The sequence below is a fragment of the Lygodium microphyllum genome, chromosome 9, assembly GCF_053477565.2.
Source record: "Lygodium microphyllum isolate KBCC chromosome 9, Lygodium_microphyllum_v1.1.10, whole genome shotgun sequence".
Lineage (NCBI taxonomy): Eukaryota > Viridiplantae > Streptophyta > Polypodiopsida > Schizaeales > Lygodiaceae > Lygodium > Lygodium microphyllum.
In genome coordinates, this window is record NC_141143.1 from 152608615 (window position 1) to 152744654 (window position 136040).

At 40.6% G+C, this 136040-nt stretch overlaps 1 protein-coding gene across 2 annotated transcripts; it reads right to left on the reverse strand.

Moving 5' to 3' along the window:
• Positions 1-58120: 58120 nt before the first annotated feature.
• On the reverse strand, positions 58121-100104 carry LOC148031727 (Metal-dependent protein hydrolase). 2 transcript variants are annotated; one of them, XM_087685320.1, is made up of 8 exons: positions 99631-100104; positions 99169-99315; positions 67782-67880; positions 60755-60943; positions 60523-60642; positions 60234-60305; positions 58946-58970; positions 58524-58639 (listed from the first exon to the last, which is right to left on the reverse strand). In XM_087685320.1, the coding sequence occupies exons 1-7, from the start codon at positions 99925-99927 to the stop codon at positions 58950-58952; spliced, it is 945 nt and encodes a 314-aa protein (XP_087541446.1). In that variant the 5' UTR covers positions 99928-100104; the 3' UTR covers positions 58524-58639; positions 58946-58949. The 2 variants fall into 2 exon arrangements, with proteins under 2 accessions (XP_087541445.1, XP_087541446.1); XM_087685319.1 differs by lacking the exon at positions 58946-58970 and having other exon boundaries at positions 58121-58639; positions 99631-100101.
• Positions 100105-136040: the final 35936 nt, after the last annotated feature.

Genomic DNA, 136040 nt, shown 5'->3' on the forward strand with positions numbered 1-136040 from the left:
CAATTGTTTTAGAAGCTACAACTCACTTCGACGACAATCTCTCACCTTGTCTCTCAATACTCCACTCTAACTAATCAAGCATCCTCCTCTCCAACCTAGGAAAGCAAGAACACAAGACTAGCTCACCTTGTAGTGAACTCACTTAACTTACCTTCTTGTGTTTGGTGACTCGAAGGCTTGAAGATGGTTCCACAACCACAATCAACATGATCCAATGCCGTCACTCCTTCACATCCACTACCAAGCAACCAAGAAGTCGAAGAGCTAGTAGAGAAGACGAGAAAATCAAGACGATGGCGAAGAGCTTTACCTTTCCTCTTAGTCCCTCTCTCAACACACTTCTCACTCTCTCCCTCTCAATCACTCTTAACACAATGGAAGCCAGATGATAGAATGGAAAGATAAATAGAAATCTTGAGTAGTCACACTGATAGAGCTTCCGTAACATGGATGTGCCAAAAGGGTGAATACAACTGAGACCTCCCACCCTTATATAGACCAAGAATTAGGGTTAGGCTTAGGGTCTCGTTAGGGTTTACGCCCCTTTTACATTTTTTGTTTAGGGTTTGTGCCCCTTTCGCATTTAGGGTTTGCACCCCTTTTGTGTTTTGGGTTTAGGATTTCCATAACTGTGAATTAGGGTTTGCACCCTCTCTTGGGCATCCTACCCACTTAATGGGTTCTAGGCCGGTCAATCCTTGAAGCGTGCTTCAATCTTAGCCTAAATAGACAAAGCCTATGCTAATCTAATCACAAATCCATGTGCACAACCCACACAACACTTGCAAGTGCGACAAATACAACTATGGGAGATAAATACAATATGCACCTGGCTTTCACAACTTAATACATCCATGAGATAATATGATGATGTCCATGAGTACAAAATAATACGCAAGTGCCCAAAATAATACACTGAAGCTCCACAAAATTTTAATCCACCAAAAAATAGTGATTGACACTTACACTTTTGTTGCCATCTCAAAATATCGTTAACATTATTTCCCCCCTACGCAAGTGCCAGTTCCATGGCACTCACATCGGAGGTAGATTGCTGTAGCTTGCACTGAGGAAGACGCAGAATGCTAGGAACAATCAATGAAGGAGTAGTGGTCATGACAGTCGAGAAATGAATGTTGCCGATGAAGATAAATTATTTCTATTGCGATTGATACTAATGATATTTCTGGTACTGGGGGTTAGATGGTGACTGATGTTGTTATGGTGACAAATCCTATAGAAATTGATTGTGCTAAAGATACACTTGACTAATGTAATGGAGACAACTAGAATGGCCCTTCAAGTTGAATGGGAGATTGCAGAAGATGGGAGATTCAATAGTGATGTAGAAGTGATGCCTAATAATTCTCCATGAACTATTGTACTTGCAAAGTAAATCTCACGTATAATCACTTCCTAGGGGAAAGTGCTAGCCTTTTATTCATTCACATGACATATGATGTTCTTGGTTTGGGAGATGGGTCAAACTCCAAGCATACATAGTCTAATACATAGTTAGAAGACTGCTTCATGGATTCTTTGAGTGATGACTAGTGCTTGATGAAGCAAGGGATCTTGATCTAATGAAGATGGGAAGAATTGTGGGTGTTGAGGGAAAATGTAGTTATTGATGAAGATGCTAGGGAGACACGAATGTGGGATGGACAGGAGTAGGTGTTCCATCCAATAAGCTCTTGAGAACATGGGTCTTAGTAGGATCAACCACACATGGTAGCTGATGCAGTTGTTGGTTTTCTGTCAAAAAACCTTTTCCACCTTTCTGATAAGTAAGGATTGATGAAATTGGGTGAAACAAATGAAGGGATGAAATGTGCAAGTGACTCAGGGAGACATGTCAACCAAGGCGAGCCGAGACTCCCTAGGTATGTCTTGAAATTGATGTGCCCTAAGTAAGGGTGTGGGCAAATGGGAAAAGGGCTAGGCGGTTAGAGACGGAGCTTGCTGACTAGGGTCACTGGACACATCCAACTTGAGGATCCCTAGGTACGGTGCAATGCATGTGCATGCATATTTCTTTTTTTCTCTCTTTTTTTCTTTTGGAAAGTCAAGTAACAACAATGATATACAATAAAGCATGTTACCTTACAAGGAGAAATGGAAGTATGATATTAGAAGGCTAATTGCAAATAATAAAACTTGGTGCACAAGATGATTAGTGCACTGAGGTGCGTACAATGAAGATTTGAACATTGAGCATGGATAATGAAGCACATTGCTGTACAATTGCTCCTAAGGAAGTAGATGACCATTAGATGTTGTTGAAGAAAGTGGAACCTCATTGTTGATGGTTCTTTAAGTTCTGTGTTTCTTTAGTGAGGCTCTAAGATAAACTTGTTGTCTTGATTGGCATTTGATGTCTTGATGTGATGCCTCTTGAGCTTGAGATCTTCAAGAAGGTTATGATGCTAGTGTCAGCTTCAAGTCTTTAATGTTGCAACAACTTAGAATATTCATGGAAAGCTTCTATTATTGATGATATTATCTTCAAGCCTTGAGGTTCATTGCATTGCTTTTTCACCCATTGTTTTCTTGTATTCACTTGGTGAAACTTTGAGAGTACCATGCAGTGGATTCAAGGGAAAAAGATAGAAAGATTTATGAACAAATTTCTTCTTCCTTGAATTTCACCATCCCACGAGAAGTGAAAGGGTTTGAGCTTGTACCTCTCTCTTTTTTTTTTGCTCTTGTATAAGATGTAGCGTTGTTTCTAAAGTCGGAGGGACTTTTTCTCTTATCAATGCAACAAATTGTGCTAAATAAAAACATGTACAAAGAAACTAAGACTAAAAGGAAAAAGAGTTAGTATTCTACAGTTTTTGGGATCCACCAGTCATAGAAATTTGGGATGTACTTCAATTCAGCAAAAGCATCCAAGTCAAGTGGTTTGGTATCTACTCCGCAAATGTAAGTAATCATATCACCAAGCAAAGAGGGCCTTGCAAAGCGACTAGCAATGTGTACTTCCTCTTCTATCATAATTTTGTCAAGCAATGGGTGATATATCAACTTTTGTGGTAAGGTGAGATTCCAAGCTAGGATGATAGAGCAAAGTGAAGTGGTATCACAGTAAGTTGGTTTAGCTTGAAGTGTATTGAATATACGACAGTGCTCAACTATGGTCATAAGATGACTTCCATCGCAAGGAATCTCAAGTCAATGAGAAAACCACTTCTGTGAGTACAGTCTTGAGGAATAACAATTCTGCTCAAGCTCATCAAGTATTGATTGGTCTTGGATTTTGATCATAGAAGAATAAGAAGGAACAAATCGGCATGGCATCAAGTGCTTCTAAGAGGGAGAGTCCTAACATATTCCTTCTCAATCAAGAGGCTTTTGTCGAAAAGACGTTCATTGTCCTCCCAAGGGGAATGCCATTTAGAAGCAACTTGAATTGCCTCATCATCATTCAGCAAGGCCTAGATCAATCATTGCAAACAATTTGGCATAAGTAGTATAGATGGCCTCAAATTGGAGAAGGCATTTTGTTTCAAAGGAATTAAATTTCTTTGCCAAATGAGCAACCATGGTACTCACTGGTTGACATACTAGCAAAGGCTTGATGCCAAAAGGAGGGTCAGGTTTATTAGGGTTGATTTGGAGATGTGTCTCAGCAACCTCCTCTGGAGCATCCCGGGGTTCAACTGGCTCAATTGGGACTAACTGGTGGGGTGAGTTAGTAGGGACATCAATGGTGTTGGGCCTAGGATTTGGAGTTGCAAGCATACCTCTTCCAGTCAACACTGTGTCTAGGTTAGTAGAAGGTCTACATGCATCACTCTACAACACATCATTTGATGAAGATTCAATCACTGTAGTACTGGAAGCAAAGGTAAGATTTGGTGTTGTGTCATGTAGCATTGGAATAAACCATTCATATAAATTAGGATCATACTCTAATGAAACATGGTCATCAAGAAGTTGTGGGTCATGGGTGAGACAAAAGATATATCTAGTGACAACAATCGTCATGTCTTGTTGTCCTAATCGACTTGCAATGTGTAGCTCTTCCTTTGAAAGAAGTTTGTCGCACAAGGGATCAAGTTTAGCCAATATAGAAATGTTGACACCATGGACAAGTGTAAGCAATTGGAGAGATGTAGGAGCAACATATGTAGGATCATGCATTGAAGTCCAAAGTACCTTTCTTTGCTTAGCAGTAGTCATTAGGTGATTATCATATCGTGCAGCTAACCCTCGACTAGAATACCATTTCCATTCAAACTCACTTTTTCCTTCTACTTTCTTGGCCAATGCTATAACATTTTCCCAACTTCGTGTGTGCTTCCCAATGTAGAACACATGAATTACATGATGTTTCTCCTACTCTACCTTGGTCATTTTCTTTATAAATTCTCCCACGATTGCTAGGTAAATCCAACAAATTTGTGATTGTTCTAACCATGTCAAAGGATTTTCTAAGAGTTTGTGATGCTCAATAGTCTGAATTCCTAGGTTAGCATGAACATAAGCACGAGCAAGTGAAGTCAAAGAGTGTTTCATCTAGTTCTTGACAACTTGTAGCTTCTAATTGATCTCTGTGTTGCCCCCTCTTTTCTAAAATCTCCATGATCGATCATTTAGTTGGTTTCAAGTGTATTGGAGCTTTTGGTTGAGAAGAACATGACTTGTGAATCAACGGGTTCACTATGCTCTCTACACTAGATTCTATATCCTTGTGTGAGATTGAAGTATTAGAGGCTTGTTCTTTAGCTAAAGTGATAGTCTTGGTCACAGCCAAGGCCTATGATTGTATGGGTTCCATCTCAGAATTGGAAGTAGTAACTTCCGATTCAGTTGAGTGGTCAATCGTTACTGTCAAAGATGATTGTGCACTTGGATCCTCAGACTTACTGGAAGTATTCATGGTCTTAGTAGTTCCAAATTTGCTTGTTACAACACTCGTAGAGGGAGGTCGTCACTCTTTTGATGTTCTCTTAGTAGTTGTCCTTTGTGGATCCTTTTCCTTAGATTGAGTAGCTACACTAGGCTGCAACTACTAGATTTTCAATTTTGGTTTGCATGAAAAAGGTTTTTGGTTTCGAGGAGACTTTGATTGTTTTGAAGGACCAACAACAACTTGGGGTTGTTGCTTATCAACACTTGAGGGGTTTATCTCATCTATCCTTGGACTTTCTGTTTCAGCTTGAGTAGCCTCACATGGAAGTGGCTGCTTTGGCTCTAGCTTTTCCTCCTTACTCAATGACTTTTTAGACACTACTAGTTACTCATGTGGATTAGCAGTAACTTCAAGTGGTTGCTCTTTTGGAATTGTGGGCTCAAGTTTCACAATAACTAGCTCATCAATCTCTAACTTATCCGGTGTTGTCTCCTCAAGTATCTTGTTCCATGACCTAAATCTGTGTGTGGGTCTCTTTTTCTTTCTCTTGGATTTGGATGGAACTTGGTCTATGGTCATTGGAGGTGGCTTTGTTGTGGGTGGTCTTGTAACCAAATCCAACAATTTCTTGCATAAAACTCGTAAGCACGAAGCAACAGTTTGGGCTCCTATCGCAGCCTTGTGCTAGCTCTCCATCCATGCTTCTGATTACTTGCCTAAATCTCTTCCCCCTTCTAGATGCAGTTCTATGCCCAACAACTTGAGAAGCTGTGGTAGTGTTTTTAGTAGCTATGGTCTTTTCTTTGGTTCTAGGAGGGTTCCTACTAGGTGGTTCTTTCTTGTTCTTGTGGGCCTTGAGTAGTTCATTAAGAACTCTCTGGTTGTCCTCTCTAGGCATTTGATCTGACTCTGAGACAAGCTTCTTGCCCTTCTCTAGAGAAGAGACAAGGTTGTCTGATCTCAGTCCATACCTCATAGGTCAAGATGTTGTCATCTGAACCTTCAACTATGAGAGCATCAATGACGAACTCTCGCTTGGTAGTTAGTTTGACCCTAAGATATGCAAGAGGGATTAGCTTTCCATCTTCTAGGTCAATGTTTGTGGCTTGGACCTTTCGTATATTAGGCTTGGTAGACCTAGTTAGGGTACTACATGAAACCTTGCATGTTGAAGAGTCATGATACATGTGAGTGATGCTGCACTCAATGCATCTAAGGTCAGTCCTTGGAAATTTATCTCACTATCCAGTCTACTAGCTATGGCATAGGCTCTTGTGTTGCTAGCTCTGGCAACATGTGAATGGATAGATGGATGGGAATGTTCACTCATTTGTGTTGACTCATCAGGTTTTAGGACTTAAAGACCTAAGGTCTTCCACTATGAGGAATGTCAATAGAGTGTAAGGCTCTTAATAGCCAGATGACAAACTCTTCTTGCAATCGTCTTGTGTGGTTCTTGGTGTGGGTATTCTCATTCAACTCTCTCGGCTTGTCAGTTCTTCTTGGATTTCACAACTTCGTTTCTTGGAGTTCCTATCCTTCAAATTTGTCTCTCATTGGTCAATTGGTATTGTGATCTTGCACTAAGTGCAAGTGGTGAAATTATGGGCTTTGTGGCTAGCTTCTCCTCTCAATTGTTGCCGTCTTGGTACTTTCTTTGAACGGGGTTCAAAATGATTCAAAGGATGCTTAGGACTTGTGGCAACTTGGTTGACAATATCTTACTCATTGGGCCCTTGCAATGATTGAAATGGAGAACATGATGATGGCGGCTTGATTGGACGATTTCCCCCCTAATGACTTGCAGTGTGTCTTATATGTAGATGTGAAAGTAATTGTTGTGGTTGTGCACTATTATCCTAAATGACCTAAGGTGATGTTAGCCGAGTGTGTGTTGTCAAGGTTGCCTAGGTGCTATGTGCAATGTGTGCTAGGTCCTTGGTGAGTGATGGGTCAAATATTTTAGAATTTCCTTGTTTGTTGTTTTTTTTAGTTGTTGAGTGGGATTGTGAAGTACCTTAAGGTTTCTCTCAATGTTAGTCAAATACAACACATTCTCTTCATCAATTCCATTTTCAAAGTTAAAAGAAACACAAAGTGTGAAAGCAAGCTTTCTTCTTTTCAAATGCAATGTGCATAACGCAAGCAATTCCTCAAAGTATCACAACCATGTCATGCTGACAATATGGCAAGTAAGGACAACACTTTGATGCAAATACGTAAAGTAAGAGGTTCAAATTTAGAATGTGAGTAAGACAAGTATGAGTGAGCCTTGAGGCGTAATGTGTGTGTAAGTGGGAGTGTGAGTGAGCGTGTGAGTGATTGGTTAGTGTGAGTGAGTGATTATGAGTGAGGGATAAGTGAGGTGTGAGTGTGAGTGAAGGATAAGTGAGATGTGAGTGGTAGTGAAGGATAAGTGAGATATGTATGTTATGGGTATGAGTGATTGTAGATATGAGTGAGTGAGTGTAGGTATGAGTGTGAGTGAGGATGAGTGAGTGGACATGAGTGAGGGATAAGTGAGGTGTGAGTGTGACTGAAGGATAAGTGAGATGTGAGTATTAGTGAAGGATAATTGAGATGTGAGTGTTACGGGTATGAGTGAATGTGGATATGAGTGAGTGAGTGTGAGTGAGGATGAGTGAGTGGGTATGAGTGAGTGACGGTGGTGGTGGAATGCACAAGAATGACCTCATGGGAATGAGCCAACGAGGGTGAACTTGCACGAGAGTGAACTCGTACGAGAGTGAACTCATGAGAGTGAACTCCACAAGAGTGAACTCACAAGCGAGAATGTACTTGCGAGAGTGAACTGACGGAGTAAACTTGTGAGAGTGAATTCTAGTCAGGACGAACTCTAGTGTCAGCGTAAGTGTACCCTAGTGCCACTAGTACAACAATGAATCCTAATGCCTAATGCAAGAGTGAACCTCTACTTAACTTAGTGCAATGCAACCTGCTAAGTGCCTACCTATAAGAATGTGTGTGAATGGTGTGAGTGCTATACTATAAAAAGTGTGCACAAGTGCTAACTAGGGAGTCTGTAAGAGTGAGTGGAAATTAGGGTTTTATGTGTGGGACGTGTATGGAAGTTAGCGTTTTAGGGAGGATTTGACATGTGGGAGAGGCCCTATTGTTAACGTGAATGTATGTGTGTGTATGGGTGTATTAATAGGCAAGGTGTACAATGAAGTGTATGTAAAGGTTTCTATGTGTTGAATTGTGTGCGTGTACGTGTTGTGTATGTGTTGATGTGGGGTGAAGATGTGTGAATGGATGTAACTGCAAAGTGTGTGTATTTGTGTGTGTGTGCGGACTATGTGTGTGTGTATGTGTTAGTGTTATGTGTATGTATGGATGTTAATGTGTGAATTTGTGTGTGTGTGTGTGTAGATAGGAAGAGCATATTTTTTTTAATTTTAAAAAATAAAAACAAAAAATTGAAAAAAAAAGAAAACTTACATGACGTGATCCTCCCCAGTGATCATGGTCGCCACATCGCACCGCCACTAACATCTACCACCGTAGCGTGCCATTGCCACCCGATTGTGTCATGCTACCACCAGTCTACGATGTCACACCACCACCAGCCTATGCCACACCGCCACCGTCAATTTGTCGGACCACCGCCATGGGCCTATGACCAACACACAAATAGATAAAGAAAGAAACATGTGCGTGCGTGCGTGCGTGCGTGTGTGTGCGTGCGCATGCACGCACTCTTTTTCTCCTTCTCGTCCTCTTCCTCTCTACCTTTTCTTATATCTCATCTTCTTCCCAATCATCTTCTATCTACTTCTTCTTGAACTTCTTTGCTTTCTCCTTCCTCTATATCATAGGCCAAGAACTTCAGAAGATGAGTACAAGGGCAAGCAATATATTTGGTTAGATTTCAACCATAAACATGTATGTAACCAATGATAAAAGCAAGAAAGATGAACCCTCATCTCCCAATGTTGCCAAACAAGATGTCCAACAACAAGAAGAGCGCCTTGAGTTTTGAGTTTTGAGTTTGTGTTTTGTGTTTGAGATTTGAGTTTTGAATTTTTTGTGTGTTTCTTTTTTAAAGTTTGTGTCTTTTGTTTTTTCCTACCCTAACAATGCCTATCTTCACAATCTCAATCCAATGAACCAGTTCCTTTCAATTCGGCCTTCCTAACCTAGTCGCATGGGTTTCAAAATGCACAAATTCGGACGATCAACACCCATCGATCCCATCCACACCCATGCACAAGCCTCTTATTCTGCCACACGGTAGGAGTGTAAGAACCTCAATCGTTGCACCGTCCTAGATCTTGGCAATGGAACCAAAATGTTGATCCAAACACACTAATAATCGGGAATTTGGACGGACTTCTATTGTTTCACAAGCTACAACTCACTTTGGCGGGCAGTACCAATCTCTCACCTTGTCTCTCAACACTCCACTCTAACTAACCAAACATCCTCCTCTCCAACCCAAGAAAGCAAGAACACAAGACTAGCTCGAGCTATAATGAACTCACCTAACTTACCTTCTTGTATTTGATGACTTGAAGGCTCGAAGATGGTTCCATGACCACGATCAACACAATCCAATCCCGTCACTTATTCGCATCTACTACCAAGCACACAAATGAGTTGAAGGCCTAGTAGAGAAGACGAGAAAATCAAGACGATGGCGAAGAGCTTCACCTTCCCTCTCACTCCCTCGCTCAATACACCTCTCAGTCTCTCCCTTTCAGTCACTCTCAACACAATGGAAGCAAGATGATAGAGTGGAAAGATAGAATAGAAAGCTCGAGTAGTCACACTGATAGAGCTTCCGCAGCATGGATGTGCCAAAAGGGTGAATACAATCAAGACCTCCCACCCTTATATAGACCAAGAATTAGGGTTAGGGTTAGGGTTTGTGCCCTTTTTGCATTTTGCATTTAGGGTTTCCACAACTGTGAATTAGTATTTACACCCTCTCCTGGGCATCCTACCCACTTAGTGGACTCTAGACCGCCACTCAATCCTTGAAGCATGCTTCAACCTTAGCCTAAATAGACCAATCCTATGCTAATCTAATCACAAATCCATGTGTGCAATCCATGCAAAACTTGCAGATGTAACAAATATAACTACAATAGATAAATACAACGTGCACAAGAGTGGGCCTAGCTCTCACAAATTAATACATCCATGATAATATGATGATATCCATGAGTACAAAATAATACACAAGTACCCAAAATAATACATTGAAGCTCCGTAAAATAATAATCCATTAAAAAATAGTATCATAACACTTGTGCTTTTGCTGCCATCTCAAAATATCATTAACAGAAAGCACAACCACACCCTTAAAAAATCACAAATAAAAAAGAAAAAAAAGCATAAACACACTTAAAAGTAAAAATATGCTACAAAAATGAAAAAACCCACAACTAACAAACAAAACTAGACACTCTTATTGTTTTTTTGTATAATGGGTATCATCCATCATTTTTAATTTTATTATTGTCCAAGAGATCGACTCTCTATTGTTGTAATTGTTTTAAAAAAAACTCCCCATCATACACATGCATGCGCTTTTGCGCCAAAAATCATCTAATTTGTAACAAGTGTATTTGTAGAGACCATTGTCCAATCGAGTCCAATCTCTACATGAGTTTTGGGTTGCAAACTATGACTCATTGTGCATTAAGGGCGTAATCAATGAATTATTGCTAATATCATCTGTTAAAAGGAATTCGTATAGTTCTCACCCACTTACATCAATCACTATGCCTTAGGATGACGATATGGGGTTGGGGTTTATTCGTGAAATGGTAGTCTTGTCAAGTCCTCTCTATAGTAATAATGGTTTTGTCATAAGTCTATTATGGTTTCTTTGCTTAAGTCGGAGTTAGGGATAGAGTGTGACTTGATTATATTTTATTTGGAGTTCTTGATTACGAGGGATCAAGGTGTCTACTTGTCTGCATATCATAAAGCTATCGATCGCATGTATGCATAGGTCATGTCAAAAATTTTCCATAGGCTATGATTTGCTTGGGGTTGTTTGGTTTAGTCTTATCAATCTTGTTCTTCTCCTTAATTTTTTCTATCTTAGTTGTGGTTATTGGTGTTTTACAAGAATTCCCTACTTTGTTTTCCTAGTTTTGTGTATTTTTGCTTGAATAGTCTGAATGTCACCTTCTAAACCTCCTATGCTTGTGATTCAATATATTTCCCTTTTGGTCCATGATTATTCTCTTCTACTAGATATTGATTGCATTCGTAAGGCTACTCTTCATCTTTTTGTGGCCATGAAGTTCCCTCCAGTGGTGGATACGAAGCTTTGTTACTATTTTCTAAAAACTTACAAGAAGCTTTCAGGCTTAGTTAATGACCATCGTTTCTATTTATCCTCTGCCACTATCAATGAGGCCATGTTTCTACCCTTTGTATTTTCCCTTATGCCTAGTGGTAATCATTTATTATCCATTGCAAAGATCCTTGCCCTGTTGCAGAAAAAGACCTCTACTCATTTGGTAGTAAATAAGGTTACCACTAGTTCAGGAGTATCAATGCACATATTTTCTCTCCCTTATGGAAGTACTTATGCCAATTTCTCTAGGACCGATTTATGTTGGGCAAGCCTGCATCCAAGTGCTTGTTTAGGGAATTATTCACCACGTCTGCTACTATCAGAATCCTTGAGGGGGTTAAGTTTAACTAGACAGCCTTTATGTTGGCTAAAATGGATCAACATTTTCAACGTGTAAAGAAGGGTCAACTTAGTATTGTTTCCTATGGGATTTTTCTATGGAGAATAATTAAATTGGCACCTCCCCCAAGTGGCATTCATGTGTGTGATCCTATTCCACTTCCACAACGGTCTCCTCTTGTTCCTCCTCCTCCTCATATGCAACCCAACTCAAATTCAGTAGATGTGCCCCTTGTCAGGTTCATTTATAAGAGGTGTTGCATACAAGGTCCTCCTGGTCCTACCCCTATCCCGTCACCTATGGTACAGACTCTGATATGTGAGGTGTCTTTGGTAGCTCCCTTCCTCTATTCCTTGCATGTCCTAATTTGTTTACAATACAACAGAAATGTACACTAGATTCACAATTCCTTCAACCCTCTAGACATTGATTATTGGCACCCTATTTTTCCAACTCATGTCAAATGTCCAAACTGCAATGGGAATAGCTTTGGCTTCATGTCTCCAATTTGTCTACATATGTATTTCTACCTCCTTGCAAGACAAGGTGGATTCCTTGACCTATCAATTGAGCAAGGCACTAGAAGATTTGGCTTCAAAAATTTCTACCCTTAGTGATATAAATAAGCACAAGTAAGGAGCTATTTTTTTAATGGATTCTCAGAAAGCTCCTATTAGAGAGTTGGAAGTTAAAGTTGCAAGGTTAGAGGCAGATAAGGTGCCCCTTACTAAAGAGAAAGATGATACTTTGGTAGAGATGCTTACTTTAGCCACAAAGCTTAGTGTTTGTGAGGATGAATTAAAACATGCCCAAGTGACAATGGAATCTCAACAGAAGCATATTGATGAGTTGCAGTCTAAAATAGTTACCCTCTTTGTTCCTTCTCTTGCTCTTGTTATTCCTTCTATTATGCCTTCTAAGAAAAAGCTGGAGAATTTATAGGAACTAGCTAGGTTGTGTGATGTCTTTACTACCAAGGTGGAAAGGTCACAACATCGTATGGATTGTATGTAGGAAGTTTTTAGTCGTTATAGTGAACTTATCTCCCCTCTACCCTCTTTTTGGCTTAAATATCATTAGCAAAGGTTGGCCTTATATATCTTTTTGAACAATGTGGATTTACAACCTCCAGAGGAGGGTGGTTGGCAAGATATTTGGTCGAGTGATTTACTTAAATTAGTGTTTGATAGAGTCTTGGATGTCATGCTTGATCCTCAAGTTAGATTGCTTTCTTTCCTCTATATTAAAGGGGATTTGCAAATTCTAGATGGGGAGGATTTGAATATTTATGTGGGGAATGTGGTTTTGCAAGCTATCATTCTGTGGAGTTTGATCTTGTGGATGGTCTACAAAATTTTCATCAGTGCACATCATGGTGTAGGGGAGTTGATTGGCATCCTCCTTGGATAATGCTGTCATGGGTCCATGCCATCGACAAAGTAATTTTTATAAATCAGATATCCAACAATTGCATACTAAAGTGTTACAACACATGACTGATAATCCCTTGTTCACTATGGAGTTATTCCAAAATTTCAAATTCCATTGTTCTATTTATTCTCATGATCCTCATGATCTTATTTCATATTCCCTCATTGCTCCTCACCTTCCTTCTTATATTCATCTTCTTACTACTAATCCTGGTTCCATTCCTATTTTATCTTTTACCTTTGCTTTATTCCCTCATATTCCTATTTTTACTTCATGCCCTTTTATTATTGATCCTACTACTTCTTCTCCTCCTATATATCCTTCTCTTGTTGTTTCTCCTATTTCTTCCACCTTTTGTTCAAAATCACTTCAAGCCTTTTTAGTATTTCCTCCATTTCCAACATCATTATCCTTACACTTTCCATCTTTCTATGATCTGTCATATCCACCTCTTCAATGTTCTATCTCATTTCTATTCCACCTCCTACGGAATATATCAATCTTCCACCTCAGTATTAATTGGATACTCTTGGATTGATAATGACATCCTCCATCACGTCGACGACATTGGACTTTACATGATTCTATGATGACAAGACCTATATTTAACTACCCTCTCATTCTTGGGTCTTGGGAGACTTCTTCGACATGTTTGAACTCCTATCTTCAATTTGCTCGTGTGCATGCTCAGTTTGAGGATATTGATGTACATATTGCTACACATTTCTATTGGTATCTTACCTTCATGTAGCAATAGTTCAATCTGAACACTCCGAAGACAATTCCAAATCTGACAACCAAATCTGACAATAAATTCTAATGAGGATGTGACTATTTCTCAAATGGATGTGATGTATTACTTTGCACAGGTGTTTTCTACTAGATTCATTACCTTGTTGGAAAGGATGTATTGTTTGCAATTCCTTCAGAATGTACCTCTCCATTTTGTGGATGAAAGCAAAACCCTAGAATGTCTCAAGCTTAGAATGAAGTTTAAGATAAACATCTTCATTCTACATAGCAATGATGTAGTCTTTGGATGTATCATCTTTTTAATGAAAATTATCCTTACCTTTAGCTCTCAATTTTTGGGGATTGGTGCCATTCAAACTACATTTTGTTGTGTATTTATGGGTGTTATTTTCTATGTTCTATGTTTGTGGTATGTATATTATCCTTGTCACAAGGAGATGATGAAGTTGTTGTTGAAGAAGATTGAAGTTGAACCTTGTCAAAGCTCGTTGGAGGTTGAAGTTAAAGATTGTCTAGATGATTCTGTGCTGCAATGCTTCTCACTCTTATATCCTTTACTAATTTGTTTGATTCTAGTTTGGCATACTAAGGATTGATCTCTACTTTAAGGTGTTTTCCTTTTGCCAATCTATTTGCTAGATCCAAGTTCTTTTGAAGCTTGCTAGGATCGAGGTTGATTCATGAATGTTGATTGATTGCTAATGAAGATGAAGTGATGAGCTAGTATTTTGAGCTTTATTCTCCCTTTTTAAGGCCGCAAGGACGTTTTGTGATTAAGTGTGGGGATATGTTAAGTGCTGAAATAACTATATTTTTATATGTTTTTATTTTTATTTTTGGATGGTTTTTGGTTAATATGAGGGTGTGTTGATTGAATTTTGATGAATTTGAAAGTGTTTCGGGATAGTTTATGTTTGGGAGAGCCATGCTGGTTTTTGGTTGAGATATGATGTTTTGATAGGTTCTATGATGAGTTTGTTTGATTTTGATAAGGTATGTTTTGATATGTTTTCTTTATATTTATGAGGCTAAGATTGTGAATAAGTCTTTTGATGAATGATTGAGAGTGTGTTGAATGGTTTTGGATGGTTTGAAATGGTTTTGGTTGAAGTTGTATTGTTTTTATGCTTTCTGTTGACCCTTTGTTGAGCTTTTGTAGAGCCTCTATTTCTGTTCTGTTTTGTTCTATTTACCTCTATAAATGTTTTAATGGATGGATGTTTAGCTTGGAAATGTTTTTAATCTTGAAATAGAAAGAATACAAGCTCAAAATAGCTTGAAGAAGTAGAAAAAGTAGCTAAAGAAGAGTTGAAGTGAAGACTGTAGTGACATTGATAGTAGTGAGATCTAAAGGGGCATTGTAGTGGCTCTGGTGACTTTTCATCTCGGACATACCTCTTGGGAAGGGTATCCACGACCAAGAGAGGGTTATTGAGGATTATTGATTGTTATGCTTGGTGTTCTTTTTCTTGTTGTGGTTACATAAAGAATGAAAACAAGCTTATTATTGAAGACAAAATAGATTTTATTGCACTAAGATCCATGTTTCCTTGGTTGTCTCTTGAGAGCTCCATGTTTTTCCAAAATGAAAGCAACCCTCCCACAAAAATAAATGAACACAAAACCAAGGTAGAAGTATGCAAAATCTATGCACATGGTTGAGCCATTAATCTCAAAAACAAGAAAGAATCACAAATCTTGCTCTTAATAATGAACAAAATCTTCATCTTCATCTTTGTTCTCCATAACTTCAATTGTACAAGAGAAAAGAGGAAATGAAAAAGAGAAAGAGATAAGAACTTTTGCACATAGGAGAGAGGAGAGAGAAAGATTGACACCATAAAGGGAGAATGTGAGAATATTGGAAGAAAGGAGAGAAAGAGGCGCATAATCAGCCATGCACTCCACCCCACCTTTTTTTCAAAAGACACACAACTCTTCATATTTTTAATCTTTTCTTTAATTTATACTTTTGTATTTATAAGGCTTTAGCCTTTACATTTCACTTCTTTCTAGCTTCTTACAAATGCATGCACGTACACTCTTGTGTATACTATTTATTTATGTTGAATGTGGATGTGACCCCCTCATGTGTAAGGGTGTATTTTAGTGTTTTTGCAACAATATGAATATTATTCCCTTTACAAAAGATAAAAATATGGTGTATGTATGGACATTTTTATGCCTTGTTATTGTGCTTGTTTAAGTGTCATCATTTCCTCGCACACTGAAAGGTGAAGCGTCCTCACGAACCTTGTCGAAGAAGAACCATTATCTAACACAAAAAACACATAAAAATTTTAGCAAAACGACATCAATGATAAGGACAATGCCTAGCCATGGTAGGATATACGGACTCCAAATCCATGACTACTAGAGTAAGGAAACCCGTGCCTCAGTTACTCCCACAGTGAAAAATGTGCATACTTGTTGAAGGATAAGGTTCAATCTTCCACATGGAATCACAAGAACAACTTTTCCATTCAATAGGGGAAGAAAGAAGACTCCACCTCTTAGCTCAAAAACACTTAAGGGAATGGGATTTGTTGTTGTATCTTAGCCTTTGCAAAAGTACTTCATTTGAAATGGCTCTCTCTTATGGGCTTGCGTGTGAGGGGAGAGAAACAAAATAGGGGTTGCCACCTTGGGAAGGACAAAAGTAAGGAATATAAAATTAACAAGGATGGGGATAGAAGGGCAGATGGTGGTAATGATAGAGGTGTTTGCTATTTTGAGGTGGAGTAATAATTCCCTTGCTTGTCATAATGTAGCAAAGGTTTTTCAAATTGCAAAGAGGGAAAAAGTAGGTGGCATTTTTTTGGGGAAAAAGTGTGAGAGGGGAAATAGGCTGCTTGAGTAGGACTTGAGTTTATCTCAATGTGAGGTTGTGTTTCTCATAAAGGTTAAAGGTACTCATTATTTTCTGTCACTTACCTTAGGAAGGAATAAGCATATTAAAGTTTTTTTAAAACATTATTATTTGATTAATCAAATATATAATAAACCCTATCTCCTATCGTTTGTGGCTCTTAGAGATCTGAGTAGTGGCCACCATGGATGAGATGGAAAGGTTGTGAAAAGCATGCCACAGTGTGGCCAATATTGATATAGAGGAGGAGGACATTGTGCAATAGCAGTAATTCGATCCTGGGCTCTTTGATTTAACCATCTTCTGTATCTCTTCCTTCTTCGTACAGCTATGCCTTATAGATGCCATGGCAAATGGCTCCTTTTTTCCCTAAATCTCTTAGGTCTTCTTTTGAGCCTCAGAGGAGTACTTAGAATGCTGGAAAGCCATGGCAACTACTTGCTTGGGTAAGAAATGGAAATGAGAAACACCTCTTTCTCTTCCTCTCTCCTTTTTATTTCTTCTTTCCATTTCCCAAGATGGATCTAGTCTATGCTCTGCTAATAAAGGTACCATACACTTTGAATCGGCATAGCACACTAATCTGATCTTCACGTCTTCTTAGAGATCTAGGCAATGTGTAGATGGAGTATGATTGACATCATTCAAAGGAGACACACCAAACAGAGCAAGAAGGAGAAGCTTCTCCTTTCCTCACTTGGAGACACGGAGATCTTGTGCTGCTATTTTATGATGCATCTTCTTTATTTCTTCACAACCATCATCTTCTTCATTGGTTCTCAATATTTGCTTCCTATTCAACTCCTGGCATCTGAGGGGGGTAGTACCTTGGCCATGGCCTATGTTCATCCTTTTGCGTATACGGATTGGTCACAAAGAATTGGACTTATTCTTGGCACAACCGTGCACAAGGATGGGTAGTGCTGGCATATTGGCAACAATAGAGAGGCCGTGATGGAGAGGATAATAATGATTCTCTCTCTCTCTCTCAATTTCACATTGTCTCTCTATATTTTTAGGTTCTCTCTTTTCCTCTCTCTAGATTTTTTCCCCTCTTAATTCTCTCTAAATTTTTCACACTCTCTCTCTAGATCTTTCCCCCCTCTCTCTCTCTCTCACATACGTCCCCCTCTCTCTCTCCCCACATTGTCGCTTGTCCACCACCATTGACGTCTCGGATTTCGCTGTCGCTTTGTTGTCTGTTGCACCACCGCCACTTGCCAATCTACTGCACAGCCAATGCTCATCGGTCTACTACATTGACTCCACCCACGTCTATCACCCCCCGTCCTGAGAGAGACAGAGAGAGGCGTGCTGCCCTCTCCTTCATGTGCTGCCCTCCGCCCCTCTACCCTCTACTCGTTGCCAGTTACTAGCTTGCTCCTCCGCCTTGCTCGATCTCTGTCCATCACTGCTCCTTGCTAGTGTATACACTCAACTGGCCGTATAGAGAGAGAGAGAGTGTGTGTGTGTGTGTGCGCGCGCGCGCGCGAGCGAGCTGATAGCACTCGACACTCCATCTTCTGGCCATCGCATATCTATATATATAGTTCAATAGCAATCTCACTTTCCTCATTGGCTATCATGCACTCGCGCGCGCACGCTCATAGAGGATCGCCTCACCTAGCCACTGGCGCTTCCACACAAAGGGCAAGCTTTACTCCGAGAGAGAGAGAGAGAGAGAGAGAGAGAGAGAGAGAGTGTGTGTGTGTGTGTGTGTGTGTGGATGCGTTTTATGGTAAAGAAATTTTAATGATGAAGATAAAGGGGTAATGCATAGATGATGAAGAAGTTTGTGTACATGACAAATGTGACATTAATGAGAAAGTTATGATCTTGTGAGAGGATGTAATGATTATATGTGAGTGGAGTTTGAGGCTTTATGTGTTTAAGGGAGGGTTAAGACCCATGGATGAAGAGTTTTGTATATAAATTGGTGAGATTGAGGGAATAAAGATTTTTGGTTTGGTTATGCATATGAGATTGGTGTGAGGGCATCAAAGAAGATTTTACAATGTATCAAAAGGTTACTAACGCAATTGGAGGATTTACATAATAATGTGCTAGGCAACTCCCTTGGAGACTTTTATATCAATAACAAGCTTTAAAAGAGGACCTATCTTCCACCCAATAAGCATAATTTAGGAGCCACTACTTTAAGATTTCAAGATGAGGTGAGCTCTAGAGCAAAAAAGTGTAATTTAGGCTTGTTGACTCGGAACGAACCTTTAGTTGGTCATACTCATCTTTGCACCAATGTTGTAGAAGAATATTGTGGAAAAACAAGAGGGATTGGCTAAGAAAATCACACTGACTCTAATACAATCTATGCTAACATGGAGGAAAAACAAGAGGGATCAATTGAGAAAATCACACATGTAAAATGTTGACATGGTTTGTTTCAATATGTATGCTATCCTTCTAATTTTTCAAGGAATTTTCCAAAATCAATAGACAAAACTACATGGTTCGATGCAACTCTCAGTGGAAATGGATCAATGGACCAAATATGTTGTGGCGGTTGAGGATTTCTCAAAGTTGTGTTTAATTCTCTTAACGTAGCAAAGAAGGTACTTTTTGGGAAGGTTAAAAAATTAGAGAGAGTAGAGAGAGACAGAGATGGGGAAAATATCTTTTGTGTGTGTGTGTGTGTGTGTGACGAGAGGGAGAGATTGATTTAAAGAGAAAAAATAAAATTGAGAAAGCAAAGAAAAGTATTTTTAAAGAGAAGGAAAAAGTGGAGAGAGAGAATGGAGAGAGAAAAAATCTAGAGAGAGAGAACATACAAACTTAAAGAGAGAACGTGAAATTTAGAGAGAGAGAGAGAGAGAGAGAGAGAGTTGAAAGAGAGGAAAAATCTACAGAGAGATAGAGAGATAACAAAACATTTAGATGGAGAGAGAGAGGGGCGGGGAGGGGAGATTGATTTAGATAGAATAAAAAATTTAGAGAGAGAGAGAGAGAGAGAGAGAGAGAGAGAGAGACAAAATCTAACTTGTAGCAAAGAAGTGAGGAAGTGGGCCCCCCTCACAAAGTTGCTTTGCAGGAGCTTCATGTGATAGCCGCGAAGTCACCTAGTGTCCCTTGTATATGAAGAGTGTAACATTAAAGGGACTCACACGATGAAAAATCATTGGGGTTTGATCGGATCACAATTGACTTTATACTCCATATCTCATTGCAAATCAACACCACTCTCACCAATTTAGTTAATAAATTTTGAAAGAAGGAAGAGATTCCAATCTTGTGGAGTAGAAGCATTGTATCCCTAATATCCATGCAACAACAATGTAGCAAACTCCAACACTGGGGGTCAATATCCCTACTTGGAGGGACCAACAAAATTTAAACCTAAGCATTAGCAATCAAGAAGTCTTTGATTCTTAAGAGATGTGTCAACCCCCATTTAGTATGGGTTTATCAAAGGGCATTAAATAATGGATAATGTACTTAATGTCATGATAGCAATAGAATGGGCAACCATCATAGGACAAAAAATAGTGTTGATGCAAGTTGATATAGAAAAAGGCCTTCAATAAAGTGAACTGGAAGTTCACAATAGAGACCTTGATCAAACTTGGTTTTCATGAGAAGATTTCAAATCTCCCCATGTTTTTAGCAAAATATTCACAAACATTTATGTCAACTAATGGAGTATTGTTGGATCTTATCTCCATATGAAGAGGGGTGAGCCAAGGGTGTCCAATTAGTTTGCACTTGTTTGCAATACTAATGCATCCACTATTTTGTCTTTTAGATCAATTGGATATGGAAGGTTGATTAGAGGGCATTAGGTACATAAGGAAGCAACTCATCGACCAAGGATTCCTTGATGACCTTATGATGGCATTAAAAGCCAACAAAGACAATTTTCAGGAGGCACTGCGAGTACTAGATGTCTGTGAGAAAGTAGCATAGCTGAAAATTAATTTGACTAAATCCAAGCTAATTTGTGATATCGAAGAGAACTTATACAATTTGGACTGGGACTAGACTAGACTGGACTGGACAAGTAGTAAGGAGGGGGAACCTAATGAGATATCTAAGATACCTGATCGTAAGAGACATTAGTGAGCAAGTCATGGTCCATTGGTACTAAACAAGCTTAAGGACAAAATCAATAGTTGGAGAACAACAACTTGGCCCATGCATGTAAAAGTACAAATTTTGAATGTGTTCATCTATTCGGCTCTTACATTTTACGTACCACTTATATGCTAAAGTAAAGGATGCATCAAATTATTGGACTCTTTGTAGGATGATTCCTATGGGACAAATAGGGAAGATCCAAGTACTTCAATCCAATTAGTCCCAAATAACTCAAAAAGGACAATAAGCTCTTGAAGAATATGAAGCAGTCTAACTCCATAATGCTAGAAAGCTCTTGAAAAGAAGCACAGATGAATTTCAGATCCATGAAAGTTGGGAGGTGGAGATCTTTGATGCAAAGCTTGAAGAAATATACAAAGGAATTTTGCCAATTTAAATTCTATTGAGAGTTAGATTCTTTGCCTAGAGAATAGCAATCGATGGCATCTTCTTGTCAGGAAAGAAGCTAAGTAAGAGAGGTTTCACAAATGGTAGGTGCAGATGTGGTGAGGATGAATCAGTGAAGCATTTACTTTGAAATGGGTTTCTAGAATCATATATTTGGAGGGAGATTATTCCAAAATTGAGAGTGAATGTAAGGGGAGTAATTGCATGAAACTTTGTATTTGTGGAACTACTTGAAGTAGCATGCAATCACTAGCAATCGATGTAATTAGGTTAATAACATTGCATGAGATCTGGCAAGCCAGGATCGAATATGTGTTCAACAAGGAGAATCTCCAAGTCACCTCGGCTAGGATTCAACCTAAGGTCTCGTGATATGTTACTATGGTATGTCATGCTAGCAAGCTTAGTTAACATGGGCTAAGCAAGTTAGGTACATGGCTTAACTACTAGCCTCCTTTTGTATCAAATGTCACTTACTACTATTAATATTAATATATCAATTTGAGTCCAAAAGAGGACTTATCTTTCCTTCCATGTAGGGTCACCCACTTTACTCCCTTATCCCTTACTGCACAATGGCCGTTCTCTCCCTTGTGTGGTTATAGGGGCCATGTAGCCATGTGGTGATAAACCCAACATTGATTTTTGGAGAGAGAGAGAGTGAGAGAGAGAGAGATGGATGGAGGGATCACTTGGCATAACACATTCAATACTCTTTAACCTACCAACATGGGTGTGGGGATGCAACTTAGAGTGCCTTAATATGTGTGTGTGTGTGTTGTTTGGGTGGGGGGGATTGATATAAAAGGAACGTTTTTTTTTTGCAAATTGTGAGTTGGTGAGGTAGGTAGCTTTTTTTATCATCCGGTCACCAAACTCCCAAGTCCTAAATGTTGGACAACCATCAACAATAAAGGGGATCATTACCTTCATCATTATCAACAAACAAGGATGTTCGCCAAATTGACGGGATAGTTAGCAAACACACAATATGTACTCGTATAGTGAGGCCTAGGGATCTCCCACTAAGGAGGGGAATCTTTCGAGTTTGAAATTGGCCCGTGTGAAGACCCTCTTATAAGGAAAGAATAGATTGTAAACAATTTGCACAGTTTGTCATTATAGCTAGGCGCACGAGCTCCTTGCATTCCCGGCAGGAAAGCTTGGAATTGGAAGTTGGATTTATCCATTTTACTGTAGACCGACAACCGAGCGTCCGAGCCAATGGGGCCGTCACACATGGCGACTTCGCTGGGAGATGGCGCGCTAAGAGAGGGCCACGTGGGAGAAGGTGGGATGGCAGCGCAGCGGTGGCGTGCAGATGAGGCCCGAGGGCAAAAGGGCCGAGTGAACTCTATATAACACAAGGCGAGCAGACATCTCGGAGTGCAGATTTCACTACGCTACGTTTTCCTAGGTCACTGAGCTTTCTAGCAGAGAAGACTTAGAAGAGGAGAGAGAGCGCGCGTTTGCGTTTCGAAGTTTTAACCCGCGACAGCCGCTCCTCTGGTTCTGGAATTCTGTCCTCAATAATTTAATTTAGGAGAAGAAGATGCATCAACCGCACGATCACCCCCCTCCTCCTACCCCTCACCCTCATCAGCCCCCCGCTCCTCATCACCCTCATCATCCTGCTCCTCCTCCTCCTGCCGCTGGCGCCGGAGGCGGCCCTTATCCTCAGCCTCCCCATGCCTTTCCCCCAGCTCCCCCTGGCGGCCCTCCCCACCATCCACACCCCCGCCCTTGAAAGCAGATCAGTAGTTGAATGAATTCCGTTTGACGTGTCGTCCCTTTGACCTAATTATAGCAGCTGCCTCCCTCCCTAACTGTCTTAAAAGCTCCGTAGGCTCATCTTCCTTCACGACCGCCGTGGCAACATGCATCGTCTCGCGTCTATCGTCGCTGGTCCTCTGTAGTCCTATCTCTGCACCATATGTGTAAATAATAAAAGCAATTTTCCAACTTTCCGTTACGTCGCCCGGCCCCCAGGTTCTCTCTCTCTCTCTCGCGCGCGCGAGTTAAGATCTCTCTGTAAACCCTAATTAAGGTACATCTAATTATCTATGGTTACGCAGCACGCATGATTTCGTCTCTTCCAAGGAAGATGAATGACCAAATTAGTTACTACAAAGTCATTGTGACTTACGTGGTGATCGTATAGGTAGTTAGCTCGATCTGTCAATTAGAATAACTTCTATGGTGGTGACCGTACACGATGTCTTTTGGTCTTTGGTTGGGAATCAACAATGCATCCCGTGATGTCTTTTGGTGTTCTGGTGTCAATCAACAACGCATGCTGCGACCACCAAGTTCGACTCAATCAATCATGCAAACATTCTCTGCCGTGCTACACCAATATGGAGTTTGGCCAAAGACGAGGGCAACTCGAAGCAACTGCATTCATAAGACATAAAGGACAGTTTGTTTCAAAGAACCTAGGGTAAAGGGGCCAATAAAGTAGCGGCCTCCCAAAGGAAAACACACACCCCAATTGAGTGGCAATTTGACAAGAAAGATGTAGTTTTTTTAATCACTTAACAATATAACATGAATTTTTTAAAATTACAAATGAGTTTAACTTAAGTTAAATAATTGAGCCATGTGAATTTTTTATATTTAAAATTTTAAAAAACCTTAAAGCAATGCATCTTCAAGTGTCACTCTATTGGCCCCTCACTGTTTCTTTTTTGTGAACTTTTTATTTGTAACTATTACTTGATAAAAATATCAAAATATTTTAATTTTTTTTAAGTTCTATATAATATAAATAATTTGACCATTGAAAAATATTTATGCAACTCACTTGGGAAAAAAAATCATAATGGAGAATTGGGAAAAAAAATCATAATGGAGGATTGTTAGATGACGATCTATTGGCCCCTTTATCCTAACTTTAAAGCGCTAAAAATGAATGGGAGGGTAGCACGAGCCAAAGAGCCATAGTGTTAAGGACTATGCTCATATTTTCATGGACATGGACACTCGGACTAAATCGTCAAGAGCTAGGTGGACATCCATGACTGGTCACATAAACTAGGTAGACATCCCTAACTAATCACATCAACTGCTATGGATCTAGGTAGGCATTTGTAACTAACCACATCAACTACTTCGAGATCTTATGAGGGCTAATCTCGATTAGATCTTAGGAGGGGCATTCGAGGGAATCTTAGATCGTATGAGGACTAATCTTGATTACCTTAAGGGATCTCAATCACTCCTTTATCAACTACCTTAGATCTCAATTACTCCTCTATTAACCAGAAGTTACGAGGGGTTTTTCGTTGCTACTATAGTCCATTCCCATCAAATGGGAAAACAAATTATTCAATTAACATCCAAAAAAGTAATTCTGAGTTCCTTTGTTGGCCCATGGGCAAATATAAGCTATCTACTAGCAGGCATGCATGTATTGCAATTTGAAATTTGAAGTCGAAACTTTATATATCTATTCTTAGAAAGTAATAGTTGCAAGAGGGTAGCAAGCAATGTAGGAGTTAAGAAAGTGGAGTGTATCCTTTCTAGAAGCGCGAGTAGCAAAGGGAGATTCTCATTCTTTAGACTAAGACTAACCATCTTTTGACATGAGTTCATAGCCTCCAAAAGGAGGGGGGGGGGGGATTAGGGCTTAAGTCATCACATGAGAAAGCTATTAGGTTATATTCAATTTATAAGGTTGAAACAATGTCCTAAACATTTTTTTAATACATGTTGCAATATGGCATGTTTGTTGCTTTGCTTGGTTTTGCACGTCATTGGCTTTAGTTGCCTTCTATTTAGAATATTTTAGTGCAATTTCATACTCTTATTTATTTTATTTTTCTTCACACGCTGGACCATGTTAGAAGTGTGATGACATGCCTTACTGATCTCATTAATGAACTTATGTGTGATCAATGCACTTATGTGTGTATGAGTCTTAGCTAACCATTATACTTATTGATTGGGTTGACGCACTAATATATATATATATATGTACATTAAGTAAAATCTTTATATATAGCTATATATATGCCTAGAGCATCCTATTTTGATTGATGAACTTATGTGTGATCAATGCACTTATGTGTGTATGAGTCTTAGCTAACCATTATACTTATTGATTGGGTTGATGCACTAATATGTGTGTGTGTGTGTGTGTGTGTGTGTGTGTGTGTGTGTGTGTGTGTGCATTAAGTAAAACTATTTTTTTGCTCAATTTTTTCTACAAACAATATAAGATTAATTGCACAATATCACTTTTTATAGCATGTTAGTAATGCATGAAGAGGTTCTACTTATTATCAATCATTAATGTTTGTACTTTGATTTTAGTAATGCTAGCAAGTTGCTTATAGGCTACATGTAGGCAAAGGATCCTTGGTGATTTGTGACACGTTGAAGTCAAGTGCTAAATGCTAAAGTCCTCCAACTAGGGCTATTAAAATTTTAAAACAATCTTCTAAAGATTCATTTCATGGCATGCATACCCAATGCAACATGCTTGTACGGTGCAATACTCTTTGGTTATATAATTAGGAGCTCAAGACTCAAAACTCATTCGTCCGAAAGCAACAATGATTCATCCATATCTTTAATCTCTTTATTAGTAGCATAGCGCGCTTTCTAAAATGCTACAACTTAGGATACACTACAAGGAAACCCAAACATATTGATAATTGAACTTGATGCTTTTTATAGTATCACTATTTGTGTCACTTAATGCATCACTATATGAGTGATGCTATAAGGATGCTTTTGCAACATTAATAGCGATGCAAAAATACATTGCTAATATATCGATAACTTTTGTGAAGCTATACTGAGATTATAAAACGAAAAATTGCCATGCGGCTTTTCCTCTGGCCAATTTCCACACACACACACACACACATAGGGAGGGAGGCAAGGCAATGAAGTGAGCACAAAAGCAAAGGAACACTGATGAGCATGAAGGAAGCAAGAGCAACATAGAGCCTTGAGATGAGTTCTATCTTCCTTCTCCCCTTCTAGGTTTGGGTGTTTTGTATATACATGGAGGGGATATAGCAATATATATATAATGTTTTTTTTTTTTTTGGAGAGAGAGAGAGAGAGAGAGAGATGGACACCTATGAGCTGATGCGCCCAAGGTGAGCATGACACCCCATTTGTAGGAACTTGTCATGATAAGGCATTTTATCGAGTTAGGGTTAGGGTTATTCTCAAGTCCAAGACTACATAAGTCCCTCAATGGAGTGCTTGGTGCCTATCCACTAGGGCAATGTTAATCCTAGAAAGAGACAAAGAGTAAGAGGGAGCAAGAGAGGTTTAGAAAGAGAGAGAGAGAGAGAGAGGGAGAAGCTCTCTCTCTCCTAGTCACCCTCTCTTCCTCCCCCCCTCTCTCTCTCTACACCTTAGATAAAAGATCATAAGGATGATAAACTAGCTCATAGCTACATCGAAGTTGAGATTCGTGGTGATGAGTAGTCACAAGAATCTAATGACGTATTTGAAGTTGAAATTCATGGTGAGTGGCCACAAGGATCTAATGACATATTTGGACCTTATTTGTATAGTAGAAAAAAATGAATAGTGATGAGGACCAACATGTTGGATATCAAAAGGCATATCTCAATCAGGGTGTCCTATGTCATGCACTCAATGTAAGTGGCTGATTTTCTAAAAGCATTATATATCCATAGAGCATGTGTGATGTATAATGAGTTCCAACCAAAAAGCATCACTCCAGCAATTGTAGAGTTCAAGTTAGCCGTGAGTAAAGTACATATGTTTTGTATGGACTTTTAGTGAAGACAACTTTGCTCTCAATGTGCATAATAATTTTGGTATGTCAATGTAGTGTGTGTCTTTATAAATTTATGCAAAGTCATGGCAGTACATTGCAACCAAAAGATCTACATCTAATAAGAAGAGTTTATATGCGTACCATGTTAGGAGCACCTAAGCAATACGTCGAAGACCTCATGGGAGGCACTTCCTCTAGTAGAGTGCCTTCCATAAGAGATGAAATTGGGCACCAATCATACCATTCTAACATATGGGACCCCAAGATGGAGATAATGATTGAGACATCACTACCAATATGATTCCTCTTCGAGCCCATTCAAGAAGGATGCCTCCACACCACTACATGACAGGTGTCAAGTGTCCCATTTAAAGACACTTCTTGCACTCTTGAGTTTATTGGAAAAGTATAGATGGAGTGATGCAAGTGTGACAAAGTTATTCAAGTATTCAATACATTTGCCTTGCTATTCAAGTATACAACACATTTGCTATTCTTAAAAAAATTTGGGTCATGTGAAATTATAAGCTTTTCTAATGTTTTTAGAATTTTCAAAACATTGAGATATCACATATTTATTGGTGGAAACACGATGCTTGAGTCTCATGATGCAAGGCAAGTGTCATGCAAACTAGGAATGGACTACAATAGCATACATGCATGTCCCAATGATTTTGTGCTCTTTTGGGGTGAGCATGAGTCCATGGCCACATGCCCAAATAATGATTCTAAGAGACAATAATACGATCTACAAGCTCACACAGTCCCCTAGAATGTTTTAATAGATACTTTCCACTCACATTGCATGCATCAGTCATATGTTTCAAACATGGTAAACTTGACAACATGGCATCCACAAAATAGATCCATGGATGGTGTCTAGCATATAGTAGTAGAGTCATAAGCGAGGCATCACATCAACTCAACATTTCTAGAGTTTGCAAAAGAGGCAACGAATGTGTGTTTTGGTCTTGCCATGAATGACATGAATCCATTAGGATTTAACTTAATCTCTTGCAATGTATAGAGAGCAGTCGTTGTTAGCTACAATATTCCATTATGACTTTCTATAGAGAAAAGACACCTAATCCTCAACTAGGCTTGTCCTTGGATGCTATAAGGCCAAGAATATGGATGTCTATCCTTCTCCATTGATTAATAAGCTTAAAGATTTGTGGGAGAGAAATTATAGTGGATAGCCATTATCAAGTGGACCATGCATGATATTCTGGGGTACAAAGAGTGCTCAAGTAAATGTGTCTCCATTGTATATGCTTTCACCAATATAGAGTTTCATAATGAAGCTACTTACACACAATGGTTGTTGCAAGGTATATTGACTTTAGGTTACAATGCATGTTTTGCATATCGAAAAAGATTGGATTTCCGAGAGTCAAGCATGATGAAGGTAGTTTATCAACAACATGCATTCTTGCCAAAGGGCCATGAGATGAGAGAAGGATTTATTAGGCAACCACATGTGAGGATGGTTCATGGAGAGTTGCTCCTAAGTGGAATTTGATGGTTCTTTATATTTTATAAGTTACCATATGGGACTCAACTACTAATAAATCATATTTTGAATCCCATACCCATATTCAAAAATGTTAGAAGCTTGTTGTGGGACCATGTCACAGGAAATAGAGATATTGTGTAGGGGCAAGGATGGATTTGAAAGTGATAGGTGCCATAGATACACATCCCTGATGGTCATGTACAACTACCTCATTCCTTAGGTTTTATCCACCCAATGAGGAGTATAAGGTGAAGTAGATCATCATGTCCATCTGCACAACACAAATGTGGTGTAGTCTCTCTATTGGGGATAAAGCCACCTATACCTAACCACTCATATATTCATTACATTGATAATACCTGCATACATGTACACTACAGGTGGTAGGCACCCATCACTATCACTTCATTCTTTATTCTTTTAGTGACACTTGAATAAGGAAATGGCAATCACACATTGTGACTATTGGAGTTCCCACATACAGTGCCGCTCTTTCTCGCTCTCTTGCTTCATCTACCATAGCTCTTGCTCTGCTCTTGCTTCTGCTTGTGTGCCTCCACTCAAGCTTTACCTTTCTCGCTCTCTTTCTCGCTCTCTTGCTTCATCTACCATAGCTCTTGCTCTTCTCTTGCTTCTGCTTGTGTGCCTCCACTCAAGCTTTACCTTTCAAGTGGTATCAAGGCCAACCATTGGAGAACCTTCTTTATCCTTTGCTTTAGCCCAAATCCAAAGCTTCAACTCAAGGTTTCATGGCTGCCATTGTTTCTTTTCTTAAGGTATGCATTGATTCTTTCCTTCTTCCGGCTCGTTCCAACCTTCTTCATGCTTGTTGAGGAGCTTTCCAAAGATTTTCCGAGCCTTGTTGAGTGCTCATTGAGCTAAGGAACAACCATTTTATCTATTTTGAGTGGATATAGAGTATGCTGTAGAAGTCATGGACATCTATGATAGCTTAATAGCACTATCATATTCTGGCCATAACTTTTGCATATGGTATCAAATTTAGGCATTCTATAGCTAGAAACAAAGAATGTGGTGAGAGAGACAAATTTGGGCACTCATAGAGTTGATTTTATATAGTTTTATATTTTTTATTTCACATAAAATAGGATAATTCTAGTTTGGATAGCAAAGAGTAAACTCCATAATGCATGTTTGATGGTTCAAATATGCTATTTCGGTGCATGGGTGTTATAACTATGCTTTTGGAAGTGATTTGAGCTTGAAATAGCTCAAATTTCACTGTCATTTCAATGTTGTAATAACAGTGCAACAAGCATTTATCAATGAAAAGCTTATGGCTATTGCTCATTGATGCTTTATGCGATACTCAGTGGATGTACCACTACTTCTATTGTTATGTATACTTTCCAATATGCTATGGCGTGCTTTTGAGCGGAGATTTGGGCTCCATTACATTGATCTTAGTCATGGTTACATGTCTTCATTACTTCAATGGCTTATGCAATTACATGCTTGAAGAATCTATTGGATTTTATGCTCTTGACTTATGCTTCATGTATATTGATACCTTGATGTCATGTACTTGAAGTTTTGAGCTAGCATTGTTCATTTGGTATTTGATTTTGTTCCAGTGGAAGTTACCTGTACTACATTGGATGTTCCATAAAGCTTTGAATTTATTGGTTAGTTACTAACACACTGTAATTGTGGCAGCTTTCAATGCTAGTTGTTCTTGGTCTTTCTTTCTTGGTTGCTCGTAGTTGGTAGTTAGCATACTCCTACAATTTATTATAGTAGCCTATCATTTTATTTTTATGCATTCTATATGAGGCCTGTCACTTGGATTTGACAGTTACTTGATTACAATTTGTAGATAGCTCACTGTTTTGATAGTTTCTCTTGCTTAGCCCTTGATTTGGTTGTGATTTTGGGGCTGTTTTGCTATGATTTATAGCAGTCTATTTGTCATGGATTGTGCTTTCATTTATTGCATTATGGATGATGGATCGAATGAATGTGCTATCTTTAATATTGAGAAATTGGATGGCACAAATTACAACTATTGGAAGGCACAAATCTGGTGGGTTCTAGTACAAAAAATTGTAGATTAAGCCATTCAAACATGAGGATGTAAAGCATAAATGCTTTGATTCAAAGGATTTGGATGAACTGGATTAGTTATATAAATCTACAATCACTTCGTCACTCTTTAAGCAAGTCTACTATAATGTTCTCTCTCTGACGGATAGACTACCTAGCAATTATGGGATAAGATTCATAATGTCTATGATAAGCAAAGCCCTACCTCTCATATGTATTGGCTAAAGTAACTTGTGGACCTTTGTATAAAGGAGGGGACATCCATAATTGCCCAATTAAATAAGTTTCATTCTATTTTTAGCCATGTGTCTTTATAGGGGGTTGAATTTAAGGACAATCTTCTTCCCTTGTTCTTACTAGTTATATTAGCTAAGTCATGGGACATATTGCATACTACTATGTGAGCAAATATGCTTGTTGATGGACTGAAATTGCACGGTGTGGAGGGTACAGTCTTGAATAAAGAGGTTAATAGAAAGAATTTAGAAGCTTCCTACACCTCTTATACTTTGATAGTTAGAGGTAATTATGGTAGGAGTGGTCATGATCGCCATGGGAGAGACTCTTAGAAGTCTCATTCCTAGTCACGTGGATAGTCACATAGTAAGTCATGTAGCCGTAAGTTCGCATTGACTTAACACTATTGTGGAAAGCAAGGTCATATTCAACCATGATGCCATAAAATGCATGATGACAAGCATAAAGAAAAGGGAAAGGAGAAAGTACACAAAAAGAATGATGATCACAACATTGTCCCTTGCAAGTCTAGTGTCAAGATCGAAGATGTCGTGCACACTGATTCTGATCATCACTACATACTTGCAACTTCTTCTCTTGATGTTTTGCAGTTGACTAATGCCTCGCCTATCTACGCTCAATATTGGATGCTTGATTCAAGGGCTTCATTTCATATCACCCCTCGTTGAGAGTGGTTCCACTCCTATCATAACATAACAAGATCTGTTAGATTGGATAATGACCTAGCATTGAATATTGTTGGTATTGAAGATGTCTAGTTGCAGTTTCCTTCAAGGTAAACATGCATAACATAGACCATTTTGGCTTTGACTAAAAGCCTATTTTTAGCTGGATAGTTGGATGATGCAGGTTATACAATCTCTTTTGGTGATTTCTCATGGAAGCTTATATATGGGAATCTTGTCTTAGCACGAGGTGACAAGTCTAGCACTCTTTACCCTTACTTGTATCTAGGTCTATCAACCATATTTTAGGAGTGGCTATAGTGCCACATATATCGTTATGGCATTGTCACCTTAGACACATGTCATTAAAGAGAATGAAAATGCTTACATGTTTGTAGTATCTTTCACTCATTGAATATAAGTGTTTTGATTCTTATGATCATTGTCTTTATGGCAAGTAGACATGTACTTCACATAAGAAGTTTGCCATTCCATGCATGGGTGAGTCTCTCACTCTTGTTCATTATGATGTTTGTCAACCTATGTCTTGCAAGTCTTTAGGTGGCGCTACGTATTTTGTTACTTTCATTCATGATCACTCGCATAAAGTTTGGGCATATCCCATAAAGTGAAAATCGAAAGTCTTGGCTACATCTGAGTGTTGGCTTGCTTTTGTTGAGAATTAGTCTAGGTATAGACTAAAATGCCTACATTCTGACAATGGGAGAAAGTATGTCTCTAAAGCCTTTGAGAAATTTTGTGATGAGAGGGATATTAAGCATTAGTTGACCACCCCGTACAGTCCATGCTTGAATGTTATGGTTGAGCATATTTATAGGATAACTTAAGAGCAAGTTCATAGTATGCTTAGCCAGGCAAGCCTAGCACAACACTTTTAAACTACGGTAGTTACTTGTAGTGGGAGCTCATGATCAACCGCCAAGACCCACAGACCGCTTATTGTTTCAAGCGTTTTAAGCGAGCTCTCATGGCTATCTCTCACCTAGCCAACATGTCGTCAATCCTGTCGGGGTGTAGTGAGCTTACCTTGATGCCGAAATGAGTTGCCTCCTCTCTCGCACACGCTGGTAGCTCCACGATCCTAGATGCTAGCTCAAGCATCCTCAAGCCTCCTCCATCCACCATAGCCGCACGCGTGAGAAAAGAGAAGAGAAGAAAAGAGAGAAGAAGAGAGAAGAGGAGATGGTGAAGAGTTTCACCCTCTTGATCCCTCACTCCCACACACTCACTCACTCCCTCACACTCTCACACTCCCTCTCTCAAGAGCACACACACAAGCAAGGTGAAAGAGAAGAAGAGAGGACTCTTGTTAGCCATACACCAAAGAATGAGCTTCCATTTACTTTTTTAACTTTATATACAAGCCCTAAAATCCCATGGACACCCATCCCTTTTTACATGACCGGCCATTGTGGCAGGGTCCCTTTTTCTAAATCCCTCTTCTTGCTTCATGCCCTAAGCCTATACCCATCTATTCTTTTACAAATGGCACAGGAGGGAGCTTGGCGCTCTTTTACAAGAGTGTTTAGAGTTTTTTGAGGCGTCTTTCATTTAAAATTGTGCTTTTTGCCTCGGCTTAGCTTTAGGCGCCACCTCTACGCTTTTGCTCTTTTTCCATCCTTTTTTCGATAATTCCTTTATTTTTTTGCCATCTCGAATTGAGATTAACATTACCCCCCTTCGAGATGGGTGCTAGTCCCATGGCACTTCTAGCTGTTTGTTGGAAAAGGGTAGACGATTAGCAAGTTGTTGGTCAAGTGATGGTAGGGCCACATGTGGACTCAGATGCTTTGGAAGCTTTAGCAATGATGGTTGATAGAGAAGCCATGAGATGTCAAGTGGATGATGGCACCTCCGAAGTTGGTGGTTTGCCGCATTTTGTAGTACCTGAAAGGAGAATGTGTGGTACTCTACCTGAGGGGAGTGTCTACCTTACTGTGTGGTGCATTGTACTCGTGATGGTGGAACGGGGAGCTGGGTCTAACCACAGGCATCCCTGGGTGATGTCCCACACTTGAGGACCCCGTGTGTGCGATAGGGAGCTGCGGTGCGTGTACCGTAGGGTGACATGCCTAACCATAGGCGAGTGTTACCTCCCTAGGTATGTCCTGCCCTTGATGTGCCCTAACCATGAAGTGGGGGGTCAAAAAGGGGCTAGGGGGTTAGGAGTGGAGCCGGCATAAACATGACCTGGAACACTAAGAATCTATTCCATGCTTCATGACTCTGCAAGACAGCATCGATAAGTAAAGAAATATTCTTTACAGTAACATTTGCTTTACTTCACCTTATTAAGTTTTCTTATAAAGACAGATCCTTCGTTGGTTCGCTCTGATAGCAACTGTAACGTGTCCACCTGTTCGCTCATAGGACACGTCCTAGTAGCCCATCGGGAAGAGAGTCCAGAAAGTGCCGCCCCGCACTCCCACGGAATGTCAGAGGTTGTGTCTTCATGTATGTCTTTCTTTCCATGTCTTTTTCTTTTTGTGATGTGTTTTCTTGCCTTCCTTTCTTTTCTTTTCTTTTTTCTTTTTTCTTTTTTTTTTTAAAATTATTAAGCCAAGATGACAACCAATTCCTAACTTTCATCTTCGAAGTGAGATGGAGAAGGAGGCCGGATAGATTGGCTCAAAAACTGCCAGCTTTGCATGTATCCCTTGAGATTCATACAAACATGGAGTGAAGTGGTGGAGAGGAAGTGGGGGTTACATCGGGAGAATTGGCTATTGTTCATTTCAAGAAGAGCTAGGCAAAAAGAAGGTAGAAGGCTAGCTCTCATCATCAAGCGCGTCATAGCGCAGCTATCGATGGCGTTAGGATCAAAAAAGAGGGGTGGGAGGCCATGTTCTTGTCAAGTAGGCTCCTACTTAAGTAAGAGTTTAAGAAGCCTAAGGTAGTTACATGTGTTATGAAGGCTGGATCAGGGCAAGAGAAAAAGTTGGCGAGGAAGGGGGTCATCGAAACGTCTAGGCTTTTTAAAGGTGAAGGTGAGAGCTTATTCAAAAGCGGCTCAGTTAGGATTATAGATAATGGAGAAGTCATAGCGTCCATAGAGAGTAGCGTCAAAATCCACTCCTACCCTACGAGGGTACACCATAAATTTACGGTTGTTCCTCTCGTAGGGTAAGGTATTGCAAAAGGCCATCCAGGCGAGCATGCTAATGTCGCACACCCGTCTCCTCCACATGGGCTGGCAGGTATAGCCTTGTACAGAATGTGGCACTTCAAAGACCTTATTCGGCCAAAAGTCTACCTCTTCAGTCCCCCAGAGAGTGGGATTCTTTTCTCTCTCTTCTAGCCATTTCTGGCCTAGTCGTCTTCCAATCACAATCACTTCCTTCACTACTTTAAGTGGCATGACTCTCCTCAGACTGTTGGACAAAAGGAAGCTAAAGGAGAAGGGTTTTTTGTCCCTTTCCTATCGCTCCCAAACTATTAATTCAGCGTGGAAACCTGCTGGGAGGTCATATGGGCATGGTGGTAGGGGTGTGGATGGTTGCACGACCGGCTTGACTCTCATTTGTTTCCTGGTTTCTTCCACCAGTTTCTTTCTCCTTTCCTTGAGGGCGGTTTGTCTTTCTGCAAATGTGTCAATTGATGGGGCTACTCTTGGGAATGTGGTGAGGGGGGTTGTGGGATCACCTCTTTTTTAAATCTGCCCATATCAAATTGAAATTCAACTTGATCCCTATGTCGGCTTGCTCTGTTTCCTCTTTAAAGCCTAGTGCATCGACCTCCTGGGGGGTTAGGCCAGCCATCAATAGGTACTTCCGTTGATCATCAAGGCTCAGCCCCATGACATCAGGTTGGGGTGGCATGTGCAGTCCTCCTTGCAGGTCCTTACGGGCTATGCTTAGTTTCTTCTTTGCCACCTCGAGGGACTCCCCTTCCTTTGAGTGGGTGGTATCCATTAGTGTATTCAAGAGGCTTTATGTTGAGTGTTGAAGGCTACTTTGACAGCCTCTGCTCTACTCTTTATGAGGATTTTCTCTTTTTCCACAAGAGCCAGGAGACGCGCCAAGGTCTTCATCCTCTGTTCATTCTATCCCGCCCATTCTTCAGCTCTCTTCTTCATTTCCTCCATGCCTTCCCCCTGCCTTTGCACTAGAGCTATGAGTCTTTGCTCCTGGTCTTTCAATTCTTTGCTCATTCTCTCCTACTCTTTTCTTTCTAAGTTCAGCTTCTCAATCATGGTCTTCATCTCCTTGTGATGTTGTTCTTCCTCTTACTTCCTTTCCTCTTCTTTGGTGGCAAACTCCTCCATGCCTCATTCGATTTGATCATTCTTTGCGTTTAGCTCTTCATGTTGCATGATCAAGATTTTATACTCCCTCTGCATTTTTACCAACTCCTGATTCTCATCTTCTAGCCACTGCCTCTAGCTTTCCTCCCTGTCGTCCTTAGCCTTCAGCTCCTATTTGAGATCAAAGATCTCCTTTTGTTACATGGCTATCTGTCGAGTCTTTTCAAGCTAAAAAGCAACTATTGACTCTTTTTCCGCAACTAACTTGGCCACAGCTGTCTTCCACTCCTCTTTAGCTTTCTCTAGTTGACAGAGCAATTCAGCAACATATTCATCATAGTTAGCTGGTGGCATCATCATCGTGTGGATCAGAGTGGTTGAGGCCCCTACTTTCTAGTGTTTTGGATCTTATCTATATTCGGCGTTTGTGGCCGGCCTCTTCTGCCCATGGCCATGGTTTCCATGCTCTTCCCTTGGGCTAATTCTTTATTGATGAAATATTGCATCCAGGCCACAAAGTTTGAGATGTCGGCACTAGGTGGCATGCTTGGGGTGAGGGTGGCTGCTTCGATGGTAGGCACCAGGAGGATCGAGATAGGATGGATGGGGTTTTACCCTTGCCTTCAGTGAGACGGCTAGCGATATGATCTCTAGCACACCTGAGTGCTTGAGCTTGGCCCCTCCTCCCTGGGCGGGCTCAAAGCTCCTAGGTCATCTGCTCTACTTTGTTGCTCTATAGACTGACGTGTGGCTTCAGCCATGTCTTCCTCCTCCTTCCTTCTTAGCTCCTCCTCTTCCTCACCAGCTCTTCTCTCCCTCTCTTCTTCTACTTTCCTAGATTCTTCCTCCAATTTATCTACTTCTCCTTTTTCTTTCTTCTTCCTCTCTTCGGCCTTCTGTTTTGATACCTTCTTGGCTTTCTTGGCTTCTTCCTTCGACTTTTCTGCTTCCTATTTCTTCTTCTTCTCCCTCTCTTTCACCTCTTTGAGGGATTCCCTTTTTTCTCTCTCTAAGTCCTCCTTCTCCTTTTTGCTGCCTTCGTCCTGCTTCTTCTTTTGTGTCGTCCTCTTCTTAGGTTTCTTTGCTTTCTTTTTACTTGATTGTTTCTTCTGTTCTCCCCCTTCTTCATCACTTTCGGTCATGTCGCAAGATAACTCTTGGTCCTAGTGAGGGGGCGATCTGTCGGGTGTTTCTCCTTTTCCTTCTTCTACATCCTGTGCCTCTTTTACTACCTCCTAGATGAGGGCAATCAAAACACTTCCATAGCCAATGAAAGAGGCTTTAGATGATGCTTTCTTCCTCTCAGTGCTTTTGGAGGCTGGGGACTCCTTGCCTGCTGACTTGCTCCACAAGGCTAGTGCTTTTGCTGCCTGGTCTATAGTCTTGCGCACATAGCCATTCCAGTCAACCTCATCTAGGGTGTGAGCTACTACGTTTTCCAGCATAGACACGTTGATCCGGTGCATGAGGGAATTGTAACACTGGCTGGAGAATGGTGAGTGCACCATTTTTGCTTGCATGCGGGGTTCAGCATTAGGGATATCTTGGATGTTGATGTCGTCGTTGTTCAGTACCTCTTCCCTCTTCATCTTAAGCATGGCATAGACGTCTCTTTTCTGCTTCTTCTCCACCTTAGGCTCTAACCCCAGTGCCTTCTCCACCAAGGCTAGGCTCAAGGGTACCTGTACTTCTTTGGCCTTCTCCCCCCTTCCCACTGTTACAGTTCCACATTCTTGATCTGGGTTGTAAGTTCTGAGAAATTCCACATACTTCGTGTGGTCAAGCTCTTGTGTGAACTTCTCGAGGTACTTAGCGAGGTTGCACTGCTCTACGACCCTCTTGGCTACTACTTCCTTGATGTTATGGATGGTTCAAAATTTTAGTTGGTTGTAGGCATGGCTTGCCAAGGAGATGCCATACTGGGTCCTCTCCTCTTCCGTGAAGGGGAGTCGGTGGACATGGTCTTGTTGCGACATCTTTTGTTCCTGTCATGAACCATAATTCCCATTAGTACTTTTAAAAATAATAATTTTCTGAAAAGAAAGACTTTATGTTTATTGAATGAAAGCATTAAGATCCAACATAGATTCTTCCCTTCAAACTTTTTTCCTTTTATTTCAAAGCTTTTGTGACATTCCTCCTACATCACCTGTTTCTTATGTGTTTATGCATTTGTTCGGAGTCTGTCTAAGTGTTCTCTCACGGTCGAGTGAACACACAAGTCATCCAGGAACACTTTCAATTCCTTGCAAAGCATGTCTTTAAGTATGGTGCACATGAGGCGTTGAAAGGCAGCTGGGGCATTAGTCAACCTGAAGGGCATGACTATGTAAGCAAAGACTCCCCACTCAGTGGCGAAGGCAGTCTTATGCATGTCGACAGGATGCACTTACACATGATTGTATCCAGAGAAGCAGTCCAGAAGGCTATAGGCATCTTTGCCCACCACTCTTTTGAGCATGTCCTCGGTGTACTGCAATGGGTAGTTGTCTCTCTTGGTGGCAGCGTTCACCTTCTTGTAATTGACGCACACTCTAATCTTTTCATTTTTCTTCATCACTATAACTATGGCCCACACCCTGTCTGTGTGCTCAAATTTGTAAATGAATCCTACTCTCATCAGCTTGTCAATCTCCTCTTTGACTGCATGAGCATGTTTTGGATTCATCAGGTACGGCCGTTGCTTGACCGGCATTGCATCTGGCGTCATGGGTATGTTATGAGTCACTACACTCGGATCTACCCCCTTAAGCTCTTCTGAGGATCAAGCAAACACGTCTATATACTCTCACAAGAGAGCAACAAGACTTGTCTCCTCTTCCTCAGTGAAGTCATCAGCAATAAAGACCGGTCGAGGTGTCTCCCCTTCCTATGCTAGGTTCACCCCCTTGACCTTGGCTGGTCCCTCGATGGGTTCACTTGTTTGCCCTTGGCATTTGGCACCCAACAAGATTACTACCCTCTCACCCTTCTTGAATTTTGTAAATCTCTTCGAGAGATCCTGCGGCTTTCTTTGCTCTTTCGTTTGCGTGTCCCTAGGTTGTTTTGTCCTTTCTTCCTTCAACTGTCTACGCCTTAGGTGGACGGGTAGGTCCCCCTTGGTGCCTTTGGTCTTCGATGGTCTAGGTATTTCTGAGTCGCTATCTGAGCTTACTTTCGACTCAGAATCAAACTCACCATTTTCGCTAGAAGAGGTGGTTTCTCTTGGCGATTGCAGCTCAGAGGGTGACTCTGTTCTAAGCAATGGTGTCGTATCTGGTTGGGTTTGGCTTGCTTGTTCGAAATCTATGGCTCCTATGTGTTCCAACCAAGCGCGATCACAATCCATGCGCATGACCCCTCGCTCTATCTTAAAGACACTCTTTTTCTGTGGCTTGGACTCCACTCATATCTGTTCTATTTCTTGTCCCTCAGTGTTGTATTCCATCGTGTCTATCTCACCCTCACTTTTGTCACTGAAAGAACGACAATCTTTGTACTCGTCATTGGAGTCATCTTCGTCCGCCTGCTCATAGTCTCCTAGGTTTTGGTATATCTCTTGTCTTTGATCGAGGACTAGGGCCCAATTGTACACGAGGTTTAAGTCATGCACCCTGGTCCATTGCCACCTTGGTTCGTCTAACAGATCTTGGAGTGGCTTGAAGTTTGATGTTGGATTGCTAGCTAGCTTGCCAACCAAATACTCCAGAATCTCTTAGAGTTCCCTTTTGTTATTTGGCACTTGGAATGTGACAAGTTTACGTCGCCCACGAAGGGTTCCTACCATCATGCAGATTGGTACGGAGAGTGTCTTTTGACTTGCCAACTGTCTTCATGGCTTGGTTGTATGCCTCATGATTCGAGAATGGCAATTCGATCATAGCAAGGACATGCATCCAGTCTCGCTCATCCTCCGGGCATGGGATATACTTGGTCAAGGGCCCATAGGACTTCTTGACTTGAGTGTTACCTTTAAGCATCACGAAGATGGCATCCAAGTCGACTGGTGAGGTCTTCCAAGTGTCCATCTCTACCCTCACAGCTTCCGTTCTATTGCCAAGAAAGATTAAGTCATTACCCCAATCTTTGATGACTCTGGCATTTCGCATCCAGGGTCAGCATAATAGGATATCATAGTTCACTCCCTTCATGACTATAAAGTCAACCGAGAACTGGACACCTACGATTTTCATCGGCCAGTTTTTAAGTACCCCGAATGGTTTCACTCTCATACCGTTTGCTAGTGTGACATTGAGCCTGGCGTTCTTGACAGGCAAGTTTCCCCAAGTCTGAAGCACTACATGGCTCAATACACTAAACCCCGCTCTTGTTTTTACAATCCCCTTTCTCGTTGTGTCACCTAGGGCTAAGACAGGTAAGATCACATGCATCTCGGTGCCTTCCTAGAAAGCATTAACGTGCAAGGACTTAGGCACAGAGTGCAGTGCCAGACTCGATATTTGTGTCTCTGCATCATGGTCGTGCAGGTCTGCACCAGCTTGCTCTCATGATCCTTCAACCCACTGCTTTAGGCCTTGCCATCGGGTGGAATGTTGCCTAAGCAGGTCTCCCAGGCTCAACGTCACAGAGATGGTCACTAGCATGGTAAGGAGGTCATTGGCCGCTTGTCTTTCTCCTATTTTTGATTGTTCTAGTGAATGGCCGTGATTAATTTGTTGGCGTGTAGCGTCAAGGCCTTGCCTAAGCGGTACCACTTGCGGTGCAGTCGCATCTCTCGATTTTGGTTGAGGGGGTGAGACTGGCATGCTTATGCTAGAGAGATCTTTGATCTCGTCCTCTAGGATGGGCTCAGCATCTTTTAGGTGCTCTTGGGCCTCTTTTACCCATTCCTTCACTTTCTGGATAGCCTCTAGTTGGCGCTTCAGATGGGGGTATTCCCCTACCTTATCACTTCCCTTTTTGGCCATCTTAGGAGCTGAGGTTTCTACCTCTCCATCAGTGACCTTCTTTCCAGCAAGCAGAGTCATGCGACTCTCAGTTTTCAGCGTGATCTTATCTTCGGGTTTCTTCTTTCTCCGTCTACGGCTCTTCTTCCCGATCGAGGTTGCTAGGACCTGGCAACAATATGCCGGTCTGCTTCGTCTATGCTCGGGTCATGACACGCAATGGGATAGGTGTGGCCTTCCCATCAAGGTTCTCAACACCGAAGAGCCCCAATGGGAGACAGATGGCACATTGGCTAAACTTGAGGATGGTTTTTGCTTGGGACAGTCAATGAAGAGATGAGTGATTCCACACTCAGGGCACCTTAAGTCTGCCTTGTCTCTATTTGGTTGCTTCCTTTCAGGACAACGTGATGAGATGTGCCCTAGATGACCACAAGTCCAACATATGATTGGATCCTCCATCTACCCCTAGGCCTCTACCTTGGCCTCTTCCTAACGCCATCACCGGTATTGGTCAATAGTCCATAAGGACTGTGTTGCCCTCGTCTTCATGCGAGATATATGGGTATACGTAAGTCTCTTCCTCATTTGGCTCCTCCACGTAATGGACTGGAGTGTCACTCGGTGGATGGGTCAGGTAGGGACTAGGCGGTCTAGGTATGCCCATAGGGTTTATGTCCATTCTAGGAACAGCTTGTTTAACGCCGTTAGGCACAAGAAGGGCCAATGGGGGCTCCACTTCCGTGGAATCTACTGACTAGATATGGCTGGTCATATGGTTATGAGTACGGAAGTCTTCCCGATAATCTGCAATGCGTGACTTTGTCACCGAATCTACCGCAATTAGTGCAAGGTTGTGACCTAGGGTCTTGACACTCAACCGACAATTGGTTTCTGCCATAGTACATGCATTGGATGTGTGGGTGCGTTGGTCATCTCAACATATCCTGCAGTTTGGCTATCTCCATTTTTACCTCAGCCAAGTCTTGGTTTGTCTCAATGGCTTTCCCTTTGTCTTAGACCGTTGGACCTGATCGTTCACTAGGAGCTTACATTCTCTCTGAACTCCACGAGTTGGTCTCTTCTGAATCTGCTCTTTCAGCTGATCGTCTACTCGAATGGCCTCTTCAAACACCCTAGCTAGCGAGTCTCGCTGCAAGCTCGAGTTGCCTACCAAGGCCTTATACAGCTCGTCCTCTTTCTCTTTCTACTTGACATTCATCAGTCATACTAGCAAATTGTGAGAGTATCCGGGCTCGAAGAATCTCTTGAAGAAGAGGTTTTTGAGGCCGTTAAAGTCCGCTCATTCTTCGGCATCTATACTCGTGTACCAAGTCCTACCCTTGTCGCCTAAGCAAACCCCAAATACTTGAGAGTGTTGAGTCAAGTCGTTAGGCTGTTGGCCTCACAAACTTGCTCGAATTTCTCTATAAGGCTGTATGGATCGTTGTGGGGTTGGTACTTGTCGAGTTGCTTTGCAACAATTGGGATTTTAGACTGGCCCTTAGAGCCTTGGTTTGCTCCTAATCCTGCCAATAATGATGTCGCTAGTGATGCAGCACTCTGCTCCGCTACTGTGTTGTCGAGCAGTCGCTTCATGAGAATCTCTCTCAATGTCAAGTCTCCTTCCAGGGCTCTCTCATGATCGATCCGATTCCCACTTGCTAGGTTCAGCACCCGCTGTACCTCGCACAATTCTGTGTTTTGCCTTAAGATCCTAGCACACTGAACTTGGTTATATTTCACTATGCCTTGCAGCACCTTGTGGGCTAGCTTTCGTTCCTCTTCCAAGTCTGTTATGATGGCCTCTCTCGTTTTGCCACGATGCTGATATCGAGCTTGCGGACCATAGCTGCTCACTAGTTGCTGAATTTCCCCTGGAAAAACTCCTAAGTCGTGTTCCTCGTTCGGCCTACGGTTTGAGCTTTCCTCTGTCATGATCACATTCTCATGCTCCACCAAGCTATCGATCAAGTTGAGCAAGTTGGTCAGATCCACTTCTCTAGCAGTGCTTGCTCGGTCCTACTCTATGCTTTAGTCGTCTGTCTATGCCTTGAATTCTTCTCCTATTGGTGGGTTCCTTGAGGTGTTTATCTGAGTGAGTTCATTGACTTATTGCATCCAAACCTCAATTTATCTCTACTCAGTGTGTGTGTGTGTTCTTTCCCGTGTCCTTGTGCTCAACCAGGCCTTTAGCTTTCCTTAAGTATACTTCAAGTGCGGAAATTCAGGGTGAGTGTGGAAAACAAGTATCTAAGCGGCTTACGCACTCTCGCTTCGTTTTAGGCCTGATAGGCTTGTTGACCCACTTCTGGCTGTCTTGTCAGTTTTTAGGGTTTCTCGTTGTGTTGTCTTACTCGTTTTAGGTTTATTCAGGGTCTTTGGCTCAGTTGGCTGTCGCTAGGACTCTGAGTCTCGCAATAGCCTACTCAAGCTGCGTGGCTGCATCCTACAAATTTACCTATTCCCTGTGCCATAATTGAGTTTTGTGCATCGAGAGGACTCACGAAGGTTTACACATGGCCACGGGTCTGGTCTAATTTCTTGAAAATTTTGAAAAATCTTGACTCGGCCCAACTCATCCGAATTGCAGGGGCCAAGTGATGGATTCAAATGGGCTGAGGGCTAAACGAAAATTGTGGGCCGAGTGTGTCGCTCGAACGGGCCGAGTTGTCATGGCTGAGGGCCGAATGGGAAGCTCAGACAAGGTGACTCCGACAGGGTGATTCGGACAGGCCGAGGAGATTCACTCGGACGGGCCGAGGGGGTCCATTCAGACGGGCCAAGGCATGTGGACCGAGGGCCGAGTTTCAATATGGCCGAGTGAACTTTTGGCCAAGTTGGTTCATTCGAACAAACCGAGGGCCGAATGGTGTAGATTGGCCGAGGGCCGAGTGATATGCTCAGACGGGCCGAACTGACTAGTGGGTCGAGTCGACCGAGAGTAAGTGGATCGAGGGCCAATTTTGGGACTCGGCCCAAGAACTGGCCACTCAAACGTGCCGAATAGCGTGCAACGATGGCAGCGAAGAAACTAATTTGCTCAAATCTTGCGACACGTGCAATCATATCATACAAGAGCTTCCATATCAATACCAAGGCATAAGGAAAAGGGCTTGATATACCTAAAATGCGCGGAAGACTCCCTAGTGGCAAGATCAAATCGAATCTCCAGGAGCTCTCTCTCTCTCTCTCTCTCTCTCTCTCTCTCTCTCTCTCTCTCTCTCTCTCTCTCTCTCTCTCTCTCTCTCTCTCTCTCTCTCTCTCTCTCAATGTCAGGGTATAAAATGAACTCTTCCTTGATCTCTTGGCTCTTAAGCCCCTTCTCGGATAAGGTTTTGATGTCCCCAATCACTCACTTGCCAGCATTAAACATCCCAAGCACTCTTTTTTCCCATTTTTGCATGATTTGTGCCATGTTTTACAGCAGCAAACCCTATGCTTTTTCAATCTGATTTCCTAATCCTAACCTACACTATATGCAACAAAGATCAAAGGCAAAAAACTAAAATGATTTCTCCATCTTTTCCAATTATCAAACCAACAAAATAACCCAAAATACTCATTTGTTTTGAAGATCAAAAAAACCCAAATTTCCTATCTATCTCAAGCTCCGTTTCGGGGATGAATCCCTTACTTCGATGCTCGATATGAGGTGCGCAAGTGCTCAAGCTTGAATCTGTTGATCCCCACAATGGAATTAAAATGTAGTGGGAGCTCACACTCAACCGCCAAGACCCACGGACCACTTATTGTTTCAAGCCTTTCAAGTGAGCTCTCATGGCTAACTCTCACCTAGCCGATGCACCATCGATCCTCTCGAGATGTAGTGAGCTTACCTTGATGCCGAAATGAGTTGCCTCCTCTCTTGCACACGCCAGTAGCTCCACGATCCTAGATATTAGCTCAAGCCTCCTCCATCTCCAAGCTCCATCCACCATAGCCGCGCGCACGAGAAAAGAGAAGAGAATAGAAGAGAAGAGAGAAGAAGAGAGAAGGGGAGATGGTGAAGATATTTACCCTCTTGATCCCTCACTCCCACACACTCACTCACTCCATCACACTCTCACACTTCCTCTCTCAAGAGCACACACACAAGCAAGGTGAAGAGAAGAAGAGAGGACTCTTGTTAGCCACACACCAAAGAATGAGCTTCCATTTACTTTTTTAACTTTATATACAAGTCCTAAAATCCCATGGGCACCCATCCCTTTTTACATGACTGGCCATTGTGGCAAGGCCCCTTTTTCTAATTCCCTCTTCTTGCTCCATGCCCTAAGCCTATACCTGTCTATTCTTTTACAAATAGCACAGGATGGAGCCTGGCACTCTTTTACAAGAGTGTTTAGAGTTTTTTGAGGCGCCTTTCATTTAAAATTGTACTTTTTGCCTCAGCTTAGATTTAGGGGCTGCCTCTATGCCTTGCTCTTTTTCCATTCTTTTTTCACTTTTTCCTTCATTTTTTCACCATCTTGAATTGAGGTTAACATTACTACTATCGAACATTTGATTAATCGATCCCCATACACTACTCTTGATTATTAGATTACAGAGGAGGTATGGTTTAGCAAACCTCCATCATATGCTCATTCGTGTGTCTTTGGCTGTGAGGCTTTCTGCCATGTTCCCAAGGACAAGCGCAATAAGATGGATCCTAAGTTCGTGAGATGCATTTTTCTTGGTTATGGGAATGCAGTTGAGATGGGTTATCACCTCTTCAATCCATAGTCTCGGAAGGTCATCCATAGCCATGATTTTGTTTTCCATGAGAAGAGAATGTATAATAAACTTGAGCATGTCATTGAGGTGCACAATGTGATATTTTAAGAGGAGACTGTTGTTAATATAAAGCCAACTAGATAGCCTACAACAGTTGATGTTGGCCGAGGACCATGATGTTAGATAGGAGATAGAAGCCCCACATTCTATTTTACAATGATCTATTAGAGATAGACATCAGCCTGATTAGTTTGTACCCTCCATAGATTATGTTATGGTGACAAATGTTGGCGAGTCTCTTACTTATGATCAGCCCATTCACAGAAGTGATAGTCGCTCTTGGGAGAGAGCCATGCAATCAGAGTATGTCTCACTGCTAAAAAAGCATACGTGGGATTTGGTTCATTTTCCTAATAATGTAAATGTGATTTGCTATGCAAGTAGGTGTACAAGTTGAAGAGTACCCCTGGATGCCCCAAGCCAGTCTATAAGGCCAGATTGGTTGCTAAGGGTTTAAAGTAGGAGCACGGTGTTGACTTTAATAAAGTCTTCTCTCTCATCATCAAGATGACTACCCTATGCTTAGTTTTGGCTTTGGTTACATAGCTTGATCTAGACCTCTATTAGATGGATATCAAGACAGCTTTCTTACTTGGAGACTTGCATGAGGAGATTTATATGCAATAGCCTAAGGTCTTTGAGGGAAAATGTAGGAAACACCTAGTGTACAAGTTAAGAAAGAGATGTTATGGCCTTAAGTAGGCACCTAGGGAAGGGTATCACAAGTTTGATATTTTCATGCATTCCCAAGGATATACCCATAGTGATATGGATCCGTGTTTATATAGAAAAAGGCTTGTGATGGTAGCCTTATGTTTAGTACTCTATGTTGAGCTTTGAAAAAGGCTAGGAGTGCTCGTGATGAACTAGATACCTTGAAAAATAAGCTCAAGATGAGCTTTGAAATGAAGGACATAGGACAAGCCTCACATATTCTTAGGATGCATATTATACACAATCGCTCTAAGAGTCTCCTTTACTTGTCACAAAAGGAGTACATCCAAAAGGTCCTTGAGCAGTTTCATATGCAAGATGTTAAGCCTATTGGATGTCCTTTACCTTTTCATGTGAAGGTTAGTCAAGTCAATTATTCCATAGTCTAATAAGCAAAAGGCCTAGATGGCTATGATCCCTTATGCATCCATAGTGGGGAGTTTGATATATACCATGATATCCACTCGTCCAAACATAGCATTTGCAATAGGAGTTGTGACATGCTATATGGCTACACCTGGCAAGCGACATTGGGATGCCGTAAAGGGTATCATGAGGTACCTTGAAGGGCACTGCAAATATATGCATATGTTATGGTGGCCAAGATACAGGAGCCATAGGATACACTAACTCTAATTATACAAGACATGCATATAGTAGGAAGTCCGCCTCTAGCTATGTCTTCAACTTTGCTAGAGGTGTTGTTTCTTGGATGTGTAGAAATGCACATCCCTATTTACTACAAAGGCAAAGTATGTTGCAAATACTAAGGCTCGCAAGGAGGCTCTCTGGTTTAGGCAATCTAGTCCCAAACCTTGGCATTACTGATATGATCCCTATATTGCATTCTAATCCTATGACTGTCATTCAATTGGCCAAGAATCCGATCATTGAGATGTACTTTTACTTCATCAGGGAGGTGGTGGAGGACAAGTTTGTTGAGATTTTTGTTAAGATGTTGACGAGAATTCTGCAAATTTTCTCAACACTATAAGTCTCTCAACGGAACATTTTGCCTTCCTTAGGAAGATGATGGGCATAAGATGAGATTACATCTATTTCTCATCGTGTTGTATTTTATGTACATTTTTACTTTGTCACTTTTTTCTTATTCTCTCCTTACTAGGGGCACATTCACCTTTAAGTGGGAGGTTGTTGGGGAAAAGGCACCTATGTTGCCTAGCTACCCATGTATTCATTACACTAACAATTCCCACACACATGTACACTACAGGAGGTGGGTGCCCATTATTGTTACTTCATTCTTTATTCTTTCAATGATATTTGAATAAGGGAGGGTCGGTCACACATTATGACTATTAGAGTTCCCACATATGATGTCTCTCTCTCTTGCTCTCTTACTCCATCTACCATAGTTCTTGCTTTTCTCTTGCTTCCACTTGTGTGCTTTCAGTCAGGCTCTACCTTTCACTCTCAAGATCACATTTACCAAGGATGACCAACTAAAGGGACATATCCCATGGTTGGTATGAGACATGTTGGAGATGCCAAGATAGGCATTGCTTGATTAAGTGCTTCTTGGATTTTCTACTTTGCATTTATATCTTGTAGACAGCATGTTTGATTTATAACACTTCATATTACATAGCACAATCATGGGTTCTCTCACTCGTTTATTTACAAGGGGGGTAGTGGAGATGCTTTATATTTTTTAGAAGCATTTACCCATGAGGATACTCATGATACAAACCCACCTTCTAGTGCAAGTTGTGGATGAGGTGGAGGTTGCAAGACTATTTCATAGCCAATGGATGTTTTTTGTGGAGCAGTTCATGAAGATCCCAAAGGAATTTGTGTGACAACAAGCTCATACTAAGGGCAGCATGGCTAAAGGCTAGCTAATATCACAAGCCCTTGTGCACATTTCTAAGTGGCTCCTAGTGATGGACACAAACAACATATTACTACAGTGTCTCAAAGAAGATGATCAACTAGGTGGGGACATGATAATTGGAAATGGGATAGAGAAAAGGATGGATGGAAGCATGGAACAAAAGGTAAATAATTTCTACATATTGCACCATGCATCCATGGAGAAGTGGCTTACTAGGTCCGAGATTGCTAGAATTGAATGAGAAGTGGTAAGATCAAAGTTATAGTATTGTACATCTCAATGATCTTTTTTTTGCCTTGAAGGCCTAGGAAATCACATGATTCATGCCTCTAAGGTGGTCATATGAAGCATTGAAAAAAACACAACATGAAGGTGAGATAGTCACTGAAGAGGAGCAGGAGTTCTCAAAAGGATATAGCCCAACAGTAAGTGTGCTCTTTCACCCTTTTCCAATGGGTGATAATTAAGTTTGTCTTGAATCCATAGTACAAGTCTCTCAATGAGATGTGGGCACATTTTAAGGCAAAGTGCCTCGACAAACTACACTTAGCCACAAATTATGGTGTCATAGCAAAGTTTGGGCAAGAAAGTCCATGGCAAACCACGAACACTGTAGTTACAAAGATGAAATACTTTGGGATGATCATATTTGATAGAGTGGCTCAAAGTTTTTCTACAAGGAGCAAGGGCCATTTTTTAGTGAGGGCTATCTAGATTTTTGGAGAGAGATCCAAAGGAGAAGTGGAATAATGTCCAAAGACACATTTATCATACCAAAAATATTTCAAACAAGTGAGAGTCTCGAGTGTCTTGGAGTTTTACCCCCCTTTTCTAGCCAATGGAACCATTAAATTTGTGTTTTGAGCATCAAATTTCATCTTAGAAGTTTCAGATCACTGATTTTGCCAAGATCCCCTCCACAAAGAGCTCTTCTTCTCAGCCACCCACAAGCCCTCTTCTCTAATTCAGCTATAAATATGAGGCATGGGGAGCAGTTTAGAGAAGCACAAGGAGATCCTAAGAGGTTGTGAGAGAGAGGTAGAGAGAGGGAGGTAGAAGGATACTTCTCCAAGAGGCTGCGAGAAGGAGCTTGAGAGAGAGAGAGAGAGAGGGGTTACCCTGAGAGGCTATGAGGGAGAGAGTTAGCTCAATCCCCCTAGTCTCGGTCTTCAACTAGGGCATCTTCTCTTATGCTCCCCCATCTCAAATTTATTCCACCTAGTAGAGAAAAAAAAGGGCTTGCAATAAGTGGAGGACAAGGAGGGCTTGCGACAAGCAGAGAAGATAAGCTTGGAAAATTTGATGCAAGAAGTGGAGGAGAAAGTCTTGCAATAATTTTTAGATAATGAAGTGGTCTCCTCTTTTTGTGGAGACCTCTACATAGATCTTTTAGTGTATAGTGATGAGTGTGCTTGCACATGAGAGTTTTCCATTACAATTGCTTTTTATCACTCACATTGGTACTTTATTACATGTTTTTATCTTTTGCATAAGTCCATATGCATGCTCTTTATTGTACATCTCTTTTCCCCACACATTGGACTAATGGACGTTTTGCTTTATCTATAAAATTCATCACACTTGGATTACGTGGGTGTCATGAGCCTATAGTAAATCTTCACAGAAAGAGTGGATTCCTCTTTGTCATGTTTGCATCAATAATTTTGGATTAGATTGTCCACTTCACAAAAAGAGTGGATTCCTCTTTGTCATGTTTACATCATTAGGTTTTGCCTCAATACATTGAAACACTTTAGTCTCCAACAAGAATAGCTAATACTCTAGGCTAGCCACATAAGGTGCCTCAAGCACTCCTAGCACTACTTGGGGGGGTGGCTCTCCTACACCTTGCTTGGGTGGTGGGCCTGGTAGCTCTAGCAAGTGTTGTTATAGAAATGTAGATGATATGAGCCCTGTCACCCAAAATGGCTAGGCCCATAGAGACTACCTCCCCTAGGATTCCTAGATATGTTTAGTCATTTACATGTGGAACTCGTAAGGGTACGCTTCTTTCTACAAAGACTACCCTTGTAGATACTTCACTCTATACTCCTAGATTCAGTTAGCCAATGCCTGAGTCATTCCACTAGGCTACTCATAATAATGGTTGGATGAGGATACTAGTGCTATTCTCATGATGGATGACAAAAAGACGGTCATATCACGTATGCATGACTTGTGTAAGAAGGAGCTTCGACACATTGTCTTGACATTGGGAGAACTTGCCACAAACTTCCAAGTAGTACGTGATAGACTCCCTACATTATGAGTTTCTCGTACTATCTTCTTCCTATCAATTCTCCACTAGGTGCATGACCAAGTAGATTCATGGATATATGTCCCCTAGGAGGTCCAAAGTATGCAGGGAACTAAAACAGGATGGGAGGAGCCCAAATGGTCGGATTAAAAGGATTGGATGAGGATCATGAAGGAGGCCACTTCCTCTTCATAGAGATGGTGAGTAGAGAGAGATGGTGAGGGTGTGAGTAGAGACTAGAGCTCAGCATCACCTCGATAGTAGTGGCATAATTGGTCTACCTATTTGGAGGATTTTGTAAGTTCTCTTATTTAATTATTAAAGGTTTACTCTTTTCCATGTTGCTTATATTATTAAAGATTGACTCCTTTTGTATTGCTTACAATTTAATCATTAAATGTTTGCTCTTTTCCATGTTTCTTATAATATTAACGTGGTTCTAACAATGTTGTTTATATTCTTGGTATAGTATTCTCTTGTAGGTTTTGGGCTAGAAAGAATACATGGAGAAAAGTATGGCTTGATTTCCCTCAGTGAGAAACTCTATGTGTTAGTGGACTAGTATGGCATGACTCTCTTAATAGTCTAGCAAATTTATAGTTTTCATTACATTGCATCTAACTTTGGATTAATGATTGGATGCATTGCAAAACTTGTTTGAGAAGCCATTGCATAGTGATGAGCTGTTAAATGCAAACAAGCTATAGCAAATCATGGAGTCCCTTGCTAGTTTTTTTTTTCAAGTAAGACTACATAGTGTATCCCCTTCTTTTTTTCCTTGTGCTCTGTTGTCTCCCTCCCCCATGTATAGCATTTGTCTTTGATTCTTTGTGGACCATCATCACTTACAATGGCAATGGTGTTTATTATTTTATATTAAGTAGCATTTATAACTTTCAACCTTATGTTCATGATTTTTACTGTACATATATTTTTAGTCACATTTATATTGTATATAACTTATCATTGTTCTATCCATAATTCTCTGCATCATTGTTGCACATGTATTTTTTGCTATTGATAGTACATATGTACACCTATTTTATCAACATGTCTGGTATTTGCTTTTGTTCAAGTGTTTACAACATGTGAAATATTGTAGTCTCTAAAGATTTAATAATCACGATACTTAAGTGTGATAATGGCAAGGTTTGGTTACCAACCCAATGTGGTTTTGTAGCCCTGTCACAAATCTCTTTTTTCCCCAAAAACTCTCACGACTAGGGTCGATGTTTTTTCTCCAGTTGTATGACTATTAGGCCCAATATTAGCATCCCTAATACTTTTACTATTAGCATCGCTATTAAGATGGCATTAGTATCACTATGCTAGAGATAGTTTTATGCTGATGCTAATAGCCTAATAGGGGTGTCTATATCAATTCTAGTACCAACACTAATAGCGATAATTTTATATGGATGCTAGTAATGACAATGGAGGCATTTTTTTTTTCCTGGCCAATTGCATCACTCCACTAGTTGTTATACCTCTATTATAGTGGCCTCTTTTGAAACATGTAAGTTAATAGTAATATTCTATTTTATGCATCTTTTGATAGCATGATTGCACCCTACACCAATATGCGAAAAATAATTGAAATAAATTTATTAAATTTTAGTAATGGATTTAAAATTCAATACAAAAATAAGAATTTATGTAGCACTCTGGTGTGACATGCTTGTATCTTGCACCAACTTTGCTAAAGATTAGAAAAAAAAAATAAACGTTAGAATGTAATAACACCTTGGTGCAACATGCATGTATCTTGCAACAATTTTCTTAGGATAAGAACAATATTAAATAGAAAAAAGTGGTAGCACCTTTTATAGCATGCTTGCATCTTTGCACCAACATGCTTAGGCTAGAACTATCCTAGGACTTAGCAACCTAGATGCTATTGTAATTGTGTGCGTGTGTGTGTGTGTGTGTGCGTGTGTGCGTGTGTGCGTGTGCGTGTGCGTGTGCATGTGCGTGTGCGTGTGCGTGTGCGTGTGCGTGTGCGTGTGCGCTACATATTTGCACAAGCAAAGAAACTATGAGCTTTGAGATTAAATATTTTGAAGCAATACCAAATCTTCCACATGTATGATTCTCCTTGGGTGATGTGGTATTAGGGATGATTCAGGTAGTAAATGTATCACAAAGGATTTATTGAGGAGGATTACATCTAAAAGTACTACTATCACCAAGATTTAGTGGCCTAGTAGAGGTGTAATCTACCTAAGAGAGCCTTCAAATAAACTTTCACCATCATCCAAGCATCGTGCACTATTTAGGTCTCAATATGCATCTATGCAAATGATATACAATACTCATAGTTTATGTTTGGAAAGGCTCTTATCTCTAACATTGGATAAATAATTCCAAATTCAAAGACATAATCACATGTTGTGCCTCCTAAATGCTTCCTCGGATTTCCTCAAGATGAGGATTGGTTTCAAGGTGTTCAAGTGGAAACTATGTCCGTAGTATGTGGTTTTGTGTCAACTAACCATACTAGACTTCCTATAGAAGGAAAAAACATCATCATAATGATTTTACACTAAGAACATCATGTTTCAAATTTTCCAAAACATCAAGGAGAGTGTTTGTTGGATTCATCAAGAAGAACATTACATTGAATTTCAACACAAGGTTATGTATCATTGTGAGAATGAGGAAAGAAAGTGGAAGAATTACAGCTACTAAATATTGAGAAGGATGAAGAATGTGAGAGAGAATACAAGAACTCAAATGATGAATGAAAGAGTAATGCAATCCACAACATAATAGAAGCTATGTATCATATAAACCACCCAAGTAAATGGCATGTGTGTTGACTAGCAGTATCTGCAGACTCCCTCTCTATTATGTGGATGTGATTTAATGCAACAAGAATGGAGGAGTGGAGTATACATATGCCCTAGGGCGAGATCCAAGACAAATGAGCTAGCCCTAAATGGGTTGTTCAAATGTCAATAAAGACACCCAATACAAAGGCTAATAGAGAGCTTAAAGTCCATGAGATGCATACCATTAACACCCTCTACTAGATCATGGGTGGTCAGCACAATGATGGGGAAAAATAAGCCCCTACAAACCACCACCATGTCCTATACCAGAAGAACAACTTGTGCCACCATAGTACATGTAACAATGGCAAGTGATGCTTGAAGAAGACAGTGAAAGTACTCAAATGCACAATCAATAATACTCTAAGGCTCTATGGTTGGGCTGCAACTCCCAGTCCAAAAGGCATATCAAGAAGAAGCACCAATTTGATGTCGATTATACTCAAACATTAATCATAGAAAGTGGAGATAACTAAATATCTACATTTGTCACTAATACCCTCCAAAAGCACATCATGGTCATGGATACCCTACCTTGAGTCAAAGTGCCAAAATGTCCCCCCATGTTGGGAATAGATTAGGAGAAAAACATTGCCACCATCCAAACCTCCATTCATGGACCCAAAAGTCAAACCCACTTTGATTTTTGAATCACCAAACTATGTTGATACATGTAGAAATATTCCCTCAAAATCAAGTGCCATCATATGAATGTATACTAGGCATCAACATGTTTCACTATTGCCCTCTCACAATCATCCCTCTTTGTCTCAAGGATACATGAGGATTGCCATTCCACTACTATAGGACAAGGATATCCTCACTCCATGCCAAGCCATACACCATAGGAGAATAGGTGTCCTAAAAAAGGAGATCAAGGAATGCTAGAACGCTCATAGGCACACCTGTGAAACACTTGTCCCAACCCAATCATGCCCTAGGAGAAGATGACTTCCCTTCCTAATACAAAAACATCATCCAAGTTAGTCTGAGGGGTCAAGAGTTGATGGATTAGCAATCTATACAATATCCAAACAGATCCCACTAAGACTCAAAGAACACAATGACTCTCTTTTTGTTGGTCATCATTGTAGATAGGGCACCAAGTTCACCATAGAAGAAACATGGCAATGTCTCATCTGGATAGCATAGAGATGGTGCTAGTATATCCCATAGAAAGTGGCCACCAAGAGAACTCAATAAAGCATATGAAACCACTAGTCTTCGAAGATGACTCAACAGGCACCAGATGTACAAAGTAAATTTGCAAAGCACAAAAAACGATCAAGGTAGTAGGTGAAGAATCTAGACCAAATCAAAGGCCAAGCATCCCCCAAGCTTGGAAAGAAAACCTTTGAGGTCAAGATTAGGCCATGATGAAGAGATCTCATTAGATACAGAAGTTATAAAAAAGATGTGTGATATCAAAAATGATGATGGAGAATAGAGGGAGTAAGAGATACTTGATGCACTTGTGGTAAAATAATCAAGAGTTTCAGACTTCACAGTGTATCCATACACACAAGTAGTAGAAAAACATAGAGAGAGGAACAAAAGTGAAACTGGGCATTGTGAGGTGTCACAACCAACATAGTTGACCCTCTCTATAGTTGAAAATGCAAAACAAAAAAAGTAAAATGCAAAGGTGTGCATGCAATAAAATAAGAACAAAACACAAAGTTTGGAGTAGATAACCAAAAAATGCAAGATCCAGCAAAGGTGCAACGGCATGGCGACAAGTATAGTAGCCTAAACAAAGGAGTTCCAACCTTCAACAATAGTGGCACCACTAAAAATATAGGGATAGGCTTTGTTTTAGCACAAAAACATTATGTATGTAGGAAGAAGGATGTCATCCTAACATATGTAGCAAGAAGGATGTTGTCCAATATAGAAATGGGTTGCCAAAAGTCAATGAAGGGCTAAAGACAAAAAATGTAAGTTGCACAAAGATCTAGCAATGAAAACGCAAAGTTAAGTAGTTCAAACCAATAACAAAATAGGTTGCATGCATAGAAATAGGTCTTTAGTTTGTATCATGTCTAGCATTAGCAAAATGCCACAATTTGAGTCTTGAAATAGTGAATAGCCATAGTACAAAGCACCAAAACTAGCAACATTGGTCAATCTGATACCATATGAGAATGAGCGATGGAAGTGAAAGAATCCCAATTGCAACATTGAGAAGAATGAACAATGAAAGAGAGAACACAAGAACTCAAATAATGAACAAATGGGCAATGGAATCTATAACACTTCGTGATACAAGAGATGTACCACATCAACCACATAAGTGAATGGTACATGTGGTAACCAACAATACCTCCAAACTCCCTCTCTCTAAGAGAATGGGATCCTACATGCCAAGAATTCAAGATACGAGTATATATAGTCATTGGATGAGACACAAGACAAATCAGGTAACCCTAAATGGGTTTCCCTATTGCTATAAATGTGCCCAATACAAAGCCTAATAAGAGCTTAACATGCATGAAATATAAACAACTAAATATCATTGCACAATCTATGCAAGTATGTGACCTCAATGTGCTTCTTGACCAATCTCCCCACTCCAATTTTTATAGAGTAACTAGAAAGAATACATAGCCTTGCCATGAGTAGTGACAAGCATCAAATACATCCAAGCATTGATAGATAGACCAAATATCAAAATACGTTGAAATGTTTTAGCTTCATGACTGTAGTGGCCTACGATCGAACAACTATATTACTATATATTTATTAATACAAATGGTAAGTGCTTGGCTAATCCATTTATGTTCGCTTATTATTAGCAAATTTTATATATTTGATGTCTAATCTTAAGTTATTGTGGTTATTTTGATATGAAATTCAATGTCCTATGTTTTTTAATTAACCCATTTAGTTATTTAAATCAAGATTTGAATTCAAGTTGAATTTTTTCATGGTCATAAACTAAAGTTACATTGATATCAATAAGCTATTCTAAACAAAACATATTGTGATTTGTCAAAATGATGGCTAACCTTGCAAATTAGCATATCAACCTAGTGAAGTCAACTTTCTCCATTGGGTCATGCTGGACCATTTGATCATGTTGCCACCCTTGATGATAGCTTGTGAAGGAATTTGTCACCATGCTCTCTAAAGGAGGTCAAAGAGTTATGTCCAAAGAGATTTATGAGACAACATTTACTTCAGAGGTCAGAGATTTGCAAGGATACAAGTCCTTCAAATCTATATACTTTCAACATGTTGTCAAGCCATGCCAAATCATAACCGCAACTACTTACAAATATGGCTCAACAAGTTTCTATATACATGGCATTCTTAAGACAAATTAAATTCAATACAGAAACCTTTCAATGCAAGTAGTGGCTTAAGGAGGGAAAATGTGAGAATCAATGTGTGAAGGGAAAATCAAGAAACACGTGTGCACTTTGCTAATCTCCATGACAAATGAATAAAACTATGCTTTCCAAAATGAGATGGAATTGCTCAAAGAACTTGGCAAAGATCTTACGCTTTTAATGAAAGAGACAAGGCACAACAAGCCATTCCTCAATTGCTAAAAGAGCTCAAGGTTATAAATGAAAAAAGAAGAAAAAAGAATAAGGAGTGAAAATCAATAAAAGTGTACCTTAGCGAGCATAGGTGAAGACTTCCTTTTGGAGACTACTAATAACAAGGCTAGACCCTCCAATACCAATGAATCAAGCCTCATTGGTATCAAACCTTTTTGGCAACAAAACCAATATGTTATCATTATGTGTAGAAAAATAGTATATGGATCGCATCACAATATATTGTTTTCACATTTTGTTTATGTGTTGAATAAGTGTATGATTTGAATATGTTGTACAGCATGAGTAAATAGCTCAACTATGTACTTTGCATATCATATTTAACATTACAATATGGTATTTCTAATTCAAAATACATTGTTTTGAATACATTTGAGATCATGATATTTAACATTATAATATGGTATTTCTAATTCAAAAAGAATTGTTTTGAATACATTTGAGATCATGAATTGATTGTTCAATTGTGTACTTTGTGCGATGAAATTTAATATCATCATTTAAACTAGCTCAGTGCCTTTACTATGTAAACGAGACAATACCTCAATCACTATGAACGAAATAAAGTTGAAGCATGTAAATGAAGTTTTCTCCCTTGATAAATCATGCACATCTATTTGAAGAATAAATTCATGAATTAAAGGTGATAAAGTCTATTTCATCTTAAACAGATCTATTTGAAGAATAAATTATCAAAACAAATCTATTAAAATGTATCTAAGTCTCCTTTTCACCTTAAGTTAAATATTATTTATAATGAAATTATTCATGCTTAACTTATTTATTATTTATGATCAAAAGTATTTGTGCTTATTATCTTTCTAATTATACAAATGTGTGATTGTAGCTGAGAGACCCCTTAACTAGATATCATTAAGCTACACACTGATTAGCTTAAACATTTATTACATTATAACATTATTTTGATATTTTTAACATTTTATATTTGCAACCCCTCAACTCAAAGACCAATATGCATGCCATGCCACTCTATGACCAGGACTTTATAGTTGAATCTTCTTACATACCAAAGGAAAAAAAAATTAGTACAAAATATTCATTTCTTGAAACAATTATTCTATATGAAATTTTTATTTTTGCTAATTATGTGTCCAATCCAATACAATAATTCATATACTTGATGATGTGTCACTGTGTTATACTATGATGGTCTCATATTTTCTATATTATTTGAATCTCATTTTATGTATTATGCAGCATAGGACATTGTGTTATGTGTCATCACGTTAATATGGCAACGTTATTGTAGGATGCTATGTTTTAAGCTTAAAAAGCTTATACTTCCAAAGTTCCAAATTCAATTCCTTAGATGTGATTATTTGTTGTGTTATTTATTTAATGTATGGTATTGGTAGCCAACTCAAGTCGCTAATATGTGGCTTGTAAACCAACCCAAAAATCCCTCAAAGGTGTAATCTTGCAAGAATAGCATCTTTTTGTATGTTTAAAATTTGAGGATATTGTAAAATTGAGAGTTTGAGCTTTAACAATTAAGTAAGGAAAATTTCACCTTCAAGTAAGGGGATAAGATTTGATCACAATTAATAAAATGCTAAGAACGAATGGAAAAAGGCCCCCAAGAAAAAAGCCATTGAACATTGACACCGACAATTATGTGAAGTCAATAAGCATTTTCTTGCATTCATGTCATGAATACGCAGTCTATGTAGATCTAGTATCTTGAGAGTTGATCGTTCCAAAAGTAATATTTGGTAAGGTTCAGGCCGTCCATTCACATGGTACAGCTGATAAGATGCGTGTATAGCGCCTCCTGAACAAACATGTTAGTGGTACGATATTTGAGAGTTCTTCGGATTTCAAAGGGAAAAATGCGGCACCTCCATGCACGTTTCAAACGTTTTTTGAAACGAAGGAAAGGACTACTAGTCAAGAACAAGCCCCTTTCTGGCCATCGCCAGTGCACCATCAAATGTTTTGTTTCCTCCAATAAACCCAGACATGTGTACAAAAACACAACCATCAATCCCACTCTTTTTCGACAATTCCTCATCTCGCAGGCCTCTCCATGGAGTTGGAAGTGGTCTTCTGCTTTCAAATCTTCCTGGCCCAATAGCTACAGCTTGCACGCGCCACTGCTTGCTCCGATCGTCCTGCACCATTTGTGCGATCACTACTGTAAGAAGCTGAAGTGAAAATCTAGAGCTTGTACACATACCAAACTCACAACTGCTATATTTCCTAATTTTAAAATGGACTAGCAAGCAAACATCCAAAAGGATAGGAAACTAAAGCAGAGGCATAAAGAAGAACAAGAAACCTTTAGAACCAACAAAATTATGTTAAATATTTACACCCTTTTTATATTTAACTAATATGATCGTCAAATTAATGGGTCTTACAGTTTATACTCCCATGATGCATTCAATTCAGTGAAGCTGAACACAGACTGGACATACCGCATTATAGTTCCAAATTTGCAGGCTGGTGCACAGTACAGCAGTAGCTTGCTGTTACCAGATGGCCCAGATATGACCACAGAAGACACTTCGTTTTAAAAAGTTGGCTACTTTTGAATGATATTAAGACTGGTCTACAAAACATTAACATAGCAGCAAAGGAAACACTTTCATACACAAACTGCTAGTGAAGAAAACCAGGAAAACTAAAGGCCTGTAGATAATTCAGCACTACTATGGCATTCAGACCACAGCTTTAAGAAGGTGCCAATGGGGTTGAGATGCAAGCTTTTCCAATTTACGCAAGTTGTCCCTTTCACAAAATATATTTCCCCAGCTGTCAATTTAAGTTCTCTAAGAAGGCCAATTTTCGCTTTTCTGAGGTATAAAATATCAATCTTGACTGCTATGCATGTCCTTTGGCAGAGCCTACCTCCAATGAAAAAATAATATTGAATTCAGGTAAACCTCTTAAACGGAGGGGTTCATTTAGTTTTTTAACTGTGCAGACACTTCATTGGAGCGATTGCATGATTATCAATCAAATCTACCAGAATTACCTCAACCTACTGACATCCAGATCTGGTGAGATCAGAAAGAATTGCCCAAGCTGAAACGTATGTTAAAAACAATACTCAATCGAGCTTATAAATCTGTACTCTCAATTCCCATTTTAAAAGACATCCACAAATAAGATGCTTTCCCAAAAGATTAAGGCATAATAAAATAAGGTGGTACATTCTAAGAAAGGCACGGTCTGGCTTGTAGATATTGAGCTTACTACTTGAAACGCATTCACAGTTTCAGCAGTGTCAACACAGATCCAGCACGATTACCACTCAATCTACCAGAATTAACCATTAATTAACACAACCTACTAACATTCAGATCTGGTAAGATCAGACAGAAATGCCTAAAACTGAAACAGACATTAAGATCCATGCACAATCAAGCTTATAAATCTCTACTCTCAATTCCCATTTTAGGAGACATCCACAACTAAAAGGCATACTAAAATAAGAAGGTAGATTTTAAGAAAGATATGGTCTGGCTTGTAGATATTGAGCTTACTACATTAAATGCATCCACAGTTTCAGCAGTGTCAACACACATCCACAACTGAAAGGGACTTGCATACATCAGGTACAGACAAGGTCGTGCTGTACAAAAGATTTGCCTCAGCCAGTTCAAAACACAGCTCAACCATACCCTTATTAATGCAATCAGTTGCTCTATATTTCAGGCAAGTCTACCAAAACAAAAACTGTTAGTCTGTGTGTAAACCTACCTGATACAGAACATACTTGATGCCTGGATTAACTTTTAACTCTTCTTCCAGTTCAAATAGATGTAGTTTCCACTGTAAAAAACACCAAATCAAACATCAAAACTTGGAAAGCATTGTGGCCTCAAAGATCATTGGACACGTGCAAAAAAAGTCTCTTTCTGCAGCTTCCAAAATGAAGGCTTCAGCTAACATCTGGAGGAAGTAGTAACAACTTCCATTCAGGAACTTAAATTCCAACCGGAAGAATAGCATAGCAACTAGACCACCTTCACTGCAAGATGGGTCTTACCGGACAAAACTGTTTTAAGACCATGACCTCCCCACTGCTATCAACATTGAACCTCGAGAGCAAGCAATCCGATACCACAATTCTTGCTGGTAACCATGACTTTGCTTGATATCTAAGCGCCTGCAAAGGACACTCAATCCATAATTTGATGAAAAAGGATAATGGCAAAGAGCTTTGAATACAGATGAGTTTTCAACAACTTCCCAGTTACGCAGGTATGAAAGATGCTGACCTCCAAAAATTCCATGCCCGCAAGCTCCATAGCACGATCAAAAGCAGCATTCTCTTTCTCAACTGACTGCTCCTCTATCCAGTCAGGATTTAATTTGCCAACCCGAGCTGACAAATTGGTGTTGTCAACATATTTAGGGGGATCAGGAACATCATACTGATTGATGCCATTGTCAATTGCATCTATTGCCTATTTAAATCAAACAATGAAATATCAGGCACGATCTCTTTCTTGACGCAGGTAATTAAACCACATATTGATGAAGGGACTTCAAAAGACAGCTTGAACGCTGATCAGATGTTGAAAAGTGTATACAGTACACATTCCTATGATCTTGGACCAATGTTTTAACAGACACCGCCAAGCTGCATGCATATACTCTTAGTTCTACTCAAAAAACACATGGCAAAACCTGATAACGTTCAGAGATGTTGAAAGACCTAAATTAAGTTAAGTACTGTGCTAGTATCAACTTTTTACCATTTGACTCATATACAATTATTTAAATAACAATGAACATATACAATGTATTATGTTGAAAGTATTCTTTTCATGCAAGGGCTTCGGAGACGAGCACTAGAGGTGTGTTAAAAATGAATTGGCAAGAACCACTGTTGTAGCACAGGCACATATTGACACGCAGATATGAGATGGTCGGCCTAATGATCAGGCCGCAAGGCATGCTGGGCAGGCAAGTCTGATGAGTGGGAAGTAGAGCAATTGACAATTTTACTTTGGCTTTCAGTCAGCAGCTCGTGATAATCAGCTGACTGGTTGGTTGGCTGCTAGCCAGCTTTGCAGTCAGGAAGCCAACTGTCCTAATTCTCTGACCTTGGGTGGTGATTGCCTTCAAATTCTCTTTCGAAGGGGGGAAACACACAATGGCCAGAGAATTTCAGTTCCCCATTTGTGATCTTTCTCTGATTCCAAAATTTCCATCTAGCCAACCTATATTCCTCTGACTGTAGCCTCTTGTATCTTTCCTCCTTGCTTACATGAATCTGTTGAACCCAACACCCAAGATCCTATGGTGGCCTTCTCCACTCACATGATGACAGAAAGTTGGGGTTGACATCTTGCATCATTTCAGAAGCAATGTAGCCTTACCAGATTCAGTGGCATGCTGCAGTTATACATCTCTCAGCTTATTATTATTCTCCTTGTTTGTGAACATCCATGATGATCCACATGGACACTATGTAACCTTTTCACATTGCCTAGGTCATTGCGACCTTTTGTAGATGTTAACAAACCATTTCTTTCTTTTTGTGCACCAGCACAAGGTGGTTTGTATTCACTTGTTTGACCACTGGCTATTGCTGTGTGGTGTGAGGGATCAAGGAGGTGTTAAATAAACAACTTATGGCCATGTGTCATCAAGCTAAGGGTAGCCAACTGTTCTTTTCCAATCACTACATCCATATGTATATACATGGGAATAGTATGAGAGAAACGTCGCTTGGAGTTTGCGTTAGAAGAGGAATACAAACAAACAATAGTGCCAACTCACACACTACATGCTCCCTCCATTCACACCAAGAATATCTAAGTATATGAATGTGGCCAAACACCCTCCTTTGACACACCAAATGGTGAGACAACCTACAAGAAGTACGTCAAACAAAACTTGAAAGAAGCTGCCCATGACCTAAGAAAACGACCACTTCCAATACCCTCGACTAATGACTTGCGCGTGAGGTGCAGGTTAGTTATTTCACATGGTGGGACCTAGGACCCCAAGGTATCAATAATGCCAAAGGCAAAGTCGTAACAAGTTATGTTGGACAGGTATTAGGTGGTACCTAGTGTCACAATTTGGCCTAGACCATTTAATTAGCCCTAAGTGTCAATGGTGACACTTTGGCATTAATTAATTAATTAATATCATTTCTAGGCTAATCGGTGCTTAGGATCACTTGTGTGATAAATTGGCCTAGCCAACTTAATTCTTGACTAGCCAAATTATTTTTCTGAGCCATAAAATATTATTAAATTAATTTTCAAAATTAATATTCTGAAAAATAATTTAATAAACCTGAAAATTGTTTTGGAATGTTGCCACTTGACCAAACTTTCCCGTGCCAATGAAAAAAACGTTTTGGGAGGCTGAGAGAGGGTCATTACAACCTCGTGCAAGCTGAGAGAGAGAGAGAGAGAGGGGAGGCTTTTACGAAAAAAAAAAAGAGAGAGAGGAGGCTTTTACGAAAAAAAAAAGAGAGAGAGAGGAGGCTGCCATTGCTCTTGCAAGAGTTGACAGGCCATTTCCAGCCAATAGGAGACCCTCCACAAGCCGGTGGCATGCCCAAAAGAGACTACATTAGTAGATGACAACTGTTTGAGGGCTCTTTCAGCCAAACATCATATTCAGTGTGTTCCACCAATGGAGACAGCTTTCATGGATGTCAAGAAAAGGCAGCAATTGATTTCTTTCATTTTCTTGCTTTATCTCTCCCCTCAACATTTTCTCTTATCCTGGAACCTATTCTTATCCTTCCTCAGCAATTTCCCAAAAAATCGGCTATTGGAGGTGAAGAGTTTGATGAATCTTTGTTGTAAACCCTAATTTACAACAAAACGTAGGGTTTGACAACCACCTCAATAAGCGTGCTCAAAAATTGAAGGCCTAAAGACTTAAATTCCAATCACTGAAATAGGGGCAATCCTAAGAGATTCAAGTGGCCATTCAACCAACAGACATTTGGGGTTAAATTTGTCAACCAAAGAGCAAAATTGAAGGCCAAATTCCAATCCCCAAGTAAACCAAGGGGCAAATTGGTTTAAAGGCTTGCTAGTCATTTATGATAGCAAGAGACACTTGGAAAGTGGAGGAGATGAAAGAATCTCAATGCATTCCATCCATTTGCAATAAAAGATAAAGAAATACCCCAAGGGGTGCTGCTATTGGACTACTTATTCCAAGAGAATTTGAACCACTATATCTAGGGTGATGGATTTTTCAAGTCAATGATGCCTTGGACTCTTCCTCTTACAACTGCACCTACCACCAACATAGTGAGCAACTCCTAATATCTTGAGGGAGGCACCTTAGGCATACATAGTAGCACATCCTTACGAACATTTTCAAAGTTGTAGCTACATCTGACACTTCAAAGCGCACTCTAGATCAACCTATGGTTCCACCACACAGACTCACCTTAGACAAATCTAGAGAGAGAGAGAGAGAGAGAGAGAGAGTGTGTGTGTGTGTATATGTGTATGTGTATGTGTGTGTGTGCGCGCGCGCGCGTGCGCGCCACACATGGCCACCAATCTACATCCCTACTTGATAGACCACTAAAGAATACTCACGATACTCTCACACCATCAAGCAACCATACCTCAACACTTTAGCTTATCCATGTTGGATAGACCCATGAGAGATATTATGTGACAATATTCATCCTTTGTTTTTCCCCCAACAACATGTCATATTAGTCCTACAATGTATCACATCCCTAGTTCTTTGGTCCTTCCAATTACTTGTTTTTGGCTAAATATTTTGTAAACATCCCATACAACATCATATGCTTGCAATAGTTAAGTCTGCAAAAATAGAAGGAACAATTACTTGAAGCTGAATATGATAATTATTTAAAAAATTACAACCATGGATGCATAAAAGAATGGAAATAGATTGAGGGTTGAAGATGGACAAACCCCCCTAGGGAATGTATTTATGCTCAACCCAAGGTCCCTTAGGGATGAGCTCAGTTACAATAAACTTGAGACTCGAGAGTGAGGAGAAGTATTTCTCACTCTCACAAGATCATGCAAAGGATGGTTGTACACAAGCATCCATGCATCATATGCATATACTTACTATGCAATACACCTTGTAATAAGGAAAATTTACAAGCCAACACATGAAGATGGATGTCCAAAGCAATTGACCCATCATGGGATTTAAATAGCAGACCTTCTAAACAGCCAGTAATCTGACTCCTTTTCGGTGCCTCTTAGTTTTCCATATGAATTCCATGGATATCAACATGAAGGAATCAATTTCAGATTTAGACCACATCAAATCGGTAAGAAGAATTGAATATAAACCATAACAATGGATTGTACTATTCACTTTAAGATAATGGCTTTTTTGTCCACTCCTTGTACAAATGCACTCAAAAATTAGATTCTAATGGTAGAGGGTCGGATTCTAGGGTGTTCTCAAGGCTTTTGACATGTCAATTTGCAAATGCATTTATTGCTTCCTAGAAAGAAATTATTTCTCACATTAAATGGACTAATAGATTTTATGCAACAGGAAATTCCTTTCATCAAGAGAACCTGCATTAGAGTAAAGCATTTAGCTGTCCGTGGTCTTGTTGAACCATAACAAGCTTACTTCTTGGCTAGGGAAGGATTATCCAAAGTAGCAGATGTATTCACACATGATGGAAATCTTATGTCTTTTCCTCAAGCTGTGTGAGTAAATGTTATGCCTTTTCCTCAAGCTCAGTACATGAGTTGAATGTTGAAAATAGGCTTGGAGATTAGAGCATTCCATACAATGGTGAAGATATCATATTCATAAAATTTAAATAAATGCTAAGCAAATGCTTTTACTGTTACATCCTCGACCCTGTGTTTTTTAGCATGCAGATGCACTTTTGCATCATACAGAATTTTTGTTGTAATGGCCTCTCCACTTCTCAAAAAGATGGCATAGCAAATTACCTCTTAAAGAGCACCTTTTTCTCTTGGAGATATATATGATTGTAGCTGTTGATTCAAGCTCGTTGCTTGTAGCTTGTAAGATTGCTCTCAATACCTCATAAATGTGTAGCAGCCCAAGAGTCCTCTCTACATAGTTTTTGGACTTGTCATCATTCTCAAGACCTTATTCAATGAATATCTGATTTTTTCATGCTTGGCTTCCAACATTCAAGATTTGGCCAAAAAATTTTGCTTTTGATGTGTTTCCATCCAAATTGAAGCCCCATGCCACCTATTTTCGCTTTTGGCCATTATGAATTATTTGGAAACTCCACTATTTGGTGACATTCAAACATGTTATTATGGATGGCTAGCCTTATGAAGATTTGTGTACCAATCTCTCTCTAATAGAATAGCCACTGAAGGATTGGATCATTCTGGGTTAGATCTTTTTATGCATGCTTTTGATACTTGTTAGCTGCACTATTGAGTAGTGCTCAACCCTTTGTATATTGAACCTTGACATGTAAAAGTATGTCAGTTCTTACCCCCCAACTGAAAAAAAAGTGTGTGCGAGAGAGTGGGAGTGCTGTAGGGATTGCAAGTGACTAACTAATACAATGCTAAGACACCCCACTGCACCTCAGAAAAGATCCCCAACTCCTGTAGCATCTACATGAGCATCGCTGGTGGCATTGTATCAAAAGCTTTGTGAAAGTCCCCAAATCAACAATAGATCCATCTCCCTTGTGCTCTACCCTCCTCAATGATTGATTGAATAGTGAGGACATGGTCAAGTGTGGAATACCCTCTCTTGAACCTTACATGTCCACATGCCCCATTTTGGTACATCTCTACCCATTTGCTCAACTCATGCTCTAGTACGGATCCATAAAACTTGGCTACCACATGGCCAACCATGATGGCTCTATAGTTAGTGGGAACCATAGGATCTCCAACGTTCAAGATTGGTAATATAGTATTAGCTAGCCAACTAGCAAGGAAGCCTTCACAAAGGGCACTATTGAATACGTGGGCTAGAAGTGGACAACACATATCTAGCATATTAGAGGTGCTCTGCTACCAATCCATCATGGTCTTATGCTTAACCATTTTGGAGTTTGTTGATAGCATTTGAACCGTAGCTATGATAAAGAAGGTGGAGGAGATGGGTATGCTCTCTAGCGGTCAAGGGAGAGGACGCTGTCCAGGCACCTAGCAGGGTGAGGTCTACAAGCTTTGGGCTCTTGAAATTCCTTCCATGCCACCTTGTAGTCTTGCCCCAAGAATGGCTAATAAAGCTCATGCTCTATAAATTTGCCAAGTATGTCTTCTTCCTTTGCACTAGGCCACGAAAGCTCGCGCATGTCTAGCAATGTGTACATTTCCCCCGTGCCTCCCCCTACTAGAGGCGAGCACACATTTCTCAGCATTCCTCATCGTACCGGCTATATTGTGGGTCATTCTTGCTTGGAGGGGTGAGAAAAGGTGGAGTGAGGTGGGGCATTAAGGAAAATACATGGTGGCCAAGGTATGGACTGTGGAAGCAAGCTGTGTCATGAACTTCCCAAGGATATGTATGGATCCACGCCCTACAAGACCCAATACAAGTGGTCTGAGTAGGCACTTGCTGTCTCTCTGCTAAAATGAGACATGGGAATCGCTGAGAACATCTCCATGGTGGTCCGTGGGTCATATCAGCAAGTGATGTTGAAATGGAGGTAGGCGTGATCTGCAGCTATTGCAATGGGACATGGGGAGATGGTAAAAGACTCTATATCTATGATGAGAGGTAAGGATCCTCTTGTAGAGGGGCCTCCTCTAGGCGCATGCTTATGTGGAAAGCATGTGAAAGCATCCAATCCTAGCCATTTAGCCAGGCCATTATGATAGTCCATGTGCACCTCCTAGAGCCAAGAGATGGTTTGCATAGTTTATGCACTCTACGGTGTCCTATGATGCCCTATTGAGCCCCATCTCCTCTAATGCTAGCTTTCTATAAGATCCTCGCTCACAGAGAGAGAGAGAGATGCAAGCAGATGATGAACAGATCTAGAACGTACATTACAAATCCATGACAAACGCTATTGATGAAGTCTACTGAGAATCAAAAGCTAGCCTCTATATATTTGTGTGTACGTGTGTGCACATACACATGTATATTTTTGTTTTCTTGATCTTTCTTACCATGGTACTTATGATTTCTTGGCCCTTGATCAGGCCATGCAAAAGAACGTCATTTCCTTGGATTTTAAGACATCTCAAACATTACCATAAGAGGATACAAATAATGAGCAAGTAAACATGCAATGCCTTGAATGGCAGGCAGTTCCAAGCCAAACAACTAGCAACAGCAGAAACCAATAGTAAATACCTCAACAAAGCTCTTGTACAAAGCCAAGTAGACACAATCCACGTCTGGATGGCTGGCATCCATATTCAACTCCTTTGCAATAATCTCCGGACCATAGTACTGCAATCCCAACACAAAATTAGGTTGTATCCTGTTGAAATATAACCTACTATTAAAAAGCACACAAAAGTCTTCACTGTTCTGTTTGCAGATTGTGTGCTACATCAATTGACAGAAAATAACTGAGACACTGTATTAAACAAATTCTTGAGCCAATGTGAGATATGTACAATTTTGCCCAAGAAAAGGAACCAAATCTAGGTGGAAAGGTACATGGTGTTTAGTTACATGTTTGGTACATTAGGTATGCAGCACTGAACCGTATGTGTTTTAAGCTACATTAAATTCATAACATACATGATACTAACTTAATTTATACAATATTTCCAGTACAAGCAACATAAGCTTGAATAATGCTACATTATATGATCCTTAATGCCATAACGAAATCGACTCTTAAAAACATATGTCGAACACTGTAACATTGAACTCTAGAGCAGCTGAAAATGCAAAAATATTAGTATGACATAAACTCGCATGGACCCTCACCTATGTCTCACAAGCCTCAACCACAAGTGACAAAACAAAAAGTACATTAATGAACAACTAAAGTCTAGCATGTCTGAACAGAATGTCAAAGAGACTCAAGACTCAAATGTTTAGAGCTAAGTGCTCCATGTATTCCTTCCTCAATCTCATCAGATGATGATCATGATGTATCAGATCAAGAGAGCATGCCTCCAACCACTAAGATATTGCCCTCATCATCAGGTGAAGGAAGCATACAGTCACTTAGATCTACAGTTACTGATGCAAGTACCATACACATCCACGTGAGAATAGATTCTGTACATAAGTACAGATTCCACCTTGACCAAAATAGCAATCAATTTCTGATTTTCATTTCAGCTCAGTTGAATCACCACAATGTTTTCGATGAACCAAAGTAGTTTTCTGGTTTCTGCAAAAACTACTAAATTCGGAAAAGTTGTCTGCAAAAACAAGCCTTTATTCGTCCCTATCTCACTCCCGTTTCCCAATACCAAGCTGACCGAATATTCCACTTGTTCATTAGTCCCAACCCACACCCACAGAAATGGTGTTATTAGATTTAGTAATGCCAATGACTTAGCAGATCTAGCATAGACGTGAGATGATGAAACTATTTTTGGCTACTCAATACATCACACAATCCTTGGCCTTTATCTCCAAGATTCGCCCATTACACCTTGGATTGTGGGAATGTGATTGCACACTAGTGCCAAGGACAGTTTAAATCTTGGGACTTCCGACTGGATAGGTACAAGTAGTACACAGCAGTTTCTTCTCAGTCAGTTTAGAATTTTCAGCGCCAGTACACCAGTCTAGATAGATGGTCCGCCAACTCGAGGTACATAATTCTTGGTAAGAGTATGCCATGTGAGATAATGAATAGTCAGCCCTATTAATAGATAGCCCACATCTGGCCCAAAAAGGAGAGATTGAAGTAGTGAGAGAGAGCTGTAAGGATACACTAGGGTTTGCAGAGACAACAGTGTATGAAAATGACTAACTAATGAACTTAGACCAAAATGCAAATCAAGAAGCAGGAGAATGAATGAAGAATGCTGAGACAACTCAATGAACAAACCAAGTATGCAAGGCATGGTAGAACGGATTCCTAAGGATCAAATGGCTGTCCAACAAACATTCTCTATCATGGGAGTGGGCTAAAGGATGAAGCGCAATGTACTCCAACAGATCCTAGAGTGCAGCAAACCACCAATGTTTGATGCCAAATGATATAGGATCATGCAAAGCCAAGAAACGCAATTCCAAAGGCCCAGAAGACAGCTCTAGGCTGTGATGGTTGTCAATGGAGAGTGGGCTAAAACCAAATCATGGCTTGCAGGAGACTGAGCAGCAGCACTAGCTGAAAAGACAGCTAAGAAAGATGGTGGTAACATAGAAGATGAACCAATGCAACAGGGTGCCAATACCTGAATCCAAACAAAGTAGTGGAGAGGGCAAAGCAGATTCACTAGTTTATGGTTTGTTTCTTTAATCATGAGCATCTCGTTTCACTTTCTGAAACCGCTCATTATATAGGCTTCTAGTCAATGTGACTGTTTGAGTGTAAAAGACTTAGTCATCTAAGCTTTCCTGTTGATTTGATCGCCCAACTAAACTTTTAATTGCTCTTAGACATCTCGTCAATGACAACCCAAGTAAAATTATAGAGCGTTTTGGCCATTTACCACCCTTAAATAGAAAGATGAATATTTAATCATATTTTGAAAAACTCAAATAATACAAATCGCGTTTCAAAGTACATGAGCATCAAATTAATATGAATTGCTAAGCCAATATGTCTTGGTAGCAATTGGTGTACAAAAGATTAGTTACATAAAGCCATTTATTTTTCGTAATTTTGGGTTAATTGCTTTTTGGGGCTATTTTAAGGAGATTGAATTAGGTAATAATGTATCATAAAAACCCCAATATTAGTGGTTCAATACCCTCTCGCATGCCCAAAAAAGAATTACACCCGAGATGGGGTGTAAGTCATGCCTCCACCCTCTTGTCATAGCTGAAAGGTCCCACCCCAAAGCAACCAAGGCATTCATCAATGGGTGCATGCCAACCGCCCAAGAACCAAGACTACAAAGATAATAGATATCTTCTTCCTAAGAGCCCTATTTGAAGGGTCTCACATTTTCCGTTTTCTCGTTCATTTTTTCATGGTTTTTAATGATACTAATAGGGAAAATAAAATGTTCTCCATAATCAAAATCTATGCAGGGCAAGGAAAGGCAAGCGTGACAAGGTAAAGACAAGGAAATAGCTAGCATAAACTCTTCCAAAGTAGATTGTCTTAAAGTAAGATGTTGTGCATATGGTGGATGCAACTAGCCTTCCTTCTCCAATAGGGTGGTAATTTCCTAATCAAGTACGTAATTATAGTAATCAATAAATAAACATAAACTGAAATTGCACAATTTACCTTAAAACTCTTGGACAATTAGATACCTTGTTGGCCCTAAAACTAACACTCCTTTTGGTATTTCTCTAACTTTATTGACTTATAGATTGGGCACAAGCTAAGATTCCACAATCTTCTTGGCCGATCAAAAAGCCCTTCTTGTTCCAACAATTAGCAAACAAATCAAGCAATTTGCCCCTTCATTTTTACCCAAGACTTGCTCTAATTGGACCCCAACTAGCCAAATGCTGCCCCAAATTTAGAATGAATGGGTTGGTATCTGAGTTCCCCAATAATTCTACAAATTTCAAGTGTTGATTTCATTGTACGATACCTTTTACTAATGGCATCGGTCCTGAGGTGACTCCTAAACCCTAATTTCTACAAAATTTTAGAGTTTACATCAAAATTTCCTCTCCTCTCAACCAGATCTAGTTGAGATCTACTCCAAATGGCAAAGATAAGCTAAAATCTCTTGAGAATTGACTAAAGAGGTGAGAGAATGCCAAAGAGAGAAAATTCATAGATTTCTCGTAGAGAAAACCTCCAACGCGCCTATTGCCTATTTTAAGCAGCAAGAAATGCACTTGCTTCCAACTTAGGAGCATCAGAATGCTCTCGCCAACCAACTGATGATGTCGCTAGCCCCTAATGGGCCTTCTCCTGCTATGACATGCCTGCTGATGGCTCCAAATGGCTATCACCTATTTTGATCTGCTATTTTTTGCTCAAAAAATGGACCAATAGCCTTCTCTATCTCCTCCAACTAAAGAAACTCATTTGAATAGCTGAGACCAAGTCCTAAAAACGTTTTCTCAAATTGGATAGGTATTTTTGCCAAGTGGAAACCTTGTAAACCCAATTTTCAGCATTATCCTACCATTAGATTAATTTCACAATTAAATAATTTGAAAAATGAATTCCAACCCTTTTGACCTTGCCCAAAATTAAATGCATCCATCCATAATTAAAATAAGCTGGGCCATTTGCAACCTAGAGTGGTTTCCAACTTCTATTGACCCTTAGATTGGCATTAATTAATGCTAGTCTCTAGTATCACCACTGACACTTATTAGCCAAACAACTATCCTAAGGTCAAAACTAACACCAACTAACCACTAAAGTCTAGCTAGCATGACTTATCACAACTTTTGCCTTTAATACCCATTGCATCCTCAAGGTCATTGGCCTGTTAACATAAAATAACTACCACGTGCATATATGTCCTAAACAATCTTGCACATTTGATTAGCAACTTAATCAAATATTACCAACAAGATTAAAGCATCTCAATTTTTTACATCCCCATGACAAACCTCCCCCTTAAAATCCCTGCAATCATCCTCGATTGCACTACATAGTGTCAAAGCAAAAGCATACTATACTAGAATTTCCATAAGGCATCACAATCACAACATTACCACTTTAGTCTAAGCATGCCATATATCCCAAACCTGCTGAAAATTTCCACCCAGCATAAACATCAAACAAAACTGAGAAACAATCAAAAATTGTTGCTAGAAACACATTGGATGCATCCATTACTCATGTTTCTCAATTGTTCTAACTATCAACCATAGAAAATAAAAACCATGGCTGAAAATATCAACAGCATTCACTAACATACTGCTAGGTATGGAGCTAGCTGTAAACCATTGAAAACTGAGCATAATCTAATCATAAACTGACCTCTTGTTGATCTGAAAACTAATCACACAAACTGCTACAAATGTAATCCCAAACTGATTGTAAAAATTGACCAATAAGTGATGCAAAACTCATCCCAAAAGAAACTATATACTATCTTCAAAACTCATCGAAAACTGAAGCTAAAACTGATCAGAATTTTGTCTCAAAACTGAGGCAAAAACTCATGCCAAACTAATCATAAACTAATGCAAAAGTATAGTTTCAATGCTTGGGTGAAACTCATACTCATCTATATGTATCTCATATTGACTAGTACACCAAGTAGTGACCTCGTGGCAAACATACTGTCAACACAGTACCTTGGATGTATGATGAATACATCCAAGATTCACTACATACAAAAGTTATCCATAGCTGGCAGAGTGGAAGTGCTACCTCTCCCTTGAGCATAAGGCAATGCTCCAAACCCTTGTTCTACTGAACCTGACTAAGCCCAATCCAAAGTCGGCTCTAACTAAAAGGCATCTAAGCAAAGTTGCAACAACTAAGGCTGGTCTGCCAAGTCATCCTCTTCCATTCATTTTGCATCTATTGATGAATAGTTATAAAACTTCACCAAGTATCTACTGAAAACTTTACCTCTAATCTTTCTTTCCTTACGTGCCAAAATTTGCTCAGGTACCAAGATCTCATCCGACTCCTCAACCTCAAGCTGAATTTTTGCAAATGCATCCTCTCGCACATCACCACAAAAAGCTGAATTTCTACACCCTGCAGCGGATGGACAAACCATTTTCAGTTTCATTGTGGTCTTCTGTGCAATCGTCTCCTCCTCTTGCTGAAGCACATTACCTCCTACAACTCTCGACGACAACGACTCCTCCTCCTCCTTCTCCTCCTCCTTCCTTCCTTTTCTTCTTCTTTTTCTTCACTCCTTCTAGGTTCTTCTCCTTCCTTCTCTTTTTTCTAAGTTCTTCTCGTTCTTTCACCCTCCTCCTCCTCCTCCTTTTTCTTTAAACTTCTTAACTTTACAATTTCGTATTTTGCATTACCTTACCATGGCACCACATCTGTTTTAGAGACACGTTAATCCAATCAACGAATACAAGGGTCCTCAGAGTTGGATAAGAAGATAATGCGCGGATTCTTAGAATTCGGACGAGTTATGAATCATGGACTCTAGAGATTAGACTCATGATACCTCACGATTCAAGAGTTAGTTTAGCATTACAATTGCTAGTCACTAGTTTGCAATCATCCGTGGCATTACACATGTCACATACACATGATGATATCATGATTGTTCATTGATGTTGATAGTTATTACTCAATAGTTACTCGTACTTAGTGCTCACGTCAATCAACAAGTACATCTTCTTCTTCTGTTTTTTCTATTTGTGCTAAGTTGTAAGAAGCAACTGAAACCAGTCTTCCTTCTTGGAAAGGGTTGTAATTCCCTGATTAAGCACTAAATTACAACAATCAACAAATGAACATAACTTAAAATGCACAAATTACCTTGATAATCTCGGACATTGGACACCCTGTTGGCTCCAAAACTAGCACCCCTTTCGGTATTTCTTTACCTTGATTGCTAATGAAATGAATATAAGTTAAGATTCACAATCTCCTTTGTTGTTCCAAAAAGCCTCTTTGCGATAGCAACAATCAGCAATCAATTCGAACAAATTGCCCCTTGATTTTCTTCACCAATTAGCATAGGTCTCAAATTGACTGTCAAATCCTAATTTCTGTAGAAATTTAGGTTTTACAGTAGAGATATGTTCGCTGTCCACCAAATTTAGTTGATGTTTGCTCAAAATGGCTGAGAAATGCTGAAATCTCCAAAGAATGGATTGGAGAATGTCACAACTCTATAGAAACAGAATTTGTATCTTTTTTTATTAATTTGTTTATATAATGATTAATTAAATTTGTTTCCTTTGCACTAATTAGATATAAAGAAAAGTGCATTGGAGCTGGCCACTGATGAGTGATCACAGGTTATGCTAGACCCACGCGGTGGGTTAGAGAAAAGATAGTTCACACTTCCACCTATATGGCCCGATTGGGCGCCTGTGACCACAACTCACGCATATCAAGGTTAGACTCGTACACAAAAAGGATTGATGCCTTGAAGTGTGGGCTAGATCCGCCAGAACAGACAGTTACAATCAACAAGATGGCATGATCATGAAATGCTTGTATAATGTGCATGTGTGGGCTGAAAGCTTGAAACGCACATTTCTTTGCATAAGAAAGTCACATGAAGATTCTGATACCGTTTTTGCAATGTACACGGAAAAAGCTTTCACAAGACACCCATATTGGGAGAGTCTCTAAATTTTAGGAGGCCCCTAAATTTTAGGAGCCTCGAATTAGCCTAAAAATGCTAGTCCTAAAAAATAGGGATGCCATTCTAAAAATAGTAAATTCTGTACTCTGACTGTGCTTACTAAATTTAGTTGTTTCTATTCTTGGCAGTATTCAGCCCAAAAAGGAAGACCATAGAGAAGAGACAAGTGTCAAGACACTTGTCACACAAGTTTTCCAAGTGTCCCACCACTTGTCACATCTCATGACATGTGGCTGGACACTTGTCTTGTGCTACTCCGCTTTCCCCTTTTGTACTAGCTCTTCCCTCTCCTATAAATAAGAGCTCGTTTTTCTTCATTCAATATCATTTTTCTTTGCTGTAAACTCATGTACAACACCCACAGATAGCCAGAAACTGGCCCCATCCATCCTCATCATCATCCCCCACTTCTCCATTATTATATTCCTCCATATTCCCTCTTCTATCACTGTTGTTTTACAGGACAGCAAGCCTGTAAATTCATTACAGCACCTCCTTCTCAAGCTCTTTCTTCCATTTTAGCAACAAGAAGCAAGCCCTATCCATGTACTGCTGATCAACGATGAAGAAAGGCTGATTTCCCCTCTTTCTTCTCTCATACTGTAAAGAAATCAGTTCTGATCATTGCATAATAGATAATGCATGTGTGTTTGTACATCTTTGCATGATCTTGTGAGAGTGAGAATTACTTCTCCTCACTCTCAGGTTGATTGTAGTTGAGCTCTTTCCTAAGGGACTTGGGTTGAGCAGAAATACATTCCTTTAGGGGGGGGTTGCCCATCTTCAACCCTCAATCTTATCTCCATTACTTTTACATTTTCATGGCTGTAATTTTATGAGTAATTTTCATTTTCAACTTTAAGTGTTCATTCTCTTTTATATTAAATCTCGAAAACAAGCGAATATCATAATTGTTAAGCATACTACGTTGTTCGGGGCAGTGGTATTAGAGCTTTGGCTCGGTCCTCACCCCAACACTGGTAGTGCTTGCAATTATAAGTTTGTTTGTTTTCAGCCCTTGCATTGAGTGCTTGAGCATATTTTTCTTAGAGTCTCAATGGATCAGTCGAGTGCTATCCTTCAAGCCATTCAAAGTCTTAGAGAGGAGAATCAGCAAATTCGTGAGCAACTTCTCAAACTAGAAAAAGTTGAGAATCCCAAAGAATTCAAGGAAAGAAGCCCATCTACTTCAAGGAGACAAAGCCATACCAATGAAAGGAGGCGATCAAGAAGTCCAACTACTTCTAAGAGGTAATCCCATTCTACTTCAAGACAAAGAAAGAGATCGCGTCAAAGCTCATCCTCTTCTTCAAAGTCATCTGGCGCCTACTCTGATGGACCCTATTCTAGTGACAAAGAGTCGCACCCTTCTCATGGAAAACCTCATCATCGTCAAAGGCGTCGATATTCTTCACCCTCGTCTCCATCTTCATCCCCATCAAGCACTTCATCATCTTCAACCTCAAGATCCGGGCATGGACGAAGGCATAAGAAGAAGAAGAAGACTAAGTCACTATCTCAACTTGAAAAGAAGATCAAGTTCAGTATGTATGATGGTTCCCGAAATCCTGATCTTCTTCTGAAGTTTATTCATCAATTTCAAATTTTGTATGGTCGTGACAAGTATAAAGAAAAAGAAAAGATTAAGTTTGCAGCTTTACATTTGACCGACTTAGCCCATACTTGGTAGACGGGGTTGGAATATGATCATGATGCCCCAAAATCATGGCGGTCCTTTGTTCGCATGATACAAGCCAATTTCTTCCTGTTCATTTCAAAAGAGATGTAAAAATAGAATGACATCGGCTTTGGCAAAGGAAAAATGAGTCACTTGGTGACTATACCAAGAGATTTTGGAAGCTACTTTTGAAGGTCTAACATTTCAAGAAGATCAGCAGTTCGGAAAAGCTTAGGAAGTTTCAAGGAGGTTTGCATTTTAAACTTCGTACTACTCTTAATCATTATCATTGTTCTAGTCTCAGGGAACTCGTTGACCATGCTGAGACATGGGAAATGGAGCACAATGGCAACAAATCATTCCAAAAGAATGATAAGAAGAGAGTAGCTGATGATGAGGAGTATTCAATCCCAAATGAAGGACAAAAATAGCGGCAAAAGCAGCCATCAAATCAAAAGAAGATGAAGCCCTATGCACCTCCTAATGCTTCTCAATTTCGCTCCAATCTATACCCACAAGCAAAGCAACTTTCCGAAGAAGAAAAGCAGCGCTTCATGAAAGAAGGAAAGTGCTTTAAATGTGGACAAACAGGCCACATAGCGAAGCAATGTCCAAACAAAGAACAAAGCAAGGTTTCTGACAACAAGCCTAAGTCACCAGTGAAAATCAATGCATCAGTGATGTAGTTGCAAACACAACTCACACTCCAGAGATGCGCAAATTATTAAAAGCTTGGGGACAGTTGCAAGGTAAGCAAGCACTATTCTTGATAGATCTTGGGGCGAATGAAAATGTCATTTCCTTGCAAATAGCTAAAGAGCTTGGATTAAAGAATGAAGAGATGGACACTCTAGCAGAAGTTCGCCAAGCTTTAAATGCCGATGAATGTGACACAGTGAAGACTGTGACACCCTACATTGGCAAGCTCAAATTTCAAATTCAAGGCTACAATAACGAAGATACCTTCTGTATCAGAGACCTTGATGGTTGTGATGTGATTCTTGGCATGCCCTGGAATCATAGAGTAGATTCAACCATCTTCTCTCAGAAAAAGAAGGTAGAACTCACCAACAAAGGCAAGAAGTACGAGATCCAAGCTGGAGTTTCTGAAGACACCATACCTATGGTAAGCCATATGCAAGTCTCTAGAGCAATTAAGGATTGTGTTCAATGTTGTTTGCTTTATGTCACTGATGTAAAAGATAATATGAATGCTGAAAACCAAGAGCGACTTCAGCTCTTGGAAAAGTATAAAGATTGTTTTCGGAAGATCTTCCTTATCAACTTCCCCCAGAAAGGCCAGAAGACCATCATATTGATATTATTCCGGGCAGTTCTCCTCCTAATATAGCATCATACCGTATGAGCCGTCCTCAACAAGAAGAAATCAGAAAGCAAGTCGAAGACCTACTCAACCGTGGGCTAATTAGGTCAAGTAGCTCACCATTTTGTTCACCGGTTCTTCTTATTCAAAAGAAAGATGGCACATTCAGGATCTGCATTGATTATCGAGCCCTCAACAAAATCACTATGAAGAATTGGTTTCCTATTCCCAGAATTGATAACATTTTGGATCGTCTAGGAGGCTCAAAGGTTTTCAGCCTCATTGATCTAAAGAGTGGTTATCATCAAATTAGGGTAATACCACAAGATGTACACAAAACTGCTTTCTGTACTTCATACGGTCTTTATGAATTATTGGTGGGTCCTTTCGGATTAACCAATGCACTAGCCACCTTTAATCGAATGGAGCGCATCTTTAGAGAGCATCGACAATATATCGGTACTTTCTTTGATGATATTCTTGTCTTTAGCAAGAATGAAGAGGAGCATCATCAGCACTTGGAGATTGTTCTACAATTACTACAACAAAATCAACTCTTGGTAAATGGTAAAAAGAGTGAATTTTTCATGCATAAAATAAATTACCTTGGACATATCATCTCTTCTGAAGGGATTCAGATGGATCCTGAAAAGATCAAGATAATCCAAGAATGGTCTCGTCTTCATGATGTACATGAGGTGCGATCGTTTCTTGGCTTATGCTCTTATTACCGCCGCTTCATCAAGCATTTTCCACATATGGCTTCTCCACTTCATGACCTTACAAAGAAGAAGATCTCTTTCCAATGAAAGGAAAAAGAAAAGGCAGCCTTCACAAGGCTGAAAACAACTCTTACTTCTGGACCTGTTTTTATCATTCCAGATTTGGTAAAACCATTTGTGATGGAAGCAGATGCTTGCGGTGATTGTATTGGTGCAGTGCTAAATCAAGAAGGCCACACGGCCTTTGAAAACCGCCGTCTAAATGATGTGGAGAAAAGGTATGACATATATGAAAAGGAGCTCTTAGTAGTGGTTCATGCTTTGAAGATATGGAAACATTATCTTTTAGGCAATGAATTCCTCATTAAAACTGATCATCAGAGTTTGAAGTATTTCAAGACTCAAAAGCATTTGCAAGAGAAACATCCAAGATGGGAAAATTTATTGTCTATGTTTCATTTTCAAATTATGTACACTCCAAGGAAACAAAATGTAGTTGCTGATGCACTTTCTAGAGTGCCTCGCATTGCAACTATTACAGTGGCTCATCATGAAGATTTTCAAACGATAAAGAATACTTATGATGAAGATACTGATTTTGCAGCAATTTGGTCAAATTTACAGCAAGGAGGTTCTCATCCAGATTATTCCATCAAAGACGGTTACCTTCTCATGAACAATCGCCTTTGTGTCACTCTTCCTGTTCGACAAAAGGTGCTTAAAGAAAGTCATGAACCCCCTTATGCAGGGCACAGAGGGAGGGCAGCCACTCTAAGTGCAATTGAGCGCTACTTTTATTGGCCAACATTACGAAGAGATATACATAACTTCATTGAGGTTTGTCTAGTATGCCAAAAATCCAAGTATGATAGGTAAAAGACTCCACACATAACTTCATTGAGGTTTGTCTAGTATGCCAAAAATCCAAGTATGATAGGTAGAAGACTCCAAGATTGTTGCAACCTCTTCCAATGCCCAAAGATCCATGGGAATCTATCACAATGGATTTCATCTCAGGTATTCCAAGAACACCTCAAGGTCATGATATGATTTGGGTCATAATTGATCGATTCAGCAAGCAATCACATTTTATTCCATGTCATAAAACATTGAAATCCGCACAAGCTGCAAGACTTTTCATTCAACATATCTTCAGATTACATGCTATGCCTTCTGAGATCATTTCAAATAGAGACTCCAAATTCACAAGTAACTTTTGGCGTGCTTTATTTGAGAATTTGGGAACCACTTTAAAGTTCTCCTCAGCTTTTCATCCTCAAACTGACGGCCAAACAGAGGTGATGAATCTCACTCTTTTGGATATGTTGAAAGCTTATGTTAGTGAACATAAGTCACAATGGGAGAAATATCTTCCATTATTGGAGTTTGCTTACAACAATACAGTGCACTCATCCACAAGGAAAGCTCCAAATGAAATAGTACAGGGTAAAGTGATTCCTCTAATTATTCGCACTAAAGATAAGATTTTTGCTGCGGATGAGTTTGCTTTACATTTAAAAACAGCAATGGATCACGTTCGAGACACTATCAAAGTTGCCGAAGAGCGACAAAAGAAGCAAGCAGATAAACGAAGAAGACCTTTGGCTTTTGAAAAAGGTCAATATGTCTTGCTAAAGTTTAATAAAAGCAAACTCAAACAAGATTCCGATCAAAATTCATCTTTTTAAAAGTTCTCCAGTAGATACTTTGGATCCTTCAAAGTGATTGAGAAAATAAATGAAGTTTCTTATCAACTTGAACTTCCTGCTCATTGGAAAATACACAATGCTTTTCATGTAAGTTTGCTAAAACCTTACATAGAACTAGAACCAAAGGAACCCATTACTGAAGATCCCCCAGAAGTTGAAGAAACATAGCAACTCTTGGAACCTGAACAGATTTTGTTTCACAAGGATCGAACCACGAGAAGTGGCCTTGTGATACGAAAATTCTTACTAAAATTCAAGAATCTACCCACAATAGATGCACAGTGGGTAAATGAAAAATTCATGAAGGATTACCCAGACATTCTTCAGCCATATCAAGAAGCTTTTCAGCTGAGGACAGCTGAATAAAAGCCAAAGGACTGTCACAACTCTATAGAAACAGAATTTGTATCATTTTTCATTAATTTGTTTATATAATGATTTATTAAATTTGTTTCCTTTGCACTAATTAGATATAAAGAAAAGTGCATTGGAGCTGGCCACTGATGAGTGGTCACAAGTTATGGTGGACCCACACGATGGGTTAAAGAAAAGATAGTTCACACTTCCACCTATATGGCCCGATTGGGCGCCTGTGACTAGAACTCACGCATATCAAGGTTAGACTCACACACAAAAAGGATTGATGCCTTGAAGTGTGGACTAGATCCGCCAGAACAGACAGTTACAATCAACAAGATGGCATGATCATGAAATGCTTGTATAATATGCATATGTGAACTGAAAGCTTGAAATGCACATTTCTTTGCATAGGAAAGTCACATGAAGATTCCGATACCGTTTTTGCAATATACACGGAAAAAGCTTTCATATGACACCCATATTGGGGGGGGGTCCCTAAATTTTAAGAGGTCCCTAAATTTTAGGAGCCTCGAATTAGCCTAAAAATCCTAGTCCTAAAAAATAGGGATATCATTCTAAAAATAGTAAATTTTGTACTCTGACAGTGCTTACTAAATTTGGTTGTTTCTATTCTTAACAGTATTCAGCCCAAAAAGAAAGGCCATAGAGAAGAGACAAGTGTCAAGACACTTGTCACACAAGTTTTCCAAGTGTCCCACCACTTGTCACATCTCATGACATGTGGCTGGACACTTGTCTTGTGCTACTCCACTTTCCCCTTTTGTACTAGCTCTTCCCTCTAATATAAATAAGAGCTCGTTTTTCTTCATTCAATATCATTTTTCTTTGCTGTAAACTCATGTACAACACCCACAGATAGCCAGAAACTGGCCCCATCCATCCTCATCGTCATCCCCCACCTCTCCATTACCAAATTCCTCCATATTCCCTCTTCTATCATTGTTGTTTTACAGGACAGCAAGCTTGTAAATTCATTACAGCACCTCCTTCTCGAGCTCTTTCTTCCATTTTAGTAACAAGAAGCAAGCCGTATCCATGTACTGCTGATCAACGATGAAGAAAGGCTAATTTCCCCTCTTTCTTCTCTCATACTGTAAAGAAATCAGTTCTTATCATTGCAAAATAGATAATGCATGTGTGTTTGTACATCTTTGCATAATCTTGTGAGAGTGAGAATTACTTCTCCTCACTCTCAGGTTGATTGTAGCTGAGCTCTTCCCTAAGGGACTTGGGTTGAGCAGAAATACATTCCTTCGCGGGGGGGGTTGTCAGAGTGGAGCGGTGCGGAAGCGTAGGACTGAGAGAGAGAGAACGCAAAGAGAGAAGAGAGAGAAAGAGACAGTGGACGATGAAGATCTGCTGTATAAAGAATGCTGAATACAAAGATATGCAGATATATACACGGGCGCAGTGCGCTGGACTGCGTGTCTCCACCTCGACGATGCAACCTGCTGTTCACCTCGAAGTCTGCTGCAGTCTGCACTGTCTGCTGTCTGAAATCTGCGAACAGAGACGGAATCTTCGCGTGTCACCGGTCTATAATCTGCGAACAGAGAAGTGTACCAGACTGCTGAAAGTGCCAGGTATAAATAGCCGAGAAAGGGGGCAAAAGAGGGCGCCAGAAATAGCCAGGCGGCTGCATTAAATGCAGCCGACTGGCTGCTGCAGGTCGGACTGCCACGTGGCAGTCCGACTGTGCAGTCAGTCCGACTACACCAGGCCACCTGCTGCCCTGATCTGATCTGATCTCTAACACCCCCTCTCAGAGCCTGGGCAGGGCAGAAGCCTGAGGGATCTGGAATGTCTCCGAAGTAGAGCCTGAGGAAGCGCCTTCGTAAACAAATCCGCAAGATTGTCCTCCGTCTTGCAGTACTCCACAAGGATGGTCTCATCCAGAAGCTTTTCTCGGATGAAGTGGTACTGGATCTCTATGTGCTTCGTCCGAGCATGAAAAACAAGGTTCCTTGCCAAGGCAATGCAACTCTCATTGTCACATCGCAGAAATGTAGGACGAGTCTAGGGGCACCCAAGCTCCTCCAATAATCTCCGAAGCCACACAACCTCGCATGTGGTGGAAGACGCGGCCCGATACTCCGCCTCAGTAGACGAAAGGGCTACCGTGGGCTGCTTCTTGCTACTCCATGAAATAACACCTGCACCCAAAGTAAAACAGTAACCTGTAGTAGACCGCCTGTGGTCCACATCACTGGCCCAATCCGAGTCGCTCCAACCTGCAAGTACAAGATCTGACCCATCTGTCCCTGCTGGGTAATGAATCCCTAAATCAGACGTACCCCTCAGATACCGAAGTATCCTCTGAGCAGCCTGCCAATGCACCGTCTTAGGTTCACTCATGAACCCTGCCAAGAGCCCAACAGCAAAACATAGATCAACCCTGGTGTTGAGAAGCCAAATCAAGGACCCAATCAACTAGCGATAGCGAGACGCATCCGCCAAAGGAGAAGCTGAATGGGAAGTGGCCTTCCAATTCGGATCCATAGGAGTAGATAGGGCCCGACAATCCTCCATCTCAAAAGACACCAAGAGCTCCTGTACATATCTCTGTTGAGAGATAAAGATCCCCCTCTGAGACTGATAAATCTCATGGCCCAAAAAGAAATGGAGTAGACCCAAGTCCGTCATCTCGAACGTCCGATGTAAAGCTGACTTCGTCTCTTGGACCTATTGTGCATCATCACCTGTGACAATCAAATCATCAACATATAAGACAAACAGCACACAACCATCCTCGGAAGTGTGAACATACAGCTGCGGATCGGCCTTGGACCGCCGATATCCCAACTGAACCTAGAGGAACGAATCAATCTTCTCGTTCCATGCACGCGGAGCTTGCTTGAGGCCATACAAGGCCTTCTTCAACCTGTAGACTTTCCCATCTGAAGAACCAAAGCCAGGAGGCTGCTCAACATAGATCTCCTCCTTCAAATCACCATTAAGGAAGGCCGACTTCACATCCAACTGATAAACAGGCCATCTCCTATGGCCAGCCAAAGCAAGAACAGCTCTAATGGTCGCCATACGAGCTGTGGGGGCAAAAGTATCATGACAGTCAATACCCGGGCGCTGTGCAAAACCTTTAGCAACAAGGCGAGCCTTGTGCTTATCCAAAGTACCATTGCTGAGGTATTTGGTCTTGAAGTCCCACTTGACTCCAATCACCTTCTTCTTCGGGGGCGGGGCACGAGTGACCAAGTGTCATTCCTCTCAATAGCCTCCAACTCAGCTTCCATAGCTTTCTTCCATGGTGCGGACTGTAAAGCCTCCTTCACGGAGGTGGGCTCTCGATCCTACATAACACGGGTCATCAAACAATAGTTGGAGCAAACAAGCTCCATAGAATGTGCCTGGTGCCTCCGTGACCGCCGCGGACCATCCTGCGGTCCCCACTCCTCAGGAACCCCCTCGATCCCTGAATCACGGAGTGTGTCATGGGCCCAGCGAGGAGAAGGCCAAACCTCCCCTCGTCTTTCTCCATCAGCAGAAGACTCTGGAATATCCACCGGCGGTAACTCCTCAGAGGTGTCCGGTGGAACAGTAGACTCTGTGTCAGAAACAGAATCATAATCAAAAGGCACGGGCTCCAATGGAACTGTAGAAGGAGCCCAACTCTCCCCTGGATCTCCAAGAACGGGATGCTCCTCACCCGTTGAAGTAGCCGGAACCTCCACAAACCGCACATCACGGTAGTGTACACATCCCGCTTGACGGGATCATACAGTCGGTAGCCTTGGGACTGGGAGCTGTAGCCAACAAATACTTGTTTTCGGGAAGCTGCTTCAAATTTATCATGGTGAGCCTTGGGGATGTGAACATAGGCATCACACCCAAAGACCCGAAAGTAAGAAACATCTCGCTTCGTCCCAAAATAAGCCTCAAATGGGGTCATCCCGTCCACGGCCGAAGTAGGGGATTGATTAAGGATGTGAACTGCGGTAGCCACAGCCTCGGCCCACAGAACCTGAGGGGTCTGTTGGTGCTCCATCATGGTGCGCGCCATCTCGATCACACTGCGGTTCTTCCGTTCAAGAATACCATTTTCTTGAGGAGTGTTGGTATTGGCAAACTCCTGATGAATTCCTCTATCTGCACAAAATCGAGCAAACTCATTAGAAACAAATTCACCTCTCTTGTCGGATCGCAAGGTCTTCAACTTCCGACCCGATCGGTTCTCCTCAAAGAGAAGCCAATCCTTGAAGTGCGAGAAAGCTTCTGACTTTAGTGCCAAAAAATAGGCCCATGTCATCCTGCTATAGTCATCCACGATCAGCATGAAGTACGAGCTCCCATGCAAGGACTCATTCCTCATAGGGCCACATAGATCCGTAGATACGAGCTCCATCGGTGAAGTAGACCGCCGCGAAGCTATGTGGGGAATGGCATCCCTATGCTGCTTCCCCCGAATGCAGGAGACACATGGCTGCTGGCTCACCACTATATCCGGCAACCCTCGAACAAGCTGTCCACGTGACGCCCTCCGAAGATAGTCATAGTTCAGGTGACCAAACTGAGCATGCCATAATTCTGACTGTGACTGAGAGGTAAGAAGAAGAGTAGAGAGGGCGGTGGAAGACTTCAGTTTGTAAATGCCGTTCTCCTCATATCCGGATGAGAGAACCTTCCTCGATCCACGATCAAGGACTCGCACCGTAGTACTGTCAAACTCCACCAAAAGGCCAAGGGAGCAAATCTTATGAACTGAAAGGAGATGGTACCCTAATCCTAGTACATGCAAAACCTCTGAGGTATGGGTACCACCTCGTCCATCGGGAATAAGCTACATCTTACCCCGACCTGCAATAGAAACTGAAGAGCTATCTCCAATGAGAATCTGCCCACGCGAGGGTCGCAGCTGGGCAACACCATCTGATGAAGGAGTCATGTGCCGTGAGGCACCACTATCAACAATCCACTCTCAAGCCTGAGAAGCCGTCATCACAGCATCAGAAGCATTCGGTGAAGCGTCCTCAATGACAGCTAGATGAAGAAATGCAGCTGATGAGGGTGCAGCCACCGCTCCAGAATCCTTGGTATCCTTCTTCTTGGTGTCCTTCGTGTCTTTGTCAGGGCAATCCTTCTTCCAATGGCCAGTCTTTCCACAAATATGGCATGTGGAATCTTTGTCCTTGTCCTTCTCCTTGTCCTTCTTGGACTTGTTATCCCCCTTCTTCTTCTTTTGGTCCTTCCCCTTCTTCTGAGAGGCTTGACCTGTCAACGCCTCCGACTTGGAAGCATTCTATCCCTTTAACTGTTCCTCTTGGTCCAAGACCATAGAAACCAACTCTTCCCACCGAAGAGTAGACTCTCGCCCCGAAGCTATAAGGGCAGAGTAAAATGTACCGAATCGTGGCGGCAACTGGGACAATAGTGTGATCGCCATGTCTTCGGAGGAAATCGGCTTCCCCGCATTCTGAACCTGCATCTGAAGCTGCCTTAGCTTGTTAATGTGCTCCCGCAACGAAGAAGACTTATTTACAGACAAGGTCCGCATCTGTACCTCCAAAGAAACCCGCTTCATTAGGGTCATCCGATTGTACATCTGATCAAGCTCCAGCCATATCTCCCGAACCACCGTCAAGTGCTCGATGTGAGCGATCACGGCTGTAGTGCATGTTAGAAAGAGAAAGGATCGAATCCTGGCATTCAATTTGTCCCAATGAGACTGGGCCTTGGCCAACTCCGCACGAGCATCGGAAGAGAGTTTGGACTCATCTCTTACCGAGGGCCGGTCAATCTCCTCCTGTACCAACTCCGCCAAATCATAGGACTCAAGGATGGCCAACATCTGTAGGAAGAGCCGGTAAGACAGGCACCTTCCGGTCCATAATCGCCTGGAACTCCAAGTCAATCTCTGTAGACATCTTCACCTGCAATGCCTTCACAAACGCAAAAGCAGTCCCCCTTTGACTGGGAAAACTCAGCTTGCTAAGGCTCTTCCGCGTCCTGATCCTTCTTCACCCGCCAGAGGCGATGAAAAAGCAAAACCTGCACTTGTAGGCTGAAAACTCAAACTTCCTCCGCGTCAAACAGCAGTAAACAGCAGCAAATCCACCACCTGTACTCCTTTCCTGTGCGCCCACACTCGTTTCAACCTTGTTCCAAGGCGCAGCCCTCCTGTCTGCCCTTAAACGCAAAAAACGCAAATTTGTGTCGCGATGGAAACTCCTCTTCAGGTTGATTCTGCGCTCAGTCAGCCCTCAAACACTGCTCTGATACCATGTCAGAGTGGAGCAGTGCGGAAGTGTAGGACTGAGAGAGAGAACGCAGAGAGAGAAGAGAGAGAAAGAGACAGTGGACGATGAAGATCTGCTGTATAAAGAATGCTGAATACAAAGATATGCAGATATATACACGGGCGCAGTGCGCTGGACTGCGTGTCTCCACCTTGACGATGCAACCTGCTGTTCACCTCGAAGTCTGCTGCAGTCTGCACTGTCTGCTGTCTGAAATCTGCGAACAGAGACGGAATCTGCGCGTGTCACCGGTCAGTAATCTGCGAACAGAGAAGTGTATCAGACTGCTGAAAGTGCCAGGTATAAATAGCCGAGAAAGGGGGCAAAAGAGGGCGCCAAAAATAGCCAGGCGGCTGCATTAAATGCAGCCGACTGGCTGCTGCAGGTCGGACTGCCACGTGGCAGTCCGACTGCACCAGGCCACCTGCTGCCCTGATCTGATCTGATCTCTAACAGGGTTTGCCCATCTTCAACCCTCAATCTTGTCTCCATTACTTTTGCATTTTCATGGCTGTAATTTTGTGAGTAATTTTCATTTTCAGCTTTAAGTGTTCATTCTCTTTTATATTAAATCTCGAAAACAAGCGAATATCATAATTGTTAAGCATACTGCGTTGTTCGGGGCATTTACAGAGAATGAGAAGGTGAGAGAAAGCCAAGACAAGAGAGAGATCTCATTTTCTTCACGAGAAAACCCTAAATTCTACCTACTACTTGCTCCAGCTTGCATTTAATGGAGTCACCTATTGCCAAGCACCTCCAAAATGTTGTCACCTAATCAGCAATGATGTTGCCAACCCCTAGAAGGTAACTCCCTGTTGTCCCCTGCCTGTTGAGGCTCCCAGATGGTTGTCTTTTGTAGCAAATTGCTGTTCTCAGATCAAAAAATGGACCATGCAATGCTCCTCTCTCTCTCTCTCTCTCTCTCTCTCTCTCTCTCTCTCTCAACTGTAAACTAACTGATTGACTAAGACGTACTCCCTAAGAACGTTTTCTCAATTTGCATGGGGATTTTTGCCAAGTGGCAATCTTCTAAACCCATATTTCAGTATTATTCGACCATTTAATTAATTTTCAAAATTAAATAATCCTAAAAATTCATTCCAATCCTTGTGACCTTGCCAAAATTAAATATACCCATCCATAATTAAATTGGCTAGGCCATTTGCAACCTGGAGTAGTCCCCAATCTCTATTGACCCTTAGACTCGCATTAATTAATTAATTAATGCTAGTCCCTAGTATCACCACCGATACTTATTGGCCAAATCACTAGCCTAGGATCCAATCTAATATCAACTAACCAACAAAACCCAATTGGTATAACTCATCATACATCTCAGTAGTGACCTCATGGCAAACACACTGTCAACGCTGTACCTTGGATGCATGCTAAATACATCCGAGATCCACTACATATAAAAGCTATCCACAACTGGTGGAGTGGAAGTGCTATCTCCTCCTTGAGCATCAGGCAATACTCCATACCCCTGCTCTAATGAACCTGACTAAGCCTAAACTAAAGTCTGAACTAAAGTCAACTCTAACTGAAAGGCATCTAGGTAAAGCTGCAACAACCAAGGATAGTTTGTCAAGACATTCTCTTCCATCCATTTGGCATCTATTGGTGAATATTTCTGAAATTTCACTAAGTATCTGATGGAAACTTTGCCTTGTAACCTTTCTTTTCTCATGTGCCAAAATTTGCTTATGTACCAAAATCTCATCCAACTCCTCAACCTCAAGGTGGTATTGGAGAAGATTAGCGATGTGGCATATTGGCTCAAATTACCTCCACATTGGCAGATACACAATATCTCTTTTTCAGCCTTGCCTTTTCAAAACGGAGCAATACACAATTGCTCTCTGCAAACTGCGAAGCATGTCTATGGCCATCAGCTACCCTCTTTTGCTTTTCTTGCGATCTCTAAAGTATATACTTTATCTTTGCATATAGGCTACATACAAGTTTTCCACGTAATGATCAGTCTCAAAGATCTTATCCTTAGTTTGCAAAATAGGTGGTACCTTCTTGCCACCCTCAACCACCTCAAATGGAGCTTTGCTCGTGGAACTATGCACTATGTTGTAAGCAAACTCAGCCAAGGTGTCACAACTCTATAGAAACAGAATTTGTATCCTTTTTCATTAATTTGTCTAAATAATGATTTATTAAATTTGTTTCCTTTGCACTAATTAGATATAAAGAAAAGTGCATTGGAGCTGGCCACTGATGAGTGGTCACAGGTTATGCTAGACCCACGCGGTGGGTTAGAGAAAAGATAGTTCACACTTCCACCTATATGGCCCGATTGGGCGCCTGTGACCAGAACTCACGCATATCAGGGTTAGACTCACACACAGAAAGGATTGATGCCTTGAAGTGTGGGCTAGATCCGCCACAGCAGACAGTTACAATCAACAAGATGGCATGATCATGAAAATGTAAAGTAATGGAGACAAGATTAAGGGTTGAAGATGAGCAAACCCCCCCCCCCCCCCCTCCTCGAAGGAATGTATTTCTGCTCAACCCAAGTCTCTTACGGAAAAGCTCAGTTACAATCAACCTGAGAGTGAGGAGAAGTAATTCTCACTCTCACAAGATCATGCAAAGATGTACAAACACACATGCATTATCTATTATGCAATGATAAGAACTGATTTCTTTACAATATGAGAGAAGAAAGAGGGGAAATCAACCTTTCTTCATCGTTGATCAGCAGTACATGGATAGGGCTTGCTTCTTGTTACTAAAATGGAAGAAAGAGCTCAAGAAGGAGGTGCTGTAATGAATTTACAGGCTTGCTGTCCTGTAAAACAGCAGTGATAGAAGAGGAAATATGGAGGAATTTGATAATGGAGAAGTGGGGGATGATGATGGGGATGGATGGGACCAGTTTCTGGCTATCTATGGGTGCTATACATGAGTTTACAGCAAAGAAAAATGATGTTGAATGAAGAAAAACGAGCTTTTATTTATAGGAGAGGGAAAAGCTAGTACAAAAGGGGAAAGTGGAGTAGCACAAGACAAGTGTCCAGCCACATGTCATGAGATGTGACAAGTGGTGGGACACTTGGAAACTTGTGTGACAAGTGTCTTGACACTTGTCTCTTCTCTATGGCCTTCCTTTTTGGGCTGAATACTGTCAAGAATAAAAACAACCAAATTTAGTAAGCACAGTCAAAGTACAGAATTTACTATTTTTAGAATGACATCCCTATTTTTTAGGACTAGCATTTTTAGGCTAATTCGAGGCTCCTAAAATTTAGGAACCCCCCCAATATGGGTATCATATGAAAGCTTTTTCCGTGTACATCGCAAAAACGGTATCAGAATCTTCATGTGACTTTCCTATGCAAAGAAATGTGCATTTCAAGCTTTCAGCCCATACATGCACATTGTACAAGCATTTCATGATCATGCCATCTTGTTGATTGTAACTGTCTGTTCTGGCGGATCTAGCCCACACTTCAAGGTATCAATCCTTTCTGTGTGCGATTCTAACCCTGATATGCGTGAGTTCTGGTCACAGGCGCCCAATCAGGCCATATAGGTGAAAGTGTGAACTATCTTTTCTCTAACCCACCGCGTGGGTCCACCATAACCTGTGACCACTCATCAGTGGCCAGCTCCAATGCACTTTTCTTTATATCTAATTAGTGCAAAGGAAATAAATTTAATAAATCATTATATAGACAAATTAATGAAAAAGGATACAAATTCTGTTTCTACAGAGTTGTGACACAAGGGCAAATATTGCTCCCACTGTGTCTTGTTTTCTGAAACATAGCACCTTAAAAGATCTAACACTATGGAATTTGCTTCCTCAGACTAACCATCTGTCTACGAATGGAGGATGATGAGAATTTCAACATGGTATCCATATTCTTAAACAACTCCTTTCAAAATAAACTCGTCATCCGAGGGTCTCGATCACTAACGATCAACTCTAGCATACCATGATACTTTAAGATGTGCTACAAAAACAATCGTGCTATATGATCAACCTTTATTTTCTTCCTCACTTGAATGAAATGAGCTTATTTGCTAAACCTGCAAATGATAGTCCATACCCCATCATTCTCTATAGGTGTCTTAAGAAGTTCAAAAATAAAGTCCATTGCAATGCTTTATCAAGGTCTATCTAAAATAGGCAACAGCTACAACAAACCTGGCATCTTTTGCCTATCATGCTTTACCTTCTGACATACGATTCATATCCTGACAAACTGTTCTACATCATGTCTCAAAGCTACCCAATTAAAAAAATGCTCCACTGCCTTGATCATGGCATCAATATCTTTGTGTCCTAACAAACAGCCTTGACCATGGCATCAATACCTCTATGTCCTACATAAAAAGGAGCATGGCTTTTAATAATAACTCTAGGTCTTTAACTGCTTTGTGACACACAATCGTCCATGCATCATCAGAAATCCATCTCTTAGCACAAAGTGTTCATGCCTCTGGCCATTGGAAAGCTGATCATAAACATTAGCGAAGTCCAAATCAACAACATATTGCTCTTTCATGGTATCCAACTCAATGTGATAAACTATGCTAATTGCTCAAATTTGTGGCTTACCTGACAATGCATCAACCACAACATTCTTTTTACCATCAATATATACAATCTAAAAATGAAACATAGAGAGAAATATTGTCCATCTCGTATGCTTCTCCGATAACATTGTCTGCGTTAAAAAGTACCTCAAAGTTTGATGGTCTATCTACACTTAAAATCAACCCCCAACAAATAGTGTTTCCACATAGACAGTGCATGAATTACAACCAAGAACTCTTTCTCATAGACCTACAACTTCTTCTCTACACCATGGAGAATTTAACTCTCATAAGCCACAACTTGGCCATCCTACATAAGAACAGCCCCAATGTTATTACCACATGCATTGTACTCAACTATAAATGACTTACTTAGATCGGGCAACACAAGCACATGATTTAAAGTCATCTTTTCCTCGAACTTTTCAAATGCTCAAATTTCCACTATTGTCCATCTAAATGGCACATCCTTCTTTTGCAAAGCATACAATGGAGACGCAATTTCAACAAACCCATGTACATGCTTCCTCTAGTAAGAACACAAACCCAAGAAGTTACAAATCGCATGTACATTCTTCAAAGGTGGCCATGATAATATTGCCTCAACCTTTGCAAGGTCCATGTGAATACCATCAACCTATAAAATATGCCCCAAAAAGTGGATTTCATGGAAAAAGAATTCGCATTTCTTATCATTGATAACTAGCCTATGCTTATGTAGCTCATTGAATACAATATCCAAGTGTTTTCTATGCTTTGCCTCATTCTTTGAAAAGGCAATCATGTCATCAAAGAAGGTGTCTACAAATGTTTTACGTGGCTTGAAGATGCAATCCATCATCTGATTGAAAGTGGCAAGAGCATTCATAAGCCCAAAAGGCATAACAAGGAACTCATATAGTCCAAAAGATGTTCTAAAAGTTGTCTTAAGCACATCCTCTAGTCCAATGCATATCTGATGATACCCACTTTTCAAGTCTATACGGCTACCTCCTGCAATCTATCCATAACATTATCGATCCGAGGAATCAAGAAGTGATTCTTTATCGTGACCTTCTTTAGAGTACGATAATCAACACACATACGCCATGAACCATCATTTTTCTACACCAAAAGCACTAGAGAACAAAAAGAAGATGGGCTAGGGTGAATCATCCCTTTTTCTAACTCACTTACCTAACTTATAATCTTCTCTTATGGGGCTGCATTGACTCTATAGGGTGGCTTATTATGTGGCCTACTTCTAAGTGTAAAACCTATGCCATGATCTTCTAGCCTTTCAAGCGGTAGCTACCCTGGAAGTGACCAAGAGAAACAATCAGTATACATTTTCAAAAACAACATGCGATCCTTCTCTAACTTAGACATGTTTTTAACATTCTCAATAGCATCTTTATCCTTAGTAAAAACCAAGTATGCTAAAATATTATTTTTCATTACTTTAGAAATGGCAACTATTGATACAACATGAACTAATTTACCTTTCAAAATTACATCAAGTATGAGAGCCTTTCCCTTATGCTAAAAAGTAATCTGTTTTCAACGAGTCAATCACCACATACATACAGTGATACCATGGCATACCAAGCAATACATCACAGCCCTCAAGTGGAGCAATGAAGAACTCTTCATTGTCCACATATTCCTATATATGCAACCGAAGCTTTCCAATAAGCAGTGTGACGGGCTCTGCATCGCCTTTATATGTCATCCCAACTTTCCCCATGGATCCTATCTCATCCTCTCTGATGCCTAGGTGGACTGCCATGTCTACAAAGCTGAAGTTGGTTGGTGTACCATTATCAAAGAAAATCAATGCATAAAGATCTCTAATTTTGCCACATGCTTTACACAACTCAGTCGCATCATCATTAGGTTAATCACTAACAACATTGGGCACTAACCCCACCGATGTTTTGGGCTTCTTTCCTTTAGAATCTTCCTAATTTTCTGATTTTCCAACTTGCAGCCTATTAGAACAGTCCCTCACAATGCAACCCTCTTGTTCACAAATAAAACATTTGTTTGCAGCGATCAATTCCCCACATTGTGCCAATGTTTTCGAGCCCTTTCTTTGTTGTTTTGGCCTCTTTATTTAGATCTATCTTTTTTATCAGCCTTAAAACAACTTTTTTTTTCGAGTTCTCCTCACTCTCTAGAAAGCCCGAATCCTTCCCACACAGCAAAGCATCGACTATAGCAACAATCTCTATGAGTTAAGACATGCTAGACACGGTGGATTTAATTCAAAAATCCATGATTCCTTTGGACAGCCCACAAACATATTTTTCCACTTGCTCATGAAGGGGTACGAGGAGATAAGAAGTAATAGGCAACAATGCATCCCAAATCTCCTTATTATATTGCTCCAAATTCTTACGTTCCTCAGCATCCAACTTAATCCAAGCTGTCATAATGTTCACCTCAAACGTACTTGTCAACAAATTCAATGCAAACATTTCCTTGAATTGTATCCACATTGATGGTGCTCTACCTTGCATTAAAAGACCATTGCAATGCATTCCCTTTCAAGAAAGCGGTTGCCTTTCAAATCTTCAAGGACTCAATGAAGTTTCCCCTTGAATAGGCTGCATCAAATTGTTGAATGAAAGTCCAAGCTTTCAGCCTATCTTGTACACCACTGAAGAACTCAAACTTCACTGCTTTTCCACCCTCATCATAGTCTTTTGCTATCCCTTTTGGTGTCAAGTTGTTATACGCTGGCTACTGCAAAAAGGATGCACTCACTGAATTTACATCAAAACCAACACCAAACGAGCATTTGCATGACCAGCATTCATTCCTTGAGCCCCATAAGCGTTCAAGGATGCAGATGCATTACCAAACATGCTACTTTATGCCCCAAGCATCAAGCCAATGTTGCATACATAGGATTTTGCACATTTCCAGCCATACCGAAATACATTGGGCCTTGCACACCATGCACTAGCTAATACATACCATAGGGATTTGTGCCATACATTCCCGTATGCGGTCCCTATCCAACCATAGCACGAAAAATCATGCTTCCACCAAAGTATTCTAGCTGCCCCATCATAGCATGCATACCCGGCTGTCCAAAACCCATTGGATTAGCACTTCCATGATGGCCTTACATTTGCAATCCTTGCCCCGCAGGTATCAATTGTTTTGTTTCATTTGCATCTTTGGCAGCTTCAAATGAAGGCTTTGGCATTACCTTAGATACACCTTGCTGTCCCGAAGGTGTACAAGATTTCTTCTTCTTGCCCTTGCTGCCCTTCTTCGGAGCATTCAAAAATCAGGCAAACCAAGAATCCTTTGCCAATTCAACAAAGAGATTTGCTATTGTCCTCATCTAGTTCTTAAGCTGGTCATCAAATTCATCTTCACTTTGCTGGTCATCAGCCTCCTTATGCCCTAAAGACTGCACATCTTGCCCAACAGCAACATTTTCAACTTGCTATCCATGGACTGAGCCTTGTCCAATGTCACGCATTGCATTTCCTTCATTCGCATGTGAATGTTCATACTAAGAGGCATCATCACTGCTTGATTGCATCTCACTGTATAAAGACATATTGCTATAATTTCTCAGCTGAGAGCAAAAATCAGCACTAGCATAAAGCTTTGGCTTGCAATCACCTCGGGCCCACCAAATCAAGGGATTGAGTGGTATCCCAACAATGGAACCATGAAACCAACCTTCCTTCTTGGAAAGGGTGGTAATTCCCCAATTAAGCACTAAATTACAGCAATCAACAAATGAACATAACTTAAAATGCAAAAATTACCTTGATAATCTCAAACATTAGACAACTAGTTGGCCCCAAAACCAACACCCCTTTAAGTATTTCTTTACCTCAATTGCTAAAGGAATGAGTACAAGCTGAGATTCACAATCTCCTTTGCTATAGCAACAATCAACAATCAATTCGGGCCAATTGCCCCTTGATTTTTCGCCCACAACTTACACAAATGGAACCACCAACTCGCCAAATGCTGCCCCAAATTACAATGAATGGGCTAGCATTTGAATTTCCTGACAATTACACAAATTTCACGTGCTGAATTCAGTGTATGATGCCTTCACCAATTGCCACATGTCCCAAGCTGGCTGTCAAAGCCTAATTTTTACAAAAATTTAGGGTTTACAGCAAAGATTTGTCTGTTGACCACCAAATTTAGTTGATATCTACTCAAAATGGCTGAGAAATGCTGAAGTCTCTAGATAATGGGTTGGAGGAGGTGAGAGAAAGCCAAGATGAGAGAGAGATCTAATTTTCTTTGCGAGAAAACCCTAAATTCTGCCTATTGCTTACTCCAGTCTGCATTTAATGCAATCACCTACTACCAAGCACCTCCAAAATACTGTCACCTGGTCAACAATGTCGTTGCTAACCCCTGGAAGGTGACTCCTTGCAGTCCCCTACCTATTGAGGCTCCCAAATGTCTATCTTCTACAACAAATTATTGTTCTTTGATCATAAAATGAACCAACAATGCTCTCGCTCTCTCGCTCTCTCTCTCTCTCTCCAAGTTGTAAACTAATTGATTGACTGAGCCGTAGCCCCCAATAATGTTTTCTCAATTTGCATGGGTATTTTTTCCAAGAGGCAGCCTTCTAAACCCATTTTTCAACATTATCTAATCATTTAATTAATTTTCAAAATTAAATAATCCTAAAAATAATTTCAACCCTTGTGACCCTACCCAAAATTAAATGTGCCAATCCATAATTAAATTGGCTAGGCCATTTGCAACCTAGAGGGGTCCCAAACCTCTGTTGACCCTTAGACCGGTATTAATTAATTAATTAATGCTAGTTCCTAGTATCACCACCGACACTTATTTGCCAAACCACTGCCCAAGGGTCCAAACTCCAATCTAATACCAATTGACCAATAGAATCTAGTCGGTATAACTTATCACAATTTCTACCTTGACACCCACTGCATTCTCGAGGTCCTTGGTTTGTTACCATGGAATATTTGCCATGTGCATCACATGTGCTTAAACAACCTTGCATATTTGATCAATAATTAAATCAAATGTTATCAACAAGATTAAAGCATCTCAAAATTTCATCTCCTCATGATAACAACAAAGAGTGAGCCTACCTACAAGCTAGAGTACACACAAGATGGAGGCAAGGTGAAGTGTTCCTGGTTTAATGAAGATGAAGACTATTCGAGGCGGATCAAAACAAATTTAATCAAATGTTATCAACAAGATTAAAGCATCTCAAAATTTCATGTCCTCTGTCATCATGACAACAACAAAGAGTGAGCCTATCTACAAGCTAGAGTACACACAAGATGGAGGCAAGAAGTGTTCCTGGTTTAATGAAGATGAAAACTATTCGAGGCGGATCAAAACAAAAAAAAAGAGCTATCCCAGACAACATACTTAGGCAACTTCGTAGATTCAAAGTTTAAAGTGCTAGTAAGAGCTTGTGCTCTTGCAGTTGATACTTATACAAATAACCAAATCACGATTATAACTGTTGTAATAAAGAGTTGAGGATCTCTCCCACCTTTCTTGGATTCTCTTATCTTTTGTTGTTATGTATATCAGGACAATGAGCCTTTACACACACTCTCACAATCCTTGCTTTTGAGCAATTGGGAAGGATGGTACAATGTGTAGGAGAGGGATGCTCCTCACAATCAGACTAGAGGATGGAGTGTGACTCACTTGCAAGTATGTGAAAAGTGCATTGATGCCAACTCCGGTAGCAAAGCGCAATGGTGCTAGCGATACACATCTAAGTAGCCAATGATGGTTAAACCAAAAATGTGGATCATAAACAATGTGACCTAAAATAGCATATTCTACAATGGGTCCAAATGAAGACTCTAAATTGAATATAGACGAATCTACATGTCTATTTACAATAGAGAAAATGACAAAAATTAAGAATGGAAACATACTACAAGGGAGTTTCGAAAACAAGGGAAACAGAAACGGCAAAAGACAAAGATTCTAGAGTTTTGGCCTATTTTCGAAACAAGGGGAGGAGTTTCAGATTTTAGCATTAAACCAATACATAGATACTTAAATACATCAATGCCCACAATAACATCTTTTCAACTTTCACACAAAACTTCAAGCCTTCATGTTACATGATTGATGAAGTTCGAACATACTACAACTTACATCATGCATGATCATTACAAGATTGAAGAATAACATGTGAGAAGAAGAAGGAAAAGGTAGAAGAAGAAGAAGAAGAAGACAAAAATGAAGAAAGAAGAAAAAGAAGAAGAACAAAGAAGATAGAAGAAAACTATGAGATTTTACACATATAGAGTACAATGCACATAATGTAATTCATCATAATTCATGATCCTATACAATGCAAATGGAAATTCAACATAGCATCAACATATACACACATCATGGTCCATTCTTCATGATAGTATTAACTTTAATTACAGACGAAGCTATCAATATATACATGAATCATGGCCAACAACTCAAGAAAAAATTTTGCAATCAATGTCAATGTCCACGTTAGTGTGTCAAATGAATCCATGACAAATGTAGGCATTTTTCCTCGTATGGCTTTTTTGGAAATTTAAAATAGGAGTTTCATGTGTTTCTCAAACACCTAGGTGTGAAATGAGTTTCCTAACCTTATGAAATAGGTTTCTTGGCAACCATGACACTGGCCTTGATATAATATGAAGATATTCGAGGATTTGCAAAGAAAAAATACTCAAAGTACAAATAAAACTAAAACATTGTGAGTATAGGCAAGAATGCGAAAGGAAATTACAGAATATTATGAATGAATAAATGAGTGAATGGAGAGAACATGATTTAGATGGAGCTCAAGAAGCAAAGATGTACAACCATCACTATCTCTCATGGGAGCAGACTAACAGAGAGTGCCAGAGAGTAAAGTGACTCATACTTTGAGGACCAATCCCAATACCACCAATCTGGAATAGAACCCGATTGGAGCTGAGGGTAATGCCATGCAGCATCATGGGCTAAGCCCATGATGTCTATGACTGAAAATCTAATGTTGAGTGCTGAGGACAGCAGGGTGGCAGGCTGGATGTCAAAATGCAGCAATCTTTGGGGCAGAAACAGCAAAACACGACAGTGTACAGCCTGGAATAGCCTTTAGATGATGTCCATGTTGAAGAATCTGATGAAGAGTGTGCAGAATTATCAAAATGCAGATCTCCTTATGATGACATCAGCAAATGCAGAAACTCCAGATGAAACCACAGATCAGGCTGAAGGTTAACCAGCTGGGAGTCACATTGTCAGGCTAGAAACAGTCTGCAGAGGTTAGGAATCAGGCTGCCTACTGTCTGGAGGTGTCAACAATGCAGTAGATACAGTCATCGCAACTGCAACAAGGTTCGAGAGCCTTCATATTGCAGCAAATCAGATCATGGGTGCTTGCCGCTGGAAAACTTGGCAAATGGATGCCACATGCCAGCTGGCAGCAGTAGGAGGAGGTGTGGATGGCGATGACAGCGAGTGTGGATACAAGGGATGAAGAGAGGTGCACACACTGAATCAACTATTGGAGCGAGAAGAACTCTCGTGCCTTGTTCAAAAAGCAAAAATGCCTTTTTGGGGTTGCTTCAATGGCCGAAACCAAAACAATAGGATAAATTAGAGGCAAGTTATGGCAGCTCAGTGTTGGCATTCATTGCCTTTGGACTAAATAACCAGCCAAATACCACTGTTTTTTTTTCATCCCACCAAAGAAATACTTGTGTTAAAACTTGCCGATTAGAACTACCGTACCTTGTAAATAAGGCCTGCACTGCTAAGTTTTGTTGTAAAACCATGACCGAAAACTTGATCAAACCCTTTTTGGTGATGGTCGAATCTATCTCTTTCTATATCAAACACACCACCAACATCTAAAACAGCATCAAGTGAGTCAAGTACCTGCACCGGAATTGCATTAAAAATTGTCAACACCTCTCAACACACTGGGATGTTTTAGACTTAAACTTTTCAAGCAACATTCTAACTGTCAACATTACTCACACACTTTGATGCTTTTGGTCTAAACGTTTCAGTTCATGTTCTAATAGAGGCCTTCTTTGTTCACTGACACATCGCTATCTATCTAGAAAGTTTTGTGCGTGCATACAAAATGATTAGACATGTTTGAAAGGATAGGCCGCAATATTTTGAGAATCGAGCACTGTTTTTCTGCTCAGGTGAGAAAGACGAAAGCACACTCGGCTCTTTACGTACCGTTTGATCCCTGGTCCGGACAATCTCGGCTCCAGCGAATTTGCTGGTGAGGCGAATCATGAAGCATCCCAGAGCTTCGTCGCAATGGAAGGAACCATTGTGCGTGCCTACTCGCTTCGCCGAGGCTGTCTGTGTCATGGTGCAGAAAAAACACGATTTAGACAAGGGGAAAGAGTCCCTTGAAGCAGCAGCCAAGGTCGAGCTTCGGGAGGAGAATGGCGAAAATGTGCGGAGTAATATATGCTGTCGCACTGTTGCCAGTCCGAATAGTGATGATGCAGCCAAGCGAAACAACATTCGCAACTAGCGTTAATTTCGATCGAAGACCCTCAATGCAAGTTGCGAGCTTTCGTAGCCTAATTCCTTCATCGCGAGCTTTTATAGCCCTTCCGAAGCGTTTCTCACAGTCCCTCCCTTCAATTAGTGTAGGGGAGTGACTTACTCCACAGGCCGCCGGTCTATCAAGGCCACCTGGAGCACTACCTTCAGGACCCTTTTATGTATTGTGAGCGTGTGTTTCTAGTCCTAAGGGGTGGAGCTTTTCTTCTCTTTTTGCTTTTTGAAATATTGAAGTTATTTAGAAGTTCCTAATGATTGTTTCCATTAACCTATTATGTCAATGAGCTTTCAATGCAATTGCAAACCTTCAACATAGCATGTGCATATGAATTATTAGCATCATAAGATTATTTAGGATCATCCTTGTATAATAAGATGTTATCTATTTTTGAGATAGATGTGTATGCAAAAGCAACATGTGTCAAGTCATTGTGTGCATGAAAAACCATGAATTTTATTAGACATGCTCTCTCCAACTTTCCTTTGATGTCAATTTTTGAAAATTAAGTCATAGCTAGTAAAAACTTTTCTTTTGTCCTCTTTACTTGTTATCTATCATCGGACATGTGGTTATGCACATTATAGATGTGATCATATGGTGGGCAAAATGGTGGTGCAATATGATGGTTGGTAGATATTACCTAAAAACATGAGACAATTGTTGCTCCTAATATTTAGCCTATTCTCCTAAATTTTAGTTTGCTACCTCTACTTTATCGCCAAACTCATGTTGATTCTTTGCTTGCTTTTGCATCATCGTGAATTCATCTCTTTGTCATGTTGTTTGCAAGTCATATTGGAATCATACTCCATCCTAGAATTGATGTATGGTCGTATCCTCTATTATTTTGAGTTGATTTGGGCTTTAATAGTCTATATGTAGCCAATAACTTGTTATGAAAACCATTCATATTTTGAAAGTCATTGGATTTTATTAGAGTGTGTGCTTTTTGTTTCTTATTCTTGATGTGCTTTTTTATTCTACACATTGCTCTCCAAAGTGAGCCACCGAGAACACTTACGACAAGCTAGAGCCAATAACAAATCACCAACCAAGAGCAAGTGAGCAGTGAGTCTAGCACACAATGTGTGGGGTGCCAAATGGGGTTTTATTTATATAGGCTACAAGTCGAATGAGACTCGAACAAATGAGACTCAAGAGGATGAGACCTAAGAGGAATCACTACAAATGCATCATGAAAGAAACCCCAATAGCACGTTATAGAGTAGCATACATATTTCTAACACCCCTCTTAATACTCAATAAACCGTTTTGAGCAACAAGAGATATTAAAGAAGTTAACAATATGTCAAAACCATAAAAACCCTAGTCTTGCGTATAGATTGAATGTGCCTTAGTGATAGCACAAAGAAAGCTTCTTAGTATGAAGCATAGGATGAACAAACAACTCCCCACATGTGGTAGCTCACCAATGTCCAAGATAGTCCAAGAAAAATCTCTTCAAAGCTCCAAAAAGACCATCGAATAGTCTTCAACCACATGTAGCATTCAAAAGGTCACATAATGTCAAAGAAGTAGAATCTAGTCCCAAGCCACTAATCATGGCAATGACTACACCCATGATCACCTATCAAGAACCAACGTTCGATTTCTTACAAGGAAACAAAACCAAATACACCCAAGAGGCACCAATCCTCGAGGTACATGTCTGATATCTTTTGCAAAGGCAAACTCTAAAACACCACTTTTGATAGTCCCCCCACCCCTCTGACCAAGCAAATTAAGAAGTTATCACCATGATGCTAGAAAGGAAGCACTCCAAGGTGGGGGAAGGCCATATTGGTCATGTCATCATAGGTCAAAGGCTTCATCTTAGTTATTGTAACTAAACCTCCATGGGATGGGTTTTCTTTTGAGGACAATCTCAAGTGAGATGTCCCTTACCCAGTAGTGGTTCTCCTCCTCCTCCTCCTCCTCCTCCTCCTCCTTCTTTCCTTCCTTCATTGTGAAGGCGTTTGTGTTGGATATACCTTGCAACTTCACTTACACTTGCATTAATAACTCTTCACTGACACAACACCAACTAGATTTGAACATTCATAATCCATCAAATCTAGTTGGTGTTGTGTTCCAAAAATTCCTCATCTTGACACTTCATAATTTGTTTGGGATGTTCGTGCTTAGGTTATATACCCTAACCAATGCTTCACAATTTTTGGCTTCTACTAGCAAAAGTTAATGCCATTAAGCACATCTTTAGGATTTTGAAATGGAGGGGCCATGATGGAGATGGAATATCAATCATCTGAAAAGAATTTGTATTCAAACTCTATATATTGCAAAAAGGTATCTAATTATGAACCTTTGGGTGTGTGAACATGCCTATTAGAGTCTATATTTATTTAACCTTGATACTTTGTCTTTGGCCTTAAAAAGCCTTGATATCATTGGAGTGAATGACTACTACAATGTCTTGATTAGCAGCAATGTAGCAATGACAATACAATTTTCACAATGTACAAACCTCATCAATGCAACCATTGCAAACATGACAACCACCACTTATATCAAAATGCCAACCATGACTCATGCCAACTACTACCCATGTTGAACCAACCTATAAACCACAAAAAAAAACACAAGTATACAAAACACATAGGCATTCCTATGTAGTGCATCTAGGACAAAAATTTCTCACTTTTATGCATCTAGTAGCCATTAATACAACACAATGCATGAGACTATTAAGGGAAACCTAATACTCAATGTGCCAAGAATCAAGAGCCTACAGCCCTAACACCATGTTGGAAGGGTGGTGGGATCATGAGAAACCGGTTAGAAGAGAAAGTATACACCTACAACATCAAAAGATCATGTACTTAGTTAATAAGACTATGTAGAGACATAAAGAAGAGTAATGAGGAAAAATGGAAAGAAACTCAATATTGATGGAGATCACACAAGAGTTTCCCTAAAGTGAGCCACCTAGAACACTCACAAGCATTGGAGCCGAGAGTGAAGCACCAAACAAGAGCAAGTGAGCAATGAGTGTAGCACACAACACTTGCAAACCAAATAGGGTTATCTTTATATAGGCTAGAAGAAGGACAAGACATAAGAGGACAAGACTTGAGAGGAGTCACTACAAGCATTTCATGATATAAACCCTAATAGCACTTTATAAAGTAGCACACATATTTCAAACACAATGTGCCTCATATGGATGGAAGTGCCATTGTGGATGTTGGTCTTTTGAGCTAAGATTACGACATCTCCATCTAATGAAGTTATGGATGATGAGTTTGAGCAATTAGATGGGAATACTCTAGTGGAAGCATCTTCAACACTAGACTCTAGTGTAGCCATTCTAACACTTCTACCATAGGCATCCCTAATTTCTATGTTGTAGACAGCTCATATTTATGTGCTATAAATATATAAGCTTCTATGCACAAATGAGGGCAGTAGATTTAGAATGATATAGTCATCTTTAGAGAATGCATGGGATCTAAGAGATGTTGAGATGGCAAGCTCAACACATGAGGATATTGACGATGGATCGCTTGGTTAGATGGGTTTGCACATCTACACTTAGCACGTTGGTAGTCATTATGATCCTCACATGACTAGTAACTTATTATATTTAGTTTATTGCACCTACCTATAGTTGGCATAGTTATAGTACCAGTCGATTAGTATAGTTAGTTATGCATTGTTTGACTTCATAGGCCACTTTCCTTTATGTTGTATCTTATCTATACTTTATGTACATTGTATTGTGTGAGGAAGAGAAAGAAGAAACCGGAAAGAAAACGCATTGGCCTCCATCTCTCTTATTGTGTTCTTGAGTGAGCTTCCTCTTATGTGTATGGTGTATGTTTGGCGCAGCAACTCAATCAAGTCTCCCCACCACGTGATTCTTGACATAGTATCAAAGTAGTGCCACTAAGAGAGATTGATTTTGAAGGCCAAAGTGAAGGAGAAGAAGGAAGAAATTGAGTAAGCAAGCAACGAGTAAGAAGCTCTCCCATTCTTCTACTCTTTCTCTTGGATAGTGGATGTGAAGGCACTAGAAGCATGGCAAAGCAAAAATCTCAAATTGTTGTGAGATGTGGTGTATATACATTTTGTATGTAAGCCCTACCTACTGCTTTTTTTGCCATTTGAGATTGTTTCAAGTCCTATTTTAGACTCGCAAGGTTGCGGACAGCATTCTCAAAGCATACTATAATTTCAGTTGTGTTGACTAAAAGTGGGTGCATATGTTACAGATTTCAAATCTGTAAGTTTTGAGGTGGCAAACATAAGTTCTATATGCAAACATGTTGAAAATTACATGTATTGTTGAGTAATCACTTAAAAAGGTTGCTTAGTGTAGTGATGTGTACTTGTGAAAGGTTGTACAAGAATTGCTTGTTGTTTTGTATCATTCTTGTGATAATGGTAGAGAATTGAGAAGCTAGACAAGAACAACTACCCATTATGAAAGTTTCATGTGACAAACTTTCTTATTGGAAAAGGCCTTTATGAGTTCGTTTTATATGAAGAAAATGAGCCAGAGCTTAGTAATCATGTGACTACGTATAAATTAAAGGCGTGGAAATAATGGAATGCAAATGACAAAAATGCAATGTATTGGCTATCTACATTTATTGATAATACTATGCTAAGACATATTAGAAATGCAAAAACTTCACATGCAGCTTAGACAAATTTTGAGAATATGTTTTTAGTAAATATAAAGGCACAAAAGATTCAATTCAAGCAAGAGTTGAATACTTTGAAGAAAGGAAAAATAATGTCAATGAGTACGTTTTGAAGGTGAGGAGCATTGCAAATGCTTTGACATTAATTGATGTAATGCCTGATGATGATGATTTGGTTTCATTTGCTTTGGGTGGCCTTAATAATGAGAAGGCCTGGAAATCATTTGTCGCTTCTGTATACAAATGAAGCCATTTCTAGATTTTGATGAGTTGGTCTCTCTCATGATTGCAGGATGACTCATCTGGAAAAAATGGTGAATGGGTCCAAGCATTTTAATCAGGTTCAGGAAGGAGACGTGGTAGATCCTCTTCAAAAGACCATGGTATGGGACATGCTAGCGATAACCATCAAAATAGGTTAAATCAATAATTCAATGAAATGCAAATTTTAGAAGGCCATGGAAACTTTAGAGGCAAGGGAGCTCTAGAGAAAGAGGTGGATGGTAGAATAGAGATTACATTGCAACCCATTGTTATGCTAAGAAGGATAATATGTTCAGTGGTAAATTGGAGCAAGAAAACTATGCATATCTTCATGACAAAATGAAGATAAAAATGAGTGTTTGTTTGTTATGCAGCATAGGATGAATGCTATTATAGGAAAGAGAACACATGATAATGTATGGTATGCCAATTCAAGTGCATCTAATCATATGACTAGTCATGTTGAATGATTTAGAGAAATGTAGGATTTACAAAATCCAAGTTATATGCAGACAAGTGATGATTCATGCCACCTGATTTCACACATTGAAAATGTTTCCTTGTCCTTGCATGATGACGAGACAAAGAATCTATCAACTATATTATATGTGCCATCAATCACAAAGAATTTAGTGTCTATTGGTCAAATGGTAGAGTAAGGATTACAGGTTTGATTCAATGCAAAAGGTTATTTTGTAGAAGACTTTAATGATAATTGTAGGTTGGTCTTAAAAGAAAGTAGAGTTGGCCGCATGTTTACTTTAGATATTGGAATTCTTACAGTGAATGTTGCTATGTATGCTAAAGAAAAATGAGTGATTGAAAGTATTGAAATATGGCATAAACGTATTGGACATACAAATGTGCCAAGGCTCAAATTAATGCAATCCAAAGGATTGGTTACAGCGCTACATGTTTTTAGAGTTGCAAAATTTCATAAAGTGTGTGAAGCATGCCAATTTGGTAAGTAGGTAAGATAACCATTTTCACATGATAGAGATAGAAGCAGAAACGTACTTGATGTTATGCATAAAAATGCTTGAGAGCCTACATAGAACATATCTCTTAGTGGCAACAAATACTTTATCATGTTTATTGATGATTGTTCAAGCAAGCTATGGGTATATTTCATGAAGAAAAAGAATGACGTATTTGAGTACTTCAAAACTTTTAAGGCTGATGTTGAAATAGAAACATGCTTGAAAGTTAAGTGCTTGAGGTCAAATGGAGGGGAGAGTGCCTCTCTAATGAGTTTAGTGAATTTTTGAGGTCTCATGGGATAAATAGATAATTTACTTTTTGCATGTATACCCCACAACAAAATGGGGTTGCAGAAAGAAAAATAGATATATTGCAGAAGTTGCACATGCATTGATGACTGAAAAGAATATGCCAAAATATTTTTGGTGTCTGAAGTTATTCATACTTCTTTCTATATTATAAACAAAGCTCCCATAGTTGTAGTTCATGGGATGACCCCCAAAGAATGCTTTACAGGCAAGAATTTCAATGTGGCACTTGAAAGTGTTTGGCTGTATTATATATGTTCATGTACTAGATGAGCTGCAAAAGAAGCTTGATCCAAATGCTAAAAAATGTATTTTTATTGGATACTCTTTAGAGAAAAAAGGGTATCGTTGTTATATTGCTGTCAATCACAAGTGAGTTCAGAGTGAGTAGGGATGATATTTTTAATGACATGAGTAGTTGATATGCATCTAGTGGTGATGCATTTGATGATAATGATGATCATGATAGCTATGTGCAGAAAAAAAATCAAGAAGCACGAAGACTTTGTGGACTAGAAACATCATCTGATACTACATCTATAGTTAGCCCTTGGTTTGGGAGACTGAGTAGCCCCACATCTTCAAGTACATCTATAAGTGTTGCAGGTAAAGACAAAGGGGAAAAGAAAGTATTGGATTGTAATGATGCATCTACTAGTCATTTGGAACTCAATGGGGATTCCAATGGTTTAGAGAGTTTGGATGATGAGCTTGGTATTCCTTCAGTCAAGACACTAGGTATACATACAGTACATGGAAATGTAAAGGCTCCACTAAGTGATCCAATAGTATCTAAGTCTAACAAGGTCACATACCTTGTTAAAAGATTTGGTTTTGAAGATTATGCAGCTCACCATTATGCTTATATGATAAAGGCGGTTGAGGATGTTGAGTCCACTTGCTTTGATGATGCTATTGGTCATGCTCATTGGGATATAGCAATGGATGAGGGGATGGTTGCATTAGAAGCCAATAAGACTTGGAATCTTGTACCATTGCCTAAGGATAAGAAAGCTATGGGCTATAAGTGGGTTTACAAAATCAAGCATATTTAGATGACAACATGAGTAGCATACAATTAGTTAGGAACCTAATGTTTCATGCTATGATAAAACACATTGAGGAGCATTACCACTTTGTGAGAGAGAAGGTACTTGTAGGAGATATTAACTTGGTATATGTTAGTATATGTGTGCAAATAGCTGACATTTTTACAAAGGTATTGGGTGCAAAGAAGCTTCGAAGATTTCTGAGCTTACTTGGAGTTGCAGAGATATAGTTGAGCTTGAGGGGGAGCATTGAGATGGCAAGCTCAGCACAAAGGTATTGGGTGCAAAGAAGCTTCGAAGATTTCTGAGCTTACTTGGAGTTGCAGAGATATAGTTGAGCTTGAGGGGGAGCATTGAGATGGCAAGCTCAGCACAAAGGTATTGGGTGCAAAGAAGCTTCGAAGATTTCTGAGCTTACTTGGAGTTGCAGAGATATAATTGAGCTTGAGGGGGAGCATTGAGATGGCAAGCTCAGCACATGCAGATATTGATGATGGATCGCCTAGTTAGATGGGTCTGCATGTCTGCACTTAGCATGTCGGTGGTCATTATGATCCTCGCATGGCCACTGACTTATCACTTATTATATTTAGTTTGTTGCACCTACCTACAACTGGCACAATTATAGCACCAATTGATTACTATAGTCAATTACACACTATTTGACTTTGTAGACCACTTTCCTTTATGTTTTATCTTATATGTACTTTGTGTACATTGTATTGTGCGAGGAAGGAAAATAAGAAACCAACAAGAAAATGTATTGGCCTCCATCTCTCTTCTTATGTTCTTGAGTGAGCTTCTTCATACATGCATGGTGTGTGTTTGACGTAGCAACTCAAGCAAGTCTCCCCACCATGCGATTCTTGATAAGAGATAGAGTCATTGGCTTGCTACATGTAATACATGGTCACATAGTGTTTGATTTAGGCATAGGCCCCTTGACTTGAGGCAACTTGTAATTATGTGATTCAAGTACAAGATTCAATGTAAGAAAGGGATACAAGGCAAGACTTTGATACAAGACAAGATTGGAGTATGGAGAGGACTTATGTCACAAGAGCCTCACAATTAGCATTAGTAAGACTAAAAAGCTTGTAGTCCAAGATCCCTAATATACTAATTGATTACATCATAACTTTTCCAATGCACAAATTATCATATTTGTTCCTCTAAGACCCATGAATCAAGGATTTTGTATTCTAGATGATCATCGATCTCTAGGCATAGTGACTACAAGATCTCCCTAGGATCATGGAGTTATAACATGGTTCTAAGATAGAAACATGATAAGCTAGACAAATCAAATATGGTAGTTGGAGTTATTAATTAGTTCAACTAACTTGGCTAATAATCTTGAAAGGCCTAAGTTGTTAATAATCCAATCTTTGTTATGGGTGTGATGAAGGTAGATCATGGTGAAGAAGCTAAACTAGATCTCCAATCTTGTACAAGGAATGTTTCATACAATGTTGATTTGCATTGTTACACAAAAGTTTGTTGATTACTTAGTGTGGTTGATAAGTCTAAGAGAGGTTGAGATGTTACCCATGAGATTGAAGAGCCCTATTCAAAATTGGATATGAATTTCAGTCCATGATTTTTGAGATAATGTCATCAAGCAATTCATGGTAGTGATCAATGTTTTCAAGGAAGATCCTTGTTGTTCCTTACCCCTTGATTACTTTGGTTGTTAAAATGAAATGCACCACTTTTGTAAACTTGTCATCCACCACAAAAATGGAGTCAAAATCCTTAGAAGTAGTAGATCTATTATGAAGTCCATGGATATTAATTATTATGGATGAGCTCTTTGAGTAGCTTCCATGTTTTAGGCCACCAAAAATCCCATGTGATTATTTAAATTGTCCATTTACTCAAGTAATGTTCTATTATTGGAATATGATTTTTTTCTTGGAGTATTTACAATTTGGCAGCTTTTGATGGTAGGTAGAGAAGATCCTTGTAGTAGTAGAGGGATTTTTGACTTCCTCAAAATCTCCTAGACTTTTTCCTCTTTCTTGTTCTCATTGGAATTTGATGTCTCAAGCAAAAAATCATGGCAAGTTCTTTCTCTACTTAAAGAAGGAAGGCAAAGTCATGGGGCATCTTATTGGTTATTGCGTGCGACTTGAATCAACATAGCTTTCAAAGCATTACTTCTTGTTGATCATAGGTTACATCCCTTTTATGCAAGGTAGGATTAACGTGAGAGAGTATCTAATTTTCATTGTTGGTTACTAGGCCAATAAGAAAAATCAAACTTTGGAAGTTACTCTATCTAGCTTGGTGGTGGTAGGATTTGGGACATCAGGAAGAAGTACTCTAGATTTTGATGATATGTATATATATTGTAACCTTTTGAGGTGCTCCTTTAAGAAGGCATGGCCAGGTTGCAAAGGAGTCAATAATAGCCAAAAGCTTCTTATCATGAATCTCGGGAAAGTATCCAAGTCTCGATATTCTATACGAAAGGATGGCTCTAGCACCAAACTTGCTCATAGGTTTTATGGGCCCTACAAGATCTTGAAGCGTATTGAAAACTTGGCATATCGATTGGAAATTTCCTCTTTTACTAAGATTCATAATGTATTTTATGTTAATAAGCTCAAACCCTTGAGTAAACCCTAAAACTATCATACCCACTCTATACAAGGATGCTAAAGATAAGGAGGGGGTATAGACTAGAGGCTCTTATCATCGAGGCAAGCTAGCCATGGAGACCTATAGTGCATAAGCAAACAAGGCTAAGCCACAATGTCTACTAGGTTGTAGATGGAAACCTCTTCTTAAATGTGTATTGAACCTAATTCCATGCAAAAGGGACCTAGGTTTGGGAGAGAAGGTTGAGGAGAGCACCCATTTTAACACAACACCAACTAGATTCAAACATTCACAATACAAAACATAGAGTTACACATGTAGTTTCCCAAAGCTTGAAATTCTCGTGCATTGAGCCTCATACCTCCCTTTCCTCTATTCATGATATTCCCATTTGCAACATACATTGCATTCCTCGATAGCAACTTCCTTTGAGAAGAAAAGGCAAAGTCTTGCTTAGGTGTGCTTTACTATTTGGTAATGACATCAATACTATTAACCCCTCCTTCTAACTTCAATCATATGAGTACACTTACTCTTCTTTACTAACTATACTCCCCAAAAATCCCCTTATGCTTTGGTTGTTTAAACTATGTCTACATCATCTAGCTACCTATTAATAGCATATTTATCCTCTTTTCTAATGAACACATGCACACACACATACACACGTATACACACACATTTGTTTAGCTCCTTCACATTTGTATACATACTGACATATCTAAGTACAAATATGCACACACATGCTCATTATAAATAGTATAGATATATTTAAGATTACTATAGCATACATGTCCTACTCTACTTCATTGTCTTAGCTTATTCTTCTACAATATACACCTTAGTATAGCTATCCAAAAATAGTTGCTCTACTTACTAATTTATGAATCTATATTGACCCATCCTCTTCACATACTCACTCTTAGTAATTTTCCTATGGTCATTCTACCCACTATATACAATCTCATAATCATACAACTAATGCATAAGCTTAGTCTACTCTTATTCTATTCCTCTAATAATTTTATACTCATATATATATTCTCTGAGATAGATACCCTACTAGCTAATACTTTGATCCACCCTACTATTCCACTGCTTGTTGCAATTCTACCCGATAAATATAAGAAGAAAAACCCACCAATCCTATGAAATTTTAACAACTCTCATAAGCAATCACAACTTTCATAATGTTAGGTTTTCTACAAGACAACTGGATCGATTCATCTTAAGAGACAAAAAGGCAACTTCTATATACCACAACAATTATGTCTTCTTTTGCTTCAAACTAGGTACTATTCAGATGGTGCGAATGGGATAACAACCGAGGTGGTACCTCGACACCTGCAACCCATTGGTACTTCTTAATCCTCGCTAACTAGTGTCTCTGGTTGGTTTTGCCGGTAATAAGTAACAAGGCCACCTCTTCACCATGTACTTATTATTGTGCCTTGGAAAATGCAATCTTCAAATTTTATGTTGCAAAAAAATGGTATATTGTAATATTCATCATGCTTTAGGACTCCCATGATTATTCCTCTTACTAAATATATCTTATTGTCATCCCATATGTATTCAACTAAGAAATGTAACCATCGTTCCTCAAAACTTTATTTTGCTGCCATTATATCTAAAAGTTGGTAACCAATGAATTATTCATGATATAACACACACACACACACACACACACACACACACACACACACACACACACACACACACACACACACACACACACACACACACACACACACACACACACACACACACACACACACACACACACACACACACACACACACACACACACACACACACACACACACACACACACACACACACACACACACACACACACACACACACACACACACACACACACACACACACACACACACACACACACACACACACACACACACACACACACACACACACACACACACACACACACACACACACACACACACACACACACACACACACACACACACACACACACACAGAGGGGCCTTTGTTGTCTTCGATGGGATCCACCATCATAATCGCCCCTTGAATTTAAAAAATGCTCATATTCATGCCTAGTAGGGTGGCCACCACCACCATGAGGCACTTCTTGGTAGTTATAGAAGAGAAAGCATATAAAGTTTTCGAAAACTCCACCAATTAGTTGGCTTGTTTGAGCCTCATATAAAAACCATATTGCCAATGAAAAGTAGTTGTCTTGTAAACCAAAAGTGCAAAGTTTCCTCTTATTACCCTATTGTACCAACATATAGCAACTCAAAAACCTTCAAGGCCTTAAGTGGAGACTTCTCAACCAATGTTGAGACCATCCCAAGTAATCTGTAGTGCACACAAACTTGATGATTTAATTGCATATTTTTTCTCCATTGCCAATTTGTGAGCCTGAAATTCAAAATCTCATCAATGCCCAATGGATGATGTCTTCAACACAAACAAACTTGATGATATCATTATATATTTGCTCTTCATCGTCAAATTGTGAACTTGAACTCTAGAAGCTCGTTAATGCACAAATGGATGATGTCCTCCCTAGTTCAACATAATGTGCTCTACAAATTGCTCCTAATGTTTTACCTTTTATTAATCAAAATTGCAAGCTGAAATTGGGTCATATGCTTGGAATGATACTTGCTATGGTTCAATAACATTAGCTTTTCTTATGATCCTTTGAGTCATCTATTCACAATATCCCTTGACAACAACCTCAACTTCTCGATTCCTTCAAGGCGGTCATTAGATTTGTTTTTATAATGATCACTCCCAAACATTCAAAAATTTTAAGCAAGAATGCAACTTTTGCAATCTTAGTGAGCTCAATTATTATAGTGGCTAAGAAGAAAGGCATGGTATAAGTGGTCTAATGTGGGAATGCAAACTTTGCAAACTTAGTGAGCCAAATCTTAAAAAAATAGCATGTTATAGGTTTTGGGTCCATCTCTATTTACATGCTCATCAGTGTATGTGTAGTTGCCATAGTAGATGAAGCTGAAGATCAACACAAATGCAACGATCTCCTCTTATGGATAATTTATTGTTAGTCCATCCATAAGTTGCTTAAGAGTAGTTCGGATAGGAGGTGTACAAATTCATGAGAGATGCAATTGGTCAGCACTACCAAATGCCATTCAATGGGGGAAATCTTATGTTCATGAGGATTACAACATCAGTAATCATGTTTGATATGACCATGTCATAATATTGTTGTTGATGTATGTCTAGGAGTTACAACAATAAGCCATCGATGATGTAGGTCCTATATGATGAGAGTAGGAGTAGAAAGCTATTATAAGAAGCCATTCTTAAATATAAATAGTAGGGAGATAATGAACATTACAACATAACTAAAGCACAAATGTGGTTGCCAAAAGTGCAATTATAGGCAAGTTTATAGTAGGATTAACATATATGTGTATACATGTAGTAGAAATGGAACTATTTTTAATGCAATTTTACACACATCCTTTAATGGGTATTTAGACATAGCTATTGGATTGTAAGAACTACTATTTATGCATCTTTAAATGCATTGTTAAGAGTGATTATAAATGTGAACATAGTTACTAGATTTTTCCTTGATAGCTTGTCTTTCAAAACTTGGACTAGTCTTACTAATCTCTCCTTTTCCATTGCTCCAAGTGTGTAAAAAATAACTTGTCAAAGGAAAAACTCGCAAGTAGATTGATACATAACAAATAGGTGCACCTTCATTACTAGGAACATCATCCATATACTAAATGGCTTTAAATGTTTGATATATTCCTGTAAAGCATGCAGAGATAGGGATCACATTCCACCATTTGTTATTCTCCATCATTGATTGAAAGACAACCTATTGAAGCATAAATAAAAACATGTTAATTACAATTTTATGAAGTGAACAAAATCAAGTTTAGTATTTATAGTATATATGGATATCAAATACATAAAATTTGGAAACATTTATCTACTCACATTGTTGTGATAACATCAATGTCCCATGTGTTCCTTTGATATAGCTTTGCAAAGTCGATGATTATAAAGCCATTGGCACGGTGCTTGATTGTTGCATTAGGGCACATGTTTCCACCACATCCTTAAGCCACTTAACATCCATAACATACACAAAGAAGGTTTGATAATCAAGCTTATAGATAACTTGGATCATACCATACTAATTATCCATGTTTCCATCAACTCTCTCAAAGCTAGCAATAGCTCCACAATCTTAGGTGTTCTAATTCTCATCAATCTTTTGAGTACAAAAAAAAAAAAGCTTGCCCTCACAACATATAGCATTTTATGTTATGCACTTTATCAAGAACATGATTAATCAATTGATATGTAAGTGATTTTCATGATTAATCAATTGATATATAAGTGAGAGACTACATGTATTTACCTTTGGCAAACATCCTCAAGCATATTTCCACTCGGTTGTTGTGACCTCCATCCCCTCTTCTCTTTCTAGTCTCTCCATCTCCTCATATAGCCAAATCCAGATCAAGCTCCCTTGGCAATGCTTTAGATGTGAAGGGTATGGCACATTGTACCCCTTGCATATGCAAAAGACCACCCTCTCCCCATGCCTTCTTACTTTGGCTTCTTCATACATCACCATCCATTGACTCATCACATCATTATTGAGCACACAAAAAGTAACATTTCCCCCTCCCTCCCATCGTATGACCTCCCCCCCTAATTAAATGTTTTTTTAATTAAAAAAAGAAATAATTCCCCCCTACTCACGCCGCCAACTGGCAGACAGCCCAGGGGGGGTTGTCGTGTATCAACGTTGGAGGAGGAGGGGGGGGTGTCGCATGTGTCGCAGAGGAGGCCAAGGGGGTGCCATGTGCCATGGAGGAGGCCAAGGGGGGTTGCCGCGTACCGAGAGAGGGAGGTAGGGAGGATGCTGTGTGCCATGGGATGAGGGGGAGGGCCCCCATACCTTACTAAATTCCCCTCCCAAGACCCTACAAAAAGGGCTTAAGCGTGGAGAAGGATGTCAGGGGAGGACTAGAGTTGGTGGCCCTATACACTGGCTGATTGAAGGGAAAGGAGGTTCATTGCTAGAGAGAGAGAGAGAGAGAGAGAGAGAGAGAGAGAGAGAGAGAGAGAGAGAGAACTCTTTGAAGAATTCCGAGCTTGCCTCTTTCTTTTCCCTCCTATTCTAGAAGGTTTTCACGGACGAATTCCCTCCACGAGGAGTCATCTCTCTCGTAACTTGGGCGTGTAGCCACGAAGGAAAAACCAAAATTATACGATGCCTCCCAAGCGAAGTAAAGTCCAACCGAATGCGAATCCCGCTTCAATCGATGGAGCTGTGGGTCAAGGAACCATTGCACTTGGTAATCAGGTGCATCCCATAAATCCTACCCTGATGGGAGGCCTTAAGAACATAGGCCAACTTCATTGGGAAGGGAGAAGTATTCGGCAAAGGTCTACGATAACTAACCACCATTTAGGTTGCATCATTCTATCATGTTGGAGACTGTGTTTATTTGCACTTTTGAACAAATAAATTGCACAAAAGGTTTTGCACTCATGCACACTAAAAAAATCAAGGATCTTATTGATTCTGCCCGTAATGCTTTAGATTATGCACTAACATTGGCATGCTTGAAGGTACTGAAAAATGGGTTGTTAGGATGCTTATGCGTATTCGTCATTAAGTGGAAATCATACTTTTTGCATCGTGAAATTGGTTAAACTGAAAAGGTAGGGGTAAAAGTTTGAGTCAAGTCCATGAGAGTCGCGAATGCTACAATAATTGGGTTAAGTATGTTTAGGTCATTGCAACAATAGGCCGGGTTTTGGGCTCTTATAATCCTTTAGAGAGATGTAGCTCGCACATGCATTAGGCCAATGACTTTGTGTTCCTCGTACAATAGAAAAACACAAGCCTCTATTTATAATTTGCATAAGTGCATTGAAAAGAAATTCCCAAGAGTAGAACTCCATATTGCATCATTGTCTTAGGAAAGACTTGCATTTAGATTACGCAGTATTACAGACGGTTTCAACGATACTGCTAGTGAGCCATCTTAAAGACAGTTAGAAGACATGCATATGAAGCATTAACCTTAATTTCTCAGGTAGTTCAATAGATAAATCCTATATGGGGCTTAACTCGACTTATTTAGGATTAAAGGTAATTGAGCCAATCTATTGTTACTTCATAAGTGGAGCATGAGACAAGTAAAACACTCATTGGTCTCTATTCCAAATTTGGCCTCGATAAAGCTGAAACAACCTTGAAGATATCACCTTCAACCATGATGAAATTTGTCGTTAATACAAGAGGTTCGAGTGTTGTTTCTTCCAATGAGAAGAACTTTGGATTAAAGACTAGCAAGCTAGGACAACTTCCATTCTGAGAAGTATCGGATATAGATCCAATTGCATAATTGCTCGCTCCTATCACACAAGAGTGGGGTCGGGAAGAAAGTATTCCCTAACCCTTGGAGGATATTGAAATTGCCGCCAAGGCAAGAAGGTCAAACGTTAAGTGTCAAGTTAAGGGACCCCCACCTTAGGAGATGTCTTGAGCACTCACATGCACCTTTGTTTGTGCTTGTAAATTTAGGAACATTGCTTTTATTAAAAAAAAGAGAGATTGCGTAACCCCAAACTCATAAATGAGCATAGTGAATCAGGTTGAAATTTTGGAGGGCGTGCCAAACCACCCCTAGCTGGTCGCCAACCCTAGCCAAGGGGGTTCTAAATAGCCGTGACAGGAACGTGGACCAAACCCGCCATGAGAGGTCTCTCCGCAGATTGGTTTGAACATAGGAGGATGATTGGATGCCAGGGGGGGCTCTGGCTGTAAATTCCTTGCCTCGGGGTCCTACTCAAACGATCAATGTGACTCGGGATAGATTTTCAAGGGGCCCTTATTACTGGTGCAAGGCGAAAACTTGGTGGAAATAAAGTGCATCCTTACGGATTGCGGATATTGTCCCTTTTGAACAAGATTTATATCTCTGATAAATTGCTAATATTACGTACTTCCAGGAAACTTATTTGAACTTGTTTTCATGTCAATGCCATAGGATTACGTGAATGAACCCTGTCCTTTAAAAAGGCTAATTAAGGAAGCTATTTTTACATGTCACACCTAAAAGTGAGAGGGCTAATTAGACAACTAAAGTACGCCAAGTGAGGGAAGTGGAAGGGCGGAACCCCCGATAGGTTTGTCCTATGGCAGGGTGGTCCCAGAGAAATGGGAGGCTTCTCACAAGGTTTTACTGAAGATCGATGCTTAGAAATTGTTAGGTTAGAACTTGATTCACGTCGTTTTAGGGACCGGAATGGGACTATGCCCTATGGGCAGAGAGGTGGAGCACTGCATCCCTCTTGTTTCCCTTTCTTTTTGAACCAAGTGCGACATGGGTCTGCTTCGGCTTGGGTATCTCTGCGTAAAGTAGGTTGTCCAAAACCCGATGCTAGAATGCTGTCAGGAGACCTTGTTCACTAGGGACTCAAGTTTCAGGTCGATCCTAGTGGGTTTGGTTGCAAACATTCCGTTGCGAGATGGACTCGAGAAACACTAGGCGACAAACCCCGTGACATTTCATGGGAGTGTCGGGTGCCATCACTTAGACTCGTGTCTGAATGGACCGCTAAAAACGTGCTTGGATAGCCGATAGGGCGGCACGTTACAGTTACCAACGACTAAAACAATTAGGAAAAAAATTGGGAAGAGGGAGGCGATGTTTTCAGTAGGAAATGTTTTTTTCTTTTCTCACTTGTGGATTGCTACCACTTCTAGACTTACAAGGCATTGAACAGGTTCCTCGTATTTCATATCATGTTCAGGGCAGCTAGGAACTTTTCAAGCTATCGCAGACGATTCGACACGATGGGGATCCTGGATTGGCTCTACAAGCCCTCACCGCTGTATGTGGAAAGGCGTTGGACTTGGGGCGCGGGATACTACTACATAGACGCCACCTGACTCACCTATCTTCAAAACAATCTAAAGAGGTTAGAGTGGTAGGAAGACTTGAAGATTATCAAGTTATTCATCTTCCATGAGGCTTGTGTGAACTCGACCCTACACGTCAGACGCCGGCAAGTCGAGCAACCGCTGCATTACGAGGAGGTGGTTGAAATTTTACCGATGGACAAAATTAAAGTAATGGGGTGAAATGAATGTCATGGCTATCAAAAACAGGGATTTTCTGAACTTCCCATGACTTATAGCTTCATGAGAATCCATTCCCCCAATCCATACTACTATTCTATCCCTGTAGCTGATTCCAATAGGGAATTATTAACCTGGCATTAATGTGACTCTTGAGAAGAAAATCATCTTAGCCAAACCCTATCTATCCCCAAATAATTGTACTTGAGGCTTACGTTTACCTATGGTTAAATAAGAATTTTATGTTCATTTGAATGGTTGCATAGTTGCAATGGAAAAATATGTATGCATTGATTTAAGTTGTATAGGGGTGTGCAAATGCAATCCTAACACGGAAAAGTTTAAATGGTAATCAGATACATCCCCAAGCATAGATCCAGAACCCTGTTACCACACTAAGCCTAGCAGAGATACAAGAGAAGAAGTTTCTTCTCAAACAAATTAAACCACCAGAATTTGATGGAAAAGGGAAGACTGTTGAAGCTGATGTTGAAATATGGATTGAATCCATGAAGGACTATTTTAGTGCAATCGGAACGGCAGCAACTGTGAACCAAGCCATGATTGCTAACCTCAAGCTCACCAGTGAGGCTAGGCTGTGGTGGAAGCAATGGTGTAAAGACCAAGTAGTCACTAAAAGCACAATAACTTGGGAAAAACTAAATGAAGCAGTGTAGGGAAGGTATATGCCACCTGTGTATAGAACTCAGAAAACGAATGAGTTCTTTAAGTTGAGGCAGTTGGGCCTGTCTCTGGAAGCATACTACTCGAAATTTGTTTCCTTGCTAAAATACAAATCAATGCGTCCTTCATATTTGCAAGATGCATTGATAAAAGAAGGACAAATTGCCTAAGAAGTCTAGCCAAATCTAGACCTTGGGCTTTCAGAGACCAAAATTCGGGGATGTTGAGAGCTCAAATTAAAAGGGCGCAAGGACAAAGTCAAGGCCAACGGAAGAAGCCAAGAGCAAATGCAATCAATGACTTTGTCTCCACTCAAAGAAGTGATCAAAGTCTATGTTGTTTCCACTGCAATGAACCTGGGCACTTCAAAAGGGAATGTCCTAAGCTTGGCGGGGACTGCCATCAAGGAAAATTCGGAGGCCAAGCCAGGGCTACCCATGGCCGCAGTCGGTGGCCACAGTCGTGCAGCATTGGGAAGGAAAAAACTTCCAATATTACCACTAAAGGATTAGATGAAGAAGAAGATCCGTGCATGGAAATTGAGATTGAGAGGGCAACGATTCATGCCACTCTCCATAAGAAGGGGCCGAACTATCAATTCTTGATGATTCAAACACCATTAGACTTCCAGGGTAAGAAATTCAAAACCTTGATTAACTGTGGCAGCACTCATTCTTTCATTTCACCAACATGTGCAAGAAGGTTAGGGATAGCCACTATAGTTGCACCCTCTTTGCTTGTCGAACTAGCAAATGGGCAAGAAATCACTTGCACCAGACAAACTGCTAAGGTGGAATTCCTACTTGAAAATGAGTCCACAACTGCCAAGTTCAGAGTAATGAATCTAGGTGTCCATGAATGTCTACTCGGGATGGATTGGCTAATCCCCAATGATGCCCACATTCATTGTGGAAAGGGTCAATCTTCTTTCGGAATCCTAAGGGTGAGCTAGTTACAACACAAGGTGAAGCAGGTAAACCAAAGATACAGCTGGCTAAGGCAATGCAAATAGTTCAAGGAATAAGTAAGGGATTACTCGTCTACCTGATCAAGCTAAACAAACCCATCAGGCAGAGGACACTAATGAAGAACCATCATGGCTAAAGGAATATGTGGATGTGTTTCCACAGGAATTGATTGAATTACCACCGCCTAGGGAAGTGGATCATGAGATTAAGCTAATCCTAGGAGCTGCTCCAGTTTGCAAAAAGGCCCTACAAGATGTCCATTCTTGAGGCCATTGAGTTAAAGGAACAACTCAAACAACTATTGGACCAAGGGTACATACGCCCCAGCAATTCTCCTTGGGGAGCTCCAGTCTTGTTCCAAAAGAAGAAGGATGGTACACTTCGACTCTGCATTGATTATAGAGGCTTGAACCAAGTAACCATCAAGAATAAATACCCCATTCCAAGGATAGATGAGTTACTCGATTGACTGCAGGGAGTAAAAATATTCTCCAAGATTGATTTAAGGTCAGGGTATTATCAGATCCGCATCAAGGATGAGGATATTCCAAAGATGGCATTCAATATCAGATATGGTCATTTTGAATTCATAGTAATGTCTTTTGGATTGACTAATGTCCCCGCTACCTTTAACAGGCTAATGCAGGACATTTTTAGACCACACCTTGATGATTTTGTACTTGTCTTCTTTGATGACACCTTGGTTTATTCCAAGGAGGAGGCGGATCATGAGTCCCAAGTTTGCATCGTCCTTGAGACCATGAGGACTTATAAGCTCTATGCTAAGAAGAAAAAGCATGACTTCCTAAAAAGGCAGATTGAATATCTCGAATTTATTATGTCAAATGCAGGAATCTCTGTAGACCTTACCAAGGTTAAGGATGTTCAAGAGTGGCCTCCATCGGCTACTATTAAAGAAGTGCATAGCTTTCTTGGATTAACAAGTTGGTACATGATCTTCATTAAGGACTATGCTTTAATCGCAGCAACACCCCTCACAAATTTGCTGAAAAAGCAAGTTGCCATAGTGTGGATGCCCCCTGAACAAGCAAGTTTTGATCAACTCAAGCATAGCTTGGTGACAGCACCAATTTTGAAGCTCCCTGACTTAAGCAAGAAATTTGAAGTTGTCACAGATGCTAGCACACTTGCACTGGGTTGTGTACTAATGCAAGAAGGTCATCCTATATCTTATTCCTTACGGAAGCTAAAAACCCATGAGAGGAATTATGCCACCCATGACCTGGAACTGCTAGCAGTGATCCACGCCCTCAAACTTTGGCAACATTACTTGCTTGGTAATAAGTTTTCTTTAGTTACGAACCATAAGAGCCTTAAATGGATTTTAATCCAGACCGACCTCAACATGAGGCAATATCATTGGATAGAAGTTCTATAGGAGTATGATTTTGAGATCAGATATCGATCCGACAAAGAGAATGTGGTCACTAACGCTCTAAGTCACAAGGCGTTCCTCAACTCTCTTATCATGGAGGAATCCTCAATGGCCGAATCTTTGGCAACTATGGTGTCAATGCCTAGCAACCCTATCCTTGAACTAGCCAAGGAAGAGCTAGCCATGATCTGGAATATATGGAGATGATAATGGAAATATTGGAAAGGGACCAAAACTCAAGACTTAAGGTCAAATATCAAGAATTCTTTGCCAATGAGGGACTTGTCTATTTTAGGATAGGACTATGCATACCCTCGAGCAAGAAACTCAAATAGAGAATACTTTGGGAAGCACATGACTCCCCCTTTTCAGGCCATCCCGGATATATCAAGACCCTCAAGACGGTCAGAAAGAGCTATCATTGGGGAAGGCTTAAGGGAGACGTGCTTAAATATATCACGGAATATTTTTTTTGCCAGCACATCAAGGCAGAACATGTCAAGATGCTTGGGAAGCTGCAACCTCTCAACATCCCCCAAATGAAGTGGGAATTTATCAGCATGGATTTTGTTGTTGGGTTACCCTCAGTGCAAGGGGGACTACAACTCAATTATGGTTATAGTAGATATGCTCACCAAGGTTGCACACCTCATTCCAGTCAAGACAAATTATAAAGCTTCAGATATTGCCAGACTGTTCATCAAGGAGATATTCAGGCTTCATGGGTTTCCTAGAAGGATCATTAGTGATCGCGACTCCCTCTTCACATCTCACTTTTGGAGAGGGATATTCGGGGCCATTGGGACGCAACTCTGTTTCAGCACAGCCTATCACCCTCAAACTGATGGCCAAACAGAGAGGGTCAATCAAGTCATTGAAGATATCCTTAGAGCTTATTGCTGTCGCGAACCCAAGAAATGGATTCAATATCTACCATTAGTAGAGTTCGCCTATAATACTTCCTACCAACAAAGCATCCAAATGACAGCTTTTCAAGCATTGTATGGGCATGATTGCTGTTCCCCATTGAACTTTTTAGATTCTACTTTAAGAGTAGAAGCTTCTAAGGAAATGCTCGAGGAAATGGATGAGCAAGTTAAGACCATCCGACAAGACATTAGAGCCGCCAAGGATAGGCGGAAAGCCTATGCAGATCTAAATAGACAAGAGCAACTCTTCAATGAGGGAGACATGGTTTTTATTCGTGTATGGCCCAAGAGAAGTTCCCTATCATTGGGGGAATTAAAAAAATTGAGTCCAAGGTATTGCAGACTCTACAGGATCCTCAAATTCCTAGGGCCCAATGCCTACAAACTCCAACTCCCTAAGAACGTAAAGGTTCACAATGTATTTCATGTTAGCCTACTAAAGAAATATGTATCCAATCCTAGCCATGTACTCGATGATCAACAAGTTGTAATGCCAAGCCAAGGAGTCCTTGAGCTTTGGCTAGCTAGAATCCTGGACATTCAAGAAAAGAGATTGAGGAGTAGAATCCTCAAGGAGTACCTCATATAGTGGAAGGACTTTCCAAAAGAAGATGCCACATGGATTGACGAGAGTACTCTCAACCAACAATACCCCCAATTCCTTTCGAGATGAGGACATCTCGATTCCTGAAGGGGGGAATAATATAACATTTCCCCCTCGCTCTTGCCGTATGACCTCCCCCCTAATTAAACAAATTTTAATTAAAAAAAAGAATAATTCCCCCTACTCACGCCACCAACTAGCAGATGGCGCATGGGGGACTGTCGCGTATCAACATTGGAGGAGGAGGGGGGGTGTCATGTGTGCCATGGAGGAGGCCAAGGGGGGCTGCTGCGTACCGAGAGAGGGAGGGAGGGGGCTATCGTGTGCCATGGCAGGAGGGGGAGGGCCCCCATACCTTACCAAATCCCCCCCCCCCCCCCCCCCCCCCCCCCCCACACACACACACACCCCCACCCACACCCCAAGACCCTATAAAAAGGGCTTAAGTGTGGAGAAGGACGTTCGTGGAGGATTGGAGTTGGTGGCCCTATACGCTGGTTGACTGAAGGGAAAGAAGGTTCATTGCTAGAGAGAGAGAGAGAGAGAGAGAGAGAGAGAGAGAGAGAGAGAGAGAGAGAGAGAGAGAGAGAGAGAGAGAGAGAGAGAGAGAGAGAGAGAGAGAGAGAGAGAGAGAGAGAGAGAGAGAGAGAGAGAGAGAGGAAAAGAGGGGAGTAAGAGAGAAGAGAGGAGACAAAAAGGAGAGAGAGAGAGAGAGAGAGAGAGAGAGAGAGAGAGAGAGAGAGAGAGAGAGAGAGAGAGAGAGAGAGAGAGAGAGAGAGAGAGAGAGAGAGAGAGAGAGAGAAAGGGGGGAAAAGAGGAAGAGTAAGAGAGAAGAGAGGAGACAAAAAGGGAGAGAGAGAGAGAGAGAGAGAGAGAGAGAGAGAGAGAGAGAGAGAGAGAGAGAGAGAGAGAGAGAGAGAGAGAGAGAGAGAGAGAGAGAGAGAGAGAGAGAGAGAGAGAGAGAGGAATTTCTCTCTCTTTGAAGACTTTTGAGCTTGCCTCTTTCTTTTCCCCCCTCTTCAAGAAGGTTCTCACGGACGAATTCCCTCCATGAGGAGTCGTCTCTCTCGTAACTTGGGTGTGTAGCCACGAAGGAAAAACCAAAATTATACGATGCCTCCCAAGCAAAGTAAAGTCCAACCAAATGCGAATCCTGCTTCAACCGATGGAGCTACGGGTCAAGGAACTGCATCACTTGGTAATCAGGTGCATCCCATAAATCCTACCCTGATGGGAGGCCTTAAGAATATAAGCTGACTTCATTGGGAAGGGAGAAGTATTCGGCAAAGGTCTATGATAACTAACCACCATTTAGGTTGCATCATTCTATCATGTTGGAAACTGTGTTTATTTGCACTTTGGCATGTTTTGAACAAATAAATTGCACGAAAGGTTTTGCACTCATGCACGCTAAAAAAATCAAGGACCTTATTGATTGTGCCTGTAGTGCTTTAGATTATGCACTTTGGCATGCTTGAAGGTATTGACAAATGGGTTTTTAGGATGCTTATGCATATTCATCATTAAGCGGAAATCATACTTTTTGCATCGCGAAATTGATTAAACTAAAAAGGTAGGGATAAAAGTTTGAATCAAGTCCATGAGAGTCATGAATGCTACAATAATTGGGTTAAGTATGTTTAGGTCATTGCAACAATAGGTCGGGTTTTGGGCTCTTATAATCCTTTAGAGAGATGTAGCTCGCACATGCATTAGGCCGATGACTTTGTGTTCCTCGTACAATAGAAAAACACAAGCCTTTGTTTATAATTTGCACAAGTGCATTGAAAAGAAATTCCCAAGAGTAGAACTCCATATTGCATCATCGTCCTAGGAAAGACTCGCGTTTAGATTACGTGGTATTACAGACGGTACTGCTAGCAAGCCATCTTAAAGACAGTTAGAAGACACGCATATGAAGCATTAACCTTAATTGCTCAGGTAGTTCAATGAGATAAATCCTATATGGGGCTTAACTCGACTTATTTAGGATTAAAGGTAATTGAGCCAATCTATTGTTACTTCATAAGTGGAGCATGAGACAAGTAAAACACTCATTGGTCTCTCTTCCAAATATGGCCTTGATAAAGCTGAAGCTCCTATCACGCAGGAATGGGGTCGAGAATAAAGTATTCCCTAACCCTCGGAGGATATTGAAATTGCCGCCAAGGCAAGAAGGTCAAACGCTAAGTGTCAAGTTAAGGGACCCCCACCTTAGCAGATGTCTCTTTTCTTTAAAAAAGAAGAGATTGCGTAACCCCAAACTCATAAATGAGAATAGTGAATCAGATTGAACTTTTGGAGGGCGCGCCAAACCACCCCCAGCTGGCTGCCAACCCTAGCCAAGGGGGTTCTAAATAGCAGTGATAGGAACGTGGACCGAACCTGCCACGAGAGGTCTCTCCGCGGATTGATTTGAATGTAGGAGGACGATTGGATGCCAGGGGGGCTCTGGCTGTAAATTCCCTACCTTCGAGTCCTACTCAAACGATCAACGTGACTCGGGATAGATTCTCAAGGGGCCCTTGTTGGTGCAAGGTAGATACTTGGTGGAAATAAAATGCATCCTTACAGATTGTGGATATTGTCCCTTTTGAACAAGATTTATATCTATGATAAATTGCTAATGTTACGTACTTCCAGGGAACATGTTTGAATTTGTTTTCATGTCAATGCCATAGGATTACATGAATGAACCTTGTCCTTTAAAAAGGCTAATTAAGGAAGCTATTTTTACATGTCACACCTAAAAGTGATAGGGCTAATTAGACAAATAAAGTACGCCAAGTGAGGGAAGCGAGAGGGTAGAACCCCCGATGGGTTTGTCCTATGACAGGGTGGTCCCAGAGAATTGGGAGGCTTCTCACAAGGTTTTACTGATGACCGACGCTTAGAAATTGTTAGGTTAGAACCCTGATTTATGCCGTTTTAGGGACCGGAATGGGACTATGCCCTATGGGCAGAGAGGTGGAGCACCGCATCCCTCTCGTTTCCCTTTCTCTTTGGACCAAGTGCGGCATGGGTCTGCTTTGGCTTGGGTATCTCTGTGTAAAGTAGAATGTCCAAAACCTGATGCTAGAATGCTATCAGGAGACCTTGACCACTAGGGACTCAAGTTTCAGGTCAATCCTAGTGGGTTCAGTCGCAAATATTCCATTGCGAGGTAGACTCAAGAAACCCTAGGCGACAAACCCCGTGACATTCCATAGGAGTGCCAGGCGGCGTCGCTTAGACTTGTGTCTTGATGGACCGTTAAAAACGTGCTTGGACAGCTGATAGGCAGGCATGTTACACAAAAGGTGTTCAATTTTCTATGCATCTCTTTATCTATTATCTTTGCACAACCTTTTCCTTAAGGCACACTAAATATCATTCTCGAGTCTTCTTCATTACTTCGTGCTGGAGAGAGGAATCCACTTGGATAATAAATTTAGAGATGTACGCATGCAATTCCTACACCAACCAAACCTTAAAGCCATGCTACCTTCCAGACTTGCATTTTTCCTCACAAAATTATTCAAGTCTTTTAAGAAGCACTCAAGAAAGAAATCCATCAAGCATGCACTATGCCACATATAGCCATCTCATCCATGAAATGGATTGTAAGATGTAGTTGGCATTGTGAGAATTGTTTGTGGGGAAAAGTCTCCTCCACCAAATAAGTAGCCTCAATTGACTCGAGAAACTTGAAGTGATGTAGGATTAATTTCCTTAGAGATAATATTTCTACAAAAATAAATAAAAATAAGCATTACGTTAGCACGAGCAAAGGAAAGACTATCTAAAGCTCCATGTTAAACTTCATATAACTAGTACTATCTTCTAGTACCTAACAAGCTTCCCCATCTTGTAAATAGTCTCTTATACTTTCTTAAAAGAAAAATGGGAGATGGTGTTAGGAAGTATAAAGTTCTAGCATCATATACATATGTTTTCTTTTTACAAGAAACAAAATTTAAAAGATATACATGTAGTTAAAACCATTACTTACCTAAATCATCTTATGCCAATCATGCAAATTCAAATCAAATAATTGCTCCACACATCTTCTTTTTGTTAATGTGACCCATATAATTTGTGGGTCTATGAACTTTATTATGAATTATTTTACAACATTTTCCTCCTTCTTTGTCAATATCCATGGCACATGTGGTACACTACACCCGTAGAGATGGATGGCGTGTCCGCTATGTGAGAGGTAGCCATTAGTGCTCGGCTTGGAATGCTTGAAACAATAAGCAGTCCGTGGGTCTTGGCAGTTGAGCGAGAGCTTCCACATTTTGGTTTCGTTGTCGGGACCAACGGATTCAAGCCTTGAGCGCTTGCACACTTCGAATCAAGCATTGAAGTAGGGTTTTCCCCGAACCGGTGCTTGAGGTAGATAGGTAGGAAGCGAGGGAGTTTGAAGAGGTATTCGATCTCCTTAGAAAGTAGATTTTTGGTTTTTGGACTTGGAAAAGCATGTTGGAGTAGTGTAGGTATTTCCCTTGTGATTTTTTCTTGCATTTAGGTAGGATAGGAGCAAAACATTGGAGCACGCAGTAGGGTTTTTTGTTGCTATACAATAGGCTGAAACAGGGAAAGGAAGGGCAAAAAATGAAATTTCAGGTTAAGTATTGGTGAGGGGAGCAAGACTAAGGTGAGTACAAGCCTAGGCAGGGTGATAAGGGGCTAGGAGTGGCAAGGAAGACCGCATTTTGAATTGCAGGGTTTCAGGAGAGCTAGAGAGAGGGAGAGAGAGCTTCATTGCGTGGACCTGCTTCGATCTTGCCATCGAGGAGTTCTATGCCCACCACATGTAATTCCACACCTTCCCCTGCATGAATAGCTTGGATCTAGAGGTGCTCGACCAGTGAAAGGCCTCGATCACTCGTTACGACGAATTCTGTGGAGTTCGGTGAAAAATGCATTGCGCTCGGCCCAAGTGATGGCGATTCTAGACCGAGTCCCGGAATCCACCCTGGGCTCGTTGTCTTGTATTCGGCCCTCGGTCCACTCGACTTGGACACCCACCATTTGACCCACTCGGACCACTCGGTCCACTCGGCCCACCCAGCCCTTAGACCGGCCGAATTCACCCTTCAAACCGCTTGCATTTGGCCCACCTAACTCGGCCCTCGGCCCTCGGATGGGTCGAATCGGGCATTCGGCCCCTGCAATTCGGACCTGCTGGGTCAAATTTGGATTTGGTCAAAATTTTAACTTGTAGACCTTGAAATTGACCTAGAGACCACATAAAGCCGAAAGCACATAATAGATCTATCATTGGGTTGAAATCTAGAGCAAGTAGTTCAAAATTTGGCTACAAACAGTCCTTCAAATTACGTATGGTATTTAGCGTAACGACCCTGCCCCCCCCCCCCCCCTTGTATTTGGCCCTCGGTCCACTCGACTTGGACACCCACCACTTGACCCACTTGGCCCACTCGGCCCACCCAGCCCTCAGACCGGCCGAATTCACCCTTCAAACCACTTGCATTTGGCCCACCTAACTCAGCCCTCGGCCCTTGGATGGGCCGAATCGGGCATTCGGCCCCTGCAATTCAGACCTACTGGGTCAAATTTGGATTTGGTCAAAAATTTAACTTGTAGACCTTGAAATTGACCTAGAGACCACATAAAGCCGAAAGCACATAATAGATCTATCACTGGGCTAAAATCTAGAGCAAGTAGTTCAAAATTTGGCTATAAACAGTCCTTCAAATTACGTATGGTATTTAGTGTAACGACCCTGCAGGCCGAGGGGGATTGGCCCCCACCCCCTCCCCCCCGGGACCCCCACAGAGGGGGCTCTGCCCCCTTTGCACCTCTCCCAAGTAGGTTGGAGAGAAAACACATGCCATGACAAGTCCTCCAAATTAGATCCTAGAGTAGTAATGGCTCTACACAAGCATGTATTCTCACTTGCAAAAGAGCAGCCAAAAGCCCATACCTGAACAAAGACAAATAGAGACCCTAGAACCTCAATGGGCCAATCTAGCCAGCAAGGGCAAAAAGGCCACACCGCAAAAACACATATGTGTTGCATTCGAACTGCATCTAGTCAAAGCGAAAAGAAACAACATCAAGCTACAACTGCGAGGATGACTAGATGTGACAATCATGATGATAGATGCACCTTCTTGAATAGCACTACATAGACGATCCAAGACATCATTGGAAAATCCACATCTAGTCGTGTAGTTGGGGACTCAAGGGCATTTGTCAGAAGGCTTAAAATTATAAGTCAAGACCCATAAGATGAAGACATAGTATCACTTGCTTATCTTAGGGTCAAACTCAATGCGAAGAGAGAGCACACTGTCGATGCTCTCATTGATGAAGGAGCTGGTTTTAATAACTTGACCTATGACACATGGACCCTACTAGGCCAACAAGAGCTCACATTGACTGATGTAACTCTTGGTCCTTATGGGGGATACTCACAAGCACTTATAGGGAAGCATAAAATCCTTGTAACCATTGAAACAGAAAGCTTGCCTATCCTCTTCCACGTTCCTCCAAATAGTGCTAATTGTGGAAAAGAAACCCTCTTAGGAAGACCCTTCAAAAGGGTGACAAAGTGTGAGGCTAATTATGTAGCATATATGATACACTTGACACTACTCTTTGTGAGGATAGTCACAACCTTTAGTAAGGGTGACCTCATCAAACCTCGAGGGAAAGGCAAGGAAGGTGTTGACATAATAGGCAAGCCTACCAATGAGAGTAAGGACTTGTTGAAAGAGTAAATACAAGCGCATGTCGAATTGAGAGAACCAGTGAGCGGGGCCATACTTGGAACAAGAAGGTTAGGAGACAATGCCAAGGACATGCTTTGGACTTACAAATATTGTAGAAGACCACAAAAGAAGCCCAAGCCTCACAGATGAAGGCATCGATGGAGAGCTAGAACAATGAATATCCAAAGCATTGCTACATGCTCAAGGGTATTACACAGGCAACCAATGGATTTGGGTATCAAAGTCCCCTACTAAATCACCTCTATTAGCTAAAGGCCAGATCATGCCAAAAGCAAAGAAGCGAAGGAGGAAGTCTAGATAAAAATCCAAGCCTTCACTCAACAAGGTTGGAGTGATTGAGCCCCTCACGAAAATCAAGAAACCAAACGGGACTATTCGAAGGGTAGATCCTTAGCCTAGTGTGCTTAACAAGCGAATATCATATGCACCCATCGAGTGTGCACAAAAGCCACTAGTGTCCAAGGAGCCTTTGATTTTCCAAGAGGATAATGAGCATCATAGGCACAACATTGCTCATGGTAAGGCTAATTTCTCAACAAAGCAAATGGCAGAATCATCTAACAGCCCTGAGCAACAGCCACGAGCAAATCGTCCAACTAGTGCCAAAGCCACTTAGGAGTCCCAAGTCTCCTACACCCTCTTTCCCTAAATGGACATAGGAAGAACAACAACAGTTGTCAAGTGTAGCTACTCAATCCCAATCTCTATCTCCATTTGAGCTTCCAAATGTCCAAAATGTAGGACATGACACCACCCTTAGCTCTCAGCCTAAGGATATACCTGTGCAATCCATCATGACTAGCTCAACTAATGCTCGATCTCCATATGTGAATGCACAAAGGGCAACCAAAAGACATGGTCACTTCTGATCTGCTTAAGGACTTGACACTGCAGCCTACCAATAGTGGCCACTCTGTTGAACTAGCCATTACTACTTCCAATCAGGAATCACAACAGTCATAGCCTTTGGCCGTGATGATGCCCCTTGCAGAATGTGTCCTTAGCTATTCAGAGGTGGAAAAGGTGTCGCAACCAACATCCTTAATACCTCCAGCACTGTCGAAGCACCTAAAGCCTATTCTTGAGGAGAAACCTCTCAAAGATGTGGCCCAGGAGATGGAGCATCTGACCAATCAACCTAGCAAGGCTGTTCAATAGGTCACAACTAAGTCCCATGAGAGCACACCAGAGAAAGAGAGTGCTAAGGCCCAACCAAGCACATCAACGACTGACCTAGTTCAGGGTCCTGAGTCTTTGAGAAAGACACCCTCATTTCTCACGAACAAGAGGAGAACACAGCAAACACAATGGCAGTTACAAGTGGTTATGGATGCCAAGAAGATTGGCACTGAGAGCGCGGAAGAACTTGGGAATAAAGCATTGAGTCCACCCACTAAGGAACCCATTGCCATCTCCCCTAACAATGGTGAAACCCTAGAAACATCCGTGTGTTCTGATAAGTCAAAGCAACCATCACCATCAATGGTTGCTTGCAACACTCAATCCACCAATAATAGAACTTGCATTGACCAATCAAGAGTGGATACAACACTATCACAACAGGTGACAAATCTATACCAATCGCATCCAAGGAGAACCATGACACATTAATAACAAAGCCTCAAGAGAAACATGGAAACCCTGAGGACATAAGCAATCCTAGAGTTGACCAAGCTTGCTCGTCTAGGCCTAAGGCCCTAGCTATGCTAAAGCATAGGGAAACTCCTAGAACCTTGCATGAGATAGCAACTGAGCAAGCCCTCATTGAACATCAAAGTGTTGTAAAATGCTTAACTGAGTTGGATGCTAAGCTCAAAGTGTTCACACGTGTCTACGTCCTTGTAGACATGGGCGCATTCCCTAGGAAGGAGCTTGAAGAATACTTGCCATTTTCCCTATCCTAGGAAGAGCAAGAACATCTTGACGATCACTATGACAGGCTCCTGCATGAACGCATGCGACTCATCTCTAACGAGGAAGCCGACGAACTATGCTTAATTGTGACATTCAATGGTGTGCTTTGCCAACCAAATCTCTTAGAGATAGAGCAACTAAAGCAACAATCACAGGATCGAAGTCAATTTGAAAAACATTGGTTTGAAAACCACGTTACAATGGCCAAACTGGGATCCCAAATTATGATAGTATCAGAGGAACAATTGGCCAAATGACAGTTTCAAAAAGACCCAACCTATATGGTGCCAACTTCCTTTCGAGTGCTAACTACCATTCGGGGTATGGACTTAGCCAAAACTAGCCAAGAAAACTCTCTAATTGATAAGGTTCTCATTGAGGAGGAGCTACATGTTGCGAGTAGGCTCGGACAAGGTACCATGCTACTCGATGTTGCAAAATATTTATTGTTATTGAGTAAGCTGCCACGAGTACTGGATGCATGTGCCACACTCCAGTATAATCCTAAGTTCTACAATTGGTTTTTATCCTTGCGAAGCGACATGAATGCATAAATTGTACATAAATGAACAATGTGTTTTGTGACTGTGAATAAATAATACCCAAGCGAGCTCATACACAAGCAATGATAGTCAAGCGCAGAGAGAAAAGTTTGGTTTTGATAGGTTGAGCTCCTAGGGTCCTTCTCTCACCACACGTCTAGAAGTTGTGTGACTGTTCCCGCCTCCAGGTAAAGGGCAGATAGTTCTCATGACCACCATGGGAAGCCCTGGCCAACACCTTTGAGGGTGTACATGGGGCACCATCCCTTTCTACGGCCTCTCCCTCCGCTTCTGATCCCCCCTTCCAGAAACGAGTCCTGCCCTTGTTCATTACAATCAGTCTGTGTGATTTGGGGTGAGCAAAGATCTACTACTGGCTAGAATACGCCTCGTGGTCAAAGCAGGACAAATATTATCACGGGGGCCATCTCTCTACAATGACTACTATGCGCTTGATAATCTACTAGTTAATACCTGTCATGCGAATAATTCCATCTTGCCTTAGGGCCTAACCCTTGGTTCACTTTTTGCAAGTTTCCTCACAGTAGCCGTCATGGAGCACCCAGTGCAGCTGGCTTGCAAGGATGCTATCTACTGTCGGAGGGAGCATATGGCACAAGCTCCTTCGCTAAAGCACTATGTGCCTACCCTTAAGAGGTACGCACCTAAAAGAGGCCCTAAGTGACACCGCCCCAGACGCATGCCAAAAACTTTCCAGGCCAGGAAAATGAAGGCTCAAGGGAATGCCCGGGTGGTGGCAACCCCGACCGTGCAGGCCCTCATCAAACGCTCAAGCACTAAGTGCTTGAAAGAGGAGAACGCAGCTAGAAACAAGAGGAAATTTGATGAATTATTTAAAATAATTCTTGAAACAGCTGCGGCCAAGGACTACACCATTTGGGTCCCGGCCGATATCTTCCTTGTCTAACCTGATGGGAGCCTCTCACCGACATAGCCCTAGTTGCCTGACCACACGAACTCACCCCACGTCATACAAATAGAATAGCCCTTATGTTGTATAAGCTACTTAACGAAGGCCATCTTGCCATAACTTTTTGTCCTTAAGTGGTTAAAGGGGCAAGCTCCCCCCAACTATACAAACCTCCCTTAGTACTAATACATGGCATGTCTTTAACAAGCACTGATGAGATGCATCACACTCAACACCATAGGATTTAGATGAAGTAATATCTTTTTGTGTTGCATATGTTTATGATAATTGACGCATGTGATTTGCATATACTCGCACAAAATGTCAAGTGAATATAGGCGACACAGGTCTTTGTATGAAATTGGTTAGGCCCCAAGTCACCGCAATACCACCAACCTCACGAAGAGCCATGGCAGAAGCCTCACTACCAAAAGTGAAAATCACCCTTTCCAATCACCTATATCATGACCCAAAGCAGGATTAGGGGCCACTCTCTCTTTTTGGGTTAAACTCTACAGTTGGCACTCACAGTAACTGTTACCTCAATTGTACCAACTTCGCATGATACAAAGAGGTTTTGCAAAATCTCTAGTGTATCTCCCCACCTCAACAACTGTTTCTCTAGCAACGAGGCTAGGGCACAATCATCGCTGTAATATCCATTTCTTGAGCCTTTGAATCTCAACATTTCCCAATCCATTGAAAGGCTAATAGCCTCAACGTATTGCAGTGGCTGTACTTAGGCTATTCTTTAAAAAAAAAAGAAAGAAAAGAAAAGAAAAGAAAGCGAAAGAAAATAAAAGAAAAAAAGCACTCACAATCATAGCACAACACCTAGGGGTTCTCAAATTAGGTACGCCTAGTGACCTTGGTCGGCTGGCTCCATCCCTAGTCCCCCAGCCCTCTACACATCCCCCACAATTGTTCAGGGCACATCAAGGGCAGGACATACCTAGGGAGCTTGTCTCGCCTATGGTTAGACCTATCACCATGGCCCAATCGCACAATTCCTTTTTGCACTCCGCCTTAGTATCATTGCAATCGATCGTGGTAAGCATTGCATGAATGGCCATGAAAAGTACACCATACCCATTGAGCAAGCCCAATAGCTACCAGCTATCGAAAGTTCGATGTCAATGTGTCCAATTATGCTACACCGTACTGTCACAATGCAAAGGATGTCTCATACATCTTCTTGTGTACTCCTCAACATGGATAACTTTGCTTCATCCACACGTTAATTTGAGGAACCAGACCCGTGGTCTTCTAGCTACATAATATCTAAGTATGCATGAGTACTCACATAGTATCTGCACTAAAATATATACACCGTTTGGGTCCTCAAGTGCTAGACAATACTCTCAGCTTGCTACCTGTCTCCCAAACTAATCAAACTACGTCTTGTGCACAATAAGAAGACTAGCACTACCCCCAAGGAGAGACTACATATGAGAGGTTTTCAATCGTAGGTATTGAAGACTCCAACGAAAGTGTCGTTCGCCCTTCATCAACACTCAACTCTGATTTCTTATCCTTTATCATCATGCAAGCCCACTAAGAATTGTTGGCCATAGAATACCAACACCTGTGCTAGCCCAGGAGTGCAACTTCCTTGACAACAACCAGCCCTATCACCAACTTCACCAACCCTACCTCTAGCCAACCACCAATCACATGCCCCAAACGACCTTCATCCGCCCCACCACCACAACTTCTCCATGGAAAACCAAGGCTGTCCCTTCCTCTCACATCTTCAGTGCATGCCAAGGCCTGGTACCTACAACGATGAGTGCCATGGGACTGACACTCGTCTAGGAGGGGGGTAATGCTAATCCTCAAACGAATAAGGTAGAATGGAAAATCTAAATCAGAAGACAAGGTCAAGGCAAAAGTGAAACAAAATACGAAGCCGCATGCAGAAAAGTCCTAAATCAAGGAAAAAGGCGCACGAGAAAAAGCACAAGTCAATACTTTTGTAAAAAAGTCGCAGGGCGCACCATGATTTATTTTAAGTTCTTTCACTTGTGCTTCCACTTAGGCTTCTCCTTCAACTAGTATCAAAGCCAACCATTTGAGGAGCTTCTCCATCATTCCCTTCAGCTTATTAAAAAGCCTTAGTTCAAACCTTCATGGAAGCCATGGCTTCAATACCCTGAGGTATGCATTGACTTCGATCTTCTTCTCGGCCTATTCCCGCCTATTGAGAAACTTGTTCTAGCAACACGAGTAGTAAATGGGTTACCATAGCTAGCATGAATTGCACCTATTGTGTTGCCCTATTTCTAAGTGAGATTTTATTATTACTCTAGCTCCCAAACACACTCTAGTAGTTGGGCAAACCTTTGGCAACTCCCCAGCATTCACATTTGCTCTCGAGTATCATTTGTGAGCCCCCTAAACTCTATCATTGCTATAATACATAGCAAACCTATCGTACACAAGTCTATGATAGTTTTATTTCAGAGTCTAGAGAGCATGCGTGCCTCTATTGATGCTTGTATGCACACGTATTGATAATAGATCACTTGTAGATGTTTTGAAGTGCCTTTGGGATGTATTTGAGCTTGCATTAGCTTAGTTTTGATAGGATATTTACTGATGTGCACTATTTGGAAAACAAGCCTTTATATAGGAAAGGTTATGCCTATTGAGGCTTGATGCTATTTGGGTATACCACTTGCATGTATTGATGTCTAGCATTGATACTTGGACCTGTATATGATTATGGGTTGCTTTACCACTCGATTTTGAGCTACATCGGATCCTTTGGAACTTTGGCTTTATGCTTTAGTTGCTTTAGTCATCGACATTATGGGCTTGAAGGTTCATTAAGGTTTTATGCTCTTGGCTATACGCTTGATGTATCTTGGATAGTGGATGGTCATGTACTTAATTTATTGAGCTTGCATTGCTTATTTGGCATTCAATTTTTCTTCAATGGGAGCTACTTGTTATTAGCATTAGAGCTTTGGATTCTTTATGAAATTGGGCTTGATCTCTTGAGATAGTGGGACTATGGACTGATGTACATGCTCTCTTGATGCTCATTTGATGTAGTTACTCTACTAGTGGGCTGATTTGATTACATACTTTGGACTAGCTACTTATGTCTATCAACATGATGTAAGTGATGTATACATGGCTATGTATTAAGGTTCATTACTCTCCAATCAATGAGTTGTGCATTTGGAAGCTCTCTTTTGTTACCCCTAAGATCTACTACATGCACGTCATCTATGCCTATTGGATGTATGGTTTACTAACACATTGAGGTTGTGATAGATCTAGGTACTAGTTGTATGCCTTTTCAATGCTGGTTGCTTTTACATATCATGGT

What these genes read in the sequence shown, in the direction of transcription:
- LOC148031727 (XM_087685319.1), bottom strand. Translation starts at nt 99,927, where the DNA reads ATGTTGTTTCGCTTGGCTGCATCATCACTATTCGGACTGGCAACAGTG. An exon ending in TCCGGACCAGGGATCAAACG is followed by an intron (nt 99,316 to 99,630) that starts GTACGTAAAGAG and finishes ATTCCGGTGCAG; the next exon opens with GTACTTGACTCACTTGATGC. An exon ending in GTGCAGGCCTTATTTACAAG is followed by an intron (nt 67,881 to 99,168) that starts GTACGGTAGTTC and finishes TTGGGATTGCAG; the next exon opens with TACTATGGTCCGGAGATTAT.